Here is a 141,209-nt window from a genome sequence, read left to right on the forward strand (position 1 = left end):
AGCAAGCTCCAGGCTCTGTCAGCACAGAACCCGACACGGGACTCGAACTCATGAGCTGTGAGATCATGACCTGAGCCGAAGTTGGATGCTTAACTGACTGAGCCACCCAGGCACCCCATGGGGGCTGATTTTTAAAAATTGAGGTATAATTTACCTGCCACGAGATGCACAGACCTTAAATATTCAGTTTGAAGGGTTTTCACAAATGTTTACACCTGTATTACCACCGTCCCACTCACCACGGAGAATATGTCTGTCACCCCGGAAAGTCCCAGTGTGCCTCTTTCCAGTAAAACACCTCCCTCTCCACCCTGTTTTTAAACACTTTTCTGTCCCAGTAAATCAGTTTGCCTGTTGCTGACTTTGGTGCAAATGAGACCTTACAGAAGGCGCTGGCTTTGAGTCTGGCTTCTCTCATTCAACCTAATAGCTCTAAGATTAAGCCACGTATCTTTTTCATTGCTGGGCAATGTTCCATTTTGTGCTGCTTATTATAACTGATTGCCTGCGCTGCCCCGAAGCCATCCTTCTTGCCTGCCGGGTGGAAATGGATCTGGGCCCTTTAAATTTCTTCCCTGCAAGCCAGCTCAGCCTGGTCAGTAGAGGGCGCTGGGGGGCCCATGCGGCCGCACAGGGCCCTGCTTCCTGATTCCGGGTGCTCCCGGGCTTCTGCCTTCCCCAGCTCCTGGCTCCTGCAGTGCACGGCCCGCGGCCCCCCCGGCACCGCTTTGGAGGCAGTTTTGGCAGTTTTGACGTGGGGTGTGTCACCAGCGGCGGCTTTTGTGGTATCCTCCAGGGAAGATTTCTGGTGAGTCCCCTGGGGTGGATTTCTAGCAAGTTCCACCAGCATGGCACCAGGCCAAGTGCTTGCCATGTGGTGGGCCACAGCCATGTCCTGGTCCGCAGAGTCTGGCTGGCAGCCCTGGAGGGGGTGTGTGTGTTTTAGGGGACATTTCCTCAGCTCAGGGGCTTTTCCTTGGGGAGATTTTTCAGCCTTAGGAGGGGACTCTTCCTTGGGGGCCTTATCTCAGCCTGGGGTGTGAGTTTCTCCTTGAGGGGGGGCAGCTATCTCAGCCTCATGGGGGGGGGTCTCTTTTTGGGGGCTCTGTATCAGCCTTAGGGTTCTCCTTGAGGCTCTCTATCATCAGTCCTGGGTGGGGGTGGGGGCTCTTCCTTGGGGGCTTTTCCTCAGCTCTGGGGGGAGCTCAGGTTCTAGCTCAGCCTGGTGGGGGTTTCTTTTTGGGGAGGCTCTGTGTTCAATATCATCCCAGGGTGGGGGCTCCTCTTGGGGCCTCTACGTCACCCCAGGGTAGGGGATCCTCCTTGTGGGTTCTCCCTCAGCCTGATGTGGGGGAATCTCTTCCGAGGAAGCTCCTTTTTGGGGCTCTGTCTCAGCCCCTGCATGGGGGGGGGCGTTCTTTCTTGGGAACTCTACCTCAGGCCTTGGGAACTTTATTTCACCTTTGTAGGGTGGGGAAACTCATCCTCCAGGCTCTCACCAAAGCCCCTCAGGGGGTGTTCCTGGGGGGGGTGGCATTCTTAGGGGTTCTGTCTCCGCCCCAGGTGGGGTCTCTTCCTCAGGGGCTCTGTCTCAGCTCTTTGGGTCGTGGCTATTCCTTTAGCTTCTAACCTTACATTAATTATAATTCTCTTTATTCTTTATTAGCCAATGCTCTGTTCATTCGGTCCCCTGTTAGAAGTGAATAATTCTTCATATGGAACTTTCCCTGTTGGAATTACTGTGTGGTTTCTTTTTCCTGATCAGACCCAAACCAGTATAGAATTGGTGTCAGCAGTGATACGGGGGGCGGGGGGAGGGTGGCTCTGCAGAGACGAGATTTCCAGACTGGTTTTCTCATGGGCTTGAACGTGGTGCTGAGCCAGTGGGAACTGGGGTGCTAGTAACCCAGGGCATGAAGTGGCCCTGCAATTAACCAAGCTATCGCCCGTGGTTGATTGAGATGAAGTGCCAACGAGGCACGTCCCTTGGGAGCCAGAGTGATGCTGTGCTTCACCGTTAATGGCAGTGGTGACGAGTATAAGGACCGTGGGGGTGTGGGATTGATTCTTTTGAGGGCTCTTGAGCTTACAGAGAGAAGATGAGAAGCTCAGGTCCATTGGCTCAGCTCAAGTCACGGTCTGAGAACGGGAAAGCCTTCATGACAGCCTTTCGAGAAGCTGCTATTATTATTATTATTATTATTATTATTATTATTTTGCAGCTGCAGGGCTGGTATTGCTGAAAATCAAACAGAAAATTTAATTGTGTCGGTTGCTGAATTACAACCACAATTGAATTCACATCTTGACAGATTGCTCATGTGAAAATTAGGGCATTGACGGGGAAGGAAAGGGGTTCTGAAACATGGAATGGGGACATCTATCTGATGGGCCCAGATGAAACGGACGATCTTAAACCCCAGTGGCTCTGAGCCTCCCTTGTAGGTGGTGGTGGCTCTCGCTCCTGTGTCTGAGGCTATTTCCCCTCTGTTTAAAAACCCTGTGACAAGGTGCCTGGGTGGCTCAGGTGGTTGAGTGTACGACTCTTGATTTCAGCTCGGGTCATGAGCTCGCAGTCCGTGAGTTTGAGCCCCGCATCGGGCTCTGTGCTGACAGCTTGGAGCCCGGAGCCTGCTTTGGATTCTGTGTCTCCCTTTGTCTCTGCCCCTCCCCTGCTCATGCTCTGTCTCTCTCTGTCTCAAAAATAAATAAATAAAACATTAAAAAAATTAAAAAAAAAGATTCTCTCTCTCCTCTCTCTCTCTCTGCCCCTTCCCTGCTTGGGTGCAGACAGTCTCTCTCTCTCTCTCTCTCTCTCTCTCTCTCTCTCTCTCTCTCTTTTTCTCAAACAAACACCCTGTAATACCCTTGGTGGGGACAGATACCTTGAGAGGGAATGCCCATTTTCCTCAAGGCTTACAAAGACTGCTTACTGTTGTCACTAGACTCTAACTAGGGCCAGATCTCAGCATCGTGGCAGGGACACACTAGCACACCCAAAGAATTGCAAGACTTCACTAACACATCTCAGCAGAATTCTGGGGAACCCATGTGGGAGTGGATTCCAAGGGTTTTAGACCGAAGAAGGCAGGTGATAACACTGGGTTGGTGAATTGTCACGCATGCACTCACTGGAGATTCTGGGTTTGATTATTAGCATGTGCGCTAGAGGTGGTTGAAACAGCTTACTTGGTTGGTTGGCTGAGATCTGGACCCAACGGTGGCCTACAGTTAATGACGCTGCAGCATCATGATCAGAAGAGGGAATCCAAAGGCGTGGGGAGACAGGAATGCTGGACTGGGCACTTTGTGTGTGATCTGCACCCCCTCCAACAATGTTCCACGAGAGGGAGTGGGAGACAGAGGCACTGACAAATACACGAGTGAGGGGAGCATCCTTGAACTGCTGCGTGGCTTCTCTTTTGTAGGCTGGGTGTGACCTCAGAGGCTGCCTCCACTGGGATTGGCCCCCTGGTTGCAGCGGGTATAAGGGCATCCTGGAATAGCAGAGACCAAGGGGCAGGACATCACTGCCAAGGACGAGGTGGGCACATCTACTGTAAGGCAGCAGGGAGGTGCAGGCAATCAGAACGCCTTCGCCCACAGGGATCTTTGGTGGTGGCTAGTGGATCACAGTGTCCCCGGGAATGAAATAAATGGCAGCTTGATAGATACATAACATAAAAAGTTCTGGGTCTGGTTAGCCAAAACCGGGCATGGTCCGCCGTGACGGAGAGTCTCTGCCTCTCCTCCAGTTTCTATACCTCAGTCAGTTCCTGAGCCCAGAAAAATCCCTTGGGAGGCCAGGTCCCTTTGAGGAAGAAGCCTTCTCATTTCTCTTTTTTTTTTTTTTAATTTTTTTTTCAACGTTTTATTATTTATTTTTGGGACAGAGAGAGACAGAGCATGAACGGGGGAGGGGCAGAGAGAGAGGGAGACACAGAATCGGAAACAGGCTCCAGGCTCCGAGCCATCAGCCCAGAGCCCGACACGGGGCTCGAACTCACGGACCGCGAGATTGTGACCTGGCTGAAGTCGGACGCTTAACCGACTGCGCCACCCAGGCGCCCCATAAGCCTTCTCATTTCTGCAAGCACTTACTGTAAATATTCCTCCAAACCTCCCCCAAAGGGACCTGGGGCCATTTACCAGGGTGGCTGTGTACTGGGGAAAAGGACATACACAGATGGGTCAGGGATCGCTATGCACTGGTTCTGAATAAACCCTGATTCTTAGGGACCCACGGTGCCACTCTGGCCCAGAGGTCAACGTGGGGGCTTATGGTGGTCAGGTGATAGAAAGTGGTGGCTGACACACAGGGGTCCAGGTGGCTTGGGGACCCGCCCCAAGGTCATTCCTCCAGTTCCTGAACGAATGATTACGACACATAGACAGACTTAGCGACTCACCATTCTCTCCCCTTTCTGTTTTTATTTTATATGCGAGTTTTGGGAAGTTAACTTTACAATTTTGTCTTTAGGTGACAGACTATCCTGGGGAACTGTGACGGGGTTTGAGGAGTAATAAATACAGTCAGTGGTGACTTCTAGGGCTGTTGGTTTCATTTTACGAGAAGTGTTAAGAATGATGGCTGTGTCTCCTTGGGTGGGAATGCAGAGTTGTGTTGTCAGGAGCTCAATGGTGTGAGCAGGGTTCCTACAGAAGCTCAGTAGTCAAGGGGACGGAACGTGCTGTGTGTCCATGATTGCCTGCGCTGCCCCGAAGCCATCCTTCTTGCCTGCCGGGTGGAAATGGATCTGGGCCCTTTAAATTTCTTCCCTGCAAGCCAGCTCAGCCTGGTCAGTAGAGGGCGCTGGGGGGCCCATGCGGCCGCACAGGGCCCTGCTTCCTGATTCTGGGTGCTCCCGGGCTTCTGCCTCCCCAGCTCCTGGCTCCTGCAGTGCACGGCCCGCGGCGACCCCGGCACCGCTTTGGAGGCAGTTTTGGCAGTTTTGACGTGGGGTGTGTCACCAGCGGCGGCTTTTGTGGTATCCTCCAGGGCAGATTTCTGGTGAGTCCCCCAGGGTGGATTTCTAGCAAGTTCCACCATCATGGCACCAGGCCAAGTGCTTGCCATGTGGTGGGCCACAGCCATGGTCTGGTCCGCAGAGTCTGGCTGGCAGCCCTGGAGGGTGTGTGTGTGTGTGTGTGTGTGTGTACTTCCTTGGGGGGTTCTGTCTCAACCTTGTGGCCGGGGGAGGGGCTCCTCTCAGTCTGGGGTAGCGAGTGCCTCCTTGGGGGCTCTATTCAGCCCAGGTTGGGGGGGGTTGTTGCTTCTTAGGGGTTCTGTGTCAGCCCTAGAGGGATTCTTCCTGGATACTATTCTCTAGAGTTCTAATTCTTTCTAGCCAGCCCCTTGTTTGTCTGGTCTTCTAGTATGTTTAGGCAATAATTCTTTATACGGAACTTTCCCCATTCAGATTACTGGGTGGGTTCTCCCTCCTGACTGGTTGCAAAGTGGCTCACGCTGTGTGTTATAAGTCATTGTTTGTCCATCCATTTTCACGTTGGTATTTCCAATTTGGGGCTGTTCTGAATAACTTGCTAGGCGTATTCTCAAATGCACCAGCCTTTCTGTGCACATGTTTGTATCCCATGGATAAATGCTCATTTTGCCTACAGGGTGCTGCGGGGTCACCGGGAGTTTTGTGGGTCTGTTTTTTAAAAATTTTTAAAAATGTTTATTTATTTTTGAGAGAGCGAGAGGGAGCGAGAATGAGCGGGGGAGGGGCAGAGAGAGAGAGGGAGACAGAGAATCCGAAGCAGGCTCCAGGCTGAAAGCGCAAAGCCCGATGTGGGGCGTGAACCCACGAACCATGAGATCACAACCTGAGCCGAAGTGGGACGCGCAACTGACTGAGCCACCCAGGTGTCCCATGGGTCTGTTTTTTTTTTTTTTTTTTTGTATCAGTGATAAAATTCGACATGGGTTCTAGAAGGATCTCTCGGCCTTGGGTGAATGGGGGCAAAGGCACCAACTCTTAACTCCCCAGATGCAGGTGGCAGCCCAGCCTGGTGACCTTGTGCACGTGGCTCTGCTCCATCGTCTATTTGTGAATCTGTGAAATGGGAATGTTCTCGTGCCTCCATAGGATTGTTGGCGGGACTGAATGGGATAGCGCGCACAGGTGCTTGGCACGGGGCTGGCATGGAGTAGGTACACAATGGGCAGCAGCCAACATACCGTCGTCATTAGGTGCTTACGCTGCGATGTCCCTGTATCTCCCTGGCACCGACCGTCACGTGTCTAGAGACCAAGAGCTTAGAGGAGTGGGAAAGGGTCTCGGTGCTCTGTCGGGACCCGGGAAAGCTGGGACACGGCTGCCATGGCTGCCCAGTGCCTGGCGCTTTCTGACGCCCTCCTGTGCCTTCCCTCTGAGGAGTGGACCCTCAAGGTGGCCTTGGGTTCTGGGCTCTTTGCCCAGCCCCCTGACAGCTACCTCAGCTGGCATCCTGCCAGGCTGAACCCTGAGCTGCTGCACCCCAGCTAGTCAGACAGCCATGATTAGTCAAATAAAATTTCCATCTGTTGAGGAATTTTCGAGAGTTATTACTGGCTATAAAAGCAATCGGAGGAGAAGGATGGATCTGAGGGGGTAAGTGCCTCTAATTATGTGCAGTAGTGACTTTTAAATAAGGTTGCAGATGTCCTTATCAGAGTGAGCCAGACCCCCATCGCTGTCTGGGCCGGAGGGGGTTGGGCTGGTGGGGGTGGGTCCTTCTCTGTAGAGGGAAGAAGAAGAGGGGCGCCGTGTTTGAATCTTGGGGGTCGTTGTGGCGTTTAGAAAGACCCTGGATGCAGAGGGCTTAGTAAAGGCCCGGCAGGTCTTAATGGATGCACACTGCAGGTGCTTAATGGATGCACGTTTCTGCTTTCCCTGCTTCCCTCCTTCTTCCCCCTGGGGCCTGAGCCAGGCTCCTGGACAGAGCAGCGTCTCTCGGGGCCGGGTTGTTGCTGTCACAGACTCTGTGTGGCCGCTCCACGTAAGGTCTGGGCCTCGAGCTTCGCCCTCAAAATGGGACAATGAATTAGCAGGTGTCCATCCCAAAGGAACACTGGGCGGGGAGATTTTGGGGAATGTGGGCCCAGCATCGTTCTGCTACTAATATATGGCTTTCCTCTAGTGCTTGACTTGTTTTGACCCCTCAGCACCTGGGGGGGGGGGGGCGGCATGGAGGAGACATTGTGGGCAGGAGGGTTTGGGGTGCTGAGGGGCTCATCTGAGGTCACCTGGCTTAGGTGCTCCTGCTTTCTTGGGGGGAAAGAGTTTTAGAAGTCCACCCCCTTCTTTGTCTTGTGATGCTTAACACAAGATTGTACTTTGAGGGCACCTGGGACTCAGGAGGCTTCATGGGGGCCAGTGGGGTGGGTGGTTTTGCTGGAAGGGGCTCAAATGTAACTGAGAACCCCCGGAGAGAGGGGTTCGCAGGGTCCAAACCCTCAAATGCTTGAAGGCACACAGTCCCCTGACTGCTGGGCCAGGGGTCTGTTCATGGACAGGCTGTTCCTCCTTGTCTCCCCTGCCCACCTGTCCGTCAAGCACAAACCAGCCCCCCCTGCCCCTTGGGCCCTTTAAAACCACAGGCACATGCCTAGGCCCCCGCGGCCGGCCACACTTTGACTCCTCAGAGTCGGCTGTAGAAAAGCCCGCATGTGTGGCCAGGAGCCATCAGAGTTCAGTCCTTCCCGCCATGGCTCTGCTCTGGGCAGGGAACTCTCCTTGGGTTCCTTCCTCTCTGCCGGGGCGGTTCCAGTGTGACTGATTAGCGGTGGTTTGCCCTGGGCCCGGGGTCCCCTGGTGTCTGACTCTGGAACCACAGGCCTGGGGCTGAGGTAGGAGGGCGGGGCCGGCAGAGCTGCGGGTTCGGGTTTGCAGCTGAGTTTTATGAGAAACTGAGGCCTCTGGCCTGGTTGTGCCCACGAGGGAGGTCATCTCCCTGCGCGTCCCCAGCCCCTGGGTCCTCCCTGATGACTTGGTCACTCCATCAGCTGCAGAGGGGACAATCTGGCTTCCGGCCGTGCCTCTGGCTGTGTGACCTGGGCAGGACTCCGACCTTGTGTGGACTCAGTTTCCCTCTCTGTGAGTGGGGATAATAAGACAGGCTTGTCATAGGGTCCGGGCGACAATGAAACGAGCATGTGGCTGTCTCCTCGCTCTTCTCTTCTGGTCAGGCTGGGAGAAGGGCCCGGAGGTGTGAACCTTGCTTCAGGCTCCTGTCTCTGAGGGCCGAGACCTCTGCGGAGGGGAGGCTTTTGGGGCTGGAGTGAGCCGAGTCTCTGGAACTCTCCCCAGTCCTGTGATGGGGTGGGCACCGGGAAAAGGTGCCTGTGGGCTCCAGGACGGCAGGAATTTTGGTGGTTTCAGCCCTGCCTGGGTTTCGTGATGTCTGCAGGTGGGTGGGGAAGGGGTGCTTGGGTGCTGGGGTCGTCAGAAGGACCCCTGGAGCAGGTGGCATCCCTGATTCTCTCATGGTCACATCCGTATGCCCCCACCCCTCGGTTCTCCCATCTCAAACTTGGGGGAAGATTGGGTCCTGTGCGCCCCACCTCCTCCTGGCCAGGGCATTGGGAGCCCCAGGGAGCTCGAGGCGCCCCCTGATGCCGCACTCTGCCCTCCCTTCCCCATTGCTGGACCCCAGATGGACCCCAGCCTCTCTCCGGCGCCCTCAGGACCCCTTGCTTCCGGCCTGGGAGGAGAGTCTGGTGATTTTCCTCCCCAAAGGAGGAGCGCAGCTCCTCTGCGTGGAGAAGTGTTGTGACGGGCTGGTTACATTTTCCTCTTCCCAGTTCTTCGTTAGCTACAGCCCTTCTCTGTGAGAGGGTTCCCGGGACTTCTGGGCTTGTGCCTGTGCCTGCCTTGGGCACAAGAAGGCTCAGAGCAAAATGATCCTTAGTGTCCCTCCCCCCCCCCCCCCCGATCGTCGCCCCCCTGCCAAGAATGAGAGGCTGGGAGCCTTGGGGCTGACAAGCTGGAGCGTGTGGAGGGCTGGGGAGGCCCCCCCACCCCCCGCCCAGGGAACCCGGGTTTGGGACGGAGCTCCGTGCCTCACCAGCTATGGTCAGTCTGAGCCCTCAGTTTCCTGATTGCTGAGTGGGGATGGTAACCTCAGTGCTGTCACCAGGGTTAAATGAGGCCATGAGTCCTCCACACTCCCCGTCATGGTTCTTGGTGATGTGCCCCAGACCCAGACGACAGTGGGTGGAAACAAAGCCACATGGGTGCAGCCGGGAGAGGCTCCGCAGGCCCGCGGCAGGGCTCACGGAAGTCCCGGTGGCGGGTCCTTCCCCTTGGTGGGCAGCTGTGGGGCAGGCCTTGGGGATGACCCTGTGGTCCTCCTTCCTGAAGGTCCCTCTGTCTTTCAGCGGTTCAGCCTCCTGAAGGTCCCCTGAGGGCCCCTCTGTTCCGGGGCCTGGTCATTTATTCGTGGCTTGTCTGGCCAACCCCTCTGCCGTGAGAGAAGGTTGGAGAGGCGGGAGGCCCTCCAGGGCTGTTCTGAGGACACACCCAGTGTCTGTACCCCAGCTTTCAAGGCCCTGTGACCTGCCCACGTCCTCCCCTCCCCTCCTGTGGCCTCTGGTCGATGCAGCGGAAGGCCTTGAGCCCTTAAGATTTGCCGGCTCTGGGCTCAGCACCCGCGTGCCTTGTTTATCCAGTCCTCACCATGACCTTACGTGATACTATTTCTGTGACGTGTCTTCAGATGACACAAGGACCAGCCTCGTGCGGTGGGGCCGGAGGGCAGGGCTGGCTTCCCAAGCGAGAACTTACCAGCCGTGGACCAGTGGATGTGCTCAGCGTCCCACTGCTGGGAGTTGGCAAGCAGGCGCTGATGGCCGTCGTTCAGGGAGACGGAGGGGACCCTTCGCAGATGACACTGAGAGGTGTCTCAGGGGCGTCCACCTTTCAGGATCACGGTCCCCTGAGTCTTGAATTCCCTGCTCCTTACTGGAGATGGCGCCAGTGATCCCACTTATAGGAACTGAGGCTCAGAAGCAGGCATTTCTGTGCCCCGATCGCTGGTTCCTCCCCCTTCTTCCACTTATCCCAGGTGGCCGGGTTCTGAGCATGTCAGCCCCGTGTCTTGCTTGGTAGCAGCATAGTGGGCCATTGGTGGCCTTGGGGGTGGGGAAGGGGGGCTTTGATCCGGTCAACTATTTCTTCACTTACTCTGCTAAGCACTTATATTCCCCCTGAACACCTACTGTGTGCCAGGCCCCGGGGGGGGGGCAGATTTGTGCCCTCGGTGAGCTCACGGTCAAGTGTGATGGATAGGGGGCTCTGCCTGTGGTTCCCAAGCATCCGAGTGAAGTCCTGGCCTTGCTCAGACCAAAGAATTAGCCACCTGGGGTGGGGTCTGGGCATCTGTACTTTGTCACAAGCTCCCCAGGGGATCACGGCTGAGACCCAGATTTAGGAACTGGAGACTCATAACTCTCAGTGGACAGCTGTGCAGCAGCTGGGGGGCTCCAGCCAGAGAACAGGTGGGAGGGGTGCCGTTGGGATCCAGGGTCGGTGGGAGGAGGGGGCCGACTGGGGGTGCTGGACGCTTCCCCATCCGTGAAAAGCAGTAGGTAAAGGGCAGTGAGTCCGGGGCTCTGCAGAGTGCATGGCTGGTGACTTCCTACCGTCCTGGTCCTGGTCCGCAGGGACCGGGATTTTTACCACTTTAGGTCACCACTGTCTCCCAGTGACTAGGACAGGGGTTGGTGGGAAGGAGGGGCTCACCACTTTTGTGGGAATGAACTTCATAAGGCGGGACAGCCCCTCCTTGCCTTTGGCCCCCACCTCTGCTTGAGCTCTATGGACCAGACCCTGTGCTGGACGCCTTGTGTGCGTTAACTCCTCAGATGCTCCCGATGGCCCCGGGATACAGGCACGAGGATCACACCCATTTGGCAGATGAAGAAACTGAGGCCCAGGGAAGTCCCTCTTCATGGCTGCCCCTCCACTTCCAGTTCAGGTTTCGCCTCCTCGGAGGGGTGTGCTCTGAGCCCTGGGCCAGTTACACACCCCCATTATCTTTGCTGCCTTCACAGCTTGTGTAAACGTGCTGTCTCCACTGCCCTGGATTTTAAGGTCTGGCTCGTGGTGGACCAGCTGCCCCGACCTGACGCTGTGTTCTCAGCCACTAGGCTCTCCTGCCCGCGTGGCCTGATGACAGTTGTGAGTTCATTAAGCGACATCGGCATCATTGCCCGGGGCCCTGGGGTGAGGCAGACGTTCCCTGGCTTGCTCTCTCCCCCAGCTCCCAGGGAGGTCGAGCTCAGCCCAGGTTTAGATCAGCCGCAGTTCACGCAGCCAGCCCTCCCGCAGAGTAATTACTATAATTTCCCCCGCGTAACCCTCCGCTCTTGGATGGTATTGTGACCGAAATGGGAGAAGCAGGAACACTCCCTGCCCTGGTAATTGCGGCTTCGCAGGCGCTGCTGACATCTCCAAAGGGAGCTGGTGATTCGCGGCGTGTGTCAGAGGCGTCACCTTTGAACCCTGGCTTTTTGACTCTGGCGCCTCTTCAAATGCAATTATGATGAATGAGTGGGATGCATTGATTCATTGTGTCCTCGGGGCTGTGTTCACATCCCTGGTCCAATCTGGAGCCTCGTGGCAGCCCCGTGAACCGGGGGCGGTGCGTGGCCCTGACTCAGTTGGGCAGAGGGTTCTGCGTTCCCCGAAATCGTGCAGCGTGGGAGCAGCAGGGTCTGGCTGGAACCCGGGGCTCCTGGGTTCGCTCGCTGCCTCCCATCCCTTCTGCTCAGACGCCCTGTTAGAGAGGATGTTCGGACGATTCTACCACCCGGGCTCAAGTGCGTTAGAGAAGAGCGATAATGAGTGCAAAAATCATGACCTTGGGCCCTGACGGCTCACCGGGCTGCTCACCTCGCCTTGTAAGCGGGAACGCATTTAACCTCCCACAGCCCATCACGGTTATGCTTCCCAATTTGCAGATGCAGGACCTGAAGCCCAGAGAGGGGGTGCTGACCTGAGGGCCAGGGAGCCAGGAGGTGATAGAGCCCAGACTGGAGCCGAAGCAGTCTCCAGCTCCAACCTCCGGTCTCTCCTGCTGTGCAAATGGCAGAAAGTCAGCATTCCTGAACATGTAGTGTTTCCTCCTTTTTGCCTCCTCTTTCTTTTCCTTCTTCTCCTCCTCCTTCTCCTTCTCCTCCTCCTCCTTCTCCTTCTTCCTCATCAATCCATTTGCTCATTGGTTCACTTGTGAATTCATTCATTGATTCATTGATTCATTCATTCATTCATCCATCCAGCCTTGTTTGTGGGTCCCTGTTAACACCAAGCATTGTTCTAGGTATTAGGGATTCAGTCCTGTACAAGTTTCCATTCTATTCCTGAGCTTCCATTCCAGCTGGGGGAGACAAATCACAAAACCAGACAAATGATGAATTCGGGTTGGGAGAGCGATGGAGGAAAATGAGTAGAAAGGAGATGCGGGGTGTTGGGAGGGGGACACTAGCCAGTGTGGTCAGGGACGGGCTAAGCAGAGACTAGAAGGAAGCATGAGAACATCACGCAGAAGAGATTCCAGGCAGAGGGAGCCGTGTGTGCAAAGGCCCTGTGGTAGGTCTGTGCCAGGTGTGTTTGAGGACCTGCAAGGAGGGTGGTAGGAAGTGATGTCAGGAAGCTGAGTGGGGAGATGTAGGGTGGGGGCGGGGGCTCAAACAGGTAGGGAGGGAAGACGAGCCTGGCTCGCTTGGTTTCCGTTGGCCGATACAGGGGGGAGTTCAGTTGTGTTACTGAAGCGGTTGGCAGCTTGGCCTTTCCCTGAAAGCGGGAAAAGTCTCAGCGTGTCTGCCTGTGCCAAAGTCCCTCTAGCAAGTCTGGTTCTGGGAGGCAGGTGCATACATGTGTGTGAGGTGAGGTTTAGAGAGTCAGGTGGGAGCTCTCTTCAGGGCAAACCACAGGACTAGGCTCTGGCTGACATGAGCAGGAAAGGAAGTGACCACTCAGCTCGCAGAATCGGAGGCTTGGCCGAAGGACTAGTTTGCAAAGACCAGGAACCACAAGCCTTCTGAGACCCCACTGGGATGGGTGGCCCCAGTCAGCTCGGAATGATTCTACAGGCTGGAATTCTAGGTCCGGGGTGGGGGGGAGAGAGAGGGCCTCTAACAGATGGGGCTTTGGCCACGTGACCAGTCCTAGTTTGTGTTCAGGGCCTCATGATCAATAGTCCCGCCAGGAGTGCATTTTGGAGGCGCGGTCAGCCCTGGAAGGGCATTTGGGGGTGCCGGTATCCAAAGAAGAGGGGACAGACAGGTGCTTGGCTGCTAACAGAGGCCCAGGGTCCCCGGCAAGGATCTCAGAGATGGGTGAGCTGTCCTCGCCTTCAGGATGCTAAGGGCAGAGCCCGTCTCGGGTGGAATGTTCGAGAAGGGGGTCGGATTCCTCAGAGTGAATGGTGGGGTGGAGTTCAGAGAGGACAGAGGTTCCCGGGTCTGGGGGAGGTTGTGGCAACGCTGGGTCTGGCTGGGCTTTGAGGGCTGGGTGGTCTTGAGAGCGAGGGGGAGGGGTGCTCTGAGTGGGGCTCACTGCTCAGGCAAAGTCAGGGAGGCCTCCTGGCTTTCGTGGGGGTGGGAGCAGCTGCTGAGTCACTGGCAGGGAGTGGGGAGTGCTGCTGGAGCTGCAGGCTGAGCATGCAACCCAGCCCCAGTCTGGGGAGTGCAGACTTAGGAGGGTGACGGCGTCCGGCTGGGGCGGGGGCCGGGGGGGGGGAGGAGTGCTTTGGGGAGCACCTACTATGTACCTACGCTCCGCTAAGCGCTTTGTCGTGGCCTTACTTAACCTTTACAGCAGTCCTATTCGATAGCACTGCTATTTACCCCTACTACACAGAGGAAGAGACAGGGGCTCAGAGAGGTTAAGTGACTTGGTCAAGGTCACACAGCCAGCAAGTAGCCGAGAAGGGGTTCCATCCCAGGCTCGGCTAACGGTCTCTCCTTGTCCGGGTTACAGACTCATCAGCTGTGAAGTTGGGCAGCCTGCTGACCTGCTCTGGCCCTTTGCCCCAGTCACATTTCTTCCTCTGTGGGCGGGCAGGGGTGGCCAGTGCAGGGGCGGGTTGGGGGCGGGTCCGAGGTGACTTTCTCCTTTTTTTCTCCTCCCTCCCTTCCCCCTGCAAAGAGCTGGAACAAAGCTGTCAAAACTGGAGTCAGCAGAAAAAATCTAATTTTCACCTCAGACACGTTTGTAGCTGACAGATACTAACCCAACCTCTAGACTTTCCCTCTAGACGGGTCTGAGCCGAGTCCTGCCCTGGACACCGGGACAACAGCCCTGTCGCGAATTCACTGTCGCATTTTAGACAAGATGCATCTTCTCTATAGGCCTCAGTGTTTCTTTTTTTTTTTTTTAATTTTTTTTAACGTTTTTTATTTATTTTGGGACAGAGAGAGACAGAGCATGAACGGGGGAGGGGCAGAGAGAGAGGGAGACACAGAATCGGAAACAGGCTCCAGGCTCTGAGCCATCAGCCCAGAGCCCGACGCAGGGCTCGAACTCATGGACCGCGAGATCGTGACCTGGCTGAAGTCGGACGCTTAACCGACTGCGCCACCCAGGCGCCCCTAGGCCTCAGTGTTTCTACCGGTAACATGCGAGGGACCGGTCCTCAGGGTGGGGTGTTGCAAAGTCAAGTGCCTACGGGGGGCCCTCCACCGGCCAAGAAAGACAAAGGTGTGAAATGGGCCAGGTGTGGGAGACCAGCGGTGCTGGGGATGTGTGGTCCGGCGGGCAGCTGCCCTGCCCATCGGGGCAGCTCCTGCTCGGGGCCCACCGGTTATTGCTGGCATGGGGCAGCGATTGCCGGGTCCTTGGATTATTTTAAGAAAAGCCAGGGAGCTGACTTGCGCTCCAAAATATTTCAAAATTTAAATGTCAGCAGCTTATTTAGAAATCTTGGGGGAAAACATTTGCGGAGGCCCATAAAAGGAGCTTCGCGGGGTGAGGTTGGCCTGTGGGGTCACCAGCTGCCAAAGCCAGGACTGGGTCATTCGGGTTTCCTCCATCTGGATGAGCTATAGCTACGCTTAACATGCATAGAAATAAAAATCAACTATTTGCCTTCTAGAGGTATTGATTTGTATTTATTGATGAGCCTGAGGTTTATCACGGGCATCTAAGCTCAGAAATAATGACGGGGCGGAGACCTCTTTGAGAAACTTTAATCACAGATTAGGAATCCGTGGGCCTGACCCTCTCTGTCCCTCTGGGTTACTTCTGCCTCTTATGTCTGTCTTTAAGCCTTCCTGGTGCAGACACAGCCTAGCCTGGTTTCTATGGCAACAGAGCATGCTACCTTCTTCCCCTCGTAGATTTGTATATTCGGAGAGAGAAAAGCTGGGCGGGTGGCCTTGAGATTCCCCTCACCTGGACGGCGGACCCAGGGACTTCTGCTTTGTACCTTTGCAAGATCATGGGCGGGACAGGTTTATTTGAAGCCTGCGGGCAGCCCAAGAGCGAGATTTATTGGCTCTCCGGAATTTTTCGAGACCTCCGTTCAGAGCTATTGACTTTATCACGTCGGCCACCATTCCCAGTTTGGAGAGTGCCTGTGGATCAATCCCATAGTATCCAGAGATCAATGGGTTTATTGGTCCTTTTTAGGGTGGGCTTGGGAAAGACTTGAAAAAAGCCAGCGGGGTTCGAAGAGGATATGGGGGTCAGAGTGGCCGATGAGCTGAGCAGGGGCTCTGGTCATTCCCACCATGCCCAGGTGAAGAAGCCAAGAGGACCCAGAGACCGGGGAGGGAGGTGGCTGCCCTGGGGCTGGGGTGTGCCATAACTATCAGTCCCAGGCAGTGACCAGGCAGAAGAGGGGAGTGGGTAAGGCACAGACGCTGGAGTCCAGCTGCCCGAGTTCGAATCCTGGCCCCACCGCTGTGAGGCTGTGGGTCTTGGGCAACTTACTGAACATCTCTGAGCTTCTGCGTCTTTGTCTGCAAAACGAAGACCGCCGCGCTAACTTCTTCACGGGTTACTGAAAGGACTGAGAAGGTACGTGTAAAACACATAGAACGTAAGTCAGCAAACTTTTCTGTAAAGGACCAGAGAGGAGACATTTTAGGCTTTGTAGGCCGTATCGTTTGCCAGACTCCTCACGTCTGCTGTAGTGACTGAGAGCAGCCATAGACAATATGTAAATGATGGACGTGGCTGTGTTCCAATAAAACTTTATTCATAGATCCTGGGATTTGAATTTCATATACTTCTCACGTGTCGCGAAAGAGCCTTCTTGTCCTGATTTTTTCCCAACCGTTTAAAAGTGCAAAAACCACCCGTGTTGCGGCAGCCGTACGAAGGCAGGCAGCGAGCCGGATCTGGCCCCCGGGCCGTGGTTTGCTGACTCCTGATGTAGAATACTGCCGATTTCGCGTTCATTAGACGTCAGTCACTGATGTTACCTTTATCTTTGCCATTATTCTTTTCGTCCTAGGAGGGTGGACTGGAGGCAGGAAAATATTTGGCCCAGAAAGAAATGACTTGGGCTAAGGGTGCATATTAACTACACTCAGGGAAGATGGGATCCCAGCGGGGGTATCTTCGGCTGTTTGTGGGCAGAACTGACAGGGAGATGAATTTTTTGGCTCTGAGGCCTCTAGCAGCCAGTTGGAACAGACTGCCTTGGGCACAGTGAGCTCCTGTCACCAGAAGAGCTCCAGCAGAGGCCAGAAGCCCCCGACACGCTGCTGGGGGGAGGCTGGCTCACGGGAAAAACAGACACTGGCTGTGGGGTCTGAGCTGGGTTCCTGCAGCTCTGGCCAAGTGGGAACGGTGTTGAGGAGATGGTTCCTGTTTCCTGGTTTCCCATGGTCCCTTTTCCTAATACTCAAGGCCCCTTGCCGCCTTCTTGCTTCCGGAACAATCCAGTGATGTGTACGGGGCCAGCATTGCCCCCGTTGAACCGGTTGGTCCGGGCTGAGAGGCCTGCCCGCTAGGTGGGGAGGCGTGCCTGCTGAGGCACATGGACTGTGGTCCTGGATCTGGGTCCAGTCCCGGCTCTGCTGTTTCCTGGGTCGAAGCTTCTTTAACCTCTCTGAGCCTCTGTTTCCCCATCTGTAAAGTGGACGTATAGGATCTCCCTGACAAAGTATTTGTTACTGTATGGAAAACGCCTAGTGTGGTACCTGGTGGACAGTAGGTTTTCCAACAGTGCTCATTCGTGTCCCCCACAGTCCCGGCCTCTGGTCCGGGACTGCTGGGTGGCCTGGGAGGGTCAGGGAGGAGCCTGTCCTCTGGGATGCGGTCTGTCCACCAGCAGTTTGATGTCGGGGAGCCCTCCTCCCCCAGGCCTGGGATGCTGGCATCTTCGGGGAGGGATGGGTGTCGGGGCAGAGTCTGGGCCCACAAGCCAGGGACCTTCTCCACCGAGATACAGACACATCTACACGGGGCGGGAGGGGTGGTCTGTGGTCCTGAGGGTGACCTCCAGACAGCCCAGAAAGCCAGCATGGATCCTCCTCCTGCACCTGTGCAGCCACGACACGCGGGGGCCTAGGGGAGGGACCGCCGGGGAGTCTAATGGGGAGAACAGGTGCATTCAGCTGAGACGGGCCTGTGCCCACAGGCGGGGGTGGCCCAGGGTCATACCTCCCTCCTCGTCTCTGCTTCGTGTGCTGGGCCCTGTGCACGAGTGACTTCCGTGGGGAATCCTACGAATCCTTACAACCCCTCCATGAGGGGCATGTAACTGCTACCCCATTTTAGGGATGAGCAGACTGAGACTGAGAGCCCAGGTCACCTGTCCGGGGCCACAAAGGAGGAAGTTGGTGAGTCGGGCTTTGCAGCTGGGTCTGACCGCAAGAGCCTCACCCCTCGACCCAACGTCCCCATCCCCTGCCCCCTTTCGGCCGGCACTGGAGTTCACGGTGTGCAGTGTAAGCCCTAAACATGAGAGCAGCCAACGCTTTTGGGGTGGTTCCTGTGCCCCAGACCCTGGCCCAGGTCACAGCATAAAACCATACATGCCCTCTTACATTTTTTTTTTCAACGTTTATTTATTTTGGGGACAGAGAGAAACAGAGCATGAACGGGGGAGGGGCAGAGAGAGAGGGAGACACAGAATCGGAAACAGGCTCCAGGCTCTGAGCCATCAGCCCAGAGCCTGACGCAGGGCTCGAACTCACGGACTGCGAGATCGTGCCCTGGCTGAAGTCGGACGCTTAACCGACTGCGCCACCCAGGCGCCCCCATTTTTTTAAATCTCATAACCCTCACCACCTCTCTGTGAGCTCTTCCCATTCCACGGATGAGAAAACTGAGGCACAGAGAGGTTACATGCCTTGCTTGAGGTCACAAAGCTAAACTTGTAGAGCTGGGATTGGAACTCAGGAATCGTAACCCCGAAGCGGGTTCTCACCCCGTTCTCTTGCCTTGAAACTCGACTGTAAAGTGCTTAGCCTATCGTCAGACACAGAGCAGATAACACGATAAACATAAACATCTGAGACCAAGGGGCCAGCGTGAGTTTGTTTGGAGACTGGTGGGTCCGGACCCACTCTGGACTTTACATTCCCTTCTGTGTGACGGGGACGCACACAAAAGGGCGGGAATCTAATGAAAAGGCAGCCGAATTCTATCCACGTGTAGGGTCAGGAAACACCCACGTACTAAATAAATGTGGTGCTTCATCTTGAAAATGATCTGAAGGTTTTGCACGTGGGAGTTACACCCACTCTACCTGCCGGCTGCCCGCCTGGTTCCCACACGTGTCACCCTGTGTATAAGAGGAAGAACAGAGAGGTAAAGAGAGAAAAAGACAGCGTGGACAGAGCGAAAGAAACCACAAAACAGGCTGGGACGGAAATAGGGAGGGGGCGTTAGGTTGCTGCTGACGCGGCAGAAGGAAAAGTGATGGGAAATGGGGTGGAACATCATCAGCGCAGGTGTGGATGGTCGGGGCCGTCGTCCTGGGAGGCGTGTGCGTTTTGTGTGTCCCCCGGCTGCTCCGTTCAGCCGGTGTGGATTTCTGTTTACCCGGTGTTTCCGGTGGACGGAATGATGCATCGGCCAACGAGACATTCGTGCAGTGCTCCAATTGTTCCCTGATATCCGGGTCGCGTCAGAGCACGTTTGCATTTTCAAAGCCCTCGTGACAGCAGAATTGACTACACTTTGGAAGGTCAGGAGTTAGGAGGAGTGGCCGGGCCTTTCCTAGATAGGGACTTCCTCGTAAGGTTCACCTCGCCCTGGAAGATGGCCTTGCCCTCTGCAGTGCGGGGCTAGGACGATCTCTGGGCCTCGGGTGAGGCTGACCCTCCGGTAAAGTCTGCCCCTCGCTGACCCCCAGAAGCTGGTCTTTTGGAATCTCAGGGGACCCCCCCTGGGGTCTGTAATAACCCCCATCCCGCCCATGCCTCTGCGGCTCCCTGAACTTTCTCTCGTGTGGCCAGTAAGTCCCAAAGGCTCAGGCGCTGCGGGAGCCGACGGGTCTTTCCGTGGTCAGACCCGGGCGGTCTGAGAAGGCGCTTTCCTCCGCAGCAGAGCCGACGATGGGGCCTCCATGTGAGTAATGAGGTCTTATAAGTGGCTCCTCCTTGGAGCAAAGAGGGGGGAAAAAAAAAGAAAAGAAAAAGGATTGCCTGGAATTTATTAGTCTAATTACATTTTCCTAATGTGGTTGACCCCCGCTCACAGCAGGGCTCTTATCAAAGCCGCAATCACACTAGCATTATTGGAGTTTTAATAAGAGTCAATTGGTTATTGTCCTTGCTGCGTCGGGCACCGTAGACATAATCCCCGAAGCCCCTTGGGGAGGCAGGGAGCTTGCTTCCTTTGCCGGAATATTATTTACATTAATAACAAGGATTAGGGACTTGTTTTATGTGTTTAAGGGAAGCGGAGAATGTCTCTGTTCGGGCAGCTTCCGGCCACCAGCTGAGGACGTCAGGGGAGCACTGGGCTGGGGGTCAGGGGCTCACCTCTCACCACGCCTTGCTGTGTGAGCTTTGGGAAGGTGCCTCACCTCTCTGGTCCCTCCTGTATGAAATGAGAGGACACGAGGCATGCCGGTGGAACGACGGCCCGGGAAGCACCTTCTTCGCACGTAGCAAGCGTTGAATGCGGGCTGCGTCGGAAATGGCCAAATACAGGTGTGGTGGGAACTGGGCTCTGCCTCCACTTACGCATTTATTGTGCTTTACGGTCTAGCAGTCTCACATCTGGAATGAGCGTTTCTGCTGTACCAGGTTCTGCCCTCCCTCACGCAGCGTGTTGGGGTGGGGGGCACTCTCGTCCGGTTGGAGAAGAGATGGGACCGCAGGGGCTCAAGATTTCCGCTCTCCCATCGGCTGTGTGGCTTTGGCACCGTTCTTGACCTCTCTGTGCTGCGGTTTCCCTGTCTGTCCAATGGGGGTGATAAGAGGGCCTCTCTCCTAGGGTTAGGGAGACGATCAAATGAGGGAAACCCGGCACAGCGTGTAGGAGCCTGCTTGGCCCGCGCCGCACAGAGGCCGGTTCTCGTCAGGTCAACCGGCTGTCTGAGTTTCTGTTTTCTACTTTATAAAGTGGGGGGCGTGGTGCCGCCTCTGCAGGGCCGTTTGGAGGGTGCGGCGGGGTAGTGTCTGTGCATCGTCGTGGCGGTCTTCTGGTGCCCGCGGTGACCCCAGAGGGCCTCTTCATTCCCTTTTGCAGGCAGGGGCTGTTTGGGGCACACGTCTTCAGTCCTGCCTGGCGTCTTGGCTTGTCACCAGCTCACACGGCAGAGCTGAGGGTAAGGGGCTGGGCCGTCCCGTCCACTGCTGTGTCCTCAGGGCCAGACACGGTGCCTGGCACATAGCAGGTGTTCAGTAAATAGCAAACACCCCGGTCTGTATGAAGCTTACAGTCTGCGGCTGGTGATAAGTGTAATGGGGAAAAAGAAAGCAGGGGTTGGGGAACAGGGAGACTGGAGGCTGTGTAGGGAGGTTTGCAATTTTAACTCCCCAGGGACCAAGGAAGGCCCACTGCAAAGTGCCATCCAAGTAGAGACCCTAAGGTGGTAAAGGAGCAAGGCTGTCTGGGGGGAAGGGTGTTCCAGGAGAAGTAACAGCAAGTGCAAAGGCCCTGAGGTAGGCACATGCCTGGAGTGTTTGAGGAACAGAAGGGAGCTAGGGATCCCGGAGGGCCGTGAGCGCCCCCTGCTCTGCCATCAGCTGACGGCACCAGACTCCAGGCCGGAGGGAGGCAGCTGGAAGGAGGCCAAGGAATACCTTCTTTGGAATCTTGCTGCCAGGATGCGTGTCCCGTATCCGGCAATAGGTGTCCCCTCTCAAAACCTACTTGAATGTTCTACCAGCTCAGGCATTGCCTTCTCCTTTGACATGGCCTCTAGCCCTCCTCCTTTACCTGTTTGTATGCAGGAGGCCTGGCCCGAGAGCCTGGGGGTGAGGCGAGAGGCCTAGAGGTTCCTGGGAAATGCCTTCCCCCAGGAGTTCCAGGAGGGCTGCCCTACTGGCTCCTTGGAGAGGACTTGTCAGGTCGGAGCAGAATTAAGTCTGACTCTCAAAAAAAGGAGGGCACACTGAGGCCAGATGGGCAGGGTTTGGCCAAGTTCACCCAGCAAAGGAGAGACCCGGGACTGACATCAGGCAGGAAGTCTGGGGCCCAAGGGGTCCAGGTGGACGGGGGCAGAAATGCGGGTCTTGGGAGAAGCCTGCCGAGGCTGCCCCTCCCCACCCTACTGATTGGCTCCTGGAGCCTGAGTTCTCTCTGCCTGGCAGTGGAGGAAACAGAGTTGGCTCTTAGGATGGGAGTGACCCTGAAGTTCATTACCAGCCCTGGACTGGGGAGGTGGGAGGTTCTAGAGGGAAGTCCACACGGAGGTACCAGAGGCCGGGATGTCCAGCCAGGGCTCTGCCGTCAGCCTTAAAAACCCAGGTGGACCCAGGGGTGACACCCAAAAGGAAACCCCTGCAGACCTGGGTCGGGAGTGTGCTGTCCCCGGCCAGAGCCACCTGCCACGAATGAGAGCTAAATCTGAGAGCCGCTTTAGACCTCATCCTGATTCGGCACGAAAGGTACGCTCTCCGTCTTCTGGCCTGCCTCAACTCCGTGTCCCTGTTTGGGTTTGAGAACTTTTGTTTTTGGAACTCCTTGAGGCTTCTCCCTTAAGTCCCTCTTTCCCCTTCCCTCCCGGCACTCACCTGCCCTGGGTGCCCTCAGGCTGGTGGGGTGGACAGACCAGGGCTGATGAACCCAGGGTGGGGAGGGGAGGTCTTAGAGCCAGGAGAGGAGATTCCCAGGGTGATGGAGGGAAGGGTCTGGTCTACGTGGGAGAGTCAGGGAGGGCTTCCTGGAGGAGGCGTCAATTAAAGAGAAGACTGGAAGAGAAGCAGTTACGTGGGAGTCTAAGGCAGGGTGGAGGGAAGGGCACTGCAGGCAGAAGGGTACGGAGATATGAGTGTGGCATGCCCAAGAGACTGCAGAGGGTTCTATATGACTGCTGTTAATCTCTGAGGGCTGGGGGGGGGGGGTTGTGCCAGAGAGGAGGCTCAGCAGAAAACTCACTGAAGGTCTTGTGGAAACTGATAACCCAACAGCCACCCCTTGAGTATCCACAGGGTGCTGGTCACCTGCCATCTCTTGTCTGCTACTCTAGGAGCAGGTGTCATAGTCTGCATTGTGGAGATGCCCGGGCGCAAAGGGTGGGTCACTGGCCCAGGTCACATAGCCTGTAAATGACAGGACAGGACTGGCACCCCTTAGCTGCTTCTCCCCAGCCAACATTTGAGTCCTGTCCCTAAGGGCCACAGGGAGCCATAGCAAGCTTTAGAGGTGTGGAAAGAAGCTTGTGGTGAGGGCAGCACCCGGATCCTGGGCAGGAGAGGACCCGTCCAGGTAGCCTGCATCCTGCCCCTTCCCTGGGCTCTGGTGAGAGCTGTCCTCTCTGACGGGCACTGCCACGGACCTGGAAGACAGCAAGGATTCTCTGGGTCGATGAGTCAGATTGCTCGGTGCCCAGAGCGGGCAGCCAGGACTTGTGTGTGGGTCCTGAACTCTGTTTCCTCCTGTTTTGCGCCCGTCTGCTCCCCGCCGCTGAGGTGGGGGAGAGGCTCCCTGCAGCGTCCCCAGGAGCCTGGGCAGCTGGGTTCTCCCAGAGCCTGTCTCTCCGGAGCAGACTCGACTTCCCCTCCATGCTACTCTGTCCCCTTCTCCCTGCCATGTGTCCCCCATGGCCTCCTATTCCCTCCCAGGCGGTCAATGCCATCAATCTCACATATGTTCTTCTGCTCAGCTCACTTGCGAGGGTTTTAAATAAGACTGGTTCTAGCACCAATCCCTGGGGTGACCTCCTTTTTTACGCTTTTCGTTCCAGAGGGACCCATTTGTCCCTTTTCTTTGTCTTCTGTTCCTAAGGCGGGAAACTAACCACGCGGAACGAGCCCATCTCCTAAAAAATGCAAACAACGTGCACGTTGTGCTGGGTCAGAACCTCCAGGAAACGTAAGATACCACGTGCTGCTTCTTGAGGAACCTCTTCGCCTCTCCAGAGTGCTGACGGGTTGTTCACATCGCAGGAACACCACCTTCCCCACCAGCGTCTTCTGCGTGTTCAGCACCCCTTGCTTGGTCGAGTGCCTCTTGAAATTCCTTACCCCAGGCCCCCAGGCGTGCGTCATTCCTGCTCCTCAAGTGTGTCCTGATTCTTTCGCTCACGCCACCAGATAAATGCGTGCCCAGGGGTGGAAAGCAGCCCAGTGTCAGAGATCCTTGGCCGGCGATAGCGGGTGTGGGGAGGTGGTTTCACCTGGTGCACCTGCTCTGACAAATGGCCGTTGCTAACTGGAGCGGGGCGCGCGGAGATCCCAGGCTGCGATTGGGCTCGGCGGGAAAGAATCTGATGATCAATTTGCGATGTCTGCCGTGACAGTGAGGGAGCCGAGCGGTGGTGTATGTGCTAGAAGTTTCCTTCTGAGGCTGGGGGACTCTCCTCTTGCCTTTTCCTCGCTCATCAAGCTGGCAGAGCGGGTAGTGGTCCCCGGTGGCTGCCTGGGGGGCCGGGTGGGAGACACAGTGGTCCCAGCTGGTCTGGGGAACAGTGTAGAAAGTGCTCTGTCTCGAGACACGGGCTGATCCAAAGGCATGTGCCTCACCATCAACAAGCCAGGGCGTGCTCCCTATGCCAACAGGGGAGCTGAGGCAGCTCTGGGAGATTGGGGTGAGCAGGGAGGGTTTATCTAGGCACCAGGCCTTGAGATTCTTCTAGCCGTGGTGCCGAGGGCTTGCTCTGTCCTTGGTGGGGTCTCACGGGGCGGAGGGGCTGCAGGGCTGCAGCATTTCATGGGTGGCTCCCCAGGATGCCTTTCAGGCTCGTGGGGAGCTGTGGGGGGTAGGGGTGCAGGCCTGGGTCTCACCAGAACCCACAAAAGACCCCGAGTGGAGCTGTTCCCACCGAGACCCTAGATCCTTCCCTTCCTTCCTGCGTGAAAAGTAGAAGTGACACCCGGTTGGCTGAAGCTTTCTTGTGTGAAGCTGCTGGTTCAAGGAAGGGCCAGTTTCTGGTGAAACAGGAATCCCCAGGGCCCTGGGATCTTAAGAAGCTGAGGGGGAGAAGAGGGGCGTCTGGGGGGCTCAGTCGGTTGAGCGTCCGACCTCGGTTTGGGTCATGATCTCGCGGTTCGTGGGTTCGAGCCCCGCGTCGGGCTCTGTGCTGACGGCTCAGAGCCTGGAGCCTGTTTCAGATTCTGTGTCTCCCTCTCTCTGACCCTCCCCTGTTCATGCTCTGTCTCTGTCTCGAAAATAAATAAATGTTAAAAAAAAATAAAAAAAAAAGAAATTGCTTTTTCATGCTAACTCGGATGTAAATTGAAAACAAAATAAACGGGCTCCTGGGTGGCTCAGTCGGTTAAGCGGCCGACTTCGGCTCAGGTCATGATCTCGTGGTTTGTGGGTTCAAGCCCCGCATCGGGCTCTGTGCTGATGGCTCGGAGCCCGGAGCCTGCTTCGGATTCTGTGTCTCCCTCTCTCTCTCTCTGCCCCTCCCCTGCTTGTGCTCTGTCTCTCTCTGTCTCTCAAAAATAAATAAACGTTAAAAAAAAAAAAAGAAGAAGAAGAAGAAGCTGAGGGGTAGAAGAAAGAGCAGCTCAGGGTCCAGTCTGTATTCTAGTCCCACAGCTGGGCCATGGATTTGCTGTGTGGCCTTAGGCACGTTGCTTCCCCACTCTGGGCCCATGTTTCTTCTCGGTAGAGCAAAGAGGTATGCCCAGAGGTCTAAGGCCTTTTCTGCTCTAGCTGTGGAAATGGGCCGTTCTGGGCACCAGCCTGTGTCTGATGAGCCTCGGGCGGGGTGTGTCTGAGGGTTGAAGGCTAGCGGTGGGCTAGCTGGCGCGCTCCTGCTCCCTTGGGCGGGGACGCGGGGGCTGCCGGAGAGGAAGTGCTGGTGTGGAGACGACAGAGGGACTGCTGACACAGCCTCTTCAGGGTCAGGAGAAGCTGGGCATGTTTCCGGCCCCATCCCCGGCGCCCCCCCTGCCCCCGCCTCCCCACGGCTGGTTTTGCTTGGAGGTGGGATAGACTCACGGAAGAGCTTCCGCGTCCCCGGTGCTCCCTTCTCTGCCTCTCCAACCCCAACACACCCTGAGATTCCAGCCACGCTGAACTCTTTGCAGCTTCCTGTTGGATTTCTCTTCCAGGCATGTGCACCTGCTGACCCCTCTTGTGTCTCCCTTTCCTTCCTCTGTCCCTCCCCTTCAGCATCAGCGTGGGTGGCTCTCCTCGGAAAGCTGTCCCCGACCTCTGCCTGGTGCCGCGCACCTGGCTTGAGTTAGCCCACCCCTCCTCCCCTGCCGTGCACCTGCCGTCCGTCTGTGAATTCGAGAAAGTCCCTTTTGCTTTCTTCCCTGGTTTCTCATCATCGGATCCTTGAAAAGAAATAGTACTGATGTTAGTCAGGCTAGGCCGGGCTGTGCTGCATTAACGAACACGCCTTGAAGTCTCAGTGGCTTCAAACAAACCAGCCTAGAGCACGAGCTCTATGCTCGTGCAAAGTCCGAGATCAGCTGGGGGACTCTCCTGCCTTGCAACTCAGAGCTCCGGGGCGGATCTGTGGCTCCCACATCTCTCCGTGGGGCCTCTGTGGTCACTGCTAAAGGGGCAGCCTGTGGAGATGGCCCTGTGCCTTTGAGACACCTTTGTCCAGGACTGATGTCCTCTGCTCACCCTTCACAGGCCAGAACTGGTCTCTAGGCCCTGCTTGGGGCCGGGAATTTAGTCTTCCATGAGCTGGGGAGCAGGGCCTGGGTCTGGCTGATCACCAGGGACTCTCACAGTCCATACATCAAAAAGGATTAGAACCCCTGGTTTTGAGACTGACTGTGGCCAAGATGTGGCATTAGCCTCCGAATGCCTCCCGCGGAATATTGCAGACGGCAGAACGGAGGTCCAGAGAGGGGTGGGGTCTCCCCTGAGACGGCACCTGCAGTCTGCAGGGGGGCCGGAAGTGGACCCCAGTTTTCCCGTTTGTCCGGTTGTCCGGGCACCGTCCTTTCCAACTTCCCGGTCCCGATGCTGTGGCTTGGGCTCCCGCAGTCTAATCCCGCTGTGTAATGCAGGCGGGGGTGGGGGCGGCTTCGCCAGGGCTCTTGTGAAATTATTTTAAGACCTTGGAAAGCAAATTAGAATTTCAAACCATCCAGCCCTCTTGAAAGCAGACCGGGGGTGTGTTAGAAGTAATTTAATTTTTACTTTGTTTTATTAATAGGACGTGGGAGGGGAAGGAAGGGTGTGAGATGTGGCGGAAGGTTCTAGCTGCGGAGCCTGGCTTGATGCAACCAGTCTTGCCTCAGGCACATTGGAGAAGAGCAGGGGTGGGGGCACCCTGAGGCTGAAGGGTGAAGAGGTAGCCACAGGGAGGGGTCCAGGGAGCATGTGCAGACCGGGTGACTATTGCTCGTACCAAAGAGGTTCGTTTAAACTGGAGCCTCCGGGCCCTCTGGGATTGGAGGCTGTGTCCATCTCCCAGGGCTGATATTATAAGCGACCATAAGCTTGGCTTCGAACACCAGAAGTGTGTTCTCTCACAGTTCTGGAGGCCAGGAGTCTGAAATCTGGATCACTGTGCTGAAATTCACGGCGTGGGCAGGGCTATGCTCCCGCCAAAGGCTCTATGGGAGGATCGTTCCTGGCCGCCTCCAGCTTCTGGTGGCTCCTGGGTGCTCCTTGGCTTGTGACCACATCCCTTCACCCTCTGTCTCTGTCCCCTGTTCCCATGTGGCTCTGAGTCTTTTCCTTCTCTCAGGATCCCAAGAACTTAGAAGTCATTAGATGAAGGGCTCAACCGAAATCCAGGATGATTTCATCTTGAGATCCTTAAGTAATTACATCTACAAAGACCTTCTTTCCAAGTCAGGTCACATTCTAAGGTTCTGGGTGGATATGAATTTTTAGGGGACACTTTTCAACCGACTGCAGGGGGCCGTTGGTGGGTGGGCTTCAGGAGGTGCAAATCACCCAGATCCATAATAAAATTCACTGTGTATGTTTCCCTCTAGAAAGACTCATAGCTTGCTTTGATTTGTGCAAAGATAAGGGACAAGATAAAGGACAGCACTCTGGCAGGACACATCTCTGGCAGGTGGGACTGTTAGGACAGAGGACAGGTCACAGGAAACCCAGGCAGAAGGCGGGATCTGGAAAGTGGGTCACCAATGGAGCTGGCTGGAACACACAGGAGGTGGGCAGGGGCTGTGCTGGAGGGCCCAGGACAGTGGTTGTACCTCTCAGGAGTCATAGGCATCTCTAAAAATATAAAATTTTCCAGGGGTACCAGGGTGCCTCAATCCAGTTAAGCATCCGACCTCGGCTCAGGTTACGGTCCCACGGTTCGTGGGTTCAAGCCCCGCGTCGGGCTCTGTGCTGACAGCTCAGAGCCTGGAGCCTGTTTCGGATTCTGTGTCTCCCTCTCTCTCTGCCCCTCCCCTGCTCATGCTCTGTCTCTCTCTCTCTCTCAAAAATAAATAAACACTTCAAAAAAAAAAGAATACAAAATTTTCCAGATCCTTCCCCAGAAAAATGTCCACTATGAACCCTAACCCTCTGGTGTATAAATAACTCCGGGGGCGTGTGCCCACCCCTGGAACCCAGAGACCCCGCTCAGCACCCCCACCAGAGCGGAAGAGTTTCAGTAGAACAGAATGGGAGGAAACAGCCCGAAACGGTGTGGATGGCACAGAGGGCCTGAGTCGGATTCGGCACTTAGGAGGCCGGGGTGTAGCTGCTGTATCTGCTTATGGTTTGAGGATTATAAGAGATAATGCGGGTGAAAGTGCTCCCCGGTTCTAGAAGCTAAAGTACTTACTTCGTCTTTTTTTCTTTTTTTGTTCAGCTGTACAAAGCATATCTGTTCGTGGTAGGGAAAAATGAGGAAATGCAGATAAGCAAAAGGAGGAAAATCCCTTTAATCTCCTTCCCCAGACAGCCACCGTGACTGCCTTGATCTGTGACCTTCTGAACCCTTTTCTCTGTATTTTATTTGACACCAAAGGGATGATAATACACATAATAGGGAAGCTCACATTGTAACCCAAAATGTTTAATACCTTCTCGTGCGAAGAAACGCCCCTCAAGCATCTGTATGGGCCGCACGGGGGTCTGCTGTCTGGACGTTCCATATAACGTCACCCGTCTTCTGGTTTGGACACATCGCCCCGTTCCCTTTCCTGCTTTATGAACAATTGCGTTGCGAACGTCCCTGTAGCGTCTTTTGGGTCCCTGCTTCTGGAGGGGGAGGCGTGTCGTAAATCCTAAGGCGCAGAGCACCTTCCTGAGGCACCCATTTCAGAAACCGTTCTTTGGCATGGGGTGCGAGTTGGGGGCGCGGGGGCGCCTAGAGCGGATGCTTTCTGGGATCCTCGCTGGGTCCCCGTGAAGGGACCCAGCTCTCTGTGAAGGGGTCATTTAAGACTTTCATTCCCTGGGGCGCCTGGGTGGCTCAGTTGGTTAAGCGTCCGACTCTGGCTTTCAGCTCAAGTCACGATCTCATGGCTCGTGGTATCGAGCCCCGTGTCAGGTTCTGTGCTGACATCGCGGATCCTGCTTGGGATTCTCTCTCTCCCTTTCTCTTCCCCTCCCCCATGCTCTCTCTTAAATAAATAAACTTGAAAAAAACAAAAAGACATTCTCAGCTTCACACTGTGCCTAAGACTGAGTTGGCTGGGAGTTGAGGAAAAAGTGTCCTCCTTGGCCCTCTGCAGGCCCTGCAACCGTGGCCCTCGGGCATGTCCTAGATGTGAGCTCTTGGTCTCTCGCGAGCCTGAGGGGGACCCAGAAGTGCACAGCATGTGCTGGGGGTGTCCGTGGTCTCCTGGGGTTTTCGGCATACAAGCGTTCACCCCCTTTTAAGGGAAGCTCTGTTTTCTGGGGGCTGTGTCTCCCAGGCCCTGTTGGCCTGGAATTCTGGAATGACAAAGCTCTTGGCTCGGGCTGATCCAAAGAGATGTTCCGGGCCGTTGGCGGGAGCGTGGGGTTTCCGAGGCGGGCCCGGGCCCCCCTATAGGTCTAAACAGGGGTCTGTCCTCCAGCCTGCCTGCCTCTCACTGTGCACATGGGTCAAGCGCTCAACTGTGTCAGACCCTGTGGTCTTGTGTTTAATGTGGGACGATAGCCCCTCACTTACGTGCCTCAGAGGAGCCTTGGAAGGCTGGTGGCACTGACCCTTCCAGGGGAAGAAAAAACACCACCTGTCGGGAAGAATGATTTCTAAAAACCCATTTCCCCAGGAGTTGTCAGTATTCAGAGATCGAACTTTTGCTCTTTGTATCTGCGTTTTTGAGAGCAGTCTAGAATAATAGGAAAGAGATCGGGCTCTCCCCTCACCCCCACCCCGCCAGGCACTCTGCTGAATGCTCTACACCCGTGAACCATTTATATTCCCCGTGAGATGAGCACCGTGCTTTGCCCCATTTTATGGATGGGGAAGACTGAGGCCCAGGGAGGCCTCACGGTGTATTAAGAACAGTCGGAGTGAGAGGAGACACAGCCTGGGGGTGGCGGCCGGCCGGCGGTGGGCATCAGGCCGCTCGCTGGCTGGGTGACCGCTGAGCCTCTCTGTTCTCTTCACCTGTGAGGTGGGAGTCATCCCCGCCATTCGGAGGGTCTGTCCCTTCCAGCGCAGCGCCCGCCCCGGGTGCTCAGTGAGTGCAGCAAACACGTGCAGGGCAGTCTCACCAGAGGGGTTTCGTTCTGCAGGGTGCTGCTGGTGGACCATGACAGGATCTGGATTCACCCCTTCTGTTCCAGGGGGCGGTGAAGGCACCCATCTGATAGGTTGTTGAGAGTTCAAATTCCCATCTCCTCACCCCCCCTTCTGGTCCCTCAGGGTCTTAGCTATCAGTCCCCGACCGTGATGCACAATGGCCCCAAACAGTTGTTTTTACAGAGCATGAGTGGTGGAGGGGCGGAGAGAGGGAGACACAGAATCCGATGCAGGCTCTGGGCTCTGAGATATCAGCACAGAGCCCAACACGGGGCTCGAACCCATGAACCGTGAGATCATGACCTGAGCTGAAGTCGGACACTTAACCGACGGAGCCACCTGGGTGCCCCATTTGTTTATTCCTTTGTTTTTGAGAGAGAAAGAGAGAGAGAGCATGAGTGTGAGCAGGGGAGGGGCACAGAGAGAGAGAGAGAGAGAGAGAGAGAGAGGGAGAGAAATCCCAAGCAGGCTGCTTGCTGTTAGCACAGAGCCCGACACGGGGCTCGATCTCACAAACTGTGAGATCACCACCTGAGCCAAAACCAAGGGTCGGTTGCTTAACCGATGGGCACCCCCAGGCGTCCCCCACACACTTCTTAGCTGGTTTGTATCTGCTATACAGTCGTGTCTTACAGTTCCTGGTAGGTTTTCCTCGATTCAACCTTTTATTTCTGAATTTGATGAGTGTGTTAGTTTTCTCTTGTTGCATAACCACTTGACGACAGACGTAGAGGCAGAAGATAGAGCACATTTACCGTCTCGTGTGTTCTGTGGGCCAGGGGCCCAGGCGCGGTTGAGCCGTGCCCTCTGCTCAGGATCTGATAGGGCTGCAGTGGAACGTCTCCTCGGGCTGTGTGCTCCATGGGAAGCTCGATCGGGGAAAAATCACCTCCAGACTCATTCAGGTTGTCGGCAGAATTGGTTTCCTTGTGGTTAAATGACCGAGGGCGTACGCCCCCTTCTGGCTGGTGGCTGGTACTGCCCTGGGGTCCTGGCCGTCGTCAGCCTCGTGGTGCTCTCCATCGGAGACCCCGTGGATGCCTCGTTCAAGGCCCCCAGGAGAGCCCCTCCCTTCAGCCTGCGAAGGCAGAATGAAACGCCATCCTAGGAGTCCCTTTGCGATGTTCCGTTGGTTGGAAGCAAGCCCCACCCCCACGCAAGGGGAGGGGAACACACAATGATGTGGATCATCGGGGGTCACCTTCAGGCATGTCTGCCACCCTGAGCTTAATAAGCTTATTTAAATTATATAAAATAAGAGTAATTAGCCCAAAGCACTTCGCTCCGAGCGAAGAATGTATAATCCGTTTTGGCTATCAGATCTCTGTTTTGCTTTGTAGTTCTGGGCTGTGTTCTGGAGAGTTAAGGGCGCCAGATAAATAAGGCGTTTAGCCGCTTATTTGGAAATCTGTTTGTTTTTTCGTGCCTGAATTATGCGACGTATGAGGAAGAGTGGAGAAAATCGGGGATGAAAGTGAGCGGGAGGACGAGAGCGATCGAGGGGCGCCGGGAGCGCATACGTCCGTTCCCTTTGCACACGCGTGTCGATGCCTTTTTACAGACAGTTTTATATACATGCGTAACTGTTACACGTTTTAGCGTGATTTTTCTTCAGTCTGTTTATCCTCTAACCCTCCCACCCCGAGACCATCTTGTATAGATATTCTCATATTTTCCCATGTTCTTAGAGTCACGCCCAGACATATAGTAATGTTTTCCGATTCCTGGACCCTCTCTCATTCAGCCACGCCCTGTAGCAACCCTTCTCCACGGAGAGCTGTAGTTCCCGCACATTCTTTTTAACGACCGTGTAATATTCCAGCGTGTAGATATACTGTCATTGGACTGCTTGGTTCCCCGGTTGATTGTCATTTGTATTCTGTTTGTTACCATAATAAGCAGCATGATGGTAAAGCTCCGTGCACGCATACATCCCTAGGTGCGTCCTTAGATCTTTCTCTGGGGTATAATTCCAGGAGTCGAATCGTGCGACGGGCCACGAGGTTTGTGTGCTTTTAATTATAACAGCCGTCGCAGCCTGATTTCCGCAGAGGTTTAACACTTCACGTTTACCCCGGAAATTTGAGAGTTCTCCTTTCCCTGGATCCCGCCAGCAAGAGTCGTTATTGGCCTTGTTAGTTTTGACCAAGTCAAGAGGCATAAAGTGAAAGCCCATCACTGCTTTTAATTTGCATTTCCCCGACCAGCAGTGGGTCTGAGTGGCTTTTTATCTGTTTGGCTATTTGGACGCTCTCGCCTGTGAATTGCCTCTGCGGATCCTTTGCTGGTTTGTGTGCGGGGTCATTTGTCCCCTTCTCGTGGACCCGTTGGCATTCCGTGTTGTGTAGGTATTAACCCTCTCCTGGCCTCTGCAGAGAGCTTTTCTCGCCTGAGATGCTCGGTTGTCCGTTGCCTGTGTTTATGGTGCCTTTTGCCACGCGAGGTTCTGAATCGATACGTGGTTAGAAACACCCACATTGTCTTCCGTGGCTTCTGGGTCTCCAGAGTTGGTTCAGAAGGCTTCCTCACCCAGGGGCACCTGGGTGGCTCAGTCGGTTAAGCGTCCGACTTCGGCTCAGGTCATGATCTCACGGTTTATGAGTTCGAGCCCCGCGTCGGGCTCTGTGCTGACAGCTCGGAGCCTGGAGCCCGCTTCGGATTCTGTGTCTCCCTCTCTCTCTCCCCCTCCCCTGCCTGTGCTCTGTCTGTCTCTCTCTCTCTCTCAAAAATAAATAAAAAGCATTAAAAAACAAAAAGAAGGCTTCCTCACTCACACAAAGTTTGCTTTACTTTTATGACAATTCAGTCGAACAGACATTTGTCCTGCATATCATCTGGGCCAGGCCCTGGGCCAGGCCCTCGCGATGTGGCATAAATAGTGTCACGCTCAAGCAGCTCAGTGTCACATAGGTATTTGCAACCAGCATGACAGAGCAGGCGGCCACGGTCAGGGGGCTGCTCCCTCAGCTCAGAGCCTCCCGGTCAGGATATAGGGTGCAGGACCGTCAAGGCCTAAGGCCCTCAGCACAGACAGGAGGGGCTCGGGGTGGCCCACGTCCCCAGGAAGGTGGCCGCCGGCTGTGGGCAGCCTCATCCATTGAGCTCCTATGAGCATCATTTTCTCTATGTTCCGTGTTGTGGGGCTGCCTTAGCTGATGCTTCGGGGATGATGGCTGAATTAGCCGGGTGAGGACCAGGGTGTTGAGGGGGAAGGAACAGCAGGAGGGTTGTCCTCCGGAGGGGTCCCCGCCTGGGCCACAGGAATGGCTGCAGGGGGCTGGGGAGGCATGCTGGGGAAGGACCCGGAATCGATGCGCCCCGTGAGTGGGTGTGGTGGAGGAGAGCGCGGGGCCTTCCCCCCCTTCCTGGTGGCATCTGTGGCGGGAGGGGATGGCCGGTGCGTCCGCCAGCTACTTCCTGGTGTGTCACGGGCCACCTCTGTGCCGTGGTCACCAGCGTGGGCTACGCTACGTGGATCCCATGTGCAGAGAGCCTCAGAACACGGGAGACAGAATCAGAACTCGATTCCCGCTTATAGCCTCACTTCCTCCTCTCGAGGAGTGTTTTGATGTATGTTGAACGATGTACATCAAGTCAGGAAGGAGTGCGCGTTTATCATTGTCAACAAATGCTTATGGGGTCCTGCGCCCAATCAGAAGTTGGGAGACCGTCGATCCTAGGCGATGGGCTACTTCCGCCGCCCCAGCCACCCCTAAGAGTGAGGGGACCCATGTCACAGAAGAGGGGGGCCTCCCGGGGGTGGGGCAGACCAGGGAGAGCAGGTGCCCAGACGGGAGTAACTTCTCCCGCGCTTCTAGAAGGGCCGGCCCCTTCTCACTTGTCCCCTGCGTGGCACGGCCCCCTTCCAATCCCACTCACGTTTTGTTTTAGCCTTTTTGTGTCCTTTAGAGAGGATCTTATAATTTGTAGTTACTTCATCTGTTTGACTTACCGCCTGTCTCCCCACTGGCCTGCATGCTCCGTGAGAGCGGGCACCGGATGTCTCCGTCTTTGGGGTAACCCAGCATCTAGCACAGTGCTTGGCACAGAGCTGGTGCTCACACACAGCCACAGCATAACGAACGGATGTGTTTGTTAGCACGTACGAAGTGTTTCCCGTGCCCCGCGGCAGGAGACCTCATGTCGCAGCTGAGACACTTGGATTCAGAGAGGGCAAGTTAGTTGTTGACAGTCACACCGCTGTTTGGGCCCGAGACGGGGAGGAAGCGAGCCGACAGTTTCTGAGTGCCCACTAAATAAAGGGCCGGTCTCCCTACACCTCGATACCCCCTTACCGGCTACAAAAAGTAAACTGAGATTCAGCCGTGGGACGTGACTTGCCTGAGGCCGCTCAGCCACAAAGTAGAAGCGCTGGGACTTGAATCCACGTCCGTTTGGGTCCCGAGCACTTTTTCTTTCCACCACTTCGATAGCAATTCCTCTGTTCTGGGTCAACTCAGGGGCCTGGTGTGGGGGGGGGGGGCACGTATGGGCACACGCTATATGGCGGGGTCCCCGGCAGACTCCCCCGTGGGTAGTGGCGGGGAGGTGGCTGGGTCGGGCCTCCCGACGGTGGGCGCTGGTCCACGGGCACCAGGCCTCAACGCCCGGCTGATTTGCCTGCCTGACGAGGCGAGTGATGTTTTATGCATGGCGCCTAATTTGGCCCCGGCAGTCTCTGGCTATATTTAACACCATTAATCATTATTGTTGGCTCCCAGGGGGACGGATCCCTGATTAGTGTCAGAAACACATCACACAAGGAAGAGGGGGGGGGAGAGAAAAAAGAGCTCCCTCCACGCTGATCCCAACTAACTGGAGAGCCGAGACGCGTGTTCGCGGCACCTTCCTCTCCGCCATCTGCCGAGTGCGTGACTCCGTCTTCCTCGGCTTGGATCCCGCACCTCCGGCGCTGGGCTGCAGCCAGGGCCCCCTCGGCGCCCCGGCACCCCCTCTCCTTTGCATCAGAGCAGCGTGTAGCTCAGCCAAGCCGGGACCCCGGCCTCAGTCTGAGTGCGAGAAAGGGCCGCCCAAGCACTTATTAGGCTCCTACTGTAGGTGGATGTCCCTGCCTGGTGGCCTCACCCATCTTATCCCCATCTTCCCTGATGGGAAGGGTTTTCAACCGTCCTTGATGGAGAGGGAGCTGAGGCTCAGAGGTAGGTTTCACAGGCCTGGGGCCAGTTGGATCCAACTCCTCGAGTGTTGTGCGACCGCGTGGCTTTGCCTTCAGATATCCTGGGAGGGTTTTCTGTTGCACTGGGCACGGCAAAGAGCCCAGTCTTTCTCAGAATTGAATGTAAACCTACGTGGAGACCCGGGGTCTGTGTCCAACGTTTATTCTCTGCCCCCTTCGGGCTCAGGTGAATGGTGGGAAGCTCCTTCTTACGCATCCCTTCCCTTGCTTGCCCTGCCCCCACCTTTAGGCTCGCATCGGGGACAGTGGCTCCTGTCTCTTCCTAGAGTCCATGGGCCTCTCGGCTGAGCAGCGTCTGCCTTCCTGCTCATGGAGGCGGCCTCCCCGGGGCTTGACTCTGGGGTTTTGCCAAGACCTTCTCCAGTAGCAGTAAAGATGGGAGACCCAAGAAACAAGAAGGTGAGGACAGAGGACAGAGGACCCCGTCCTGCCACCACTAGTCACCCTGTTCGCTGGCAGACTCAAGGTCAAGGAGAGCCAAACAGAGGTCAGCGGGGTGAGGGAGGAGGTGGACCCAAGGGACAGGTCCCCTGGGAGGACTCCGTGTCTTCTGCTGTGGGAATGTTCAAGTCCAGCAGCTTCCCTGGCGAGGGTCTGACCTTGTGGGGTCTCTGTTGGGGGAGGGGTTTGCAAGGGCCAACGGGGGCTCTCTGACCCTGTGGACGTGGAGCTGACGCATGTGACCACCTGCTATGTGCACAGGCCCTGTGCCAAGGGCTCTGCCCACGGAGCCTGCTGGCTGTGGAGTGTTAGCACCTCGTGGGTAAAAATGGGAAACAATTTTGACATTTCCACTTCCTGCCCTTAATAGGGTTTCTTCAAATTCTCCTTTCCTGGACCTTAATGTCTTTGACAATGTTCACTATGTTCTGGGCCCTGGCAGTTATTAGAGCATCATCCGATCTGTATTAGGACCTCTGATGTCATGTCCCATCGAAAGTCCCCGAGCTTCCCCAGGATCCTCGGGAGAGGTGGAAGGAAGGCCACCTCTCCATGGCCAACACCCTGCTCTCTGTAAGGCTGCCCTTCTGTGCACAGCACGTGTGGGGAGAGTTGGCGTTTAGGACCGGTTCTGCTTCCTCCTGGTAAATCCTGGCAGGGGACGGGAGGGGGTAGTCCGACCTCAATTCTGGGCGGTACCTTGTCAGCTCTTTCCAGAATCTGAGAGTACTTAGCTCTCCTTATCTTTCACTTGGCTTCAGGGGTAATTCCAAGGCACCAGGAAAAGTCCCACCCATACTGGTTACCTGCACATTTCTCTTGTCGTAACAACCACTCTGTTTGGTTTATGGGGTTATTCCCACCACGGGTGAGGAAACAGAAGCTCAGAGAGGTGCAGTCACTTGTCCAAGGCTGCTCAGCGATAGGCAGTGGATGAGAATTAAACCCAGGTCTGGCTCACCTGAAGGCCCTCACATAAAAGCCCAGGGTCCAAGTTCCTGAATCTTAGCTTGGTCATTTCCTAGCTGTGTGGCCTTGGGCAGAGTTACTCACTCAACTTCCTTTGCCTTAGTTTCCTCGTCTGTAAAACATGGATGACAATTAACGCCCAGGGTTGTTGGAAGGATTAAGTACGTTATAACGTAAGACGCTTTATTACGTTTGCCACAAGGACTGTTGCTGGCGTCATCCATTGACTTCTACGTCCCACAGGAGAAGTGCCTTTCAGGCCTCAAAGTCTGGGAAACAGATATTGAGCAACCAGCAGTCACCATGAGTTGTGTTTCCCCCTTTGCTTTGGCTGCTAGGAAGCTCAGTCAAATTGCTGCAGGTATATAAACCTTCCCGGTCTCATTTTTTCTACTTTTCCCTTTGCTGTAATGTTTTTTATGTCATTGTGTCTTACTGCCTACCCTATGAAGTTACATAACATTCTCCTGGTTGTCGCAGACTGACGTTGCCAGCACAGGGGAAGTTGAGGGCAGTGTAGAGATCCTAGAAAGCTGCTCTTCCAGATGGTGCCTAGTCCTTCCCCCTCAGAGAAAAGGGTGTTTGAAAACTGAACCACTCTCCTGGGAAGGAGTAGGTGAGCAATACTAGAAAATCCCTTTAATCCTTTGAATGCTAAGGCGGTAGGACAATGCGCTGATAAGGTCTGCAAAAGGAGGATTATCTCATAGGTCCCCATATCAGCTTAAGGTTGATGCAGAAAAGCCAAGAGAGGCCTAAGCAAAGTGTAGAGGTGGGGTCCATCCTGGCCTGGCACGGGGCCCACAGTGTGGGGACTCAGTCCTCCTCTTTATTTCTGCTATGCCATAGCTTCTACTCCCCAAGCCCCTCCTGCTCCCAGATGGTTACTGGAACTTGCCAACATGTCTGCATTTCAGCCAGCAGAAGGAAGGCAGGAAGGACGAAGAAGGGCATTGCTTTCTCCCATTAAAGATACTTCTAGAAGCTGCAGATAGAACCCCCCTCCATCTTTCTCCCCACTGACCCGTTTTACAGCCACGCCTAGCCTCCAGGGAGGGTTCATCCCTGCAAACCTGGCTTTCTCTGAGCCCCCTTCCTTCACTATAAACACACCAACCACCTTGTAGGGCTCTTAAGAGGATTAAATAAGAACATAGTAAAATATAACAGGTGTTGTGCAAATGTAAATTTCCTTCTATTTTTAGTTCTCCCTTCCCTCCATTACTTGGGAGGAAGAGGGAAGCTTTAGCTACAACTGGAAAGATTTAGGAGCAATAAAAAAAGAGAAAATATTGCAACATACACACACACACACACACACACACACACACACACACACCCGGAGCGCTGGGGTAACAGATTCCCTTTGGCTGCAATCAGTGAGGCTGTAAAACAGAAACTAAGAAGCAGGGCCCCGGGTCCCCTGTTGATCACTAGCGGTTAGATATGTGTAGACATGGGGTGGGGACCCAATGAGCTTGGAAGGACGGCATCTGCCCTTCGGTTCCTGAACATGGCCGTGATTGCCTTCCCTATAGGCGCTCAGAGCTTGCACAGGCCTGTCTCGCTCTTTTCCCCCTCCAGGCGAGCATGGGCAGTTTCAAGGCTGCACACCAAGCAAACTGGCACGGGGTGCAACATTGGGGAGTCTCTCATTCCCTTGATGCCCGCTTCCTGCCAGGGCTGAGCCCCCAGGAGCCCCTCTGGGGCCTTTAAAAGCTGAGCTAGTGAGTGCAGGAGACCAGCAGGCAGCTGGCTCTGCTCGGGGAGGAAGCTGCCGGGCATGTTGCTTTCCGGGGGTGTCTCACCGGGGCAGGGATGTTGAAGCTGTTTGCATAGGGCCGGGCATACAGTGGGGGCCCAGGAAGCAGTGACCCTTATTACCAGCAGACGGGAGGTGTGAAAGGGGGCAGAGGGGGTCCAAGAAGCCGAGGACTTGGCACCACAGAGATGAGGTGGGACCTGGAATAATGGGGAGACCTGGAAAGTTACCAGATCTGAATGGGGAGAGGACAGAGGGGGGCGGGTAGAGGGGAATTCTCCTGTCTCCATAAAGGCTTTTGTGTAGCCAAATCCTGGGGGGGGGGGGGATTCACAGTCCAGCTCCTCCCCCACCACGACTTTGCTTTAGGGGCACCTGAGTTCTCTCTCCCGATCTCAAAGAATTAGCTAATTAGGCTGGTTCTGCCTAGAAGGCAGAGGTCGTATTGGCTTGTAATTCTGTGAAGTGTGCAGGGGAACTAAGCCGACTTAATCGGCCACGGCTCTGCCTTCTGTCTCATCGTGAACGACACAGACCGGGTGCTGGTACCGCAGGGTGTAGCACGCGGCTTCCCTTCCCCCCACCCCCATGCCACCTCCCGGGGAGGGCACGGTGCCCATGGAGCTCACGGTCAGGCGGGGGAGCCGTGCAGCGCACGCACAGTGGGGACCGGCAGCCCGGGCGGGGTCTGCAAGGGCAGGGGGACCCTCTGATGCCAAGAGGCAGGACTGGGTGGCCTCTGGAGCGGGGAGGGAGCGCTGGCTCTCAGGGGAACACTAACCGCTTACCTGGCGAGTGCTGAGCCCCGGGAAGGACATTAAGCCAGCAAAAGAGGGAAAGAGAGAGAGAAAAAGAGAGAGAAAGACTTGGACGGAGATTGAGATTTGAAAGGCCCACAGAGTTTACTAGGAGCTCTGATTTCAAGATTTGTTAGTCTGAGTCGTGCCCTAATTTCTACCAGGAATGATTGAATCTGGCATAATTGCCTCGCGCTCATTCCTCACACGCTTTTCTCGTGCCCAAACTAGGTTAACGTTGAAAAAAAATCTTCTATTTTTGTCCCCCAGGTAAGGCAAGTTCACGTCATTCTATCATTTGTCTGGTCAAGGCCCTTCTCTGGTTTCACTGTCTACAGATCTTTCATTTCCAGCCTGGCCGCTATACCCGCCCCAGGGGAACACTCGTGCCTCTGGTCCGTCCTGATGCGTGTGCAGCCATATAAAACATGTAGGCTTTCGTGTTAACTTATGTCACCGGTATCGTGCTCCTGATGAGCTCGTTTTATTTGTTAACCGGTTCGACTCAGCGGCTGTTTCAAAGTTCCGTCCGGGACTCTGGTCTGTCCTTATGGGGCACCCATGTTGGTGACATCTCCATCCAGGTCCTGCTCCGCAAACAAGGCTTCAGGGAATGTCCTTGTAAAGCCCCGTCACAGGCCTGGTGGGGTTGTTTCTCTGGGGGTGTAGACCAAAGAGTGGGAATGCCTAGTCACTGGGTTGCCCCGGATGACCTTCCAGAAGGTCCTCCTGGGCTCTCTTCCACCAGTAGGGCTCGGAGGTTTCTTTCCCACCCTCCCTTACCAACCCCCCTGCATCCTCCCTGCACCTGTTGGTGATTTTTAGTTCATCTGGTACATATAGAACATCTCATTGTTTACCAGGGGTGTTGCTGAGCGAGGTGTGGGTGAACACCTCTGTCTGCACGCCGGCTGTCTGGATTGCCTGTCCCCGAGCTGGCTAGTCGTGTGCTTTCCCCTTTGCCCCATGCGCTGGTCCTTTTTCTTGTGTTGGTTTGTGAGAGTTCCTTACTTATCACTTTTAGACATCACTGGGTTCTTCTCTCATTGTGATACGTGTCTGTTAAACACATCTGTGCTTTCACAGAATAGAAATCGATCACTTTTATGTTGTTACATCTCTCCCGGTTTTTGTTTTTGGCCTTAGAAATTGTGTGTGTTTAAAAAGCCCTTCCCTCTACGCCAAGCCAAAAAGATTCTCCTATGATTTCTCCTCTTAGCTTTATAGTTTTAGTTAAAAAAATTTTTTTTAATGTTTATTATTATTAGAGAGAGAGAGAGACAGAGAGCAAGCAGGGGAGGGGCAGAGAGAGAGGGAGACACAGAATTGGAAGCAGGCTCCAAGATCTGAACTGCTGGCAAAGAGCCCAACGCGGGGCTTGAACCCATGGACCACGAGATCATGACCTGAACTGAAGTCGGCCGCTCAATCGACTGAGACACCCAGGCGCCCCATGGTTTTATTTTTTAAATTGAGGACTTTGATCCATGTGGATCCTGTCCTGTGTTCTCTGTACTGTAGTTTGTGCCATAAATCAGTCCCATGCCCCACCCCCCACTGCCCGCATTTTAGGCTTTCTCCTCCAGTTTAGGGACCACCATTATCAGGACTCAACTTGGCTCATGAGGGAGGCTCCTGTGTCTGAGTTCTCTCTGCTGTTCTGCCATCCATCTGTTTTCATACGAGTATTACAGCTGCTTTTATTACCACTCCCCTGGGATAGCTCTTCATTCCTCAGAGTCCAGAGACTTCGTTCTTCTTTTCCAAGATTGAGCAACTTTCTTCTTCCAGATTATCTTGAACAGGGGCACGTGGGTGGCTCAGTCGGTTAAGCGTACCACTCTTGATTTCAGCTCAGGTCATGATCTCATGGTTTGTGAGTTTGAGCCCCGCATCAGGCTCTGCACAGAACCTGCTTGAGATTCTCTCTCTCCCTCTCTCTCTGCCCCTTCCCCACTTGCTCTCTCTCTAAATAAATAAATAAACTTTAAAACAGAATAACTTGGTCAAATTCTGTAAAACACTGGCTGTAATTTTTATTGAAGTTGCATTAAAATTTCTGGATTCATTTGAGGAGTTAACGTATTAATGATGTTCACATGACATTTATATCTTTTTTTTTTTGTCATTTGATACCTTAAGACTTTTCCTTATACAAGTCCTGAGCATTTGGGTCAGTTCTAAACTAGGTTATATCTTTTAATTGATAACATGAGCGGCATGTCTCATTGGTTATTACCAGTGCAGAAGAATGCAGTTCATTTGTAAGTTCATTGATTTGAACATGTTTCAGTCCTGTTGGGCTTTTGTTCTATCAGTGCTGACATTCTTATCTTAAATGTGAACAGTGATAGTTTTCTCTCTCTTCTTCCAATTATTTTATGTTTTATTTCTTCTTGTCCTAGTGTGTGGGCCAGCACCTCCAGTGCCATATCGAAAATGTAGTAGCAGTCAGAGCAGGCTTCTTGTCTTATGCCAAGTTTTTTTTTTTTTCAACGCTTTTTATTTATTTTTGGGACAGAGAGAGACAGAGCATGAACGGGGGAGGGGCAGAGAGAGAGGGAGACACAGAATCGGAAACAGGCTCCAGGCTCCGAACCATCAGCCCAGAGCCTGACGCAGGGCTCGAACTCACGGACCGTGAGATCGCGACCTGGCTGAAGTCGGACGCTTAACCGACTGCGCCACCCAGGCGCCCCTTATTCCAAGTTTTAAAAGGAACAGGGCTAAGATTCTCAGCTAAAGATGGCATTCGCTGTAGGTTTTATGATGTAGCATCGATCCAGTTAAGGAAATTCTCTTCAATTCCTTGTTGAGTTTGTAAACATAGATGTCAAATTTGACCAGAGGTGTTTGCCAATCTCTTGTTATAATTCTCGCACTTGTGTGCTAAACCCTACCGTGTCTAAAAGTAATTATAGGGGCGCCTGGGTGGCGCAGTTGGTTAAGCGTCCGACTTCAGCCAGGTCACAATCTCACGGTCCATGAGTTTGAGCCCCGCGTCAGGCTCTGGGCTGATGGCTCAGAGCCTGGGGCCTGTTTCCGATTCTGTGTCTCCCTCTCTCTCTGCCCCTCCCCCGTTCATGCTCTGTCTCCCTCTGTCCCAAAAATAAATAAACGTTGAAAAAAAATTTTAAAAAATAATAAATAAATAAAATAAAAGTAATTATAAAGTTCGGTGTGCCGGACTGGGTTACGCGAGCTTTATAAGTGTTAACTCAGTCCCTTTAAGAACTCTGAGTAAGGCATTGTTTTTTTATCCCTTTCTTAGATGGGGCAAAGGACAGTACAGAGAGGCTAATTAACTTGCCCAAAGTTGCACAGCTTGTTGGGCCCAACTTTAGCATTTGTAGGGCCAGGGAAAGGGTGTATATGAATAGTCATATATCAATTCTAAATATATATACAATGGAGTATTACTGAACCATGAAAAGAATGAAATCAGCCACATGAATGGAGCTGGAGGGTATAATGTTAAGTGAAATAAGTCTAAGACAAGCACCACATGAGTTCACTTGTGTGTGCAATTGAAGAAACAAAACAAATGAACAAAGAAAAACAGAGCCAAATAAAAAACCCGAGTCTTAACTGTAGAGAGCAAGCCGGTGGTTTTCCGAGGGGAGGTGGGTGGGGGGGATGGGGGAAATAGGAGATAGGAATTAAAGGGCACTGAGTGGTGTAGAGAATTGTGGAATCCCTGCATTGTACACCTGAAACTAATCTAACACTGTGTATTAACTCTGTCTTCAATAAAAAAACGTGAAAACTATCCTGAAACAAAAAAACCCACTCATATATAACTTAAATTTCATTTCAATTTAGAAATCAAGTTATAAAACGAGTTAACAAACGGTTAAATAAAATATATTCTGCCCTCCTGCCTGAGAAATCTACCTTGATAAAGATCAAGTCCAGAAGATACCAAGATCACCGAATTTAATTATTACCAGACATTTCAGTATTCTATTAATAAGTCAGAAATATCTGGATGAGTGATGAAGTCACACATAATTCATACATTGCCTATTTGTTCCAGAGAACTTACTTCCATGGCCTCCAATTCAGTAAAATAATTAGATTTTATTGTAATCAAGGCTTTCACACGATTTGTGTTCTCTTGATAGCAGCGAGATAAAAGATAAAAAAACCAAAACATTACGTACAAAGTATACAGAATTAGACTTTTATGAACTATAAATTAAATGTAAACAAATAAAAAGAATTTCTTTAGCTTTTAGAAGTTTTTGATCTGAAATTCAAAATCAGCTGCGCACATTATGTGGCAAAGTGTACATCAATAAAATTTTTAAATTCAAAATTATCTGAAGCTTGAATGTATCTGCCCTTTACAAACATAGTTCTAGCAGGGGCGCCTGGGTCGGTGGAGTGTCTGACTTCGGCTCAGGTCGTGGTCTCACGGTTCGTGGGTTCGAGCCCCGCGTCGGGCTCCATGCTGACAGCTCGGAGCCTGGAGCCTGCTCTTAATTCTGTGTCTCCCTCTCTCTCTGACCCTCCCCTGCTCACACACACACACACACTGTCTCTCTCTCAAAAATAAATGAAATTTATTTAAAAAATTAAAAAAATATACATAGTTCTGGCCCTCAATGTCCATCCAGTTGCCAATGTAAATAATTAGTATCATGCTTTGACCCTTAGTACATTGAGATCCAGGCACATTGGGATGTTTAAGAGTCCTAGAAATTGTTCAGTGTTTCGAGTGTCCCTGAGCTGCCGCATGAGGCGGCTGTGAATGGTGCTGTGGTCCGGCTAATTCATGAGTGCCTCTACTCCCACAGATGGGAGCCTGAAGGAAGGGAGGGAACGGTCCTTCGTTCCGCGGGCATCTATTGCATGGGGGCGGGGCTGGGAGGAGGTTTGGGATGTTGGTGAATTTGTGTTTCCTCTTAGCAAAGTGCTTTTGCTGCTCAGTGCCTGTCACCCCTCAAAGCTGGGTCCTTCTGGTCCCCGGCCTTTGCGCTCGGGTGGCCTCTCGTTTCTGTGATGTCAAACAGGAGCTTCTGCACGCGCTTCTCTGGGGCCTGGACAGTGTTAGTCATCAGGGTGGAGGTTGGGTCGTGTGGCCGAGTGACTGAGGATGCACACATGCACGCGGGTAGGTGTGCGTGTGAGTGCACGCATACGCGTGTGTATGTGTGTGCACAAGCGTGCCCGTATGCATGTGTTGTGTTGTGTGTGCATGTCTGCATGTGCACACATACTGGGGGTGGAGCCCAGGGTCCAGGGCAGGATCCAGGGGAGTTAGGCAGCTAGCGAGGAATGGAGGGGTCGTTGGCATTGGAACCCAGGCTGTCCAACCTGATCTGACCTGTGCTGCCTCTCTGCCAAGTTGCTTTAACTTGATGCTTGCCCTGGTTAGCTGATCCTTTTGAAAAAGTTTTTTAGGGGCTCCTGGGTGGCTCAGCCCTTTGAGCGTCTGACTTCAGCTCAGGTCATGATCTCACGGTCCGTGAGTTCGAGCCCCGCGTCAGGCTCTGTGCTGACAGCTCGGAGCCTGGAGCCTGCTCCGGATTCTGTGTCTCCCTCTGTCTCTGCCCCTCCCCTGCTCATGCTCTGTGTCTCTCTGTCTCAAAAATAAATAAAAACATTAAAAAATTTAAAAAAATAAAAATTTTAATGTTATTTTAAACATTTTTTTACTTTTGAGAGAGAGGGAGAGAGAGAGGGAGACACAGCATCCAAAGCAGGTTCCAGGCTCTCAGCTGTCAGCACAGAGCCTGGTGCGGGGCTCAAGCTCACGCACTGTGAGATCATGACCCCAGCCAAAGTCGGACGCTTAACCGACTGAGCCACCCAGGCACTCCTGGTTAGCTGATATTAAAGTTGGAGTTACATTCACTTACGTTCATGAGTGGAATGGGCTTATGATTTTCTTTGCTTATCATATCCTTACTCGGTTGTGAAATTCACCTTGTACCAACTTCATAAAATGAGTTCGGCGCTTTTTCCCTATTTTCTATAACCAAGGGATAATCCATTCGGTAGAGCTGACCTCTGTGCTCACCTCCACACTTACGTGGGGCCACGGCCCTCTGGGGGGGCTTATCTTTAATTACCATTTCAATTTATTTAATGGTTTATTCTGCTCAACTTTTTTGTTTCTTCTTTTACCGATGTTGGTGTTTTATATTTTTCTGGGAATTTCTGTTGGTTTTCAAATTCGTGACCTGCCCAGGACAGTGTGGGGCACAGGTGGGGTTTCCTGGCTTCCCCTGTGAGTGCTGCCGCGGTCTTGTCCTCCGGGCTGTGGTTTCTCTGCAGGGGCCCGGCCACCGCCGGCTCCTGGTGACTTCTCCTGGATTTCGGCATGAAGGTCAGTCTCCTGGGGTTCCCGGCAGGGGCCTGGGCTGGCTTGGGACTCAGCAGCCAGCATTCATTCTTGAACTTGTCAGGACTGTGTACGGTTAATGTGTCATGTGGGGCCTCCAGGTGGCTGTAAGCGGGGGGGAGAGAGTCCCTGTGGGAAGGGCTCTTCAGAAGGTTAGTGATGCCTGTTGGCCATGGTGTGTGCTGAGGGAGTGAGCAGGCGACACTGCGTGCTGTGCGGCTGTTCTTGATTTCAGCTATTCGGTCCCGCTGAAGGCCCCTGTGGTTGTAGAGGTAGTTCAAGGCAAGGATTTTAAAGCCCATGAGATTTGTGTTCAAATTCCAGTTTTGTCAAATTCCAGCGGTATGCCATTGGGAAGTTTTTCCATCTTCTTACCTATAGGTTGGAAAATTGCATATAATACTGACCTCAAAGGGTATGTGTAAGGCCTAGGTGAAATCATACACCCAGCATAGGAATTGTGTGTCAGTTAGGAATCCCACCGACCCAAACTGGCTCAAACAAAACAGGGACATTGATTGGCTCAGAGAACTGAAAACCCCAGAAGGAGCCTGGCTTCAGGAACGGTTTGATCCAGAAGTGTATGACGTTGCCCGCTGGCCCCATTTCTCTGGGACGTTCTCGGCTCTGCCCTTCTCCCCAGGCCCACTTTATCCTCAGGCGGTCGCGTAAAGGACCGTGGGCGTCTCGGATCTGACACGTGCATGCAAAGCAGCAGAAAATGGTTCGTGGGGGCGGCCCTCTGCGATGAGAGAAAAAAGTTCTTTCCCAGAAGCCCTGAGTTAGTGTCTCCTCGTCATTGGCTTACATCGGTTCACTTGTCCTTCCCTAAACCAGTCACTGTGGTCAGGGGGTTGGGACACAGCCCTGGGCTGAGGGTTAAGTACAGGGTGGGGCCAAAGCCAGGTGCAGGGGCTGTTGACCGGATGGGGTGAGGCCGCGGTGGCTGCCCCTGTTGATTGTGGCCACCTCCTAACTGGCCTTGCTTCCGTCTGTGCCCGCCCCCCATCCTTAGTCTAGCGCCAGTGGGGTTCTCCTAACGTGGGGGGTGGGGAGCTCGACCCCTCTCATCCTGCTCAGAAACCTTCAGGGGCAACATCTTCCTTTATGGTTTCCTGCCCAGGCCCTACATGCTCTGCACTCCGTGCTCCCCACTGCTGTCCTCCTCCCCACTGGAAACCGCCCCACACGCCCGGGTCACTCCCTTCCAGCCACGCTGTGTCCCCTCCCACCTCGGGGCCTTTACCCCTCTCTTCCCCAGATATCGGCATGCTTTGTGTCCCCATGTCCTCAGGTCTTGGTCAAGTGGCTCCTCCTTGGAGAGGCTTTTTCTGATCAGCCTGTTTAAAATAGGAATTTCTTCCCGTATACCTACCCCCTGTCCCTTGCTTTATTTTTCCTTGTAGCCAATATTTTACAAAACGAATCTGTTTCCTGCCTCCCTCTGGCACATACGCACACACCAAGGGCAGCTCCGTGGCCGCCTTTTCTTGTCTGCTGCTCCATTGCAGGGCCCCGCACAGTGCCTGGTATACAGTAGGCGCTCGATAATTTGTCAGAGATTGTAGCTCTAACCCCGCCCTCTCCTGCTACCAGCCCAGTGAGCGCTCCGCTCTCACATGCCGGCCTTGTCCGAGGACCAGGGCAGGAGGCCCCAGGGACGAGAGGTCACCTGCCCCAATGATCTGTGACACGTGGCCCGGACATCGGTGTGTCTGCTCTGATCCTGGGGGGCAGCTGGGCACCTGGGGAAAGGCGTTGCTCCCCCCCACCTTCTCACCGTAGGCTGCCAGGATCTTATTAGCCCTGTTTACACGGCCAGGATGTCGAGCGATTAATTTTTAATGGCTTGGTTTATTGCATGTTTGAATGGTTTATTGAGTAATTCCCACATTTAAGTGATTAATTCCCCAGAGTTCAGAACGACTGGTTAGTTTTACATTAATCAGGGTTTCTGAATGCCAAGAGACAATCAATCAATCCTCCCTGCCAGGGAGAGTAATGTTAGAATACCTCAAGGTACAATGGAGTTAAGAAAAGGGGTAATTAAAACCCTGTCTTCTCCTCATGCAAATTTGATGTCTCTCTCTGTCTCTGTCTCTCTCCATTCTGCCTCCCCTGTCCCAGCCTCAGTGAAGGGACTCCCTGAACCCAGCAACTCCTTGGAAGGATCCGCTCCACCCTGCCCTTGGACTTCCTCTAAAGAGGTTCAGCCCATCTGCCTCCGGGAGGCGGGGTCTGCTCAGCTCCCTGCCCCTGGAAGGGGGAGTCTGGAGTCTGGAGCCTGGGGTCCCCGGCTTCTGTCCCCCAGCTTGGTTTTTGATCTGCAGAGAAGCTGAGAGCCATGTCTGGCCTCATGATGAAATGTCTGGTTTCACCTGGTTGCCCGGCAGGTGGATCTCCCCACGGGAGGCAAGGGCAGGGTGCTTGGAGTGGGCGCGCTGCCTCTGGGCCCTACCATGGGTCCCCCGTGGCCTGGTCAGCCACAAACAGGAAAGAAACGTGAGCTGCTTTGCGTCTGTATGAGTTCCTTATGGCTCCTATGACAAATGACCACAAACTTCATGTTTAATACAAGACAGATTTATTAACTTACGGTTCTGGATGCCCGAAGCATGAAGTGAGTCTCAGGGGCTGAAATCAAGCTGTTGGCAGGGCTGTGTTCCTCGTGGAGGCCCTGAGGAAGGACCCATCTCCTTGCCTTTCCCAGCGTCTAGAGGCCGCCTGCACTCCCGGGCTCGCGGCCCTGTGCTCCCCAGCAGTGTTGCTGCCTCTCCAGATCTTTCTCTGACTCTGACCTTCTTCCTCTCTCCTCCACATTGAAAGGACCCTTGTGATTCCCTTGGGCTCGACTGGATAATCCGGGGTACGTGCCCAGATCAGATGATGAGCAGCCCAAATCCCACCTGTAACCTTAATGCCCCTTCGCCACATAAGCTGACATGTCTGCAGGTCGGGGGAGCGGGACAGGGACGTCTTTGGGCTGTGCCGACCATAGGGAGCATCGGGAGGCTGAGAGCAGCGTGGCTGTCTGGTTCGAGGCATGAACTCTGCAGCCAGAGACTCTGGGATCATGCCCTAGTTCAGTGCTCAGTGGCTGTGGGAACTTGGTAGGTTTTCTACCTGTGCCTCCGTTTCCTTAGATAAACACCCGAGGACAATGCTGGTGGCCAGCCCACAGGGTGGCTGTGCTCACGAGATGGGGAGTGAAGCGCCCACATGGCACAGGGATCTTGGGACGTATGCTCAGGGTGAGCGGCAGTCAAGCGCCAGTATCCAAACGCAGGGGTGTAAAGCCGGGGTGACGCTGCCCACGTCACCGGGTTCCTCAGGAGCCAGTGACAGTGGGGATGAAGATGCCGAGTTCCTTGCAAAATGTTTCCAACCAAACGCAGTAATGGGCATGGGCCCCAGAGGGAGCCTTGATGGACAAACCCTGGAGGGCTCTTGTGCACACATAGCGTGCAGACCCCGCGGGAGCGAAGACCCCCCAGGTAGACAGGTAGCAGTAAGAGGCTCCATCAACTAACGGGAGCTAACGTGTGATGGTTCTGTGCCGTGCCCTTGAGGCGATATCGCTCGTCCTTGGAGCATCCCTGAAAGGTAGTTTTGTTCTCATCTGAAAACGAAGGCTTAGTGAACTGGTTAACCTGAGGCCACATGGTTAGTCAGGGCGGCGCTTACCTTGGGCTCTGGAAACCACAGGCATGGATTTGAATCCCGAGTGCCCTGTGGACTGGGTGTCTTGGAGCCGATGCCTTCCTTCATGTCTGTCAACTATAATGACTGTATCCATACACTGGAGACGGGTCAATGCCCTTGTCATTGGCTTCTTGTGCAGGTTAAATGAGATCATATGGGGGAAGTGCCTTGCCCGGTGCCTGGCACATAGTAAGCCCCAGCAGGTGTTCTGGGTTGTGGTAGTCTGTGGAGGAGGGAGCTCCCGGTGAAAGTTGTCTGATGCTAGAAGCTTTCTGGAGTAAAGCCTTGGTTTTGGGTCTTCAAGGCTGGAGACGTTTCAGGGAAGGGAATTTCAGACAGAGAAGAGATGTGAAATGGGTAAACTTCTCAAGAAGCAGATATCACCCCGTGGCTCTCACCCCAGGTGCACGGATGGGGAGGAGAGCGGGAGGTGAGGCCAGCCAGGGGGCTAGAGACTGGTGCCTTCCAGCAGAGTTCACACCCTCTCTTGTCGGCAGTGGGAGCTGGTGGAGGGTTTCGACCAGGGAAGTTACCAGAGGCTAATGGAGGAAACCAAGGTTTTAGGGATACGGAAGCGGAGTCCGCATGGAACCATCATGATGCCAGCATGCCAATGTGTTTTAAAAACTGTAATCATTCGGGGCACCTGGATGGCTCAGTTGGTTGAGCGTCCCACTTCGGCTCAGGTCATGATCTCATGGTTCACGAGTTCGAGCCCCACATCGGGCTCGCTGCTCTCAGCCTGTCAGCACAGAGCCCACTTCAGATCCTCTGTCCTCCTCTCTCTCTGTGCCTCCCCCGCTTGCATGCTTCCATAAATAAATAAATATTAAACAAGAACGGTATTCATTCAACACAAGTTGATTTAACAAAAACATGCCAGCCATTTGGTGGGATCATGGAAGCAAAAGACAAAAACTTGTCCGCCTTAGAGCCTGGACTCTGGTGGCACTTGGAAGACAGACAACAGGTCAGAAGACATACAACGTGTGTACTTGGATACGGGCTGCGGGACTCGTAAAGGTCACTGCTGTGGTGATGGCTGGGAGCAGAGCGAGTGGACAGGGGAGGGCTTCTCCGACGGGGCAACCCTTGAGCTCAGACTTGCCTGACGAGAAGCACCTGTTTCCAGAAGAGCTGACACAGGTGTTTCAGACGGAAGGTAAAGGGAATCCAAGGCTCTTGGGGAGGACAGCGTAGGCTATGGCCCGGGGACGGAGGGACCAGAAAAAGGCTGGAGGCCTGTGCTCTGTGGGAGAGGGTAGAATATAGTATTGGAAAAGCAGGCAAAAGCTTCATAATACAGAGTCCAGAATTAACTGCCGTTTGTTCTGATTTGGTTCAACTTTTTTCTCCACTGGATTATTCCCATCAGCACAAAACCTTAACATATTATTTCTCATCTATTAAAAAAAAAGCCCTCCAAGCCTCCTGGGGCCCCATATCCCTCCATATCTATTGTTGTATTTCTTTGCTTGCTTTCATAGCAGAACTCATCAAAATCGTCTATACTTGCCGTCTCTGATTTCTGTTCTCCCAGCCTTTCTTTTCCTGAAAGCTTTTAATTTTAAGAAGCGTTCATATTTCGAGAAGGTGCGAGAACAGTTCAATGCACTCTCAAAAACCCTTCACCTATATGCACTAGCCATTATCTTCTGACCACATTTGCTTTGAGGCTGCTTCTATATACACATGCTGGTTTTTTTTTTCCTCCCATCTACTTGAAAGTAAATTGCATGACATTTTACCTTAAATACTTCTTCATGTATCTCTTTAAAATCAAGGATATTCTCCTTCGAAACCACAATATAGTGATTGAATGCAGGAAATTTAACATTGAAGATACAACCCGTATTCAAATATCACCACCAATAGTTCCCAAAGTGTTCTTTTTAAAAATTCACTTAAAAGATTTGCATGCCGTTAAGATTTATCCTTTCTGATGGGTGCTTCTAAATTTTGACAGATGCATGCAGACATGTAACCAAGATATAATCCAATTCTACCGCCCCCGCCACCAAATTCCTCCGGGCTGCTATGTAGTCAACTCTTTCTACCAGCCCCGCACTCTGGGCGATCACTGGTCAGTTCTCGGTGTTTATGGTTTCTGCCTTTTTGCAGAATGTCCTAGAAATTCAAACTTACAGATTTCTTTGCAGGACCCAGAAATTCTGCCTTCTTGCACTTCACACACTGATTTTTGAAGTCATCCGTACTATTGTACGTATCCATAGTTTCTCCTTTTTACCGCTGACTGGTTCACCAGTTGGATGGACCTATCATTTATTATTCATTGCTCAGTTGGGGAACATTTAGGTTGTTTCCAGGTTTGGGTAATTTACACTGGTGTAAAGGCTTTTGTGTGAACATAAAATTTGGTTTCTCTTAAGAATAGGGTTGCTGGAGTGGCGCCTGGGTGGCTCAGTCGGTTAAGCATCCGACCCGGGCTCAGGTCATGATCTCGAGGTCTGTGAGTTCGAGGCCCAGGTCAGGCTCTGCGCTGACAGCTCAGAGCCTGGAGCCTGCTTCGGATTCTGTGTCTCCCTCTCTCTCTGCCTCTCCCCCGCTCACACTCTGTCTCTCTCTTGCTCTCTGTCAAAATAATAAATAAACACTTAAAAAAACTAAAAAAAAAAAAAAAGAATAGGTTTGCTGGGTTGACTGGTAGATGGGTGTTTAACTCTGTCCAAAACTTCCAAGCTATTTTCCTGATTGAATCTTTTGATAGTCCCCCCAGCAGTGTATGAGAATTTCAGCAGTGTATGTAGAATTTCAGTTCAAATCCTTGCCAGTAGTTGGGATTGTTCTTTTTCAAAAAAAATTTAGCCTTTCTAGAATGTATATAATAGCATCATTGTGGTTTTACTTTGCATTTCTCTAATGACTTACGATGTTTGGCATCTTTTTGTGTGCTTCTATATCATCCATACGGCTTCTGTGATGAAGTGTCCGAATGTTTGCCCCTTTTTAAAACGTTCATTTTTTTAAATTACTGATTTTTGATAGTTCTTTATATATTCTGGATATAAGTCCTACATCAGAAGTGTGATTTGCAGATATTGTCCACCAGTCCTGTGGCTAATGTTTTTCATTCCCATAGTCGTGTGTTTTAAAGAGCAGAGCTTTTAAATCTTGATAAATCTAAAATCTTTCCTTTTATGGGTTGCACTGGTGGTGTGGTATCTAAGGGCATCGGGATGTTCCTAGATAAGGTCACGAGATTTTCTCTTACGGTTTCTTTTACAAGCCTTATAGTTTGGGGTTTTGTAATTGCAGTTTGCATAATCTATTTCAAGTTAATTTTTTTTTGTGTGTGTTAGAGATGAGGAATGGGTGAGGTTATTATTTTTTTTCCCCAGAGAGAGGTTTAATTTGTTTCCGGCATTGTTTGTTGGAAAGACCATCTTTCGTCCCTGCAATGTCCTACCTGTCACCTTTGTGCGAATCACTGGCTGTATTTGTTGGAGTCTGGACTACGCGGTATCTCTCTCTATTTATTTAGGTTTTCTTGGGTTTCTTCCATCAGTGTTTGTAGTTTTCGGCATATTTCATGACACATTTTGTTAGATTTATGCCAAAGTCTTTTACGGTTTTTGATGATATTATGAATGGCACTGTTTTTAAAATTTTGATTTCTAGCTGTTCATTGCTAGTACATAAAATAGAATGATTTTTAAAACATGGAACTTGAGTGATGTGATTTGGCTAAGCTCATTTATTAGTTGTGGGATCTTTTTTTTTTGTAGGTTCTTTGGGATTTCCTACATAGATAATTATGTCTTCTGGGGTGCCTGGGTAGCTCAGTCGGTTGAGCATCCAACTTCATCTCAGGGTCTCAGGGTCCATGAGTTCGAGCCCCACGTCAGGCTCTGTGCTGACGGCTCGGAGCCTGGAGCCTGCTTTGGATTCTGGGTCTCCCTCTGTCTCTGCCCTTCTCCCGCTCACGCTCTGACTCTCTCTCTCAAAAATAAGTAAGCATTAAAAAAATTAAAAAAAAACCCCGATAATTATGTCTTCGGTAAATAGGAGAGTTTTCTTTCTTCCTTTGCAATTTCTATGCCTTTTCTTTCTTTTTCTTGCCTTATTGACCTGGGTAGGACTTCTGGTTCATTGTTGATTAGGAGCAGTGAGAGGTGATGTCCTTACTGTTCCTGATCTTAGGGGGGAAAGTTCCAGGCTTTCACCATTATCTGTCGGTTCTTTGTAGATGCCCCTTATCAGGAAATTCGCTTCTAGTCGTTGCTGTTGAAACTTTTTGTTGTGAATGCACATTGGATTTTAGCCAATGAAATAGTCAAGTGGTCTTTCTTCTTTAACTGTTACTAGGTCGAATTCTGTTGACTTTAAAATATTGAGCCAGCCTTCCATTTCTGAGATACACCCCATTTAGCTGAGGTGGCTTATCCTCTTTGTATATTGCTGGGTTTGCTAACATTTCACTGAGAATGCTTTTGTATCTACGTTCACGAGGGACTTGGGTTGGTAGTTGTTGGGTTTTCTTGTAATATTTTTGATTTGGGTGTCCAATCAAAACAAGTTGGGATGCGTTCCCTCCTCCTCTGCTTCCTGGAAGAGACCGTGCACAACTAGCTTTGCTTCTTCCTGCAGAGTTCAGTAAAATTTACCGGTGAAGCCAGTGGGACTGTCATCTTCTTTGTTGGAAGGTTTTTAAACTAAAAATTCATCTCTTTCATTGTCATGGGGCTATTCAGCTTATATAGTACTTTTTGAGTGAAACCTGGCAGCTTCTATCTTTGAAGGAATTTGTTCATTTCACCTACGTTGTCAAATTGATAGGCAGAAAGCTGTTCGTAATATTTTCTTTTCATGTCTGAGTTTGAAGGAATGTCCCCTCATTCCTGATATCAACCCTCTGTGTCTTTCTGCCCCTCCCCCCACCCTTGGTCCGACTAGCGGTTTATTAATTTATTGATCTTTTCAAAGGATCAGCTTTTGGTTTTCTTGAGTTTTCTCTCTTGGTTTCCTGTTTTCAATTTCCGTGATTTTACTCACCACTTCCACCCTCTGCTTGCTTTGGGGTTAAGGCGTGCTTTCTTTTCTGGTTTCCTGAGGTGGAAGGCTAGATGATTGACTCGAAAGCTTTCTTCTTTTTCTAATATGAATACTGAATGTTATAAATTCCCTCTGAGCACTACTTTACCTGCATCCCACCCATTTTGATAGGTTATATTTTTATTTTCATTCATTTCAAAATAGTTTCTATTTCTTTTTTCTTTGGCCCGTGAGTTCTCTAGACTCGTACTGTTTAATTTCCAGTTGTTTGAGGATTTTCCGATATCATTCTGCTTTTGACTTCTAGCTTAATTCCTTTAGGATAAGAGAATGTGATTTCTGTGATTTCAATTCTACATCTGTGAACGTTTGTTTTGTGGCTCATAAGGTGGCTTATCTGGTGAGTGTCCCACGTGCTTTTGAAAAGAATGTGCGTTCTGCTTTTGTTTAATGGAATGCTTTATAAACGTCAGTTGGAAAATGAGCAAAGATGTGAAAATCCTCAACAGCCAGCTTGGCTTGTGTACTTTTTCTCTCAGTTACTGGGAATGGGATCGAAGCCTCCAGGTTGAATAGTGGATTTTTCTATTTCTCTTTATGTGTCTTTTAGTCTTTGCTTAAAGAGTTTGAGTGCCTGTTCGATGCACATATGTTTAGGGTTATGATGACATTTTGGTGAGCTAACCTTTTACCACTATGCAACATCTGTCTTTGTTCCCGGTGATAGTCTATGTTCGGAGGCCAACTTGGTCTGATACTAGGGTAGCTGTTGCCGCTTTCATTTGATTCGTTCTTACGTGGTTTTATCTCTTTCTATCCTTTTACTTGGAACTCATCTTTATCATTGTATTGAAAGTGGATTTCTTGGAGACAGTCTACAGTTAGGTCTTTTTGTTGTTGCTATTCCAAACTGAAAGTCTCTGTCTTGTAATTGGCATGGCTCGGGACATTTTATTTTAGTGTAATTGTTGATACGGTTGGATATAGGGCTACTGCTTTTGTCTCCCCACCCTGCTCTGTGCTTCCATTTCTCTGTTCTGTCTTCCCTGCCATGTTTTAGATTATGTGAATGTTTTTTAGTATTCTATTTTACTTTATCTATTGGATTTGGGGGCTTATCTCTTTGTATTATTATTATTATTATTATTATTATTATTATTATTATTTTGCTTGTCCTTGGGATTGCCACATATATGCCTAGCCTTCAACGTTCTAATTAGAGTCAATATTTAACACTTCACATAGCGTGTAAAACTTGCAACCACAAAGGTCCCTTCCCACACCTCATAGGGGTTACACGTATGACATCTGCCGACACTGGAAACCCCAGCACACGTTGTTAAAATTTTTTGCTTTCAATGGCCCCACCGATTTTTAAGAGGAAGACATTATTGTCCAACTACTTACCAAATCTGCTGTCCTTCCTTCAATCTGGGGGTTCCAGATTCTGGCATCATTTTCCTTCAACCTGAAGAGCTTTCATTAACATTTCTTAAAGAATTGTTCCTGGGGGTGAATGTTCTTTGTTTTCCTTCAACTAAGAATGTCTTATTTTGTCTTCATTCCTGAAGGATACTCTTGGTGGGTATAGAATTCTGGGTTGACATTTCTTTCTGATGAGAAGTCTGCAGTCAGCCTAATTGTCGCTCCCCATCTATATAATGCGTTTCCTTTTTCTCTAGAGGCTTTCAGCATTGAGCAAGAGAAAACCTTGTTTTCAGCAGTTGACTACACTGTTGTCTACACGTGTTTTATTTATTTATTTAAAAATTTTTTTTAACGTTTATTTATTTTTGAGAGACAGAGAGAGAGAGAGAGAGAGAGTGCAAGCAGGGGAGGAGGAGAGAGAGAGGAAGACACAGTATCCGAAGCAGGCTGCAGGCTCTGAGCTGTCAGCACAGAGCCTGATGCGGGGCTCGAACTCACGAATGGTGAGATCATGACCTGAGCCAAAGTCGGATGCTCAACTAACTGAGCCACCCAGGCGCCCCTACACATGTTTTGCTTTTTAACGGATTCTCTTCAGGATGTGCCAACCTTCCTGAATTGGCAGATTTATGTCATTCACCAAATTTGGGAAATTTTTAGCCATTATTACTTCAAATATTTTTTATTAAAAAAATTTTTTTAATGTTCATTTATTTTTGAAAGAGAGAGAGAGAGAGAAGGAGACAGAATCTGAACTGTCTCCTGACAGGCTCTGAACTGTCAGGACAGAGCCCAACGTGGGGCTTGAACTCATGAACTGTGAGATCATGATCTGAGCCGAAGTCAGACACTTAACTGACAGAGCCACCCAGGTGCCCAGCTTCAAATATTGTTTTACTGTGGGACTTCAGTGACATGAATATTAGACTTTTTTATATAGTCCCATGGGTCTCTGAGGCTTTTTTTTTTTATTATTTCTTTCCTGTTTTTCAGTTTGGAAAATTTCTGTTGATACCATTTTTATTTATTTTTTGAGAGAGAGAGAGCGCATGCCAGTGGGGAGGGGCAGAGAGAGGGCGGGGGAGAGAGGGAATCCCAAGCAGGCTTTGTGTTGTCAGCACAGAGCCTGATACAGGCCTTGAACTCACGAATCCTGAGATCATGACCCGAGCTGAAATCAAGAGTCGGTTGGTTGCTTAACCGACTGAGCCACCCAGGCGCCCCCTCTATTGCTATCTTAATTTCTCTTATTCATTGCTCTGACGCCTTTATTCTACTGCTGCACAAATTTTTTTTCTTTTTGACAAACTCCAGCTATTATGCATACCTCTTCTTTTTATAGTATCTACTTCTCGCTGAAAACACATGTCTGTCCATTCACTTCCAGCCTGTCTACCTTGACGTCCATTGTAACAGCTGCTCGGATGTCTTCAGGAATATTCCAGCATCCGGGTCAGCTCAGGGTCGGCATGGGCATGTTTTCCCTGAAGGAGCGGTTGGTTACATTTTCCCGATTCTTTGCGTGTTGAGTAATTTTGGTTTCTGTGTGGGGTGTCCTGAATGTCATCCGTGAAACCCTGTGTTCTGTGAAACTCCCCTGGAGATCGGCTTGCTTTCTTGGTTCTGTTTTAGCGGCCCACAGACATCCAGCGCCCAGGTGGGCTCGGACCATCCGGGGGGCAGTGGTTCCAATGTCGGGTCGGCTCGTAGGGCCTTCCCTCTGCTGCTTTGGGTCAATCCCTCACATGCACAGGCAAGCCTGGGCTCTGAGCCAGTTCCTCTGCTGTCTTCTTTCCACATTCTCTGACTTACAGAGGCCCCCTTTCCTGATCTTCTGGCCAGAAAGACAGGTTTTCTCTTGGTCTTACTTGTCAGTGACCCACTCCTGAAGCCCTGCTGGGAACCTGCCTCAGAGAAGAGGGAAATAGAACGGCCGAGAACCTCACCTCCAAGTTTCCCTTCTTCTTTCATCTGCCGCTTTGGCTTTTCTTTCGCTTTTTGCATCTTATCCGATGTTGTTAGTTACATTCAGTGGCAGGCGGGGCTGTGCTGGGCTTCCTCCATCCCGACCGGTAACGGAAGCCTGCGAAAATCTTTATGGTAATTTTTTTCTGGGACCCAGGATCAGAAAACGTACATCGTGTGGGGGACTCTGTCCTGTAAGTTGGAACGCCTAACGTTTCTTTTGTTGTGGATTCCACTGATGTTGTTGCCACCCCAGAGCCAGTTTTGTGGACCCCGTCTCCCACCCCTCAGGCTTTCCTCCATTGGTGACGTTCCAATGAGATGCTTTTGCCAAGGCTACCGGTGGCTTCCGTGTGGCTTAAATTCCACAGATTTTTCCTTGGTCTTCATCTAGTTTCTCTCTTCTCGAGATACTTTCTCTGCTTGGCCTCTGAGACGCCCCGCCAGCCCCTCGGCCATTCCTTCTTATCCTCTTTGCTGGTTGCTTCTCAACGCCCAGCTCCCAGACCTTAAATTACCCGCAGGCGTCGGGCTTGATCTACCTCGAGGCTCTTCGTGAGTTCACCCATGCCCAAAACTGGCAATTTCATCCACTCAGTAAGTTCCGATTATATCTCCAGCTCAGACATCTGCAGACTCTGCCGCCAGACATCGTCACACGTGCCCAGCAGGCATCACAAACTGTTTGCACATCCAACATAAACCTCCCGACTCCCTCCCTGCCCCAGACCCGCTCCCCCTACTGGCGTCTCCATCTCAGTGAGTGGGTACTTCGTTCTTGTGGCTTTCCAGGCCCCAGATCTTGATGTCTTCCTTTATCCTTCTCCCGGTCCCACACTCCACCATAACGGCCTTTCCTAAACCCATCCAGGGGCCGGCCACTTTCCACCCTCGTCGCTGCTGCTTCCATGGTGCAGGCTACCTGCCATCACCTGTCACCACCTTTCCATCCCCTGCTTCTATCTCTGCGGTCCCTTGTTCATATCAGCCCAAAGGATGTACGGACATCTTGAGTCAGATCATGTCCTTCCTGTGCTCATCCCCTCCAGTGGTTTCCCACGTCTCTAAACAAACAAAGGCCTGCAAGGCCCACCCAAGACCTTCAGCACCCTTCCCTCTGCCTGCTACATCCCCACCATCCTGGCATCCCGGCTGTTCCTAGAACACATCCAGCAGTTTCTTCCTCAGGGCTCTTGCACCTGCTGTTCCTTCAGCTTAGATGCTTTTCCAGGTAATCACATGCCTTATTCTCCCACTTCAGTCCTCTGCTCAAATGTCACCTGATGGAGAGGCCTTTTCTGGCTGCCCCACGGAGAACAACACCACACCTCTGTGTTCCTTATTCTCCGTGTCCCTCTTACCAGATTTTACTTTTTTTAAAGAAATTTTTCCATTTGTTTATTTTAGAGAGACAGAGCACAAATGGGGGGAGGGGCAGAGAGAGAGGGAAACATGGAATCTGAAGCAGGCTCCAGGCTCTGAGCTGCCAGCACAGAGCCCGACGCGGGGCTCGAACTCACAAACTGTGAGATCGTGACCTGAGCCAAAGTCGGATGCTTAACCGACTGAGCCACCCAGGCACCCCTACTTTTCTTCATTGTACTAATGGCCTCCCCCCCCTCGGGCCCTGCCCCCGGCATGATATATCTGGTCTGGTGCTGACTGACAGTCTTTCTCAGTAGGGTGGAAGGACCAGGAGGGCAGGAGCCACTCAGTCTACGAGAGTTCTTGGTATACATAGAGGGTGCTCAGTGGGAGCTTGTGGAGTAAATGACTGTAAAAATGCTTTTGAGTATGTAGGTTTCATGTCTGTCTACTTCCTTTCTGTGTTCTAGTCCAGGAGAGGAATGGCCCACTGCCTCCCCCGCCTTCTTCTCCCAGGCCAGGTCACTTGGGCCACCGGCCTGGAGTCCCCTCCCCCCCGCCAGCCTCCTGACGCACAACCACAGTGGGGTGGCATGATTCCGAACGCCCAGGCCAGGGAAGCGTTCGCCGGTTACCCTGCTCTTGTGATGCGGGGAACCCGGGGGCAGAGCTCTTTTCCCGGAATGCCATCCGGGCCTGCTGCTCTCCATCACCGGGTGATGCAGTGTGAGGAATCCGTCACTCAACCTGGCAGCACGCCAGGGAGGAGGCCGACACCTTGGCCCCATCTCTCTTCTCCTTTTTGCCCCATCTGATGTCAGAGCGATTTCAAAGCGGTGAAGCCTAGTCACTGCCCCGAGGTTGGCGGTGCGGGGGAGCCGCTGGCCGGGGCCAGGCGGTGGCTGCCATGCTCCCTAGTCGCAGGCCACCCAGAACTGAAGCAGAGCATATAGCTGGTGGAATACCAGCCCCAGAAATAACCTTCGGGCCCAACTGCCTTCCTGGATGTCTGTCTTACAGGAAACACCCACGCACATTCAAGACACCGCGTCTGCGGTCTGTGCAACAATTCATATTCTGCAAGGTGATTTCACGCGCTTTCATTTGTCCTCACGCCCACTGGGTTTTCCCTTAACATTTGTTTTAAAAGTTTATTTATTTTGAGAGAGAGAGAGAGAGAGCACGAGCAGGGGAGGAGCGGAGAAAGGGGGAGACAGAGAATCCCAAGCAGGCTCCACACCGTCAGCTCCGAGCCCGACGTGGGGCTTGAACACACGAACTAGGAGATCATGACCTGAGCCGAAACCAAGAGCCGGACGCTGAACCGACTGAGCCACCCAGGCGCCCCTAACATTTTTTACTTAGAGTAACAGTCACCCCTTTCAGCGTATAGTTGCATGAGTTGCCCAACACATCCAGTGATACTCACCCTCAACCCGGATATCGCATGGTTCCGTCATCACCCCAAATCCTGCCATGACCCCTCATGGGCAACCGCCCCCCACTTTGCTCCACCTCCAGCTGCTGGCAGCCACGGATCTGTTTTCTGTCCTTATAATTTGCCTTTCCCAGAATTGTCATGGGATTCGAATCATACAGTCGTTGCCTTTTGAGTCTGGCTTCCTTCCCTCCGTGCACTTGAGATTTCTTCTGTGTGATTATGCGTACCAGTCATTCGGTGCTCAGTATTAGTCCGCTGGATGGAGATTCGTTTATCCATTCCCCAACCGCGGGATCTTTAGGCAGCCGCTGGGGTTTTGGTCGTTATGAATAGAGCAACTATTCACGTGAGCATCAGGTGAACATATGTTTTCATTTCCTTGGGAGAAAACCTTGGAGTGGGGATCCTAGGGATGGCGGGGGTGTATCTCGCTTTAGAGGAGAAACTGCCAGACTGCTTTCTAAATTGCGTTTCCTCCAGCAGGTGCTCGAGGGCACCGGTCCTCCACCTCCTCACCAGCGCCGGGTCTGGTCAGCCTCTAACCTTGGCCGTTCTCTTAGCCACACAGTGCTGCTTTTAATTTTCATGTTTCTGGTGATTCATGATGCCCAGCGCCTTTTCATATGGCTCCTTGCCATCCGTGTATCTTCTTTTGTGACATGTTGAGATCTTTTGGCCCCTTGAAAACTTGGATTGTTTTTCTTACGCCGAATTTTGTGATTCTTTGTATGTTCTTGGATGCAAGTGACTTATCAGACGTACGATTTGCAAATCCTTTCTCCCAGTCCGTGGCTTGTCTTTTTGTACCCTTCATGATGTCTTTCTTTCTTTTTTTTTTTCTCACGGTGTCTTTCAAAGTGCAAATTTCTTAAATTTTGACAAAGGCCAGTGTATCAATTCATTCTTCTAAGGACCAGGCTAATGATGTTCCATCTAAGAAAATTTTGCTGTATCTGAGGTCACAGTGATTTTCGCCTCTGTTTCTTTGGATAGTTTTATTATGGCTTTAGGTTTTCCATGTAGATCTATGACCCATTTTGAGTTAGTTTTTTATAAGGTGTGAGGTATGGATTAAGGTTCATTTTTGTTGGCGTGTGGACATCCAATCGTTCCCTACCGTTTCTTTTAAAGACTGTTTCTCCTCCCTTTCGTTGTTTTTGTGCCTTGCCAAACACCAGTTCTCCTTCTTTGCGAAGATCTGTGTCTGGACTCCTCATTCCGTCTCAGGCACCTCTGTCACTAGCCTTTCACCAATGCCGCATCGTGTTGGCTGCTGGAGTTCTGCAGTAAGTCTGGAAATCACATAGTGACTCCACCTACCTCTCCAGCATGGCGTTTATTATTCCCCCCACTTTACGGGTGTTGGAACTGTCCATGATCATGCTTAGCCAACCTGCTGACAGCCTGGCCTCCCTTATGTAGTAACTCAGCTGCCTGGCTCCTACTCAAAACCCACTTCTCGTGCCTAGCCTGATGCTCAGAGTGTGGCCTTTGGGATCTGCTCTGGGTACAGGTGTCAGCCCTGCTTCTCAGTTGTGTGGCCCTGGGAAAGTAATTTTGAGCCCTCCGTGCCTCACTATCCCCACCTGTAGAATGGGTGCAACCGTGCTACCTGCCTTACAGGTGGGTATGAACATGGAATGGTTGCCAGCTCAAGCCATTGGAAGCCTGCTGCTGTTTGATCATTTTTGACAGTTTCACATCGTTCAACCTCACAGGCAAACTCCCTCCTAGAGCTAGACAGAGGGCGCGTACCCCAGAAAGGCAGCTTTGCCGGTGGCCATTGTCACTGTCGTTACCCCTGCTCACGATGCTGTCGCTAGTACGCTGTTATCCCGGATGGCGGTGGCCCCTGAGGCTGACGTCCCTGAGTCCTTGAATCGGGCAGCCAGCCACCACTGAGAACTTCTGGGGGCAAAGCTTCTCACCAAGGCTTCCAAGAATAACACGGCCCAACCTCTCCTCCCGTGGAGCGAAAGCGTGCCCCTGGTGTAACAGAGTGTGCAAAGTACAACGGGAGAGGTGGGTGGGAAGGAGGGCGTGGCAGGACTTCCCAGGCGGGGCCTTGTAGGATGATTAGGAGTTTGGGGCTGGAGGAACATTGCAGGCACAGCCTGTGTAAAGGCTTGGAAGGGGAGGCCGGCAGGCTTTAGGGGAGCCTGAGGTTTGATTCTGGGGCGGAGCGTGGGAAGCAGCCCACCGTGGCCTGGAATGGGTTCACAAGTAACTTCCCTCCCTGTGTTTTCCTTCCACAGTCAAGTCCGACGATCCCTGCCTTCGCCATGGCCGCGAGAACCATTATCATCGACCACGGGTCTGGCTTTCTGAAGGCTGGCTTGTCTGGGTGGAACGAGCCCCAGATGGTCTTCCCGAGCATCGTGAACTACATCCCGTGCAGGGAGAACCCCGGCCCCAGCTATGCCCGAAGGCGCGTGAGTCTGGGCATCGACATTTGCCACCCTGATACCTTCAGCTACCCCATCCAGCGTGGCCGCGTCCTCAACTGGGAAGGCGTGGAGCACATCTGGTCATTTGTCCTGGAGAAACACAGGCGGGAGCATGAGGGCTCCCCCGTGATGGTCACAGAGTGCCCTCTGAGGGAGCCTGCGGACCGACAGAAGACCCTGGAGGTAAGGCCTGGCACTTTGTGTTTGGACACGAGGAGGGTTGGGAGCTCCGTTTTCTAAAGAATCTGCCCCATCACGGTCTCCTGAGTACCTACTGTGTGCCTGGCACCTGTTCGAGGCAAGATGGGGTTCACGGAGTTTCCTCCAACAGACGGGGACATGGCAGTTGAAATAGTCTATGAAGGGGCGCCTGGGTGGCTCAGTCGGTTAAGCGCCCGACTTCGGCTCAGGTCACGATCTCACTGTCCGTGAGTTCGAGCCCCGCGTCGGGCTCTGTGCTGACAGCTCAGAACCTGGAGCCTGTTTCCGATTCTGTGTCTCCCTCTCTCTCTGACCCTCCCCCATTCATGCTCTGTCTCTCCCTGTCTAAAAAATAAATAACACGTTAAAAAAATTTTTAAAAAAATAGAAATAGTCTATGAAGATGGGGAGAAGCTGGGTACTTTGCTCATGGATTCCGAAATGTTCAGAGATCATGTTCCATCCTTGGGGAAGACTTGACCTTGAATAAGTTACCCACTAAGAATTCCGGAGAGTGATCACTGCTAGAAACAAAATGAAATGGGGTGATAGCTGGCTGGTGGGGAGACAGTGATTAGGGAGGGTTTCTCTGAGGAGGTGATTTCAGTCACCGGGGAGGATGGGAAGAGGGAGGCAGGAAGGTGAAGTCACAGGGGTTGCGTCTTGTAGGCCCGAGCCTGTGGGTGGGAGGGCTTTGATTTTACCCTAAGTCAAGTCTTGGCAAACTACAGCCAGTGGGCCAAAGTGGCCCACCATCTGTTGTTATAAATAAAGTTTTATTGGAACATAGCCATGTTCACCCATTTACATAGCGTCCTTGGCTACTTTCATACCACAGAGCTGAGTAGTTGTGGCAGAGACTGTATATATAGCATGAAAAGGCTAAAAGACCTACTTATTGTAGGTTGGCTAGATAAAATGCACGTCTGAGCTGAATTTCAGATAAGCAACAGATAATACTTTAGTATAAGCGTGTCCCAAGTAGTGCATGGGACATACGTACACGAAAACATTGTTGTTTGTCTGAGAGTCAAATTTAATTGGGCAGCCTGTATTTTTGTTTGCTAAATTTGGCAACCCCGGCTGTCTAGCTTTTATAGGAAATGCTTGCCAACCCCCGCTCTAAATAGATCGGAAGCTCCTGGAGAGTTCTAAGTGGGATTCATATTTGATTTCCCATTTGAAAAGGAGGGCCTTGGCTTCCATTTGGGAAATGGATGGTGGCGGGACAGTATTCTGAGTCCGGGGATGGGGCAGCCGCTCCCCCTGAGCGGGGGAGATGGGCCCGCTGGGGCAGGAAGTGGTGGCTGTGTGGCCAAAGGCCACGGGAGCCCCCACTGGTGCCACCTTTCTGTGTGTGTAGGGTCAGAAACACGGGGCTGCAGTCAGAACTGGGCAATTAGGGAGGTGGTGGGAGGGAGGCTCCGTAAAGATCTAGGGGGTGATGGGTGGGGGAGAAAATCAGCCTAGGGATTTTGCCAAACCCTAAATGTCAGAATCCCAGTTTTGCCTCCATGTGTGAAAAAAAAAAAAAAAAGGCTTCACTTACCAGGAGGTGAGTGGATTTATCTCCCTCCCTGCTTCCCTCCTTCCTTCCTTCCCTCGCTTCCTTCTTTCCTTCTTTCCTCCCTTCCTTCCCCCCCTCCCCTTCCTTCCCCCTCTCCCCTTCCTTGCCCCCCTCCCCTTCCTTGCCCCTCTCCCCTTCCTTGCCCCTCTCCCCTTCCTTGCCCCTCTCCCCTTGCTTGCCCCCCTCCCCTTCCTTGCCCCCCTCCCCTTCCTTGCCCCTCTCCCCTTCCTTGCTCCCCTCCCCTTCCTTGCCCCCCTCCCCTTCCTTGCCCCCCTCCCCTTCCTTGCCCCCCTCCCCTTCCTTGCCCCCCTCCCCTTCCTTGCCCCCCTCCCCTTCCTTCCCCCCCTCCCTTTCCTTCCCCCTCTTCCCTTCCTTCCCCCCCTCCCCTTCCTTCCCCCCTCCCCTTCCTTGCCCCTCTCCCCTTCCTTGCCCCCCTCCCCTTCCTTGCCCCCCTCCCCTTCCTTCCCCCCTCCCTTTCCTTCCCCCTCTTCCCTTCCTTCCCCCCCTCCCCTTCCTTCCCCCCCTTTTCTGGAGGCAGTGGTGGATATCCTGCACTTGCTTCTTGTCTGATTTCTTCTTCCCTCTTCTAAAGAGATGGTCCAGGCGGTGGATCTGCCCTTGGCCGTAGCCCCCCTGGGTCCACCGCTGCTCACAGAGCCAAGCCTCAGCACCGTTTCTGACACGCAGCTGACCGCCCTTCCCACCCCTCCACCCAAACGGGTCTCCCGAATATGGTCGTCAAACTCCCTAGGGCAAATCCGACTCTGAATCCCTGTAGAGCCTCCCTGGTTTCCACAGCATGAGCTCCCGGGGGGGGGGGGGGGGGGGGGGGGGGGGGGGCTGTGCCCCACCTCCTCTGGGCACCGCCCCCCCCAGCCGCCTGCCTCCATCCCTTGGGGACACAGGTCTGCACCGGCTTCCATTCTGAGAGCTGGGCACGTGGCTCAGTCTTGGGGAAGACAGAGCTGGATCGGGACCTTTTGTTCGGGGGTGGGGGAGGGGAATAACCCAGCGTCTCTCCTCCCTTCTTGCAGATTATGTTTGAGTTACTGGATGTGCCGTCCGTACTCCTGGCCGACCAGCTGGAGATGTCCCTGTACGCCTCGGGCCTCCTGACCGGCGTGGTGGTCGATTCTGGCTACGGCCTGACCCGCGTGCAGCCCTTCCATCTGGGCCGCCCCTTACAGCCCGGCGGCAAGACGCTGGAGTTCGCGGGCCAGGATCTGGCGGCCTATCTCTTCAAGAGCCTCTTTAAGGAGGATTGCAATCGCCACAACCTGTTTCAGCTGGAAACGGTGGCCACCACACAGATGAGCAAGTGCTATGTGCCGCAGAACCTGGGGGAGGCGCTCGACTTCCGCCAGAGCCTGCCGAGCGGCTCGGACGACAGCAACGCCTACCAGCTCCCCGACGGCACCCGCGTGGAGCTGACCCCCATGCAGCGGCTGGCCCCCGAGATGTTCTTCAGCCCCCAGGTGTTCGACCTGCAAGGGCCCGGCATCTCCCAGGCCGTGGTGGATGCCATCCTGGCCTGCGAGGCCTCCATGCACCCGCTGCTCACCTCCCACGTGATGGCCTGCGGGGGCAACACCCTGTACCCCGGCTTCACCAAGCGCCTTTACAAGGAGCTGATGACAGATCATTTCTCCTCCTCCAAGGCCACCATGTGGGTGGGTTCCAACAGAAACTTCAGCGTCTGGCTGGGAGCGTCCGTGGTGGCCCATCTGTCTACCTACAGGTCCGAGTGGATGACCAAGGAGGAGTATGAGGAGGGTCTCAGGCTGTGACCTGTGGGCCCCTGGGTCCCGCCCCGCCATGGTTAGAGGGGATTAATTTCAGTGACGGGGGCCTGGGCAGGGGTGGGGTCAGCTGGTTTTGGAATTCCCAGTTCATGAGGGTTTTTTTTTTTTTTTTTTTTTTTTTAGGTACTAGGGTTTTATCTTGTTTCAAGAGTGAGATCCAGCCCATAGGAGGACAGGGGGTCGACCCTGGAAGCCTTCCGGAGGCGGTGTCTCCAGGGGGTGGTCTGTCATTTGGAGGCGAGTGATCGCTTACCGTCTCCGTTGTAGCCACTTAATTTTTCGCCGGCAACTCCCTTGGGCTGTCCTGCTCTCAGTTCAGTAGGTTTTAACTGGGGCGAGCGAGATGGGACCTTGTGCTGGGGTCCCAGATGGGGTGGGATGGGAGAGGTGAAGTTTCTAGTCTTATTCTTTCTGGCCAGGGAGAAATTGCTACAGGTGAGCCAAAGGGCCCTCCCTCCATGGCCAGGGTTTTGTTTTATATGCAAATAAACTTCTTTGGAACCAGAGCTGGCTTCTGTCATGCGTGACGGCAGGATAGACGGTCTCTGGGGAAGACGCAGGGAGCGGGAGTCCATGAGGACCCAGGTGGGGCCAGGGCAGCCTCTAGGGACCCGCCGGGTGGCATGTCAGGGGCCTGGAGCCTCTCATTCTTTCTCTGCCACGTTCCCTCCCTTATCCCAGATGTCCCGAAATTCTGTTAAAGTTTGAGTTTCTACTCATGTAATATTTATTTCATACACGTTAGAGGACCTACTATGTGCTAGGCACTGGGGACCACGGAGGGATAGATGCCGGATTTTCTGGCTTCGAGGAGATTGCGATCTACAGGGGGGACGGAGGCAGTAATTGAGGAAGTCTGTTTGAGGTGACGGAGACTGAAATAGTCAAATGTAACAAGGTCATGTGATCTGGGGGGAGGAGGATGCCTACTTTCCATGGGGCAGACTGAGAGAGACTGCTGGGGACCGTGGGAGACCACCCCTCCTTCCTCGGCTGTGTGGTTACACTTCCCAGCACCCTACCCCCACCCTGCAGTTAGGTAGGGTCATGTGACCATGCCACAGGCTCTGGCCAGTTCAGTGTGTGCCTGACCCTTAAAATCGCTCCATCAGCCTGCAGGATGCAGAGGATCTTATGGGGGAAGGGGGCCGAATGACTAGATGGAACACAGACCCCCCCTCTCCAAGCCCCACCCAACCCCGCTACACTGCCCTGGGACCTGAGGAAAAATCGACCACCTTCAGCCACTGAGATTTGGGGGTTGTTTTGTTACAGCAGCTGTTCTGCTCACCCTGACTCATAGAACTTACTATTTATGTATCAAATACTTTTTTCTCAGGGCACCTGGGTGGCTCAGTCGGTTAAGCGTCCAACTCTTGACTTCGGCTCAGGTCATGATCTCATGGTTCACAGGTTTGAGCCCCGCATCGGGCTCCACGCTGACAGTGCAGAGCCTGCTTGGGATTCTCTCTCCCTCTCTCTCTGCCCCTCCCCTACTTGCATGCGCACGCACACCCACTCTCTCTCAAAATAAATTTGAACATATCTTTTTCTGCTAAGTGGCAAGCGTGGTGTTCAAATCCAGCCTGGGTTCTCAACCACTGTGTCATATGGCTCCTTGTGAACAGGGCTCTTGGTCCCCTAATGTGAATAGAGTCACAAGTGCAGTGGGTGGAGGATTAGAGCTCAAGGAATCTCGAGGCTTCAGGGACGGGAGGAGGAATTTGAAGGCCAGAGTCCAACTCACCTTGTGTTGACACATGAACCATATTGTCTCAGACACAGCTTTGTCCCCAACCCTGAGACGTCAGTGGTCCCCAGGAGGAGAAGTGGGACCTTTAGTAGAACAGCTCAGAACTAGCCCGGCCGAGGCCCCGGGGACTTGGGATCGGATTAGAATTACAGGCTGGCTCTGTCATTAGCTAAGTTACCTTGGGCAAGTTGCTTAACCTCTCTGAGGCTGCCAGGTGTAAAATAGGGAATAGTACTTCCTCCCCTCAGAGATTTGGGGTGGAGGATGAGCTAAAATGAAGGGAGAGAAGTCTCTTGGAAAACTAGAAAGTGCTATTGAATTAAAGGTGACTTGGCATTTTATAATTTGATATTGTTTTCCCATTCATCGGGACTGTGAACAACAATAGTAGCCACTGTGCCTTAGAAATGAAGTCGCCTTCAATCCCCACGTGCACAATGTGAGGTGAGTGACATCGGTCCCCATTTACACGTAGGTAAACTGAAGCTTAGTGATGTGATGCTCTTGCTCAAGTTGACCCTCAAGCTCAGGCCAATATGGGATTGTCAGAGTTAGGAATGGATTCAGCATTTCGAGAACACTGAGACTAAAAGTGGCTGAAACGCAGTGGGATGGATTTGTCTCTATTGACTGCAAATAGGCAGTCCTGGGGAAGAGTGGTATATCCTCAAGGATGCTGTCTCTCGATTGTCCCACTTTTAGTGATTTGCCTCATGGTCACAAAATGACTGCAGCAGCTCCAGGCATCACATCTATATTCCCCATGGGAAAAGGAAGGATGAAAGGAGTGTGCCATCTGAGTCCATCTCTTTATATTCTTCTGTTTATGACCCACACCATCTGCCCTTGACAGAGGAGGGATTTGAACCTAGGTCCATCCGTACTAAAGCCCATGTGGCTACTCACAGTGCCAGACTGCCATCCCAGTTTTCTGGACCCTGTCAGACCTTATTGGCCTGAGAAATGAAAATGTGTGATTTTTTTCAGGCTCGAGTGAAAGCTGCTTTGGGGTGGCAATCAAGTGTTGACATAGTAAGTGGCAATCTGTGCTCCAAACTGGCTTATTTGTGGGCTTCTGAGCTTTAAAAGGCAGAAGCGGAGGGGGGAGACTCAGAAACGGGTATGAGGGAGACAAGGAAGCTGGAGAAGAGATGGGCAAGGGGTATTTTTTTTTTTCCTCCTTATTTAGCTCTGGGCAACTGTCATCAGGACTTTTTCTCATTTTATTCTGAATGTAACATTTAACCTTTCTGTTCAAGCATCAAATCTGGCTGCCTGGTGTATAATTACGAACTTTTCTTCGCTTTCTCTCCCCCCTCCCCCACCCCGAAAGCTTTTAAAACTCCCTCGCTGGGTACCATCTTTCTCCTCCGACTCTCCAATTAAATTAAAAATAGCAGCTCCGTGGGGCTGTGCAGGGCCATCAACCTCACGCACAACTGCTGGCATGCCAGGCCTGGCGGGGCGGCAAGTGGTGCCCAGAAGATGCCTGCCGGCTCCGGCATGGCCTGGCAGCTGCTCAGAGCTGGGGGAAGCTTATCCTCCACGAGGGGTCTGGGGCTGCCTGCCAGGGGCAACCAGGTGCAGGGGGGTGGGAGGCAGGGTCTCGGCAGCTGGGGAAGGGGGGGCTGGGCGTGGCTGGTGGAGGGGGCCACCGGAAGGGCCCCAAGGGGGGCTGTTCCCAGCCGTGAGGGTTCTGTCCTGCCAGTTTCTGCTCCCAAAGCTGGGGCTTGGCACCCTTGTGTTAGGGTGTGGGTGGGGCGTGGAAGGCCAAGTTCCCCGACATAACCCCGCTAGGAGCTCTAGGGTCTGCTGATGTGGAGAATAAAGTTAACACTGGTGTCCTCCTGGCTTTAGAAGAGACTTTGATTGCCCCTCCCACCTCTACGTCCCCTTTAGAGAAACAGATGGCGAAATGGACAAGGGCTCAGACTCTGAAGCCAGACTGTCTGGACCGGCATCCTTGCAGTGCTGCTTTCTGGCTCTGTTGCCTTGGGGGAGTTAGTTGGCCTCCTGTGCCTCAGCTTTCTCATCTGTAAAATGGGCCTTGTGGAGATGCCTACCTCAGGTGGTTTTGGTGATTATCGTATGGGTTTGATGAGTTAACATAAAAAGACACTGAGCAGGTCCCAGACACATAAGGGTTAGCTATTATTATCATAATTTTTATTATCGATGTTATTAGTTCTATATACACCAGCCTCCGTTAACCAAGTCCTTAAGCAAAAACCTGGCTCTTCTGTTTATTTACTCATTTTTTAAATGTTTATTTATTTTTGAGAGAGAGAGAGAGAGAGAGGCTGAGTGTGAGCAGGGGAGGGGCAAAGAGAGAGAGGGAGACACAGAATCCCCAGCAGGCTCCAGGCTCTGAGCCGTCAGCACAGAGCCCGACGCGGGGCTCGAACTCACAGACCGCGAGATCATGACCTGAGTCCAAGTCGGCCACTTAACCGACTGAGCCACCCAGGCGCCCCTCTTCTGTTTATTTTTACTTCCTCACAGGCAGGTAGGTGCTGGTGACACAAAATGGATAAAACATCGTAAGGTGCTAGCTTACTTTCCAGGGGGAAGTGTTGCAGGGTAATTTCTTGTCTGATTCATGGAGCAGAGTCCCATTCTGTACACAGAAATATCATAGGGATGGGGAGCGACTGATGGCTACAGGGAGAGGTGGTTAGCCAGAGGATCTTCCGTAGGAAGTGATTCCTGAGATAACTCTGGCCTGAGGAGCAGGACTTAGCACGTGCTGCTCCTTTTGTTTGGAATGCTTGTCCCTGCTACCAGCCCCACGGCTGTCTTTGACAACCTGGTATGGGGGTTTAAACCGACGGGGCGCTTAGAATGGCTGGAGAATTAAAGCGGTGGGGAGGGGGACAAAAGAAGATGGAGATAGGGAGGGCCAGCTCTTGAAGGACATGGAGTATTGCATGAAGGAGTGAAGACTTGGGAATTGCAAGCAGAATCATGACGTCGCTTGAAGAAATGGAGCTCTGGGCATAGCTTGGAGAACGGTCTAGAGAGAGACCAGACAAGAACGATAACACAAATCAGGAAAACGTGCATTCAGACTCTAGGCGAAATGTTCCGCGTCATCCGGGACCCTGCTCTGCTCTGATGCCTGAGTCGGGGGCTTTGGTATTGGTGGTACTTGGAGTTGCACTGGGTTTGAGGGACCAGCAGATCTTTGGTCCTGTCATCCGGTAGCTGTCTGGTAGTTGTCAGTTTTGGGGGATCTGAGCCTGGGGCCCGGAGTGTGGGACACGGGAAGAGCAGTCTCCAAGGTGAGAGGGGAGATGTATTCCTACGGAGGGCAAGAGAATGCCCTGCCCCAGCTGGGAGTCTGGGCTTGGCTCCAGTGTTCTCCTTTCAGCAATGAAACTGCTGGACAGCTCCCGGGCTTTTCACTTCCCACAATCCCGGAGCCAATCCCTGCTGAGCAAGGAGGAAGCCTGGCCTGGGAGACTGGAGAGAGCTCAGGTTTGGGAATCAGACACTTGGGCTTGAATCTCTGTTTCCTACTGCACGCTGTGTTGCCTGGGGCAAAGAACTGCCCCTGTCTGGTTCTACTGCCTCATCTGTAAAGAGATGATGATTATAGTGCCCAAGCTCACAGGGCTGATATGGGGGCTTAAAGTCATTTATCCATTCAGTGACTATTTATTAGACACCTACCCTGGGCTGAACCCTTTTCTTAAGATCTGCTAAACGGGAGAATGTTTATAAAGTGGTTTAGCACAGTGCCCGGCACGTAGTAGGTGCTCAGCAAAGGTTAAGTTTCTCCCCAGTCACTGGTCTGCCAACAAAAAGCTGGGATTAAAGACTCCAGGGGCAGTCAACCACACAGAGGCATCACAAAGAACGCCCTGAAGCTCCAGCAAGCTGCTAACAGAGATTCCTTTTCATCCTGTCCTTTTGATGAACTTTTCCACTAAGATGTTAGGATCTCGATATACAACCACTCTCAGGGATCTTTGGCTTCTTAAAGAGGCCCTAAAAGCAGAGTGTGAAAGGTGGGCGCAACTCTTTTCTTTAATTAAGGCAGAGTTCGCTGGACTCGCCCAAATTCAGGCCGCTTCTCCTGACCCTCGACTATTGCCTCCCCCGGGGGGGGCGGGGAGGGCAGGGAATGATGCTTCACCTACGAAGGGCAAAGCTGAGAAGGTCGAAGACACGGATTCATTTCGACGAGACTTACTGAACCCTGGCTGGGGGCTTGGTGCTGCTCAGGATAGACCTGACTCCTACGGCCCAGGATTCCATGAGGGGTGGACATCACCCCTCATGGGTGAGGCCGTAGGAATCAGGAATCAGGAACCCTGAATCAGTAAGTCTCGTTGAAATGAGGAAACTGAGGCTCAGAATGGCTAAGTAACCTGCCCAGGGGTGCACAGCTAACAAGGGTGAAGCGGGGTCGCACCTAGGTTCACTGCCCGTATGGCACTCTCCCCCACTCTTCGTGTGGGGAGGAATTCCCCTGATTCTTTTCAGAATCAGGAATCAGGTCTATCCTGAGCAGCACCAAGCCCCCAGCCAGGGTTCAGTAAGGAGGTGAGAGCCACCTCCTCTGTGACCCTGCACTGAGGGGGTCTCCGCCTTCACCCAGCCCTCCAGGGCCAGCAAACCAGGCTCCTGGAGGGGGCGAGGGAGCCCAAGGCACTGTTCCCGCAGGAGGCATTCAGCCGGGGGAGGGGGAGGGAGTTGGCCGTAATCCGCGTTTAATTTCTCCAGGGCCTCCATTATAAATTCCATAACTCTACCAGTCAAAACATGACTAATTCCTGGGACTGCAGCCCCCACCTGGGAGTCTAAAGCCCTGTGCTGTTTCTGCTGCCTTTTATCACCACTAATAAAGGCTTGGCAGTCGGAATTTAGCTGCTGTGGGTGGTTTTCGTATGTGTGTGGGTTCGCCCCTCCCCCCACAGGGCCGGCATAGAATGAGTGCTTGCTTGCTGGGCATTCCCAGCCCGAAAAGCTGTGGGTCTGGGGGGGGCGGGGAGGTTTGCAGAGAAGGGGCCACGGTATTCAGGGTTAATTGGGCCTTTGATGATTCTGACAAGGGCAGGACTGCTGTGTGATTTGTGGAGAAAAGAATGAGTTCATTGAAAGTAAATAGAGCAAAATTGCAGGTGTGATGTCGAACCTGTTGAAGGAAATACTCGGCGCCCTTCCCCCACCCGGCCTAACGGTTGTGGGGAGAGTGCCATACGGGCAGTGAACCTAGGTGCGACCCCGCTTCACCCTTGTTAGCTGTGCACCCCCGGGCAGGTTACTTAGCCATTCTGAGCCTCAGTTTCCTCATTTGTAAGATGGCTCTGACCAGCCACCAACGCTGTCTGTACCGCAGGGTTTTTGTGAATGTGCACTCAGCAAGGTTCTCGACCCACCCTGGAGGCCATCCAGTGTTGGGGGGCGGGGGGTGGGGGGAATCCCCTATGGTCGTGTCATTTTATCTAACACTTCAGTCATTACATATTCATTAAAAAGGTTCCCTCGGGCCTTGCTAAGGTATTAGTTTGTTGTCTTTGCAATAAGCAAACGGCTCGGCTCTCAGCTCTCTAGATGGTGCCCATCTCCAACTGCCTGGCCTTGGAGTTGAGGTGGTTTCTCTGCAGGTGGGAAATAGTGGACCGCGGAGCCTTTGCTGCAGGAAGCAGTGGGGGTGGGGAGTGTGTGAATGGAGCTGGTGGGTGTTGAGGGCTGGCCCTGCCTGGGAAGAGAAGGGGCCCAGGTCCGTGAGACCATCAGAGGGTCTGGGTGGTGAACCTCGGGAGCGGCTGCCCCATGACCCAGAGCTAGTCAGCGAGGCTTTGCCTGTAAAGGCTGAAGGAGCAGTTCTAGAGACCAGAGTTTTAGCCCTGGGTCTGTCACTTTATAGCTGTGCGAGCTTAGGCCAATGACTTAGTGTCTCTGAGCTTCCAACGCTCATCTGCAAAATGGGTATCATAATAGTACGAACCTCATGGTCGATGGAGAGGGTTATGTGAGCTACTGTAAGCAAAGTGCTCAGCACAGTGCCTGGCACTTAGTCAAATCGGGGGTCATTGGCACCAACAGCCACTGTCGTTGCTCTGAGGTTATTGGCCTTGCTGGGGGCTGTGGGTTTGCTGCTGTGTAGCAGCGTCTTGCCACATGTAGGTGGACCCCTCGGGAAGACCCCGGTCCCCCAGGAGTTACACAGCACGTCTCAGACCGGCACAGGGGGCTGGCTTCTCCTCCAAGCTGCCGCTCTCCTGTTTGCACCTGCCCTGAGGTACTTAACAGTTTTAATGTGGAAGCATCTTCTAGCTTCTGGGGATTAGAGTCAAAAGAGACAGTGTCAACATCAGCCAAGGACTCCTGGAAGCAAAAACTTGCGGACCTGGTGGCCAAGACGTTGAAAGTCAGATTCAGATTCACCTTGGACGATAAGTCAGGGTAGCGATAAATACACCTCCTGTGGTCTCTGACTTAAAACCATCCCAAACCAGCCACTTCTCACCCCCTCTGCAGCGACCACCCCGGGCCCTCATCGCTCACCGGGGTCCCTTCGAGGAGCAACCGTCTGCTTTGCCCCAGCTTTGCAGTTTATTCTTATCGCTTTTGCTGGCAGAAGGGAGCCCGCAGAAGGTGAGGTCACATCACAATCTGCTTGAAAGCCCTGCATTGGTTCCCATCTCAGAGCGAAAGACAAAGTCCCCATTGGGTCCCACAAGGTCCTGCCTGGTGTGGCTCTTGCCACGCTCTGACCTCTCCTCCCTCTCCCTGTCCCCTGGCTTCCCCAGGGATCCTCCCTCTGGCCAGGCGTGCTCCAGGCACAGGCTTTGGCCTCGCGTTTTCTCTGCCTGGAGCACTGTCCCCAGACATCTGTTGGCTCCTTCTTTTGCTTCTTCCGCTCTGCTCAGAGCAGAGCACTACTCTGACCCCCGTGCCCCACATCAAAAAGCAACAGACCCCCTCCCCACTCACCTCCTGTCTTTCTTCTCCCTGCTTTACTTTTCAAAATACAAGTGCTCCTCTCCACTGGAACATAAACTCCATGAAAACAGGATTTTGTGTTGCGTTCACTGCCGCATATGTCCGCAGCACCTACAACAGTGCCGGCACATAATACTGGTTCAATTAACGTTTGCTAACTGAATGAATACCTTAATCTTCTTTCCCTGAGAGTAGGTCTGCAATCAACACAGGGACTAGTCAGCTGGCATTTCATTCTCTCCCGAGGACCAAGCAAAAGCACGTGGTTCCAATACCTAGCAGGATGTATTTAGATCAGCTGCTCCCGGAATTTTCTGGCACTCAATTAAATATTGGCATGGTCTTGCGGGTACGTTTATTGAACTGGCTCTCAAGGAGCTTTGAAAGCCTCTCACCTGCAGCGTTTTGTGTTTAGGTAGCTGCCTGATAGAATTTTCGGTGGTGGGGAGATGGGCCTGATTGTGGAGATAGGGGAGACACCCAGAGAAGTGAGGATACCCGCAAGGCCGCCCGCTTATTAGTAGCAGAACAAGGTCCAAATCAAATCATCTTAGTTGACAACCCCGACTTCTATTTACTGAGCACCTACTCTGTCTTATGCACTGGAGATTCACAGATGAAGAGCTCCTCTCCGTGAGGGTCTCACTGTCCAGACTCTCCATCTCACCGTCTGAGTTTTTCATCCCCGAATCTATTATTTAAAGCTCTGCAACCTTCCTCCCAAATGCTGGAATGTTCCAGGCACACCCTCCCTGCAAACACCCCCCTGCCTTGCCCGGCCTCCCCTGCCTTTCTCTTCAGTCTGGCTCAAAACACCATCACTCGCAAGCTGAATATGCGTGTGTCCCCCACCCTCCTGTGCAACGAGTTGGGGACACCACCTTTGCTCCTTAGGTATTTGGGGAGGCCAAACTGGCTACCGGAGTCCAGGGAACTCAGCTCAGAGTCCTGGCGTGACAGGCACGCTGAGTGGAGAGACCTGGGTTGTGTCGTTAGGTGGGAGAGCCGGGTCCCAAGTCAGGGTTCACTGGGAGCCTCAGTGTTGTCACTTAAAGTGAGAGGAGAAAACATAAGGCGTGTTTTCTCACACCTTGTACATGAGGCGCTCAGTATAGCGCCTGGCCCTGCACCTGGAAAGGTCAGCCCCTGGCCTTTGCACGTGCTCCGCACAAAGCTTGTACAGGTGAGCTCTCTGGAGACAGAAGGCCTGGGTTCAAATCCCAACTTTGTTGCCCTCCAGCATGGTGACCTTGGATAAGTCGCTTGCCTCTTCTCTGCAAGCTGGAGTTGATGCCTCCCTGAGGGGGCTTGGGGGTCCTCAGTGAGAGCCTGTGGGACGCCCACGGCACACCTGCCTCTTGGAATAAACCTGTTGTTTCACCATTGCCATCGTTATCGCTGGGGAGAAGACCGGAACGTGGCGGAAGGAACTAAAGAGGCAAAGTCTCTTCCTAATTTACAGATGGGGAAACTGAGGCCCAGAGACTCCCAGGCCTGTCCTCAGTCCTCAGCTCCTCTGTGACAGCATCCCACCTGCCCTGCATGACACCTCGGGGGGCGGGGGGCATCAGTGGGGGGCCTGTAGCTGACCTGATCCCCACTTAGGGGGCTCAGCCTCTGGCTCCAACAAGCCTGCTTCTTTTCCCCCCTAAATGAGAAAAAATGTCTCAGATATGCCTTTGCTGCAACCAATCCTAATCTGCAAACCCTGTAATTCTCCGAAAGAGAGAAGGGGAGAAAAAAAAAAATGCCTACGCAGAGTCTGGCCGACTCCTGGGCCAAGATTTAGTGACGGGAGCTGTAGTGAGGTCTCGCATTACTGAGCCTTCATTACTTTTTACAAAATATGTTCCGGTGGGTTCACCCGCAGCTATAAAGCGCCGTCGTAAATAATTAAACTCCACTTGTCAAAGGGGCCGAGAGGGGGCTGGTGAGAATGCGCCACCGTGCAGGGAGCGCCGGGCTGGGAGACGGAGTTCTGGGACCCGCGTCTGATCCCTGTGACCTTGGGCCAGCAGCTTCCTCTGTCGGGCCTCGGCCTCCCCACGCACAACGAGGAGGTTAGAAAAGGTGGCCCCAAAGCCCCCACCAGCTCCGACAGTCCCCGATGCTCAGCCCCCGTGTACCCCAGTCCTGCTTGTTTCTGTGTACACGCTTCCACTCACCCAACCCCCAAGCACGCCATCAGACCCTCGGAAAGCAGGCGGTCACGGCACCGATGGCCTCGGCTCTTTAGAATCTCACGGTCCAGTAGAGGTAACCTTCTGGGAAACTGATCCCAACACGAGGGAAGCCCAGAGCCCTGTGGAAGCACAGGGGAGGGCCCAGGAAGGCTTCCTGGAGGAAGTGCTGTAGGGCCCAGCCTGAGAGAATTCGTAGGAGTAAGACAAGGAAGGGCATTCGAGATGGAGGGAACAGCCTACGCAAAAGTGCAGAGGAGAGCCCCGGGTTGGAAGGCGGGCTGGCGGTTCCATCCAGAGCCAAAGGGACCCAGGAGGGTCAGTGGGGGACAGAAGCGGATCCAGGGCCTTGGATGCCTGCCTGTCCTTATCGCGAAGGTGGTGGAGCTTCCACGGTTCTTGGCTTCAGCCCGTGGTACGCAGCCTGGTGAGACGGCTTGGGGATTAGGTCCGTTCACCCCCTGCCCAGCCCTACCCTGCCCCTGGAGTGTTGGGCTGGCACAGCACGGTGGTGTATATAGTCTGCCTGCCATGACGAAATACCACAGACTGGGGGGCTTGACCTACGACGCTCGTTTTTGCTCAGTTCTGGAGGCTGCGAGTCCAAGATCAAGGTGTCAGCAGGTTGGGGGCCTCTCTCTTTGGCTTACGGGTGGCGCCTTCTCTCTGTGTCCTTACCCAGTTTCCCTTTACAAGTACTGCCCTCCTCTGTTCTAATTTCCTCTTTTAAGGACATCAGTCAGATTGGGTTAAGGAGCTCATTTTGACCTCCTTGACCTACAGCTCCTTGGACTGGCCCATGGGATTCCCCACCCGCCTTCTGCTAGTGACACACTCTAAGGTCTCCTCGCCCCTCGAGGGACCCTCCCTGATGAGTCCCTCTCTCTGGGGCCCACATCGGTCCCTGGGAGACCCTTGGCCTTGACACATACCAGGTTTCAAGTGCTTCCCTATCTTCCCCCATGTTATCAGCTTAACGTTTCCTGAATGAGTCACGGATCATTGTTGCGCGTCCCCAGCCACCCAAGCACCCAGGGGGCGTCTATCCACCTCTCCAAGTGGTCTTGCTGAAAACCCCCCTGCCTGGGCTTGAGGGAAGGGCAGGTACGTCACCCTTCTCTCTTGGTGGGGCGAGTCTCAGAACTCCCGATAGTCCTCTGCCCCCAAACTCCCTTCCTCATCTCCAGCCCCCTCTTGGCTTTTCCAACCTCTTTTAAGCTAGAGGTGGGAAATAAGCTAAGGGTGGCAAGGCCAGGTCTCCCGGCCCCCTTTGCAAATCCCGCTTGGGTGGTCTCACACCTCCTATGGAAATATGGGTGTAATTGGCATCGATTGTCTTTGAGCCCCACCCAAACTGAGACCGAAACACGTCCACCTCCCCATCTAGTTACCCTCACACATACCTTGAGCATTCCCACCTCAGGACCTTTGCACGTGCTGCTCCCTCTTCCTCTGCCTGAATATCTTGTCCCCCAGATCCCTGCGTGGCTGAGGACTCATGGTGACCTCACATCACCCTGAGTCGTGTACTCCCCCTCCCCAGCTGAAGGTGTCCACAGTCCAGCCCATAGGATTTGATTAGGACACCAAGGCATCTCAAAGGGGCTGAGGTAGCAGGGACTTAGGGACTTTGCTGGTTAGAATCGCGTGAGTCAGCCTGTCCTGCTCACCCTGAGTCCTTCCCTACACTGATGGGTCCAGAGCTGGGCTCAGATGCTCAGACCTCAAGAGGGAACGTGAGGGCCAGGGGAAGTAAGTGTGGATGCTGACACAGGAAGAAGCAGGGGGGTGACCTGGGCAGGTGCCAATGAAGTGCTGACTGCTTTCCCCGCCCAGGAAGAGGCCACGTAGGTCCCTGCGACTGCTCAGGAGTGAGAGGAGACCCCGCTGTGAGTAGGGCTGGCTGGGGTGGGGAGGCATGGAGCTTCACCCAGGGAGACCCAGCCGTCACAAGAGGCTGGAATACAGGAGGGGCTGATCTGATCGGAGATGGGCTTGCAGGGAGAGGGCTGTGCGGACAGTTCCCTGCGCAGGTGGAGGTGTGGCAAAGGAAGCCAGCGTAGGCAGGGGAGAATGGGGTGGAGACACAGTTCCTCAGGGGCTACGGGCCTGGTCTCAGCTTCCCTCGCCCGGCTTGGCTCTAACTCCCGTGGAGGATAGAGGCCTAGTGGCCTGGGACATGGGCACCAGCCATTTTCCTTCATCCCAATCTTAATGAGATCAGAATTTCAAACGAGGCCATTTAGCAGGTGGACAACGGGGCAGCTGTGCCCCTGCTACGTGCTGGGTGCTGCACTAGGCACCGCCTTGCAGGAGATGAGGTGGGTCACGGGCATAGGTGCCTCCCAGACACACCCTGTCCTGAGGCTCAGTCCTTGCCCGGGACGGGCCTCTATGCCTGGGGAGTCAGTGTTCTGGGAGTGACCCTCAGCCAGCCCAGCTTCCCCGCCTGTCCCTTGGGGTGGGGGTTGGGGGGCGGTTTTGAGCAGTGCGCCACCCAGTCTCTCAGAGGGTCCCCGCGGGATTGGGCCCTGGGTATCCACAGTGGTTACGGCTTAGTGCCCACACTTTATGGAGTCCCTTCCTTCTCTCACTTTGGGACTCCCTTGCTGTGTCCATGGTGTCCTGGGATCACCTCTTTCCTAACTGACTTGTAGCCAAATCTTGGTCTGCTTTGGGGGTGTGGCGGGCTGGGGGCGGTTGGGGGGGAGATCCAAACGGAGAAAGGTGGTCGGGATAGAAAAAGATGGAGTCGGTGGTGTTTCTCATGGAGAAACCCAAGTTCAGAGAGGCCAAGTGGCTTCCCCAGCCAGGAGCGCAGGAGCCTGGCTCAGAACCCAGGTCAGGTTTTGTCCACGAGGCCCAGAAGGGTAACGTGGGGGAGAGGAAGGAGAAGCCTGGCCTCTGGAGTCAAAGCCTACTGGGGTCTCGTTTCAGGGAAGAGCAGAAGGTCCCTGCGGGTCACGCCCAGCTGGGCTTCCAGAAGATTCTGTAAGCAGCAGAAGTTAGGAGAGACACCACTGACCCCAAATCTGGGCTGGCGGGGGGTGGGGGCGTCTCTTGGCACAGGGGCTGAGGGGTTAATGCCCTGCATAAGAAGGGGAGACCAGGCAAGGGGGTGGGAGGTGTCCAGCCCATTGGAGGGGTGGGTCTGGCAGCTGTAGGGTCAGAGTGGGAGGGCCGCCCGGCAGAAGCCCGGCAGGTGGGGATGTGGAATTTAAGACTAAATTGGAGGGAACAGACTAGGAGCCAAGCCGAGCCCCCGCCCTCCCCAGCACAGATGGTGCAATTAGAGAATTGGGCAGATTCTCTGCAGAAGATGATGCCACTTGAGGAAAGGAAACAGTTCTGTGGGGGGTCTTTTCTCGATTTTAAAAGCAGCCGGCAGTGTATAATTCCTTCAAGTAAATTGTAGATTTCAGTGCTTAGGGTGGGGACGCAGCCGCTCACCGCCTCCGATTTGGAAATTAGAAGACGCTGGGCCCTTGTATCTGGAGCTCCTGCTGGGGGCGGGGGGTGGGGGTGGGGGAGTTGCTCGGCCCAGCTAGGGGAAGGCAGGGACAGATGGCATCCCCCATATTGTCCTTGGAGGCAGGACGGAGCCCGCCCCTTGCCCTCCCCCCGGAGATGGCAGTGCCTGACCCCAAAGGCTAGGTCAGGATGGGAGGCTTCAAAGGGTGTGCGTTCCACTGTCCCCGCCACAGAAGGGACAGTCTCCCCAGGGTCTCCTCGGGGCTCGGGCCTCCCCTTCCTGCTCCCGTGTCTGCAGGGACCAGCAGCGTCTCCAGGTATTGTGGAGCTCCAAGCCAGGGGTCCATCTGGCTTGTTCATGAGTGTATAGCAGGTGCTCACTAAATATGGGTTGACTGAATAGAAGGGGGTAGTAAGAACCCCCTGTAATTCGTGCTCCGTCGCCCTTTCGGGGCGTGCTATCGACACGTTCAGATCCCTGGTTTGGTTCTTTTGTACACAGACTGGAGAGAATAAGGCTCCCCTGGGGGATTTCTAAAGAGAGCCACGGAGGGGCTTCCTGTAGACTGCTGGCCAGCCCCCGGTGCACAGGAGGGGTTTGGGAGGCGGTCGGTCCTGTGCCCCCTTGACTCTCTCAGCCCTGCGTCCACCATGTGGCCTCTGGGTCAGGGTGGGGAGTGGGCCACGCTAGACCCACGGGGCCACAGGGCCCATCAGTTCCCCCTCCAGCCGGTCCCCTTCCCTTCACCCTATACCCCCAGCTCCCACCCCAGGTCCAGACTCCGCCTGCAGGTGGGGGAAGAGGGTGCCTAACTGCAGGGCGTGGCCCTGCCCTGCCTTTCCAGCCTGTTGCCTGCTTTGAAAAGGGTAGGGTCTCGGTTTGTTTCGGGGGCAGGGAGGGCGGCTAGAAGTTCTGGAGGCCTCTCCATCCTTGTCCCTTTCAAGGTACAAATTCTTCATTCTCTTCCAGAGCCTGGGATAGATGGGTGGGAAGATAATTCCAGGGAGGTTAACTGGCTGCTGACGGGGACACGTGTGTGCACGTGTCTGTGTGTGTGTGTGTGTGTGTGTGTGTGTGTGTGTGTTTGAGGTGTCCTTCTCTGGGCTGTGTCTTGACTCCGTGTCTCTCTGGACGTCTAAAGACGTTTGTCCCTCTCTGCCTGTGTGCCCCTTGCGCCTGTATCTGGATGTGTGTGCGCAGAGGGCACTTGGCTGCCTCAGAAACAAGCCCTCAGCCCCGCCCCCACATGCCCTCCTTCCTCCCAGACCAGCCCCTAAAGGAGTGGCCCAGGTCCCCCTACGGCCCCCTCACTGAATCCCTCCTTGAGCCCTCTCCCAGCCCCCAATTTAGGGCCTGCCCCGCAGCCACCATGGGCAGGCTGGGTCAAGGCTGTGGGGGTGGGGGATGGGGGGTGGGGGTCTGTCTGGGAGGTGGTGGGGGGGCACCATGAGGCCCGAACACCAGCCTATTCGAGTGCTCTTCTAGCCCACTGTGGTCTCCAATGCTGAACAGTCTCCCCAAGGGTCGGGAAAATATGGAGCACTTTCCACCCAGTCAAGGCCCTGGCACCTGTGATTTATGCCCGTGGGTAAGTGGTGAGCCGTCCTTGAGAGCTGAGACAGCCGTCCTGGGCAGGGCGGGCAGGCTTGGGGCAAGTGCAGCTCGGCCCCTTTTACTGAATGTTCCGGGCTCTCAGGTCTCCCTCTGCCAGGGACGGCCGGACTCTCAGATGAAGTGCCGTATGTTCCAGACAGAGGAGGCATGGGGACATTTCTGGCAGTGGGAGGCCCATGTGATCTGAAAGTCCCATATTAGGTCTGGGCCTCAGTTTCTCAACCTGCATCCTGGCCAGATGTTTTCTAGGGGCTCATCCGCTCAGGTGAGGATGGGCCACAGGACCTTGTCTTAACCAGAATTCTCTAGAGAAACAGAACGGGTAGGGTACACATACCCATAAATACACACACGCACCTAAGTATGCACATACGTATGCACACACACACACACACACACACACATACGAGCTGGCAAGCGTGAAACCCACAGAAGAGGCCAACAGGTTGGGAACCCAGGCAACTTTTTATGCTTGCATTCTGGAGGCAGAATTGCTTCTTTTTCCGGAAACCTCAGTCATTGCTCTCCAGGCCTTCGACTGATGAGATGAGGCCCACCCACGTTACAGAGGGCGATCTGCTTTAGATGACGTAAACGGTCCTCTCATCTAAAGAATGCCTTCACAGCAACACCTAGGCTAGTGTTTGGCCAAACGGCTGGACGCCGTAGCCTAACTGAGTTGACACATAAAAATAATTTTTAATTAATTAGCTGATCTGATTATTCCTCGGACCACGTGGTCCCTCAGTGATATGGCGCCTGCTCTGGGCCCCCACATCCCCTTGGGCTTACTGTATTCTACTTCTCAGGCATTAAGTCGGTACTTATGACTGTGGCAATGGTTTCCCCGTGAGTGTGGAAGCTCCATAAGGTGGGGTTAGCTCCTGGCACACGATAGGTGCTTGTTAGGTTTTCGTGCGATGTAAGGTTCCGCAGGGCAGGGATTGTTGTTATCCACGTTAGGTTCTCAACAGATTTTTCTGGAACGAATGAGTGACTGGCCACTCCTGAGAGGTTTTTGGAGCTGAGAGGCCCAGAGGGATTTCTGCTGCTTCCTCCTGCCTTTGCTCCAAGAAACTTTGCTCCAAGAACCTGAGTCTATCGCCCTTCTTCTGGGGGGCCTGGGGGGGGACCCCTCTCCCCTCTTCCTCCTCTGCCGAGCCAAGTCCAGCTGGTTCTCTGATGTCATCTGGGGCCCAGCTGCCCCAGCAAGTTCCCACCCCAGCTGGCCCCACCCACCCAGCCTGCTCCTCCCTCCTCTGGGGTCTGTAGCAGGTGCGTGGCTGCGGGAGGCGCCACTGGACAGAGGGTTAAAATGACTGCTCCAGACTGAGGGACCCAGGAAGGCCAGGTTGGAAAATCCCACCTCCTTGTTTTCCACAGCGGGGAGACCAAGGCCGAGTGAAGGGCAGCACCCCATGCGAGCCACAGGCGTGGCAGTAAGGGACTGGATTCCTGAGACCTCCGTCCGTCAAAAAGCCCCACCAATTGCACCTTCTGAAGACCCCTCACCTCGCGCCTGGAGGCTGCAGGGCCTCCCTCCCCCCCACCCTGCCCCTCCGTGGCCTCCTGCCGCCTCCGCCCCGGCCTTGAGCAGTCCTTATCCTCCAACAGCCTGAGCGGAGGCTGCCAAGCCTCTCCCCACCGCACTCCCTGCCTGCCATCCTCCGGTCTCCTCTCCACCCAGCTGCCAGAGTGATAGCTTAAAAATATAAATTAGACCGTGACGTTCCCCTGCTTAAAACCCTCCAGGGGCTCCCATTACGGTTAAAATAAAATCTGAGGCTCTGCAGCCCGCGTTGGCAACCTTTCCCGTAAAGGACCAGATAGTAAATATTTTCGGCTTTGTGGGCCATATGGTCCCTGTCGCAACTATTCAGCACTGTCTTTGTAGCACAAGAGTGGCCCCGATTCACACGTGAGAGGGCATGGCCGTGTCCCAATAAAGCTTTATTTGCAAGAACAGGTGGCGGACGGGACTTAGACCCAGGGCTGCAGCGTGCTGATCCCTGACCTACAGGGTCTTGCACGATCCAGTCCTTGCCCCCCTCACCTCGTCACCCACCTTACGTCTCCTCCTTACTGTCTGTCAGCCCCCTCTGTCCTTCATGCCCCTCGGGCACCCCAGGCTTATCCCAGCCCCAGGCCTTTGTGCTTATGCCTGGAATACTCTATCCCCCGATCTTCAAAAGACTGACTTCCCGTCACGCAGATGCTGGGGTAGATGTCATCTCCTTGAAAACCTTTTCCTGACGAGTCTAGCTAAAAACCTTCCCGCCCCCTCCACCGCCACCCAGCACATACCAAGTTTGCTTTACCATATCTTCGTAGCACTGGTGCTCCTTGAATTCACTCATTCTTTTGTCTGTTTGTCCCTTCGTCCGTCCATCCACGCACCCATCTGTGGTCTAACTCGCCCTTCTAAAATTTGAGCTTCACTAGGGCGTTATTTCATCCGTCTTGATCACAGACATGGCCCCACCACCAAGAATCATGGCAGGCAGTGGGCTTGGAAAACGCTCCATAATTTGTATTAATTGGTGCCTAATTAACCTGCTCACCCACGGTCACAGAGAAGCTGTGTGGCGGGTCGGGATGGGCCTGGCCTGGCTTCGGGGAGTGCACAGGGCACCCGTCCAGGGGCTTCTCCCTCCTCCGACGCAGCTGCGTTCGGTCTCTTCCGGCTTCCGTGCCAACTTCTGGACCGGCCCGTCCTTCCCCAAAGTAAATTTAAAGTCGCCACCTTCGGGAGACTCCACGTGAGCAGGCCGCTGGGTGAATCAAGGAAGCTCTGCTTCGAAGACTGAAGTGACGTGGAAGCACTTGAAAATGAAGTGTCTCCCATACAAGCGTTTAATTATCTTATTATAGGACAGTAACTGGGCATTAGGATTTTTTATAATTATTAATAGAGTATTAAACAATGAATTATCATGAACAATTAAAATTAATTACACTTCTTGGAGTTAATTAAATTACTCCTTTGATAGGACAAGTGGCCAAGCAGACATAAAAATTCAGAACCGGTGCTACAAAAGTCTGCAGGAACGGGGTGGGATGAGACAGGGAGCACTTCCTTCTCCTGCCAGGAGGAGGGGCTCAACGAACAGGCTGGGCCTTGGGAATCAGTTCGGAGGAGGAGGAGGAGGAGGAGGAGGAGGAGGAGGAGGGGGAAGAAGAGAAGGAGGAGGAGGAGGAGGAGGGGGAAGAAGAGAAGGAGGAGGAGGAGGGAGAGGAGGAGGGGAGGAGGGGGAGGAAGAGAAGGAGGAGGAGGAGGAGAGAGAGGAGGAGGGGAGGAGGAGGGAGAGGAGGAGGGGAGGAGGAGAGAGAGGAGGAGGGGAAGGAGGGGGAGAGGGAGGAGGAGGAAGAGGGCCAGGAAGAGGGAGAGGAGGAGAAGGAGGAGGAGGGGTAGGAGGAAGAGGGTGAGGAGGAGGAGGAGGAAGAGGGTGAAGGAGGAGGAGGGGGAGGGAGAGGAGGAGGGAGAGGAGCAGGAGGAGGAGGAGGGGGAGAGGGAGAAAGGGGGAAGGGGAACAGATGAGGGAGAACCCAGGCCTCCTGCTCAGGATCCTGCCTGAACCTCTACCCCCCAGGTCTGTTTGCCCCTCTAAACTTCCTTTCCATTCTTCTTAAAGCTTTTCTCCTCTCTTAGATGTGGGCCAGGCACTGGAAGTACAGAGATCAACCAGTCGAAATGCCATCCCTCCCGGAGCTCATGGTCAAGGAGAGAGACATAGCTCTGTATTCATAATGGAAAAGAGAGAGCTGAGCTTGACTTTGGACTCTACCTCTTACCAGCGGCATGATCTTGGGCAAATAACTGATTTTCTCTGAGCCTCAGTTTCCTCTTCTGTAAAATAGACCTCCGTCACAGAGCTGTTGGGGGACCGGATGAGTTATGACATGTAGAGCATTTAGTACAGTGCTTGGAACCTAGTAAGTGCTTGATAAATGTTAGTATCATTATCACTGTTGGCCATTCAATTGCTATGACAATCTTAAGCCAAGGAAAGAGACTTTACCTGGTAGTAAGGTCACAAACACTTTTCCAGAAATTAAATCCTTATCTAAGTCTTCAAATACACCTTGGCTAAGTTGAGATGGGAGGGAAGAGTGTTGCAGGCCGAGGGAACAGCATGTGCAAAGGCACAGAGGCACTGCGTGGGCACTACCAATGTGTTCCAGGACTGTTGCCCAAAAGTTGTGGACTGGGGAAAGACGTGACTTGGAGGGGTGTGGGAGTCAGCCTCCAAAGTGGTATCATGCCCTTGTGTATCCCCTGCCACACTGGCCTGGGGTTGGCCCATGTGACCGATGGAACATGGCAGGTGTCAGGGTATGTCACTCCGGGGGCTGGGTCCTAAAAGGCACTATGGCTTCTTCCTCACTCTTGGATCGGTTACTTTGGGGGAAGCCAGCTGCCCTTTCAAGCAGTCCTATGGACACATCCATGTGGGGCGGAACTCAGGCCTCCTGATGATGGCCACATAAATGGGCCATCTTCGAAGTGGATTTACCCACCCCGGTCAAGCCTGTGGTTGCCTGCAGCCTAGCTGACATGTTGGCTACAGCCGTCTGGGACACTGGAGTCAGAGCCACCCAGCTGGGCTGCCCTTCGTGTCAACCCACAGACCCCAAGGGAGATGATCGATGTGTCTTGTCGTTTCAGGCCACTACATTTTGGGATCGTTTGTTACACAGCAAACGATAACTGATACAAGTGGCTAGCAAAGCCCCAGTTGCAAAGAGTCCAGGGGGGAGCCTGCAATGGGAGGTAAAGGCAGATCTGCAGGTTAGGAAGGCCACCCGGGTCACAGCGGCCAGGACGGGGTAGGGAATGACCTTAGCTGACGGTTCCTGCTCATTTATTCTTCCAGACATCATTCCAAGTTCTTCACCCTATTAACTCATTTAATCCTCTGAACAACTCTAAGATACATACGATAGGTACTATAATCCTGCTAATTTTATTTTTATTTTATTTTTGAGAGAGAGAGAGAGAGAGAAGCAGAGAGAGAGGGAGAGAGAGAATCCCAAGCAGGCTCTGTGCTGTCAGCTTAGAGCCTGATGTGGGGCTCAAACTCATGAACCGTGAGATCACGATCTGAACCACAATCAAGAGTCAGGTGCTTAACCTACTGAGCCACACAGGCACCCCTCTCATGCTCATCTTGAAGGTGAGAAGATTGGGGAGGTTTGGAAAACGAGCTCAGTATCCTGCAACCAATAGTCAGAGTGAAGCTACTCCTCTCTCCTGACTCCTTGGAGGCCAGGAGGCCCGCCCACACCGGGGACGTAAGCGCATGCGCCCGGGCGGCAGGCTATGCTGGATTCGGGAGACGTTTGAGAACTGAGTTGGTGGAACCTGGTAGCCAATTGGATGGGGGGGAGAAGGTCAAGGGGACACCCACGGGTTCCTGCCCCTGCTCCCCTCTTGGGCCCAGGGTTGAAGGTGGCTCCAGAACGGGAGGTGGGGAAACCAGGGGAGGGGCTGGTGTAGGGGCAAAGTGGGGAGCTCGTTTCAGGGTATGCGAGCTGAGGTCCTGAGGGGCATCTGGGTGGCTTCTGGGGTGGGGGTGGGTAGTGCTGCCCTGCCAGTCCCGGGGGCACCCCCAGGTTCCGGATGGATGTGTGCTCTCCGGGTCTGTCCCGAGACAGGTCCCAGGGCTCCCGATCTGCTCTGATCTGGGGTGACAACTCAAACTGGGGGAAGGGAGACACCCGAGAGCAGGGATGGATGGCAGGCAGCCCCCCCCCTTTGGCCTGACCTACCAGTAGAACCTCCCTGGGGGGCCACGAGGGAGGCCGAGTGGGTGGGGGTCCGGGCTGCTTCTCATTCCAGCGGCTCTTTTCATTATTTTCAAATCTAGGGGCTGTGTGTATAGCGAGTATGAATTTTCAAACCGCGTACTGTGGTCTGCCAGAAACCGTAACTTTATTTTTCTCTCACAGCACAGAATTTCTGTCCCAAGCTCCCTTTCTGCCCGAGGGCAGAAAATGTAATCTCAGGCAATTCCAGGTAAATTCAGTCATTCCACTTTTAAGCTCAGTTTGACTGGAGACTGCCCTCCCTTCCTGCTCCTCAGGGTGTGACGTTTCAGGGGCCACGTCCGGCGCCTGGTCCTCAGTGTCTGTCCCCAAGGGGGTCTCCGCTGAGACAGACATCAGCCGGCCTGACATGGAGGTGGGCGGGGGGGCGGGCCACTCCTCCCTCGAGGTGTCGCTGGTCCTATCCGATCTGCAGGAATGCGGGAACCGTGTCTCATCTCTGACTCTTGAGGGAGAAGACAGGGAGGAATCCAGGAAATCGCCAGGCTCCTCCGAGCGGAAGCCCAGAATTTAACCCCAATTCCCGAGGGGCAGCTGCCAGCTTGAGTTGTGTTTGCAAAGCGCTTCGGGATTCTTCGCTGCTTCCAGACATCTCCTCAGGTGAGCATCGCTGGGCAGAGCTCTGAGCTTTTGCATGAGAAGTGATGTTTACCCAGGAGCTCTGCCCTCTCCCGCCAGAATTCACCATCCAGAGGCTGCACGGAAGAAAGCCAGGTGGACCGGACAAACCTCCGAGGCTGGCAGGAGGCACCTCCCTAGTCCCAGGAGGGGCCACTGGCGCCCAGAGAGGGACAGGCATTGCTCTAGGTCACTTGGAAGCAAAGTGAGGCAGGCTGGCTTTGCATTTATGACAGCTGGGGAAGGGCAGGGTGCGTGCAATGCAGCATGGCTGGGGGTGAAGGCAGAAACTCCCCCACATCTGTCAAAGTGTCCCCCCGAGAGCTGGGCCACTGGCTGCTGGGGCGCAGCCTCCCGTCCAGCCCTTGCAACCACCTCCCCCATGAGGGAAGAGAACTTACTGTGCTCCACCCTCTCCCCAATGCACAGACATTGTTGTTTCCATTTTATAGATGAAGAAACTGAGGCTCATCGCTGCGACGTGCCCAAGTCCCTTGGTAACTCAGTGAGAGATGGGAGTTTTGAAAATTGCCTTTGCTTTATTTTTTTTTTTCAGTGTGGGCTCATGAAAACAATACTCAACAGTACTCAAGTATACCAAATAGGATTAGACTTTCCCAACCTTCTTTCGTTCTCTGTCCTCTCCATCGCCTCCTGCCTCCAATCTCCTCCCGTGCTCACGAATATGCACGATTGTATACGCACGTCCACGGGGGCGCTGGGGGACGTGAGGGGTGCTGTTACACATGGCACTCCACGGCTTTGTTTTCCTTTCATGCGTTCCACCCCCCCCCAACGATATATTGTTTGCTCGACAATATGTTCTGCACATCTTGGGTCGGTGTGACAGATGTGAGTGGTTGTGTTTATCATTTTCTAGTGGCCAATAGCGTGGGTCTCCACGGCTCATTCAACCAGCCCCCTCTTGATGCGCATCCTGGCTGTTTCAAGGATTCCTCTCCTATGATGCTGCAGTAGCCAGCCTGGGATGGACGTCTGTCGGTGATGGCGCTTTTCTGTCTGAGGCTCAATTCTAGAAGCCGGACTGGGGGCAAGAGTTATAAACATTGTACATCTTCACACACACCAGAGGTGGAGTTCGAGTCCAAGCATGTCCAACTCCAAAGCCCAAGGAAGACTCGGGGAAACAGATGGCTGCAGGACCCCTGGGGACCGTCCTGGAGCGTCCTGTCCTGGGGTGCAGGGAGGCTGGCGTCCCAGGCCGGCAGGAGCCCCGTCACGGAGTCTCAGAAAGCCCAGCCAGGCCCATTCTTAGAAGCAGCCTGCGAGAAAAGGGCAGGAGGGCTGTCATTCCCATGTCACAGATGGGGAAACTCGCAGATGGGGGACGGGGACGCAGGGCTGAGGCTGGGACGGGGATTTTCGGGCCGGGGCGGAGAGGGGAGCTTTCTGGGGCCACACAGCTGGTAAGTTAGACTCGAGGGTACAGCTCCAAAGCAGGGCTTTTGAGGTAATACTTGTGGGGCGGGGAGGACTCATCTGTGTCCTCTGGGCAGTGACGCTGGGGCAGGCAAGCCGCCCTCCCCTCTGTTCGTGGCCCGGCCCAGATGTGGGCTCCGGGCTGCTGCGGGAGGGAGGGCGGGTTCCCTTCTGCTCCAGCCGTCGGAGAGAGCGGGGCGCGCGTGTGGCTCTAGTTAGTGAGATGATGGATGTACTCTTTGCCTTGACGAGAAGGAGCCACGGGAGGGGCACCCAGGGAGGGGACGGTGCCAGGGCCACATGCCAAGAAAGGAGAGTGGAGCCCCAGCTGTCTGCCAGATGGAGGGCAGAGGAAGGCAGGGCAGGGCAGGGGCCGGGTGGGAGGGGAGAGCTGGAAGTCACAGTCTGTTGGGGGAGGCATAGCTTCTGCTCCTAATCTGATAGGAGAGGCACAACTTGTGCCCTCAAGGAGCTCCCGGTCTAGTGAGGCAGGGAAGGGTCCTGGCCCTTGGACACCTCCCAGTCGTATGGACAAGACAGTAGACAAGCATTACAAAGCCTTAAGCGTCTACATCAAGGAGAGACGTGATGGGCAGCGTGGCTCAGTGGGTGTTCCATGGACTCGACTGACATCCCTGCCCAACCACTGACAAGCTGTGTGCCCTTTCCTCTCTGAGCCTATTTTCTCGCTCAAGACAGGGGTATTACTTAAGCGAGTTAACACTCGCATAGTCCCAAGCGCAGCGCTTGGCTGTGAGCACTCAAATCGTGATAGCTACTCTGATTCATTTTCTTTGGGCAAGCTCAAATCGTGGAGGGCTTCCTGTAGGAGGAGAGCCCTGAGGCTGGACTCAGAGGACTCAGCCTCCCTTCCAAGTTCCCCTGGAGGATCTCGGCTGCCGGCCGTTCTAGCCTTTCCGGGCCTCACTTCTTCTCCTCGCGCCCTTCTGGACAGCAGCACCAGGCAGCTCAGGAGGGATGGTACATTCAGAGCAAGAGGACGCGTTTAGAGGTGGTGATGGAAAAGTGCAACGAAGGGCGTTAAAGGGGATGGAAGACGCCCAGCAGAGCTGCTGGTTGATAATGGAATTAGACTCGAACATGCCGCCTCGCCCTTCGGCCGCGAATCCGTCCTCCAGTGGCCACACCAGTAGGTCGTGTTCGCCTGCCGTGGCAACGTTCAGTGCGGACCCACCGGGAGCTGGAGTCAGCCCATGCCGGCGGATGCTGGAGTGTTAGCACCCACCACGGACGAGAGCTGGGGCCACAAGCAGGGACTGCAGAGGCGGGAGAAGCTGGGGAGCTCCCAGAGTCTTGGGGTGTGGACTGGGGGCAAGGCTTCTGGGAGCTCTGTCTTTGTGGCTCTCGGCCGGCGGGCTTACGGTTGGCCGATTGGCTTTCCTCGCTGGCTTCTCTGGCCCTAACCCGGGTGACCTACCATTCCCTCTTGTCCATTTAAACTCCCAAGCCCTCCCCACGGTGGTTTGGGTCCCAAGGGGGAGGTGGTGGGCATTGCCACCACCGGGACAGGTGGAGCCGAATGGAGGGTCGGAGAGCCAAAGTCCGGCGTGCTGGGAGAGAGGTCTCGACAGAGATGGGAGCTGGGAGCTGGGGAGGCCTCCAAGTGTCCCGTTTCTCTAATTTTCCTCTACTGAGCGATTGCTATGCCTCAGGCATGGGCTGATTCTGTGCACGATCGCACTGAGACCCCCCAACCACCCTCTGAGCAGGCGTAGTTATTATCCCTACTAAACAGGTGAGGGAACAGAGGCTCAGAGAGGGTGAGCCCCTTCCCCCAGGTCACACAGCTACTCTGCAATGGAGCCAGGATTCAGATATAAGCCTGGAAATCGCCAAAGGCAGTGTAACGAGCAGGCCAGTCCTGGAAGGAAAGTGGGCGGGCAGTCTGGGGTCACGCCTTCCTGGGAACGTTGGCGACGTGCGGGGACCAGGACCAACACAAGGGAAGTTGGCGTCTTCTTCTTGGCCAGGCCCGTCTGTACCTTTACCCCTGTCCACAGACCCAGAGGTATGATGGGGCTTGTCTGGCTCAAAGGTGCGGCTCTTTGGGCCCCAGGGATGTGTCCGTTCCTGGTCAGGTTCGTTCAAGTCCACTCTCCCTGGCCCTGTGCCTCGCGGTGTCCCCAGACACACCCAGCCCTGCCCGCTCACAATAGTGAACTGAGGACGCTTGCATAATCTCAGCCACCATCCAGCCCTCTCCGGGCTGCTCCTTGTCTGGTACCTGCCTTCTGGTTCTCTCTCGGGCTTGACCCTGGCTTTTCCCTTTACACTGCTCAGCTCTTGCTTTTGACTTTCCATTGCCCCTCCCGCCTCTAGCCACTCCTGGGCCTCTTGGAACACCCACCGAGGTACCAGCATCCATGCCTGGACCCACTGGCCTGTCACACCTCCACAGGTACCTGGACGCTGGCCTGGATGGGGCTGTCTGCACCATTGTCTGAACTCCATGTCAAGTGACAGGAAGGGTTAAGGGAGGGGGAGGAGGAGGGGGAGGAGGAGGGGGGAGAAACAACCCAGCACGCTGTTCCACCCAAATCCCTGCTCCCCAGCACAGGCCTGCTCACAGATAAATGGGCGACATAGCACGAAGGTGCATAATGACACAGAGTTATTTCAAAGCGATTATGTGGGATAACAGTAATTATGTCCAAGAACAGAGAAGGTCAAAGCGTCTGGTCCCACTGCTCGACTCCAGTGAGCCTCTTGCCAAGACAAGGCTGCCCGGTGAGGAAGGAGAGCGGAAGGAGGGGCAGGGAGGCGGGAAGGGAGGAGGAGGGGCGGAGAAAGGCGAGGAACCCAGCCTAGCTCCTGGCTGGGGCATGGCGGGCAGGCGGGGCTGCCCCAGGACTGAGCTCTCAAGGCAGCTTAGCTGTCAGCTGCTTGTGTTGCCTGGGCAGCCCTGGTTCTGGTTGGTTCTTGGGTATGAGGGTGACTCCCTTTCCCCAGGGGTCGCCTCTGTGGTGCACGAGTGCAGGGATGAGCCCTTCCCTCCAGGCTTCCCCTCATTTCTTCTCTCCCTCTGTCCCTTCTTCTCTCATGGTTTCCATCGTGCTCCCCACATGCCCACGCCTGCCATCCAGTCTCAGCCATCCATGCAGCCAACACTATCCACTCTCACACACTGTCCACTCTGCCCACCCGATCACCTGCTTCCCTTCTCCCTCCCATCCATGGCCGCGTTTCTATCGCCTCCCTTCCCACATGTCAGTCTTCCGCTATCCACGTGTTCACCCATAGCCTTTCCCCGTGCCCACGTTAGCACACACCCGTGCATTTACTTCCACCTGTCTGCGTTTTCGCTATCTCCTTGTCTCCTACCCCCCCACCTACCCACCTACCTACCAGTTCTCCCTTCACCCGCATCTCTTCTCTCCCTTCCCCTTCTCTTCCTTCTTCTACCCATCTGGGCATCCATTCCTTCTCATATCCACTCATCCACCCACCGCCATTTTGCTGTCCCCACCCCCGTCCAGCACTCACTGTTCACTGTCCACCCTGGCACCCTCTATCTCTCCATATGTCATGTTCACCCTCACGTCTATCTACTCATCCATTCTTCTACCCATCTGCCCCTCCTTCTTACCACCTCTCAGTCTGGCCACATATCCTTCCACCCACATGAATTCCTTCTTCCTCTTCTGTGTAAACCTTTAGCCCACCCAGTGCTCTCCAATGAGCCCCATCATCTCCTGCTTCCGTGAGTGTGTTTACGCTCCCCACCAGCCACTAGTGTCCTCCTACTCAGCCCCGATTGTTGAGACCGTAGCCACTTGTTAAGGTTTATTCTAGGGTATCTATTTCAGGCAACTGTAGCATAGTAGGAAATACGTGAATCTGCAGCCAGAGAGAAGAGTGTCATAATTCTGGTTTAGCCGTTCATTGGCTGCTTGACCTCGGGAAGGGGTGGGTGCTCAACCTCCCAGGGTCTCAATTTCTTCATAGGTAAAAGGAGTTAGTGGTACCTACTCTGGAAGGTAGTTAAAGCATTAAACACAATTGTCTAGAAGATGCCCAGAAACGTACGTGGCACCCAGGGGGTACTCAACAAATGTTCGACTCCCCTGAGGAGGAAATGCAAAACTAATTAAAGACCTCCTAGATTCTCCAAGTGTATAGAGGAGGTGGCTGGCTGGGCAGACACGCTTCCCGAGGCTTTTGTTCTGTATTTTACACGGTCCCCACTCCAACCAACGACATACACACAGGAGGTGTTAAAAGCAGAGACAAAGGGTGGGTGGTGTGGACAGCAGGATATGGTTAAATCAACTCATCTCAGCAGGGGGCCCAGGACCAAACCATGGGCATCATGCCAACTGCTCATTAGAGACAAGAGACCTACTTGCCGTGCCTGACAATGACTGCAGAGGGCTGAGCTTTGCTATTTCCAAAGGAAGCTGGATGTCTGTGAGAAATCCCCTCAGCTGAATCCTGTGGTCCTGGACGCTCTCTGCTGAGATGAACAGGACCCCAAAGGGAATGTGCACTGAATTTCCCACCTCCCACAGGAAGGCCCAGAAAGTCTATGGCTCTCTTTCCTGAAGTCAGACGCCCTTTTTGAGCGAAGATGGCCTTCTCCTAATTACCCGGTGGCGGAATGGGGAATCTTAAAACCACACTCTTTGATTTGTGACTGCATCCTAGGTTGTAAACCAGCCATGAGATACTAGTAAATGTATAATAACAATCTCTCAAGGACAGTAATAAAAGCAGGACCTGATTTGCAACATTTGCCAGTTTCCGTGGTGTAAATGCTCCCACCATGGCTGATTTCAGGCTGGGGACTTTGAGTGCAGAGTTGGGAAGAGACGCTCGGTCGGACACCATCGTAGGAGCATTTCCACCATACGGGTACAACAGACATAAATGACCTTAAGAGCATCGATAGCGACAAAATAGAGTAAAATAGTGATGCAGTGATGAATTTTGAGTATTTATAAGCTTTGTTTTTCATGTAATTGAGTTTAATGGTAGCTTTATATGCTTTAACTTTTTAGTCACGGCTGCATTTAACAACCAGCTCACAGCACTCCTGAGAACTTAGCAGCCGGCTCTCATGGGCCATGGTGAGGCAGTTCCACCTACATTAGTTCAAGTGAATTTGTGTTTCCCAGTACCCTCAGCTTGAGGGTCATGGGGAGAGCATCACACAGCAGTTTGAGTGGGAGAAGCAGAAGAAGCCACCTTGGCCTTGAACCTTTGCTGGGGTGCTCTCCAGGGTGCATAGTCTGCAGGGCTGACCAAGTGTCATGTTCACGAAGAACAGAGGGGAACGTGTGATTTTCTGCCTCATTCACTTGAGAAGCAGGTGTTAAAACAGGCTTTGGCCTCCACTAGACCTGAGTTCAAATTCAGATTTTACCATTGGGTGGTAGTGTGACATCAGGCAAGGTACTGAACCTCATCGAGCCTCCTGAATAAATCAAACGATTTGTTCACTTGACAAACATTTATTGAGCACCTACTATATTCCAGGTACTAGAAACAGAGCAGTAAGCAATCAGACAAGAATCCCTCTTTGCATATAGCTTATGTTCTTGCCAAAGTATTCAATTACCTGCCATGTAGTATTATGGTGACTGTTTTTAGACATTATTGTTATTACTGACATTATTTAGATTTACCACTCAGATGTTATTGTTTCCTCCACCCACAGAGGTTGGATGAGGTGGCAGTGGGTGGGATTCTGGTTTCTCGAAACAAAGACATAGTGCTACCCAAAACACAGAATTCTCTTTCTTGAGTTTGACATTTGTAACTTTTTAAAAATAGAAGTTGACTCCCTGCCCTGGTGTGGTATGCCTTACCTGGATTTCACATCATCTGTTAATCATCCATCTATCCATCCATCCATCCATCCACCCACCATTTCCATTCATCTACCATTTCCACACATCCATCCATCCATCCATCCATCCATCCATCCATTCATCCATCCATCATTTCCACCCTCCCACCCACCCACCCACACACCCATCACCCACCCATCCATTCAGGAGGGAAGCATCTCCAATTCCAATATTTCCTTCCATGTGAAGGTAGCAATTAGCACAATTCTTGTCCTCTCCCCATGCCATCCCAGGAGAGGTAGTGTGATTTCTCTGATTGGTGACTTAGGCTCATGGGACCTGGTCCTTCCCCTCTTCTCCCTGCTTGGAGCTCATCCAGAGGGAGAAAGAATAATTTCCTGATCCTCTAAGACCTTCCTCATCTAATATGTCAGCCACTTACCACATGTGGCTATTAGCATTTGAAACGTGGCGAGTCTGAATTGAGATGTGCCATTTTGCTGTAAAATACACTTTGGGATTTGATGACATAGTATGAAAAAAAAAGAAGGTAAAATACCCCATTAAGATTTTTTTTATGTTGACAATGTGTTAAAATGATCGCCGGTTAGGGACATTGGGTTAAATGAAATGTACTTCTCTAAGTACCTTCACCCGTTTCTTTTTATTTTCTTAATACGGCTGCTAATAGATTGCAAATGACATTTGGGGCTCGTGCTATCCTTCTGTTGGACGATGCCAGCCTAGACGTAGGCTTCGTTCCTGTGGTGAGGGCTGGGAGGTGGGTGGCCTGCCCTCACCCCGAGCTGTCTGTGACAAGGTGGGTTGGTCCGCCTAATTCTGGGATTCGCTGAGCATACCCATTTGCCTTTCACAGAGAGCTGTGTTGTATTATTCAAATGAGCTTTTCTCCACACCGAAGGTGATATGTTGGCCTCCTTCTGCGTCTCCTTTGTTTCATTTCCCAACGTGTTCAGAACTTGGGTGGAGAAGAGGAGAACTATTTCTGGGTCTATTAAGGACCCCCTGCCATTCATCCAAACAGTGCATACCAAGGACTTACCGTATGCTCATACCCCATGCTGGGTACTGAGCAGAAAACAGTCAGACAACTCAGCAACATGCCTGGCCTCCAAGTGGATGAGATTTCAAATGATCATGCTAGAACAATTCTCATGGACACAGAGGTCCCAAATTGTGCTTTATGATCTCAGGGAGGTACCTGCATTTCTGCAAGGACATCCCCAAGCCTTCTAAGGGTCCTGGAACTCCTGGTTAAAAACTCTTTGTTTAAAGCAGGTTTTTTTCAATGTAGGCACTGCTGATGTTTGAGTTGGATAATTCTTTGTTTTTAAATTTTTTTAACGTTTATTCATATTTTGAGAGACGGAATGTGAGTGGGGGAGGGGCAGAGAGAGAGAGGGAGACACAGAATCAGAAGCAGGCTCCAGGCTCTGGGCTGTCAGCACAGAGCCCGACGCGGAACTCGAACTCACAGACCGTGAGATCATGACCTGAGCTGAAGTCGGACGCTTAACCGACCGAGCCACCCAGGTGCCCCGGGTTGGCTAATTCCTTATCGCAGCCTGTCCAGCACGTTGTAGGATGTCTAACAGCACCCCTAGACTCGATAGATGTCAGCAGCATGCCCCCCCTTCCCCACCAAGTTATGACAACCAAAAATGCGTCCAGACGTTGCCAAATGTCCCCTGAGGGGTTAACTCACCCCAGCTGAGAAGCACTGAGCTGGAGGGACCTACGGATGCCTAGATTCAGACACCAACACGCAGGGCATCCTATATCTAAACAGACTGCAGTCTCCGTGAGTGCTCATCTGTGGGCCCCCGGACCCTGGCCTGGTGTCCTGGTACCCTGCCTGGTGCCAGGCACCTGGTGGCCCTGAGGAACATGACATCTTTAGTTATTTTAAACTCAGCCTGTGCCGAGAAACGTCCCACGCCCCCCAACTAGAACTCACTGCTGTTGAGTGAGGGAGAAAAAAATGTCTGTGAGGAGGCCTCAAGCCAGATGTTCCTGGGGCCCAGCCGCCCTTTAGCTCTCTCTCTCTCCCGCCGCCAGAGCTGTGAGTCTGACGGACACACGTGGGTGGACAGACCCCCTGCCCCCTACCCCAGGGACCCCTCCTCCTGGCCCTGTAGCCTCTACTGCCTTCAGCGCAGACCCAGGATGGGGGACTGTCACGGCCTCCAAGGGACTCATCCCCAGGACCCCGGGGGAACCCGGCTGACCTAAGAGTCGGGCCACACCTGGTGCGTGTAGAATGAATGAAAAAGAAATCAAACAGTGAAAAGCATGAGGCCCTGGTGGCAGGCAGAGCCAGGCCAAATCTCACATTTCACACTTTTCTCTGCTGTGCGATCATCAGTAAAGGACTTTCCCTCTCTGAACCCCACTTTCTCGCTGGGAACGTGGGAACGGGGGTTGACGGTCTATCTCCAAGACCCTTCCTGCACTGATGTCTGAGGGGTGTTTTTAGTCCGGATGACTGGCATCAGCTCTTTGCTCTGCTCGGGCGAATTCATCCTCCACGGTAAGGTGATCGGGGCGAAAATGGTTCTAGTTCAGCCTTGCTGTCTGCATTTCTTTCTTTTTTTTTTTTTTTTTTAATTTTTTTTTAACGTTTATTTATTTTTGAGACAGAGAGAGACAGAGCATGAACAGGGGAGGGGCAGAGAGAGAGGGAGACACAGAACCCGAAACAAGCTCCAGGCTCTGAGCTGTCAGCACAGAGCCCGACGCGGGGCTCGAACTCACGGACTGTGAAATCATGACCTGGGCTGAAGTCGGACGCATAACCGACCAAGCCACCCAGGCGCCCCACTGTCTGCATTTCGAGGTTTGGGCTCCAGGCTTCATCTGCCTCCTGCTTCCTCCCAGCTTCCGTTTCTAGGCTCAGCGGATACCCAAGCCGTGGTAGTTATTTTGTTATTGAGTGTCCGATCTCACCCTCACTTGGCCTCTCAGTGCCTCAGTTTCCCCGCAGGCACAATGGACGTAATCAATAGTTCCTACCTAACAGAGTGGCAACCATCATGATTAGCCCTCTTTGCAAATGAAGCGTCATGCCCCGGCCAAGGTTATGCGAAAGCAAGTGGTAAAGCTGGGATTAAAACCCTGGTGTGCTGGGGCCCGGAGCCCGGCTTCTTTACCCATATTGGGTCGCAGTCTTTCAAGTCAGAGACCATTCTTCCCAAAGGAGGAACTTACTATGGATTCGCACTGGGGACACATATGCGCACAGACTGCAGGTGGGTCCATAGTGGGGAGGAAGTGCACACCTGTGCCCGGGCACTCGAGGCCCCGCTCAACAGTGCCTGTGTTCACTCGGCAGATGTTTGCTGAGCACCTCGGCTGTGTCAGGCACCATATGCGGGAACAAAAGCCCTGCCTTTGTGCTCCTTACGATCTAGCAGTAGGAGAACAATTATGATTTTAATAATACATACGTTATGGAACCTAAGAATCGGTGAGGGGGTTAAGGGTGGGGGGCGGACAGAGCAGAACAGGAAGGTCAGGAGTGAGGAAAAAGGAAGAACACATTTAAAAAAATTGTTTTAAGGGCTCCTGGGTGGCTCAGTTGGTTGAGCGTCTGACTTCGGCTCAGGTCGTGATCTCGCGGTTCATGGGCTCAAGCCCCGCATCGGGCTCTGTGCTGACAGCTCGGAGCCTGGAGCCTGCTTCCGATCCTGTGTCTCCTTCTTTCTCTGCCCCTCCCCCACTCATGCTCTGTCTCTCTCTCAAAAATAAATAAACATTAAATGTTTTAAAAATTGTTTTAAATGCTTATTTATTTTTGAGAGAGAGAGAGAGAGAGAGCGCGCAAGCACGAGTGGGGGAAGGGCAGAAAGAGAGGGAGACACAGAATCCGAAGCAAGCTCCAGGCTCCGACCTGCCAGCACAGAGCCCGACGCGGGGCTCGAACCCACAAACTGTGAGATCATGACCTGAGCCAAAACCGAGAGTCAGATGCTCAACCGACTGAGCCACCCAGGTGCTCCAGGAGAACACATTTTAAATAGCGAGGGCAGGGATGGCCTAACCAAGAAGGCAATACTTTAACGAAGACTTGAAGTTGATGAGGGAATTATCTGGGCGGGTGTTTGGGAGAAGAGTGTGTTAGACTGTGAGAACAGTCAGTGCAAAGGCCCTGAGGGCAGGCGTCTGCCTGGCGTGTTGAAAACGCAGCAAGGAGGTCAGTGGGGCTGGAGGGGAATGAGCAAGAGAAACATTGAGGCTGAGGTTGCGTAGGGCTCTGGGAGTCAGAGAAGGACCTGGGCCTGACTCTGAGTGACGCTGAGCAAGTGAGGGCTCTGAGTGGAGAAACCACAGGTGTGGGAGAGGCAGAGTCACCCCATCCAGGCCCCTACGTCAGATGGAAAGGGCTCCAGGACTCCTTACCAGTGGTCTCCTATGGAGATACTCAGCACAGAGGTGCGGGGTTCTGTGGCCTCCTCTCCCAGAAGCATCTGGAACCCAGCGCTCAAGCCCAAAGTTCTGCTCGCCAAAGCCCCGCCGCCCAGCTTGAGCTCCCCGGTCACGCCAGCTCCTCCACACCGAGTTCTCCCTCCCCTCCTCACCAGCCTGGAGCTTTTCATCCCGTGTTTTGTCCCCTTGGGCAATTATTTATTATTTCCTTCTCCAAAGTGTTTCTGAGACACAGCTCTTATGAAAGATGCTACACTGAATGAAGTGAGGCGGCATCATAATTCACCCCGGCTCCGGCTGAAATATTTGAACGACAACACATTACTGTCCAATTTAGCTGCTCTCTGCCTCGAGGGGGGAGGCGGGAACCCCCACGCGGGGTGCTTGGAGCTTTTATCAGAACTGAACGAAATGGATTTGGCAGCCGTGGTACCGAATGGGGCGCCACGAGGAGCCCAGGCAGGAAAGCAGTTGCTGGACGCGCCTCAGAGGCTTTGCTGCTCAGTGTCCCCTACAGGGCAGGGTCTGGCTTTTCCTCCTTCCTTGGTGTCTCCCATGGTACCCGCTTCAGGATGCTAAGGGAGCTGTTGTAAAACGCAGGTCTGACTTCAGGCTGGCCTGGTTTAAATGCTGTCCCTGCCTCTCTCTTTCTCTCTCTCTCTCTAATGTTTACTTATTTATTTTGAGAGGGGAGAGGGGCAGAGAGAGAGAGAATCCCAAGCAGACTCTGTGCTGGCAGCACAAAGCCTGACGTGAGGCTCTATCCCTCAAACCGTGAGATCATGACCTGAGCTGAAATCAAGAGATGCTTAACCGACTGAACCATCCCTGTGTCCCTGCCCCTACCTCTTGATAGCTGCATACTCTTGAGCCTCAGTCTCTGTACCTCTATAATGGGGATACAGATCTCTACCCAGAACTTGGCTGTGAGGCTCACCACGACATATACATAGTTTGTGTTAGTTATCTACGACTGCACAACAAATGACTCCAAATTTAGCAGTTTAAAGCAAACAAACAAACAAACGAACAAACAAAAAACCCATTTATTATTTCACAATTTCTGAGGGTGAGGGAATCCAGAAGCAGCTTAAGATCTGGCTTAGGGTCTCTCATGCGGTCCCTTTCAGTTAAGATGTCAGCTGGGCCTGGGCCTGGGGCTGGGGTCTACAATGCCACACTCCAATGCAGTTCCGGAAGGCCTCCTTTCCTTCTGACTTGGACCCCTCCACGGGCTCATGACATGGCAGTGCGCAGCAAATGTCAGACAGCCACCAACACGGAAGCCCCAAAGTCTCCCTGCCACCGATGGTTTTAATAAATCTACGGAGCTCTGCAATCGCCACCATCATCCAGTTGAGAACATTTCCATCATCCCCCAAAGCTACCTGGTGCCCATTTAGGGTTCATCCCAGCTCCTACTCTCAGCTGTGGGCAACCACTCCTCTGCTCTCTGTCTCTATCCATTTGCCTTTTCTGATCATTTCATATCCATGGAATCATAGAACACACAGCGTTTTCTGTCTGGATTCCCCCTCCTGGCAAAATGTGGTTAAGGTTCATCCATGTTCATCCATGTTCATCCATCAAGTGGATCAAGACTTCCTTTCTTTTTATTCGTGGAGGAGCATTCCCCTGAATGGACATACCACATTTTGTTTACCCCTTCATCAGTTGACGGCCAGCTGGATGGTTTCCAGTTTTTGCCTGTGATGACTGACGTACCTACGAGCATTCCCATTCATGCCTTTGTGTGGACACATGTTTCCTTTGTCTCGGGTAGATTCCTAGCAGTGGAATTGCTGAGTCATGGTAAACCCACTTTTATCTATTATAAGAAGCTGCCAAATTGTTTTCCAAGGTGGCTGTGCCATTTTAAATTGCCACCCGTAATACATCAGGGTTCCAGTAGCTTTGCAGCCTTGTCAAAGCTTGGTATTATCTGTCTTGTTGATGAAAGCCATTCCCGTGGATGCGTAATGCTCTGTGGTGTGGTATCCATTTGTATTTCCCTAATGACTAATTGTGTTGAACATCTTCTCGTGGGCTTGTTAGCCATTCATACATCTTCTTTGATGAAATGTCTATTCCAATCCTTTGCCTATTGGGCTCTTTGTCTTATTGTTAAGTTATAAAAGTTCTTTATATATTCTGATTACGAATCCATGATCAGATCGATGATTCACAAATATTTCTTCCCAGTCTGTGGTTTGTCTTTTTGTTCTCCTGCTGGTGTCTTCTAAAGTGTGAACGTTTTTAGCTAGAATAAAGTCCAGCTTACCAATTTTTTTTTCTCTTATTGATCAGCGTGATCATGTTTTATTGATCATACATAAGAACTCTGTCCAACCCGAGGTCATAAAGATTTTCTCCTATAATTTCTTCTAAAAGTTTCATAGTTTCAATTCTTATGTTTAGATCTATGACCCACTTTGAGTTAAGTTTTGGATATGATGCAAGCCAAAGCCTGAGTTGATTTTGTTTTTCCATCTGGCTCTCCAACTCTTCTAGCACCGATTGGTCGTAAGATCATCTCCACTGACGTCTTAAAACCTTCGTTGAAAATCAGTTGACCGTAAATTAATTTAAGGACTCATTCCCAGACTCCTAATTCTGTTCCGTTTGCTTTGCGTGTCAGTTCTTGTGCCGAGACCATACTGTCTTGTTTCCTGTGGCTTCGTGGTCAGTTTTTACATTGGGTAGTGTAAATCCTTCACCTCTGTCCTCCTTTTTGAGAATTGTTTTGGCTCTTGCACTTCCTTTGCATTTCCATATAAACTTTGGGATCGGTTTGTCAATTTCCACGAAACAGGGTCTATGTGGGATGCTAATGTCTTTCATAAACTACTCTTGAAAGTGTCATGCCATCAATTGCGCCATATTCTTTTTGCCATACGGACCAGCCCTGGCAAAGGAAGGGAGGGGACCATGCAAGGGCGTGTGTCCCAGGAGGCGAGATCACCGGGGGCTGTCCTGGAGCCTGACTACCACCCAATGGACATGGGTGCTCATGGGGAGTAGTGAAGACCTGGTGTGCAGAAGGGCTTTACCCCTGCCCCTCCAAGGCACCCATCAACTCTCTCAGGTTCTTTGCTCATCTTTCTGATGATATAAACTTAGAAGGTGAGGTCCAGGGACAGGGTGGGGGTGCACCGGAACTGGGAGGTGACAGGAAGCCAGGTCGCCATCTAAGTTCAAGAGTGCTTGTGGACTCGGGTACTTTCAGGGGGACTCTGTCCTCTCCCGTCACACTGGGACCTCCCTCTGAGCGACTCTAAAGGACCGTCAGGTGGAGCTTTGGTTTCACCAGCGGTGGTTGGACTTATTGTGTGTCTTAGTCACTTGGGGTCTCATAAGTCACTTGCTCCTGGTAAATAATACGGTCCCAGCTATCGCCACGGTAGGGCTGCACAACAAATCATCTGATAGCTCAGCTGGGTTACAACTACAAGCATTTCCTCTCAAGCTCACGGGACTGTGGTTCTGCTGATCCAGGATGGCTTGGTCCCATGGCTCCGTTTCGACCTGTGGGGTGGGCGGGCTGGGTCCAGGCTGCACGCTGCACTCAGGTCTGCCCCATATGTGCTTCCATGGAGGCTCGGGCATGGGCAGCAGCTGCCAAGTTGGCTCACCGGAGTGCCAGGGAGTGAGTAGAAACATGTGATGTGACTGAGGCTCCATCCTGGAACCATCACACTATTGCTCCTGTCCATGACCCACCAGCCAGATCAGGTCACATGGCCACGTCCAAGTCCACAGGGAGGAAACGTGCTCTGCTCTTTCTAGTGAGCGATTCTGCAAGTGTGACTGTGCAGTTTTAATAGGGGGAGGGTGTGAAGGATTGTGAAAAATGTCCAATCTACCACACGTACCAAAGTGTGTGAATGATGTGTCTTAAAAAAAAAAAAAAGAGTGGAAGCCAGGCTGCCACTGGACGGACATGCTCAGCAGTCAGGTGCACTGTCGGGCTCTCTGGGGAGGACAGAAAGGGCCGGGTTACATCACATGGACCCCTGGGGAGTCACCTGTAGCTCTATGCCATCTTTCCTGGGCAGAAGGTCAGAGCTCCGCTTTCCACTTGTGAACATCCTGTGCTCTGTGTGCCAGTGTGGGGAAAGGGTGGAGAGGCGCTGACGTATGATTGTCACTGCTCTAGATAGCTTCATGGAGCACCATGGCCAAAGCTGTGCTGAGTGCCAACCTTGATTAACCCTCCCAACAACCCAAAGAGGTGCGCTGGATTATTATCTCCATCTTATAGAGGAGGAAACCAAGATACAGACGGATGTGGTCACCTCAGAACACCCGGCGGGGACTGGAACTGAGAACTACCTGGTTGTAAACGCATGCAACTGCCCACTGGCCTTGCCCGGGACTCCCCGTGGGTAGAGGTGTCATGAGAGCTGATTTGAACTCAAGTCTGAGGGTGCTCTCTGACTCATGGAGCTGTCTGGCAACAGAATGGTGTCCTCCTCTCCACCGAGGGAATTGAGCGCCTTGACACAGAGGCTAGATGGCCATCTTTCAGGGATGCTGGGGGCTGCGCCCCTTCATTCCAGAAATTCCTTTCGGCATTAAGCTTGGGGTCACTTGGTCAAGTTAGTTCCGGGGCCACAATTTGAATCCAGGTCTCCCGACTCCCAGATTTTATAACCCTCGACTGTCCCTTCTAAAGGTCATTACGGTTCAGCTGGTCCAACAGCCACGCTTTACAGAAATGAAGGGCAACTGAGGGCCAAAGAGAAGACCACACAGAGATACCTCCAGATTTAGTGACAATGCTGGACTTGAACTCCGGTCTTCAGGGCGGCCATCCGCCTCTCCTTCCAAATCCTGGATTCTCGGGGTGCTGGGAGCCTGCAGCTTCAAGGGCCTGGGCCAGGAGGGAGTTAACAAGATAACTAAGTGACAGCCACACTCAGCGGCAGCCTTTTCTTGTTTAAAAATGCAAATGCTTTGCAAGGCCATGCTCAATGCTTCACGTTTTCTGCCACACAAATTACTCTTTTTTTTCCCACCCTCTAAGACTTGTCTGGGATTGTTTGTACTACAAAAACCAGAGGGAATTGAGCCATTTGCTGGAACAATCCAGCTAAATCCGGCCTCTGGGATGAGGCCTGCCTCAGCAATGAGGGCCCTGGCCGCCTCCCTCTGTCCTCATCCTCCCTCCCACTGGCTGGGATGGAGGGCAGGCTGTCTGGACACAGCCCCCCCACTTCCCTGCTTCCTCCTCCCAAGGACCAGAGATGGGCCTGAAGGGCAAGTCTGGCTCAAGAAGGGCGACTTTGCAGTGGATTGTTTCCATTACACAGGTGGGAAGACAGAGGCAGGGATCTTCATTCATACCCCAATTCTCTCTCACTTAGGAGACCCAGGGGCAGATCTCAAATTTCTGACTGCTGGCAACTACCCGGTTTTTTCTTTGTTTGTTTGTTTGTTTGTTTGTTTGTTTTTTGGTCAATTAAGCTCCTCTCTTATTGACGTATTACAGGTCCATTTATCTATACCAAGTAAAATATTATTATATTGTTTATAGCAAGTAACAGGAGGGGAGAGGGGAGTCTATAGGAAACTGTCAGGGGCAGGTACAACAGACCTTTGGGAGGTAATTAGGTCATGAGGGTAGAGCCCTCGAGAATGGGATTAGTGCCTCTTAAAAGAAGAGGACAGAGAGCTGGGTAGCTCCCTTTCCGCCATGTGAGGAAACAAAGAGAGGACAGCCCTCTGTGACCAGAAACCAGGCCCTCGCTAGAGTACGACGTACCGGTATGACAGGAAAAGATAGGATCCGTCAGGCAGAGACGACAAGATTGGGTGGGGAAAAACAGGCAACTACTCACTTTTATTCTCTAGGTCCGACTAGCTTTATTTCTGTGGCGCTGGTGAGTCAGCAACACTCACGGGCATCCTGTGTGCTCTGAGGCGGCCGATTTGGTTATCGGCTTAATCCTCATGATAAGGGTCATTACCCCTATTTCATAAAAAAGGAAACCGAAGCTCAGAGAGTGAAGGATCATGATAAAACACATGGACTCATCATTTTGTACATCAAAAAATGGCTGTCCGTTGACCACTTCAGATGGCTCGGCTTACGCAACTTCCCCTTTGTCTAATGCTAGCAAACCCATTTAATTTGGGTGTTTTAGTTTGACCTTGTTACTGATGATTTACTGACTCGTTGGCTTCCGTTTTGATGACCGGGGTGGATATGTTAAGTCGGCTTGCATTTCTGTAAGTACCTACTTCATAGCCATTGCCAAAGCTCAGCCAACGTGTCTGTGGGCTCCTAAGTGTCATCGAGGTTCAAAACCTTCCTTCAACTGTCCCCTTACTCAGCTGTACTGGGTGTCCACTGTCCGGTAACGGATGGCCCCAAAACTTAGTGACTGAAAACAATAGGCATTTGTTATTTCAGTTTCTGTGGGTCCAGAGTTCAGGAGCAGTGGGACCGGGTCGTCCTGGCTTAGGGTCTCTCACGAAGTTGCTGTCAAGATGTTGGACAGCGTTGTAGTCATCTGATGGCTTAACTAGGGTTGGGGGTCTGCTTTGAAGAAGGTTCACTCACATGGCTGTCGGCAGGGCCCCCCTTTGGAGGTCACTTTCTGCCATTTTCTCCATCGTCTGTACATTAGAAGCGTGTTGCTAAGTCTGGCCCGCACTCAGGGGCTATGGAAGGGAGGGATGTTAAAGAATTTGTGGACCTATATTAGTACCACCACGTTCAGCCCTCACCTAGATGCTGAGAATACCCAGGGCAGCAGAAAATTCCTGGCGTTCTTTCTGGACTTCTGTCCTTAAGCTCACCCCCTCTAGCATGTCTCTTTGGGCAACCGAACAATTACCTAAACAAGTCACTAGAAAAAGGGGGCCCATTGGTTCTTCTCTTATGTGGCTCTCCCACGTGGGAACATAGTGGAGAACACGATGGACAGCCTCTGGTCTCTGCTCTCCAGGCAGACCAGCCTCCTTCTTCCTTGGGCATTACTGTATTAGTAACTAAGTTCATGGGACACGGCCTAGACTATGCAACTTTGGGGAGGGGAGGTTTTAAGGTATCGTGGGACAGGCACTTTATGGGGAAAGGACTGGGTTTTATCCTGATCTGTCTAAATGGGCTGCAGGACTCCATCAAATAGTCAGGACCCTGGGCACTAATGGTGCATAATCCAGCCCAGACTGGCCCATGCTGAAATAGGAAACGTAATGGCTTATATAAGTGAAAAAGATCAAGGGTAGATCAGGCTTCAGAAGCTGCTTGAGGTGAGCACTCAGTGACGTGGAGAGGGAGGTGGCTGGCCAGTCACTGAAGGTCCAGTCGCCTTCTTTCCTACTGCAGAACTGTGGCCGAGCAGCAGCAGCCCAGCCCGGAACTACATTTCCCAGCCTCCCTTGCATTCAGGCGTGACCATGTGACCGATTCCCACCAATGGAAGGGAGTGGGAAGTGGTAGGTGTGGCTTCCAGGTTAAAGAGCTTGAGAAACAGATAAGCTTCCTCCACCCCATCTCCCCCCAAGGGCTGAGTCCAGAGAACTCCAAGACACTAGGGGAAGGCGAGGCACAAGGTAGAGGGATCCTGGATCCCGGATCATCTGAAAGACCTGTGTCAGACTGTTACGTGAGCAAGAAATAAATTTTTATCCGACCAAGTCACCAAGATTGGGGCGTTTATTTGTGACAGCAGCTGGCATTGCCCTAACTACTACAGATACCACCAGGACTTCGTCTGTCTCCAGCTCTCCACGGGATGGCATATGTCGACACCTCTGCTTCCTGGGTTGGAGCAGAAGAGATTGTATCCCACCCTCCTAATAGTACGGACAAAGTCTCAGACCTTGTCACTCATTGCTTTACTTTGGGAGCTTATCCCCGAATGAATGACTGCGTCCACGGGGTTGCCGGGCTTGGATTGGTCGGCCCAGGGCGTGTCTATCCCTGGGAGTCCATTGCACGTGGGCGGATGTGGGGGGAGGGGATTGGACGCTGCACATTTGCCCATCACAGTGAACCTGGGCGGTGCCGACAAACCCCCTGAGCTTCAACATCCTTCCACTTCAACCAGGGTGCTGGCCACGGGGGTGCTGTGGAGGGATTCTTGGGATGGAGCGGCCCGGAGAGCTACCCAGCCTTGAAAATGCGTGCCTTGGAGATGCTCAACTTCCTCCCGACCGGGATGTTGTGGAACCGGCTCGTTTGGGCTCTCCCAGCTGAGCGTGTTCTATCTCCCCCATCCTTGTGTTCTTCCTCACATCCACGCAGGGCACTTTCTGGAAGGACATCAATGTCTGGGCCCGACGCCTGCGGTTTTGAACATCACTCGCTCGGGCTCGCCCGCTGCCGGCTCTCTGGTTGGTTCCGCTGCCATCTGGGACCCTTTGATGGGAAGGAATTCATCAGAGTCGGGCTCTCCCCGCGAGAGGCAGCGTTTTCATGTCCTCGCCCGCGTCTCTGGTCCGGCCTCGCCTAATGGGGACGCGGTCCATGAGGCCCTTCATGTGGCAGATAATGAGGTGGATGGCTCTTTCAAACACCTCCTCCCAGAGGCCCTCCAGACTGCCCCAGTCCACGCAGAGCTCTCTGAACTCCCAGGTGATTTCTACTTCGGCACCTAATTGTAGTCTGTCCTTTAAAGGAACAGTTTCCTGCTCTTCTGTCTTGCGTAAAGTCCTTGAGGACGAGAAGGTATTTTCTCTTTTCTTGTGTTCCCCATGAGTCCTTGGGCAGAACTGAGCGCAGAACCAAGGAAATGAAACGAAATCAAGATGACATTTATTTAACATGGACTAACTGTCAGACACCCCACTGGGCGTGTTTGCATCGAGCCCTCATGTGGTTCTCACCGGCAGCCCTGTGAATTGAATATTTGGACACACATTTTTACGCACAAAGAAACTGACACTTAAGACAGACTGTGTCACACGCTCAAGGTCATGTCAAGAGGAAGAGAAAGGATGCTACGCAAATGCAGGGGCACTGTGATTCACTCAGCGCTTGTGTCTTCTGTGGGTTCCCGCTGCCGCCAGACTCCTGGGGGGTTGGGAGGGGGAGGGACAATAGGAGAAGAGGGTTCTCTGTACCTTAGTGTTTAGGGGCAGGGTCTCTGGACTTGCTCTGTAGGTTCAGATCCTGCCTTGACAATGGAGCCGTGCCCCCGCAGAGGAAGCATTTCCTCTCTCCAGCCCCAGCTGTCCGTGTGTGGGGTCGCTGCAGGAGATCCAAGGCTTCTGTGTGTCCCACTGCCCTACACTGCTTCATTTACTGGCCCCTTGAATGCAGCACTTATTTGGCGCTTATGGTATGGCTGAAATGATTCTAAGTGCTTTATGAGTACTAACGCATTTCGGGCTCAGACAGCCCTGTGAGGCAAGCGCTGTTGTTATCCCTATTTTGCAGATGGGAAAACCGAGGCTCAGAGAGGCCAAGTGACTGGCCAAACAGTAGAGCTGGAATTCAAACCCGGTCTTCCTGGCTCCAGAGTCCCTGCTCTTAGCCTCGACGCTTAACTGTCCATTTCTTTAATAAACAGTGGTTGAATTGGATTGAATCACCCCAGTGATTTCGGCCAGGACTGCTTGGGGGTAGTTTTCGTGAGTCCCCGCGGGGCTGAGCCAACCGTGTCCATCTTTCCCTTGGACTGTGATTCGGGAGTGAAGTCACACTCCCACGAGGGAGCCCCTGAGAAGGTTCCAAGCAGAGTCAGCAGCGTGGCCTCTGCCAGCCGCTCCGAGCTCCGGAGCCTGGGCTGCCCAGCGTGGTCCAGCGGCTCCAAAGGGTGATGCCCTGCTGAGACCTGGATCAGTGGTGCCAGGCGCTTGCCAAGCCGTCTCTGCAGGCTGAACCCCCAGCACTTACAGAACCCCGTTCTCTGCATCCTCCCATCTCAAGGCAGCCCACAGGCTCTCACTCGGGTGCCCCCCACCCCAAGGCTTTCCCCACACAGAGCAGGGTTTCAACGGAGCGTTGTCTGATCTCGTGGGTCTCTTCCCCCTCCGCCTGACTGGCGGCAGTCCCACACCAGCTCTGACAAATCTCGGGCTTACTGCACAGTCCCTGGCATGGCTGATGATGGCAACAGAGGCAGGAGGAGCCCAAATTGGCCAGCTGGCATCGGCGGGGCTTGGGGACTGGTCCAAATACGCCTTCTTCCCTCAGGCCTTTTCTTCCCTTTGTGGCTCAGGCTGTTTGCGATTCAAGATGCCCTTTGAGGATGACTCTGTTCCCGGAGGAAGCGGTGCCTGAGAGCACAGATCCAGGACGATGCCTCACTGCCCTGTGTCCTCTATCACCATGCCCCCTCCCTTTTTTTTTCTCTTTTGAATTTTGTATGAGATATTTCCATGCACAGACAGGTGCAAAGGATATTAACCAAGTTCTGCTTACTAACCACTGGGAGTTTATCTCACATCTCCAAAGTGTAAGGACGCGTGGGTATGCTCCCTCAATCTCAAAAAAAAGTACTGCCCTTTGCGCAGCCAGACACGGTCTCTACAGTGTTTCTGTATCCCTCGCCGGCTTTGAAGGAGGCAGGTGAGTATAAGTACCCCCATCTTACAGATGAAAAAACCGAGGCCCAGAGAAGTGGGCTCTGACCCACCATTGGTCACACAGCCGGGAAGCGATGTTGCCAACCTTCAAAACCAAGATTTATCCACACAACCCCCACCTCCTCCTGCTCCCCCACCAGGAGCCAAAGCAACTAGGACAAGAGACAACTGCGCTGTCACTGTGTGTAAGCCCCTGGAGTGAGGGGCTGTGTCTTCCCTGTGTCCTCAGTCCCCGGACACCCACTGACTCTCGGTGAGACCCTGGCTATGGGAGGCGGTTTGCTTGGGAGAGGGATCAGAATAATCACTGTAGTCGGGGCGCCTGCGTGGCTCAGTTGATTAAGCGTCCAACCCTTGGTCTCAGCTCAGGTCTTGATCTCAGGGTTGTGAGTTCAAGCCCCGTGTCGGGCTCTGTGCTGGGCATGAAGCCTACTGAAAGAAAGAAAGAAAGAAAGAAAGAAAGAAAGAAAGAAAGAAAAAAGAATAATCACTTTTGGATTCCAGATTAGGTTTCTGGAGTTGCTGTAACAAAGGACAGCAAACTGGGTAGCTTCAAACAACAGAAATTTATTCTCTCTCGCAGTTCCAGAGTTTAGAAGTCCAAAGTCAAGGGGATGGTGGGGCCATGCTCCCCCCCCCCCGAAGGCTCCAGGGGAGAATCCTTCCCTGTCTGAGATTCGCCAGGTAGCTGGCGATCCTTGGCATCGTCCGGCTGGGAGATACATCATGCCAATCTCCGCCTCTTCATCACACGGCTGTGTCCCCCACCGGTGCCCCTCTGCCTCTCTGGGTCTCTGCAAGTCTGTCTCCTTGGAAGAGCTAGTCCCTGGATCTGATCTTAACTAATTGCATCTGTGCTGGCCCCATTAACAAATAAGATCTCATTCTGAAGTTCTAGGTAGACGTAAACTTCGGGGGAGCCACTAGCGAGCCCTGTACAGATTCTAATCTGTCACATGCCAGCCTTGTGCCCTTGGGAAGGCCGCCTACCTTGTCGGGGCCAAAATTCCTCATCAGCGAAAACAGGGCCAGTATGGTCTACTCAGTGTAGAATGGCAATGTTCATGTTTGGAAGGGGATATATTTAGAAGGCGATGCATTCCAATAGGGGCGAACACAATCCATTTACTTATTTATGTGTTTGTCATTACTGGGGCTTACAGGAGGGCAGCAAAAGACACTTCAGTTTGTGTCCAAGTTTGGAACCAACTGAGAAACAGATGCCTGAGTCGGACAGAAGGAGGCCGGACATCATCCTGATCCTGATGAAGCCATGTGGAAGGTGTGGCTTGGCTTTCAGCCGGCCTCCTCCCACTCACAGAGCTGCTCAGACCCAGGCAGAGTAGGCGACTCTGGTCCTACCCCTCTCCTGGGGACCCAGGGTTTCCCCTGCAAGCGGGTGGTGGAGGCATTGGGGAGGCGGGGAGGGGGGTATCTGCACATGCTCAGTGCCGCTCCCAGACTCACCAGCAGAGGGCTGGGGAGGGGACGCGGGATTATCAGAAGACTGGAAACCAGGGAAGGACATTCCTCCAACAGGTATATAAAAGTAACCCAACACTGCCACTTTCTAGCTGGGAGAGCTAGAGCAAACAACTTAGCCTCTCTGAGCCTCAGTTTTCTCGTCTGTAAAATGGAGGTTACAAGAAATCTTCATTCTTAGGTCTGGGTGTGAATGAAATGGTTTAATACCTGTCAAGTACTTGGAACAATGTCTAGGTCAAAGCAAGAGCTTAGTTAACATCGGCTTCTACTTTTAAGGTCTGCTTCATCCCTGCTGTGCAAGGCTCAGGATCAGTGGAAAGGGAGAAAGGGAGCCTTGATGTTATTGTGAAACATTAGAGCTGTTGGCAGGGCCCCTCTCCTGTCTCACTCTCCTGGAGTGAAGAACATTCCTGGCATTTGAGCTGGGCTGGGGGTAGGGTCGTGGGCAGGCAGGAGGCCTCGGCAGACTTGTGGACATAGGGGAGTCGGCACCGGAGGATGTTGGGATGCTGCACAGGAGGATGACGTCAGCTGGAAAGCACTCTCCCCATCCCTCCCCGGCCAAGAGCGAAGGAGAGAAGGAGAACATTCTGGCTGGCGGACTGGGAGGTTTCCTTTTCCCGGGAACATCCATCACGCCGCCCGAGTTGCCGGCTCCGGCCTGGAATTGACCCCTTCCAGGGCTGGGTGCCTCATGGTACAGCTGTGCAGAACTGGGTGTGGGCCCCTCGTAAATGGTTCTGCGGGCCAACCAGCCTGATGCTGGAGCCCAGGAGTGAGGGGAGGGGGGCAGATGGAAACTCAGAGCCCTGTCCCAAAGGTTTACACCACCTGAGAGGTGGTGCCCCAGGCTGTACCCGAGTCCACAGAAATTAGTGGCCTTCTGAGTGGTTGGTTGACCTCTCCAGACATCCCCAAGTCGAAGAGAGTGAATGTTGTGTTATGAGGAAGTTTGGATTATCCAGGCTCCGGGCTCTCTCCCTGGTCTGGATAAGAAGGAAAGCGCTTGGATTTGAATCCTTGAGCAAGTTACTGAATCTCCCTGAGCCTCAGTCTCCTCATCCGTACAATGGCAATAACGACGGAGTACCCTCCTCTTCATCAAGGATGTCACGGAGCAGCCAAAATTATGCAAATATCTTCGCACACCAACTGGTGCATAGTTAGCACTTGATCAACGTTAGCTGTATCAACAGCGATGGCAGGGATGGCAGTGGAGACGGTGGTGGTGACGATGGCGATGTAGTTTAGGCCTGGGATTTGGTGCTGGTGACACGAAGACTTTAAAGGAAAGGGCAGGATAGATAAACACACGAACGGCAATTGCGTGCCAAGGGCGATTATGAGGGACATTAGGTTGAACTCTTCAGGACGGGGTGTTCACTGTCACTGAAGCATGAAACCTGGGCTGGGACTGGGGTGGTAAGCATGGGCCAGAGAGGAAGGCAGGGCATTGAATGCCACCCCAAGGAGTCTGGCCTTGGTTTTACAACGAGGGGGAAGGTACTGACCACCGAACACAATTGGATCAGCTGGGACTAGGGGTAGTTCAGAGACACCTGATGGTACCAGCTCTTGTGTATGGCTGATACACCCAAGGGCAGGTGATGGTGGGTGGGGGAAGGGTTAGATGGGCTGGAGACCTGTGAACAATGGGTATTGTCCTGTGATGGGGCTTCAGGGGCTGGAGGCGTCAGTGAAATCGGGAGCTGGTGTGAGAGCTGGGACTGGGAAACCAGGGTGGTGCTTTAATCACAAGGGGATCCTTGGTTTCTGCTCAGATCCCTGGCTCGATGCTTGCTACAGAAAGGCTCCGACCCTCTTCTCAGACTGACTTATTCTGGGACACAAGCTGTCCCTGAGCCAGAGCCCCAGCGACACAATGAACCTTGATTAATATTCATTCATTCATTCGTTCATTCAATGTCTATTTACTGAGCACCAAGCATTGCTCTGCGCCCTAGGGATCATGCTGGAGAACGAGACAGATGATGTCTTGGTCCTCACGGAGCTTCTATTTTAGAGGACATCCCCCTTCAACTGGCCCCAGCCCTGGCTACCGACTGACCCCCCAACCTTGCTCATGGACTAGGCCTGTAGCCTGCTTCTCAGTAGAGGTCTGGCAATGCTGGTCCTTCACGATCCTGCCTCCCACAAACTCCGTGGACACCATCGCTGTTATCAGCAGGGGGGAGGGGAGCACGCAGAGGCCCTGCCGGGGGCTGAGAGCAGCCAGCTGCCTCCACATGATCTGCTCACACTGCTGGAGGAGCTGTCCTCCGTGTCTGTGTTAATAGCCTGGAGCAAGAGTTGGACACAGTTACCTCTTGGTGATGGCTTTGCCCCCTGACTACCCCAGAGTGCTAGCAGGTGTGTGTGAGGCATACGTTTGTCTTAATGGTATAAGGGCCAGGAACCTTCCCAGAGACCACGGGTCCTGAGCCGTGTTTTCCAGGCTGGGTGTCCCCCTGTCTAGACTGTACTCCTGGAGGGCATGGGTTGGGCCCAAGTGTCGTGTGCCCAGTGCAGGCCGTGGAATGTGCTAGAAGCTTTGCTCCCGTGTGCTGAATGAATGCATGCATGAATGGATGAGCTGGATGGAGTGAGGCTCAGGGGAGACAGGCTGCTTCCACGCGGTTTTTCTTTTCCCCCTTGCTTGGAGCCAGCGTCTTGCCCCCCTGGCTGGTTACTGAAGGCCGAGGCAGCAAACCCCGCGGAAATATAGAGCGTTATCTAAATGGTAAATAGCGTCGGTAACAGCCGAGATGGGCTCTATGAACAATGTGCAGGCTTATTGGCCAAATCCTGCCTCCTGTCCTCCCCGCTACAGACGCCGTTCTAGAAAGCCTGTCGGGGCCGGTTAGTGTTCACACTTTGTCAGGGCCAGTGAGGATCTCCGATGCAGCACCAACATGGGACATGCGGGCAGCGGTTGGGGGAGAGCCGGGGAGCAGGGGAGCCGGGCAGCCAGCATCGGGTCCTAGGGCAGGGATGGCACCCGGACCTTGTGTCACCTTGCAGACAGACGTCTGATACCCGCCCCCCACCCCCGCAGCGCATCCTCGGTTCCTCATTTGTCACTAAATAGAATTTCACTACTGTCCCAGGGAGCCTGCTGTGCACCAGGCACCTTGCTTCCTTGTTTCAGATTCTTAGAACAAGCCTGGAAAGTTCTCCGTCTTACAGACGGAGAAACTGGGGCTCGGACAGAGGAACAGACCCCCCTCCCCCAGCTAGGGAGTGCTGTAAATGGGCTGGAGCCCAAGGCAGCCTGACTGCAGACCTGTGCTGGTGGCCAAAGCGAGGGGCGGGCCGGATCACAGGTTTGTAAAGTGTTTGCAGTGGAGGGAGGCTTTGTTCAAACACAATCTTACACGGAAACTCTCCACGGGAAAGACATAAAAGCAGAGAGGGGCTGCCTGAAGCTGCAGGAGGGGTGGGTGGTCAGGAGGCGGTGGGCCCTTCCCGGCTCCCTTCCCCCCCCCCCCCCCCCCCGGCTCTGCAGCCAGCAGGGCTCAGTGGGGACTGAGCCGGGCTCACTGGGGGGGGGGGGGGGGGGGTCGTGGTGACCTGAAAGGTCTTGAACCCATCTTCCTGGGCTGGAGGGGACCCTGGTCTCACAGGGTTTCCCGGGAAGGACCCGCTTGGGGTTACACTTGAGTGTTACCACCGGCCTCTCCCTAGATAACGTGGGTCCCGTGGATTATCTAGGCTGGGCCCCCTCCAGCGACCTCCTCTAGGGAAGCCTCCTTGCCTAGTGGTCTCAGGCTCATCCAAACACCACCACCCACCGCCATCAGACCCAGACACCCAACTCAGAACTTGAGTCCTCGATTCTAGTCCCACCAATGTCCTTGCTTCCGTTTCCTCCCCGGTGCATGGAGGGTGTTGGGAGAGATGACCCCCCCGAGGGTCTCTGGGGCTGGGAAATCCCAGAAGGCTTCGACTGGAAGTCTGTGCCCCACGCTCCCTCCCCCCTCAGGCTGGCACCTGGCTGCCTCCTCCATCCGTCACTCTGGGTGGACTCTGAGAAGTCCATTTGGTTTATTAACACAAACACTCTTGGCACAAGCCCGGAACAGCAAATTGGATGGGAGTTCAGGGAAGTCAGGGGATGTGTTGATCACCTCCCCGCTCAGTCACCTGTTCCAGGGGGAGGGGCGTGGAGGGGTGAATGAAGTCACCTCCAGAAAAGCACCCCTCCCCTGCGTGGCTGCCCAGGGCTGCTCTCTGATCTCAGTTCCGCGCTGGGCAGGGTCCTGCTTCTGTCCGGGCTGGGCCTCGGTGTCTCCGTCCGTGACTGGGGGCACGAGGAGCTACGGACGCAGCTGGATGGTGGCTCCGGGTCCCGGGGCTGGCAGCTGGCGGAGGGACCACAACGGTCCCCCCTCCCCTGCCCTGGCTCAGTCACACTTTCCTCAGCTGTATCATGGGGCTAGCGATTCACCTCCGTAATCATTAACCATGGGGCTTTAAAGGTAAATAATAAGTAAGAATAATAAAGCTAAGTATGTGCCAGCACTTTGTATATTAAGTGATTTAACCCTCACAAGAGCCCAGCGAGATGGGTGCTATCCATGGCCCCATTTCCCGGGTGGGCACCCTGAGGCACCGAGGTTACTGGGCTCTATTGGGGACCGGTGACATCTTGCCCTCACCCCTGTCGGCATCTGGAGGACGGCTCACGGCGGCCGGGGCTGCAGGGTCGGGAGAGGTCAGGAGACACTCATGGAGGAGGTAGTGGCTGTGTTGTCGTCTTGAGGTACGAGGTCAGCTCTGGGTGGCAGGGACCAGGGAGAGGGCATTCCAGGCAGAGGGAACAGCATGTGCAGGTAGCTGAGAGGCTGCCTCGCCTTGGCCCAGCATGTCTAGGAGCGGCAGGTGGTTTGACATGACCAGGGCCTATTTGTGGGCACTTTCAGGTTGGTCACAAAATACTACAACTGAGGGCTTGGTCCATAGACGTTTGTCTCTCTCAGTTCTAGAGAGGGGATATCTGAGTGGGGTGCCGCTGATGGTGTCCCTGGTGAGGGACCCCTGTGGCTTGCAGACGGCCACCTTCTCTCTGTGTCCCGGGGTGGCCTAGAGAGCAAAGTGAGAGCCAGCTCTCTGGTCTCTTTTTTTTTAATGTTTATTTTTTTTTTTTTTGAGACAGAGACAGAGAGACAGAGCATGAGTGGGGGAGGGTCAGAGAGAGAGGAGGGTGGGGAACCTGAAGCAGGCTCCAGGCTCTGAACTGTCAGCATAGAGCCTCATGTGGGGCCCGAACTCACCAACCGTGAGATCGTGACCTGAGCCAAAGCCAGTTGTTTAACAGACCGAGCCACCCAGGCACCCTTGTGGTGTCACTTTTCATAAGGGCGCTAATCACATCCGTGGGGACCCACCCTTGGGACCCATCCAACCCTGGCTGCCTCTCCAAATACCACCTGGGGGGTTAGGGTTTCAACAAATGGGTTGGGAAGGCACACTGTTTGGTCTGTTGCACACCAGCCCTGGGGGGGGGGGGATTTATGAAAAGACTCATGCGGAGGCAGTGCTTAGAGGTGGAGCTTTTTGTCTCTCGGCTCCTAGGACCGTGGAGCGATCAGAGAGCACCGGGGAAGGATACAAAAGGTACCTAGAGCTCTTCTGGAACAGCAGGTGGCAGAGGGGCTCTGCTCCTGGCAGATAGGGAAGGGGGGGCTCCTTCACCTGGAAGAGGAGGGGCTCCTGGAGCTGCTCTAACTAACGCCTTCTCTTGGTCGTTCATCTCGGCTGCCGGACGCTGGGAGAGGCAGGATTTTGTCCTGCTGGCCACACCTGGTGGGCCTGGGGCGAGTTTCCTGAGAGCCAGGTCTTGCGGGAAGGTGAGGGGACCTGGTGTCGGGGAGGGTCGTGGCCTTGGAATCAGACTGGTTCCGGCCTTGTGGCCACTTTCCGGATGAGGAAACTGAGGCTCCACCTTCTTCAGGGTTGTTCAAGGTCACCGAAGAGGGCTGCACCGAGGCGCCCGAGCCGGGTCAGTCCCCCGGCACCAGGAATCCCTACAGACCCAGCTGGTCTCCTCTCCCTGCTTCCCTTCTTCCTCCCCTCCACGCCTCCCCCCTACACTCCTCTCTCCTCTCCCCGCATCCACTTCCCTACACTGCCCATCCTTCACCCCCAGGGCCTGTATGGCAGGAACACGGTCTTCCTCTGGGATGTGGACTCCGCGCCCCCCTCGGGCCTCACCTCTCACCCCTGCCCTCAGACTCGCACTTGACCCTGGCAGTTCTGGGCCAGGCCATGCGCTCAGTTCCTCAAGCACCTGGGGCCAGGCCACCTGCTAGGCTGTCTCAGGTCCCCCGCTTACCAGTGGTGCGATGGGCAAATCACCCAGCCCTTCAAGACTTTGTGTCCTGATGTATAAATTTAGAAGTAAATAGCACACCCCTCGTATCTAAAGAGCTTACGTAGGGCCTACCATAAAGCAGGTGCTACAAAGGGATTATTACGATGCTGATGATGTACTTGGGGGACGGCTGACCTGGGGCCTGGAAGGCAGACATGCACTTCACGTCCATCTTGGCTTGTGCCCAACACTGGGCTCGGTGCGGGGCATACGGCAGATTGTCAGTAAGGGCCGGTTGAACACATCAGGGAGTGGGGAAGGGTCCACTCTCTGGGACCCACCAGTCTGATGGAGAGAACATGACCCAGCCAGTCAGATGAGGGACACAGGCCACACTCACATGTAAACACCGAAGTGTTCATTCCCAAAGGGCCACCGTGTAGTGTGTTCTGGTGCCCACAGCCCACCAGGTGAGGCTAAATAGAGGGGCCCACGTCAGTGCCCAGGCAGAGGGGACAGAAGACCAGTTCTGAGAGAAGGGGTTGTCCGGGGCACGGCACAGGCAGCTTTGGGGTGCCCTCTCTTGCTCTCTGTCCCTCCTGCAGACTGGTTCTGCCACGGGGTGTCCCCCCAGCTGCCTGTCATGACCCCTCTGCCCTTGGGTGGTCTCCGCGGGGGCGCAGGGAAAGGGAAGTGTCCTCAAGTGCCCCGAGAGCCTCTGGGCCAGGAAGCCAAGGTGGCTGTCCTTGAAAGTGTCCCGATGCCCTCACCTGCCTTCCGAGAGCCTCTGTCCCAGCCCACCCTGCCACTCCGACTGGCCTCAGCGCCCCCTTCAGCTCCTCCACCCTCGGAGCCCACACCCACATCCTGAGCGCCAGCCCTGAGCTAGGAGCCTGCACACCTGCCATCTTCTCCAGGGTCCACACCAGCCCTCCCAGGGCGATGGTAGGAGCTCCATTCTACAGATGAGAAACTGAGTCCCGGATGCCGTGACTTGCCCAAGGTCACGCGGCTAGCTGATGGAACAGGTGGGCTGGATCCAAGGAAAAGGCCCTGCCCATGTCACCCCGCCCTCTGCATCCCTCAGTACTGAAGACATTGCAGAGGCTTTCCTTGCCTCAGTGTCTCCATCGGCCGAGGGGCCCCTCTTCTTGCTCCGCTCCCCGGGCTCTGGAGAGTGAATCCAGGCTAGCGGTAGGCACACCGGGGACGAGACATGTTATAAATAGACCTTATTGTGGCAAAGTGCCAGCAGCCGCCTTCGAGCCTCAGGGCGGGGTCCTGGTGCCACAGCTGTTTGCCAGCCTGGTCCAGGGTTCCAGTGGGCAGCACAGCCCCCCCCCCCCCCACCGAAGTGTGCTTGTCTGGGACATCTGTCAGAGGTCACTCCATCCCACATGCTCTCCTCCCCTCCCCTCGTGGGAGTCTCTTTCCTTCCTCTCCGTCTACAGCCTCGTCCCCCTCTCCCTGGGCTGAGACGATGGTGCTGCCTGTCACCCAGGGCAGAGTCTACAACGGTTCCCAGACCTCAGTGTGCTCAGCTAGAGAATGGAAGTCTAAACTCCCTGTAACAGGCTGAACAGTGGCCCCCGGCAACAGCGGGTCCTCACCCTGGCCCGAGGAAATGTGACCTTATTGGAAAAAGGCTCTTAGCTGTGGTTAAATTCAGGATCTTGAATTAAAAATAGAACTACTGCGAGATCCAGCAACTTCACCGCTGGGTATTTACCCAAAGGGAATGACAGCAACTAACCTGAAAAATGCCTGCACCCCCGTGTCCACTGCAACATTATTTACAAGAGCGGAGATGTGGAAGCCACTGGCCTGTCCGCTGAGTGGACGAAGGGATGAAGAAAACGGGGTACACGCACTGGAACACGAGTTGGCCACAAGAAAGAAGGGAACCCTGCCATTCGCAGCAACACGGATGGACCTTGAGGGTATTATGCTAAGTGAAATAAGTCAGAGAAAGACAAATACCGTGTGATCGCACCTATATGTGGAATCTAAAATACAATTCAAAAAGCCCCAGATCCACAGAAGCAGAGGACAGATTGGTGGTTGACAGCAGGTGGGGGTGGGGAGGGGCAAAACAGAGAAACGTGGTCACAAGGTACAAGCTTCTAATTATGCAATAAATAAGTCCTGGGGATGTCATGTGACCATGGGCGACACTACTGTATTGTATGTTTGAAAGTCGCTAAGAGGTTAGAGCTCAAAAGTCCTCATTGGGGGAGGGGAGGGAACGTGTCACTAAGTGTGGTGACTTATTATGTGTGTTAAGCGGGGTGACTATTTCACAATGTGTACAAATCTGGAATCGTTATGTTGTGCACCCGAAAGCAATGCAATGTTGCATGTCAATTACATCTCCATAAAAAATGATCTGAAAAAGATGTAAGGCAGAAGATCTTGAGATGGGGAGATGATTTGGGTGATCCGGGTGGCTCTAAATGCCACCTCACCTGTCCCTGTAAGAAAGAGGGTGGTGGAGGGGCTTCACACACACACACACACACACACACACACACACAGGGGAAGGCGGTGTGGGGGCCGAGGCAGAGGTTGGAGGCCTGCCGCGCAAGCCGAGGGACGCCTGCAGCTTCCAGAAGCTGGGAGGGGCAGGGACTGAAGGCTCCCCGAGAGCCCCCAGAGGGAGTCTGTCCTGCCGACACCTTGCGTGGGGCCCGGTGATACTGATTTCAGACTTCTAACCTCTAGAACTGTGTGAAAATACGTGTGTTCCTGTTGTTCCAAGCCACGTTGTGTGTGGTATTTGGAGACAGCATCCGCAGGAAACTGACGCACTCTGTTCGTGCAGGGCAGAGGAAGATTTGACCAGAGGGTCCCGAGAGAGAAGGAAGGTAGACTGAGGCACAGGTGGCTGCATGGGAAGGGCGATGGGGGCTTAAGAGCTCTTTAAAAATTTTTTTTAAAAAATATTTATTGATCTTTGAGAGAGAGAGAGAGCGCGCGCAGTGGGTGAGGGGCGGAGAGAGAGGGAGACACAGAATCCGAAGAGGGAGACACAGAATCCGAAGCGGGATCCGGGCGCCAGGCTCTGAGCTGTCAGCACAGAGCCTGACACGGAGCTCGAACCCATGAGCCATGGGATCATGACCTGAGCCGAAGTCTAGACGCTTAACCGACTGAGCCACCCAGGCGCCCCATGGGACTTGAGAGCTCTTTGAGTGTGAGGCTGGGACCTATGGGGCTTTGCTGGCACAGACTGGGCTTGAGGGGGAGCAGTGAGCACAGTCATCAAGGGTGAATAGGGTTTTCTAGTGCTCCCCTGCTCCTGGACCCTCCCCCCACTTCCCCAGACCCTTTTCTTCCTTTCCCTTCCCCTCTCCAAGGACTGGCTGGTTGTGCGTCTCAGATGTGGTGCGTATTAGAATCACCAGGGAAATTTTAAAAGTCCTGATGCCCAAACGGCACCAAGACTCATAAAATCAGTCTCTGTAGCAGGCCTTAGGCATCAGAACTTTTATTTACAAAAGGTTTTCTGTTTTTCTGTTTTGGGGAGAGAAAGGATGAGTGGGGGAGGGGCAGAGAGAGGGGGCACCGAGGATCCGAACCAGGCTCTGTGGTGACAGCAGCGAGCCTGAAGCGAGGCTCAAAGTCACGAACCAGTGGATCATGACCTGAGCCGAAGTTGAACACTCAACAGACTGATCCACCCAGGCGCCCCCCCTTCTACTTTTTAAAAGACCTTAGGTGGTCCCGGCCTGCAGCCAAGATCGAGAGCCCCTAGTCTAGGGCTCAAGAGCCAGGACACCTTGTTCTAGCCCTTCTCTGTCCAGAACTTCCTGGGTAGAGTGGACATTGGTTACGTCACCCATTCACCATCCACTTTTCCTTCCTATGGTGGCAGCACCCTGGTTTCCCATTTGGGGTGCCCCCCCTCCCCCACTCCCAGTCCTTGCAGAGTGGGTGGGGCTAATCCTCCCGGTTGGCCCCTGGAGCCAGCAGGTGATCCAGGCCTGCACCACCAGGACACTCTATCTTCTTTGGCCACAGTGATTGGCTCTGTGGTGGACACGTGACCTGGGGACTTTGGCGGCTGTTATCAGCAAAGAGGCCGCTAAGCTTGGAGGATGTGAGCCTGGAGGCTGCCAGGGGGAGAAAGTCTGCTTAGTGCAGAGGAGGGCAGCGCTGAGCTGGAGAGACCAGAGCTGTCCTGTACCCAAGCCCCTAGATCCAGCCGAGCCTGAAGGTGTGTTTCCAGGCCTCTCACATATATGAACCAGGTGTTTCTGTTTTCATGTCGGCTGGTGTGGGGTCAGCTTCTGTCATAAGAGAGATAAGAGGGTCTTGACTAAAACCCTATGTGACTTTGGGACACCTGGGTGGCTTAGTCAGTTGGGCATCCGACTCTTGATTTCAGCTCTGGTCATGATCTCATGGTTGGTGAGTTCAAGCCCAGCATCAGGCTCCCCACTGATAATGCACCAATGTTACAGGTATCACTGCACCCTTTTCCGAATAAAGTCACAATTTATACTTTTCAGGGATGAAGGCCCGGTATTTTGGGGGGGCCACCATTCTGTCTGTTACAGGGAGTGGAGTCACTGCGGCAAAAGTCCTGGATCGGGTCACCTGGGTGGCTAAGTCGGTTAAGTGTCTGACTCTTGATTTCGGCTCAGGTCTCAAGGTTTGTGAGTTCGAGCCCCTCATCGGGCTCTGCGCTGACAGCACGGAGCCTGCTTGGGATTCTTTCTCTCTCCCTCTCTCTCTGCTCCTCCCCGGCTTGCATGCTCTCTCTCTCTCTCTCTCTCTCTCTCTCTCTCAATAAATAAATAAACTTAAAAAAAATGTCCTGGATGAAGAACTGAGCCACGGCTCTCTGTAACTCGCCACCAAACTCCGCTAACTGAGCTCCCCTCTCTCAGGGCTAAATCCCACCAGTAACAAGTCACTATTAGAGACTCCACCCAGGTGACACCTCCACTGTGGTGGCAAGTTTGTGCAAAGTAGACCGGCTGAAATGCACAAGGCACCTGACTTGTCCGAGCCTGACCAGATTCTGAAGACCCTTATCTGGAGAAAAAAAACCCACACAGGCAGACAAGCAAATGTGCTTTGGTGTTTGAGGCAGATGTCATTGTAATCCCAGCACTGGCATTGATCATCCTCAGACAAGCCCCTCAACCTCTTTCATCCACCTGCCTTTACTCGCCAATCCCTGGGCCAATCACGGCGGCCGCTGGGATACAACATTGCCGATTGGCCAGACCTGGGTCACATGCCCACTCCCTGGGGCGGGGAAGGGCTTAGCCCTGCCCACCCCCATAGACCCACTTGGAGGAGAAGGCCGGTGCTGTTTCCAAAAGCAGAAGTGATGGTGGGTGGGTGAAGCTGCCAATGGTCCCCTCTGACCAGCACCTTGCGAGGGTGACAGGATGACACAAGGTGTGTGTGTGTGTGTGTGTGTGTGTGTGTGTGTGAACACCCGGCACCTGGTAGGGACTCAGGATGTGCTGACTGACCTGGATGCTGGTAGGTGGCAGGATAGGAGGACTCAGGCTGGGGCAATGGCAGTGGCAATCTTCTCCGAGGACAGTCTGGGTACCCAGCAAAAGTCGAGTTACGAACCCCTGCCCCTGACCCCAGCCAGCAGACAGCCGTCCCTGGGAGGGGGTCTCCAGGCTGGTTCCAGCAGGTGGGCTGCAGAGCCAGGTGTGGGGGAGAACAGGGGCTGGTCAGGCAGCCTCAGTATATTTGGGACCCTGCCCCCAACCAGGTCCCAGGTGACTCTGCTGTCAGGACTCCAGTTGGAACCTTTCTCGTCTTCATCTCACACCTCCTGAGACGCCCTGACCTCCGTGTCCATGCTCCCCAGATGCCAGACGCCGGTTCAGATTCTCCATTGTCTTGGGTGCCCTGTCCCATTTCAGCCAGTGGCCAGAGCCTGGCCCCCTTCTCCTGCCTCCCTCTCCACCTCTGGCCCTCATGCCTCTCCACCTACAGAAATCAGCGTGGAGTGGGGCCATGAATAGCACTTGTATTCGTGAGGCTCCACGTACCCAACCTTTACCAGGGGAGAGCCCCACCACCCTTCTGGATGGAGCCCCAGAAGCTCTCGGCTGTCGCCTTCCAGCTCTCCACAAGGACAGAGGCACAAACACACCCTGGGCACAAAGCATCTCCTCCAGTGAACTCTAGGCTCCCTAACACTTTGGCCTCCAGGTCGCCCCCAAACTCCACCTCCCCATGTGGAGAAATCTCCAGGTCATGAGCCCAGGCTTGGGAAACACAAAGTTCTGGGTTCAGCCTCTAGCCCTGCCATTCACTGGCTGAGCGACTGGGGGCAAGTGGCCGGCCGTCTCTGAGCCCCACTTCCCCTTCGTATAAAGTGAGGACACTATTTCTCTCTGTAGGGTCATCAGAATTACTGGGGGCAGCATGGGAAAAGCACGTGGCCTGTGCTCCATGGGACTCCCCCGGGTCCTGTTTTATACCCTTATATCATTTTATGCATTTTTGGCTTGGGCTGGACTATTGGGGATCATGGAAATCTCTCCTTGAGTTCAAATTCTTTCCCAATCCTCAGAGAACAGTTTTCTAGAGCATCGCAGAAGTTGATGCAGGAAAATTTACCTAATGAAACAAATGGCCTTATGTGGCCCAAGAAAGAAATGCACCCTTGCAGCTCCCAATTCCCAGTCCCAAGCTGAAGCTTGGTACAGAGTAGAAGCCAACAAATGTAGTCCCCCCACTACGTTTTGGGGGAACCTGCCCTCCAAGCTACACTGGGGTGCTGTGCTGGGATCCAGAGTCCCCTGGCAGCCTTGAGGAGCTTCCTCACCCCCAGTACCCTCTCCCCCTAATTCAAGTGTATTGCCCTGAGCTCCGGGGAGTGAGTGGAAACCAATCTGTGAGGTGATCTTTGCATTCACAGCCAGCGTGGTGCCTGTTTCCCACCCCCTAGGGAGGGAGCAAGGGAGAAATTCGGACAGGATAAGGCATGATTCCTGGGGAACAGTGTTTTCTAGTCCCGCTGCTTCCCTGAGCCAAGGGCCCAGCTCTTCTGGACTCCTGGTGGCTGCTTGTCTGGATATTCTCCTCTATCGTATAGATGAATAACCTTGGGAGTAGCAGTTGGATGACAAAGGCCTTGCCTTGACCATGTAGACAGCAGTGTTGCTGGGACAGAACCCAAGTTTCCTGACTCCTGGTTTGGGGCTGTCCCCTCAGAGGTCTGCTAGCAGACGGTAACCATGGCCAGGAATTTGGAATCGTATTCTCATGACCTCCCAGCTGTGTACTTTGGAGCAGCAATTGGACCTCTGTCTATGCTTCTTTTTCCGCACCTGTCCAATGTGGATCATCAAAGCACCTTCCGTAGGGGTTTGGTAATAGTTTCCAGACATGCTGTTGGTGTTGACCTAGATGCCCTGGGATCTCTTTTCTGGGTATGTGTGTCCATCCCCTAGTTGCTGAGGGCTGTTACGGCTGAAAGCATCTTCCCCGGGGAGTAGCCCATGGGTGACCAGAGCCACCAGTTTGGAGAGTCCAAGGAAGCTATGTCTCTTTCCCCGGGTGGCCATTGGCCAGTGACTGCCTGGGCTGTGTGTGTGTGTGTGTGCGTGTGTGTGAGGGCTACAGAAACCCAGCTCCCTTGTCTTAATGTGGGACAAATTCTGCAATGTAATTTATGTTCCAGAACTCTCCGTAGGATCTAGCGCCTCATGGGAACCACGTATATTTGCTTAGCTCCTTGCCTTCCTATCCTGTCTCCCTCACCCCCTTACAGGTTTCCCCTGAGAACTCGCCCTTAAAAAAATCACTTGCATGCAGATCCCAACCCAGGCTCTGCTTCTGGAAAACCTGACCTAAGATAATAACTAACATTTTATTGAGTACTTACTAAGCCAGATGCTATTTTTTTTTATGTTTAGTTATTTTTGAGAGAGAGAGAGAGAGAGAGATGGGTAGGAACAGAGAGAGAGAGAGGGAGACACAGAATCTGAAATAGGCTCTAGGCTCTGAGCTGTCAGCACAGAGCCCGACGCGGGGCTCGAACTCATGAACCACGAGATCATGACCCGAGGCGAAGTCGGAGGCTTAACCGACTGAGCCCCCCAGGCGCCCCCGCCAGATACTATCCTAAGTGTTTCACCTACATGAATCCTCTCCCGCCTTTCTGTCGCGGGCACTGTGAAGGAAGTTCCTGACACGTAGTAAGTGTTCACTAGGGCTGACGTCTCGAACCAGAAGATAATGGTAGCGTGTGACTGCTGAGACTGGGTCATAAGAGGCACCGAGGTTTCCATCTTGCTCTATTGGGTCCCCTTCCTGGGGGAAGACAGCTACGTCATGTGGACACTCAGACAGTCCTATGGGGAGGTCCGTTTGGTGAGGAACTGAGGCCTCTTGCCCACAGCCGGCCTGAACTTGCCAGGCAATGAGTCTGCCATCTTGGAATCAGATCCTCCAGCCCCAGGCAAGCCTTCGGATGACCACAGCCTCAGGCGACATCTCGAGAGACCCCAAGCCAGAACCACCCGGCGGAGTTACTCCCAAAGCTCTGGCTGCAGAAACAGATTTGAAATGTTTATTGTTTTAAGCCACTAAGTTTTGGGATAACAGAAAGTTGTACTGTTGAAGTTGTCACTGCTCTGGATGACGGATTGCTTGATCCCAAGGGACCTCAGAGAAGTGCGCGAAACGTGTCTCAAGACCGTCTTCCCCGGGGGGGGAGGTGGGAGCAGTTACCCAGTGACTCCCAACTTCCACCGTCCGAGGGTTGCCTCACGGCCACGGATGCCTCTGAACTTGTGGGTTGCACATGCGTGTGCACCAGGCAGGTCCCTGTCAGCATCCCGTGTCACCGAGTAAGGAAACCTCGGGGCAGGAAATGAGGTTATGGCAGAGGTGGGGCACTTCCCCAGTGGCTCCCCAGATTGGAGTCCATGCAGGCCGGTCATCACAGCAGTGGCTAGAGTAAGAGGTGGGGCGGAGAGGAACGAACTGGGTGTCCAAGGGGTGTCCTGTATGCCGAGGGAGAGGGAGGCAGGGAGGCCATCTGTGCATATACGAGTAACTGAGTGATGATGGAGTCAGTGAGTGAGGGAGTGAGTACGTGAGTGAATAGTTTCCATGGGGGCGGATCACCCACTCACAAACAGTGCAAGAAAAATTCCCTCCCCGTGCACCGGCGTGATTCCGGCAGCCCAGGCACAGTCAGGGGGGGAGATACACCCGGGCTTTGCTTCCAAGTGCAGGCAGGATGCTCTCACAGCGCCACTCAGCTCGGTCTCCTCGTCCTCCCTGAAGGAGAGGAGGCCTTGAGTGCCGCCAGAGAGCTCCAGGTGAGTCCGAGACCGAGAGCGAGAGTGAGAGCGAGCTGTCAGCTGTGCCTGCCTCCTGGCACGAGGCAGACTCAGGGCAGAGGAAGAGCCCACGGTCCCTTTCCTGCAGGAAGCATCTTGCTGGGGAAACAACCCTGTCCTCTGGAGTCTGATAGGGAAAGCACAGACCTCGAAGGTGTTTTGCCGCTTGTAGACTGGACCGGAACAACCTTTCGCTGGGCTGGGAACGCCTGGCTGGGTTTCTGGGAAGCGTCTCTCCTCTGCGGCCACGTGGCTCAACACCTCCTCCTCTCTTTCCTCGCAGAAGACAACAGGTCACGGACAACAGCTCTCAGCCCTTAGATAGTCCTGTGTCAGGAACATCCTGATTGTCCCCGTTTTTCAGATGGAGGAAGCGAGGCCCAGAGAGGTAGTGGCTGGTCATGGAGTGCTGGCACGACCATGGAGTGCTGGGACAAGAACCCATTGGGGGGGGGGGTCTTTCCCATTCATGCCCAGAGAAAGAGTCGCTAAATCCATTGATTCTGTGAGGAAGAGGGGCTGCAGATGATTTTGAAAAGGGGTAGCCAGAGCCCTGGATCACATCAGCCCTGGATCTTGCTTGGGATCCTGGGCAAGAAACTCCTGCACTCTGAGCCTCAGCTTTCCCCGGGGAAGGAAGGGTCTGGACGGCAGGTGCACTGCTGTCCTCTGCCAGGAACCCTGGCCAGGAACCTCAGTGGGGTGCCACCTCGCATTTATTAAGCACCTACTATGTGCCTGGCACCAGGTAAGACAAACAGCACACATGCTTGCTTGCCCCCACGACTCGGTGGGGCCGACATGACTAAGCCTGCTGTATGGAAGAAGAAGCAGAGGGTCAGAGAGGTTAGCTGACTTGCCCAGAGACACAGAGCTGCAAAGCATAGTAGCGAGAATCGAACGCAGGTCCCTCTTCAAGCCATTAAGCCACACGGTGTCCTAAGGAAAGGCATTTGCTTTTCTTGCTGCTGCTGCTGCTGCTAATGGTGATGAACACCAACAACGACCATTTCTACAATTAGGAATCATTCCAGGTGATTCTATGTGCAATGCGAGTCTCTGGAAAGCGGAAACCTTTTCATTGGCACGTGAAGAAATGCAATGCAAACTGGCTCGGGCAAAATATTATTTTTTGGTTCACGCAACTGATAAATCCTGGTTAGGATCCCTGCACGGGCAGATCTAGGGGCTAAATCCTATCTTCTGTCATCTCCATCCATTCTACTCAATTCCATTCCTGTGCTGGAACAGGGATTTTTCCATGTGGCCGCCCCCGGATTTCCACTCCTGTGGCTTAACCACTGCAGAGGAACAGAGACTGTCATTCGCCCATGTGTGTATAGCCATTCCAGGGAAGGTCGCTGATTGGCTATTCTCTGGAGCAGAAGCCCACCCTTGGGCTCATGCGTATTTCCAGGGCCAATCAGTTATCTTCAGAGCCGATCGGTATTTCCAGGACTGACCAGTATTTGCCGGGCAGGGGCAAAGGGCCATGTGCCTGGCCAAGTGCGTGTCACATGTCCCCTTCTGAGGGTGTGGTGGGTGGAGGTGGGGTTCTGCAATTGGCAACCCCCCTGGAATCATTAATGCTGTGCACAGAAAAGACTCCGTGTTCCCAGCTGAGTCTCATCAGCCCTCACATAACCCCAGGAGAAAGGTACAGTGAGGCTGCATTTTTAGATGAGGACATAAAGGGTCCAGAAGGCTGAGTAAACCGTCCAGGTCACGCGGCGGGCAAGTGACTCACTCGAAGGAGGATGGAGAGATGGGGACTCCGTTAAACTGAATGGATAAGGCATTAATTGAGCGCCTCCTGTGTGCAGGGCTGCGAAGAGAGGCAGGAGACCCAGCCCCTACCACCGCGGCGCGAGTGCAATCTACCTGGGGAAACCGGAGTTAAAGACCAACAGTGAATTTGAACAATAGGTGGGGGCCGCCGCAGAACGGCTGTCAGGAGGCTGGAGGTGATTAATTGCTAAATGAGTGGTGCAGACAGTAATTGCTGGAGGAGTTCAGAGGAGAGAGCGGGGACTGTGAGCTGCAGTCAGGGAAGTGTTTCTGAGAGAGCGTGAGCCCCTGAACCTGAGCTTGAAGGACAGGGGGATTTGGCAGGTGGGTGGGCATTTTGGGGGGGAGAGGGGAGGCGCCCACGTGGGTCAAAGCGCTTGAGACCCTGGTGCTCCTGGCCCTGCAACCCTGTGGCTTCGACAAGATGCCCCAGGCTGTGTCTACACCTCACATGTTCTCTCGCCTTCCCCCGTGGTCTTGTTCAAATCCCAGCTGGGTGACCTTGGGGCAGGGGCTTCACCTCTCTGAACCTCAGGGTTTTCATCCCTAGATTGGGAGATAGGATTCCTGCGCTGCCTGCCTCACCAGATGGTTGTAAGGGTGGCACGAAATGATGTGCATACAAGTGCCTTGGGAAGCACAGCGCTTTGTAAATAGAGTGATGCTTATGGACAGCTTTGATGCATTTATTCTTAGCCTGGGGGGGGGGGGCTCCTGACAATGTGTCAAGGCTTATTGTCCCCCTCCTGCTTGAGCCCCGGGCTTTATTTTAGGCTGGCCTAGTGTATACAAAGATTCCAAGCCCAGATCACCTGCTTCCCAAACCTGGCACTGGCCCCTTACGGCTGGGCTTACTCAGGAACTCATGCCTCTAAGCTCCAGGGTGAGGATTCAAAGGAGGAGCAGAGGTGACGGCGCCCACGACAGTGACAGCGCCTGGTCAGAGCAGGTTAATTTATTTCAGACGCTCTTTCCCTTGAAGCGACCGGGTGCCCTTCTCAGAGCACCTATATTACGTTCAGAAGCAAGCTGGGGCCAGGAAGAAGAACAGCGATTGGCCAGACCTGGGCCACGTGACAGGCCCTGGGGGTGGAGCCCCGGGCCCACCCAGGGAGCCTAGGGGGTGTTTCTACCTGCGCTATTTGGGGGCTCGGCGCCCCACCCGACCCGGCCAGATCTGGCCCTCGGCTTATTTTTGTGCTGCTCCCCGGCTAAGAATAGTTTTCAGTTTCAAAAGGCCTCATTACAAATACAAAAAAGGCTGTGCTACCCAGGCTCCTGTGGCCTACAAAGTCTAAACCAGTCCTAGCTGGCTCTTTACGGGGAGACCGGGTCGACCCCTGACCCGTCTTGTTGTAAACACGGAGAACCCGCTCCTCCCTGCTCTTCTCAAATCTGACATTTAATGAGTGTACCAGGCGGCCCTTCAGAAAGTGACCAAAGAAAGCTTTAAGGGGAAGGGCGTGTCAGTCAGCCCCAACCGGGAAAACAGAAACGGATGGAAGCATTAGAAATGGGGCGGGAGTGGCAGTGAGGGAGCCTTTACTGTAAGGAGGTGGCACCCACAGTGACGCAGGAGGGAAGGTGCCTGGAGGGTGTGTGTGTGTGTGTGTAGGGGGGTGATGCTGGCCCCAGGGTCCAGGGTCCAGCGGAAGCTGGAAACCTAGCAGCCCTGCTCCGTGGAAGTCAGGGCCCTGGAGGACAGGGAGCCCCTCCTGGATTTCGCCCCAGCAAGGGAGGGGCGGGATACCTTGCCTTCTCCCTCCCTCCAGCCTCCTATTTCTACCTGGCCACAGCCACCTCCCCCGGGAGTCTCTTGAAACAGCCTGCCGCCCCTGGAGCTGCTTTCTGACCGAACCTGGGCGCCGGGAGGAAGTGAGAGAAAGTCAAACGGGCATGGAGTCGGCGGGGATGTTCCCCGAACGCCTTCTCAACGTTGCCCATACTCAGGTCCCGCTTCCACCTCCCCTGGTGACTCCAGTCGCCCCTCCATAACTGCTGGTACCGTTGTTTATCTTCGTTCCACTCCATTTTTTCAGCACATTAATAAATCTAGTGATGAAGAAAACTTTATACCACTGCTGTAAATAGCAACTCGGAATCATATGCCATCAATATAAATAAATACCATGAAGCGGAATCATGTTAATTAAATTCTGGCTAGATCCTCCTGCTTTGGCAAAGGCTGTGAGTGTGAGGCTCTTCGTTAAAATGGAAATTTGTTAAAAATAAAACGGAGAGGTATTGGAGAGTGGCACGAAGGGGAGACTTTTTTCCCTTGATGTAATCAGAGGGACCGAAACAGAGCCGGGAAGGGGTTCGCTCTCTCCCCCTGTGATTTTGTGCTACCCCTGCCACTGACGTGACTTCTCTCTTTCCACCTGAAATCATGCTGAAATCACACGAAATCTGTCACACCAGAGGACCACGTATCGTACTTTGGGGAACCGGGCATAAGGGCTTCCTGGTACCCAGACGCTCCGTTAAGCTCCCCTCGGAAATCTTATTAGCCATCCTCCCACGTTTACCTGAGTCCTTACGTACAATTCAGCCATTTTTACACTTCTTGAAGCTTTGAAATCTCTGTCGAAGTAAAGGAACGTCCAAAGACGCTCCACATCCTTTGATTAATTAAACCAATACCGAGAAACGGGGGACATTCCTGTAAATACTTTATTCACTGAACGAGGGCAGAGACAGTCCGTGTTTACCCTGCCACCTTATGAAAATTCCAAGTTTGTTTTTTAAAAACAACCCTTGAATGATTAAGTTCGCAGCAGTCACTTACATAAATAGTTACAACTTACCTGTCATTTGTATCAACATTTATGAATTAATGACATGGTCTTTATGCTGTTACTGGTGTTTGTTGATGTTTGTGTTCCTGGTAACACGTTCAGCTGAATTTTAGGGAAGTATACCTACATTATAGGTGGGTGCATAATATATATACTATACTATCTACTCTAATACAATGCTATATATTGCATGTGACACACGGCATATTACACGTACATATAGTATTTCCCAAGTATTTCCTACATGTCAGACTCTTAGTAAAGTGCTCGACACGACCTTCATCCTCACAACAGCCCCATGAGAGAGCATGGCTTCTTATTTTCTCCAAAAGAAACTGAGGATCGGAGAGATCAAGTTCCTGGCCCGAGGTCACAGGCTCTTAAGCCTCGAAGCCGGATTGAAGCACGTCTGACCCAGCACCAGCCGTCAAAACCCCAGCACTCCTTGCTTTTCTTATCTGTTTCCAACCCCTCCCATGGAGAAAGTGAGGCCAGAGGAGACACCAGCCCTGCTGTGGTCTCCCTGCCACCGCCTGAGTCTGGAGAGAAGCCGGCCCTCACCTCCTGCTGCCCTTTCCCGGGCACTCCTGACTCCCGCGGATCCCGACACCGGGCTGTGCCCAAGCCGCCTCCCCGGTCAGCCACACTGTCAGGACGGCCGTGGACCCACCGAAAATACTGCCAATGTTTCTTCCACTTCTCCTGCCTTTCCTTCTGAAGACAACGTGGAAAAAACGTTGTGTTTTTTTTTTCCCCCTGCAGGTCCTAATGTGATTATTTGTATAGCAGACAAACATACAAATGTACATGACTTTGAATTATGGGGAGTGCCAGGATGGGCTGTATTTAAAACAACAACTCCATTACTCAGAGCCTGAGAAGACCAGAGTAGCATTATCAGGAGATCTGCTGCTGACGATTGCTGCCGACGTTTTAGGTTGATTATCCCTTCCATCGGGGCCACCCAGCAGTTAGCATCTGGCCTACTAGGTGCCACGCCCAACGGCAGGCCTCGGTGGGTGGCAGGCACCAAAAGAAATAAAACTTCCTGCCTTCCTTCCTTGCCTCCCCCTCCCTCCCCTCCTCCTTCCCTCTTTCCTCCTTCCCCTTGTCTGTCTTCCTTCCCTCCCCCCATCGCCTGCCCCTCTTACTCCAACAGACTTGGGACCCTCTTATGTTCCGGGCACCCCGCTAAGGCATTCACACAAAGATAAATCAAGATTCCTTTTCATGAAGGAGCTAACAGTTTACTACAGTTGAAGGTGCCGGAGTTGGGAGCGTCCTTTGTAATCATGCCAACATTGTGTTTTCGAGTTGGACATGCGGAGGAACCAGAGGGGTGAGTCCACTTCTTCCGGGTCGCACAGCTGGAAGGCAGCAGCTGGGAACTGGCACTCAGAATTCCAGCACCTTTAGACATTCCTCTTTCCACCCCAGTGGGAGAGATACCATGAGGATTTGTACCGATACTGGCAATTCACGTGATGATCGCGTCCTTTGAAAGACCTGCCATCGTGGATAGGAGACAAAGGAGGGAGGGCGGACCAGTGATCAGGCAGCAACAGGGAATCTGTAGCCTTCAGCCAGGAGGCATCAGAGTCCCATAGGAGGAGAACATTCCAGCCTCCCGTCGACAGTTCTGGTGGATTGTGCTTCCTCCCTCGGTCGTGACCGTTGCTCTGGCTCTAAATCAAAGGTTTAGCTGGACCCTCTGAGGTTCCCGCTGTGAGGTTTGACAAAGTCCCCGGGAAACGGTCCTTGAGAGGGGTTCTCTGCTTTGACCCTTTTACTGGTTTTTCCTTCTCTCAGGTACATGGCTCGTTCATGGCCTATGACCTTGGCATAGAGCTCACCCCACGTTCCACTCTGTTCCGCATCAGAAGGCAAAGCCAGAAGGCTGCCACGAGGAGTGAATGAATGGATTATAAGGACGCATAGTAAGTAAGCGTCCCTCAATGAGTGCAAGCTCCGGGGACTGGTGTGTGCAGGGCTGTGGTGTTCAGGGAGCCATCAGTGACGGTCCCTGCCTCCGGTCCACGCTCGTCACAGATCCCGCATCACCCGCTGTGTCTGGCCCACCCCTTCCTGCCCCACTGAGCGCAAATCAAGCACCACACCCCGTCGTGTTCTCGTCCCTACACCGGGTGGCTGGCTCGTCCCTCGTGAAGATCTGAGGCGCTGGAAGGTTTCCTACACGGGCGGCCAGGTCAGGCTTGGCACCTCACGGCTTGTGACGGTTCCCTGTGGAGCTGGCTCCCTTTTATGGAACGTGTAGCGCGTTTCAGAAATCGGGCTGAGTCGTTTTCAAAGATTACCTCATCCAGTCACGCTGACCCTGCAAGGCAGATGCCAATACGACCCCTACTGAACAGATGGGGAAGCGGAGGCTCAGAGAAGTTAAGGAATTTGCCCAGGGTCACACAGTACTGACGGGCAGGGCTGGGGCTCTGAATCCTCAGGCCACACTTTCTCTTTTGTGAGGGAGCTACTTCTCATCTTGCACCCTTTCTCTTCCAGATTCGTCCTGCCTCGCTCCCGGGAAGGCTGTCCACTCCTGTCACGCTGCACCCCTGCGGGAGGGGCGAAGGCTGTCCTCCGGGCTCTCCGGATGTGCCCTCTCTCAAGCTGAAGAGTATCCAAACAGGCCTCTGATCTGACCTTCTGCAGGCTTATGCCCTGACTCCCCCTGACCTTGGTCCCTGGCCTTTCCTCTCGGCTCTTGAGGTCACTCCTTCCAGGATGCAGTCACAGTGTCCTGTGACTCACTCCCACTGCCCCTTCTCCAGACACACCATTGTCACCCTGCAAATGCACACTTCAGCCAACACCCGCCTGGGTCTGCGTGGCTCTCAGCCAGGGATCCCCTGAACACAGAGAAATGGGGAGGGTGTGTGTTCCAGTTCCAGTAACCCAAGCTCTGTCAGCTGGCCCCCAGAAGAACGTTCCTTGGCCCAAAGCCTCCGAAACCCCAACATCCACAAGTCCTTGAGAAATCCCAGGATGAGCTAACATTTCCCGGATGCGTCTGACAATAGTGTTCTGCTTTTGTTCCCTTTGTGACTCTAGGTAACACCACAAAGAGGTGCTAGGCCAAGCCCAGCTGTGGAGCAGCCCAGCAGCAGACCGATCAAACCTGTTCAGATCGCCCCACCTCCGCCTATGAATTCGACTCATCCTTCCAGGCCCCATTGGAATCCCACCCCTTCCGGGCAGTTTTCCTCGATTCCTTCAACTGGAAACAGTCTTTCCCTCCCAGGAGTCTTCATATCAAGGATTTTTGAGAGTGACTCCGCAGTGGGCATTGGGTGGCATGGAGCCCGGGACAGACTCTGGAAGTTTGTGTCCCCGTACTGCCTCGTACGAGCTGGGTGACCTTGGACACAGCTACTCGATGTGTCTGAGCCCCACGTGTAACTGTCCTCATCTGCAACACAGGGTAATAATAGAGCCCGTGTGCAGCATTTTCGCCCAACAGCGCGGTGGATCGCGTGGCACATAGTGAACCGTGAACGAATGGCAGTCGCTACCGTTACCGTCATCATTATGATGACCGCTGTTACGAATGTCAATATCGGGTCTGTTACCGTTACCATTATGATGACGCTGTTACGAATGTCAATATCGGGTCCCTGGGTGGCACCGTTGGTTAAGCGTCTGACTTCGGCTCAGGTCATGATCTCACGGTTCGTGGGTTCGAACCCTGCGTCGGGCTCTGGGCTGACAGCTCGGAGCCTGGAACCTGCCTCAGATTCTGTGTCTCGCTCTGTCTGCCCCTCCCCCGCTTGCACTCTGTCTCTTGCATTGTCTCCAAAATAAATGAACATTAAAAAAGTTGTTTAAAAATGTCGTTATCTATTTGTTGAGTTGAGTTGCAGTCTGTGGCGGGACATACAGGGCCCTTTGGAGTGTGACCTCACCTCAACGCCCCGCCGCCCCTTCCCCCACCCCCGTTATGGGCTGGGGGCTGGGGGAACGCTCTCTGGCCCGCGAATAGCGGACAGGGTGGGTGGTCTCAGCCCTGGAGTCAGATCCAAGAAGGAGGCCAAGTTGGGAGGCTGGGCTCTCTCTGTAGGAGAGCACAGAGTGGTCGAGGCCTCCCTCTGTCCACGCCGGGAAAGGAGAGCCCAGAGGCTGGTGTGGGGTTAATGAGCCTCTCTTTCCCTGTGATACTCTGACAAATGGAACCTCCCTACCCCGTTCCTCCACCGAATCTCCAGGTCCTTTCTTTGGCTGCTTCCTGCCTGGTGGACACCTCCGAGCAGGCCATTATTGCTTAATTACTGGCTAAACGCTCCCATTTATTCTCCATTTGTCAGCAGGGAGTCCAGACCAGGGCAGCGGAGAGAACTTCGAAATTCCTCATCGAGCTTGGGCTTTGGGAAATGAAGCTGCCCGGGCGTCCTTCCTCTCCAATGATGGAGCAGCTCCCGAAGCTGGTGTTGGCCGCCCTCCCCTCCGCCGTCCACACGGCTTTCTTGGCTCTCCTCCTCGCTTTTCTCTCTGTTGTCTTTCCCTGTCTCAGTCTTGGCCTCTCCACTCGCCACCCACGTCATGTGATCTGAAACCCAGTGTCCCCCTTGCCCTCCGGCCAGCTGGGTGACTGGATGTCCGTATCGTTATATGCAGAACAGGTGTAATGGGAACATGGATTCGCCACGGCACAGGGAGGGGGAGGCAGGGGTGCATTTCCACTGCCAACCGCAGCTGTATGGATTGTATAATGACTAACTTTAATTATAGTTTTGTCACATACGCCACATGCTTCATCCCTTTGTGTCACTTCCATGGGCACCTTCATGAAGATGGGGAGGCTTCTTCCGATCAGCCTGCCAGGCTGGTACTACCTTCCGCTTCTTGTCCACTCACTGATCTCCTCGCCCTGCAGCCGTGGTCCACACGGACGGTGTGGGTCCAAGAGGGGAGATTTCTGCCCTGGCGGTGATGCTGCAAATCTTCTCTGTGCTCTTTTTCCTACGTGAAAAATCCGAGGGAACGGCATCTAAAGTTCGGGAGATGGTTGGCTGGGCATCTCCGCTAAGTGAGGTGAGCGTTGAAGCTGTCGCTGGTTGGGTTCTATGGGAAGCCAACTCCGGGATGGTGTGCGGGAGGGACACGAGGAGGTGCTCTTCCGCGGGAAGGACAGGGAGGAAGCAGGACTGGCTGGAGCGAGACTCTGAGCAGGGACGCAGTCCTCCAGCCAGAGCTGGGATGGTTCTTCAGGGTCTGCCCAAGTTGGGGACATGCTAGGTCTTTATACCCATGCGCTAGCCAGTCGGTGGGTGCGGGCTGCTGCTAAAGGGGGCTAAGACTTGGGAGGGGCGACTCCTCAGCAGAGGCCGTCCTTGAAGGGGGCTGACGGTCCAGGTCTGTCAGCAGGTAGCCTTCCCAGCAGCTGGGACGTTGAGCCCTCATTCCTTCCTGAGGACCATCCAGGAGGCACATTACAGTTGACTACCGAAGTTCCTAGAATGTCTCGCCTAGTCTAGTCCTGACCTCGCCATCGTGGGACCCAGTTCTGCTTCTGACTCCAGTCTTCCTGGCCCCACATGCTGCGTCTTTTGTCCCCAAGGCCCTGATTGCTCGCGTTCAGACCTGACCTGGCAATTGGACGTGGCTTCTGAGTCCAAGGGCGTTTTCTGCCCTTGTCTCTGGTCTTCACCCTGTGACCCCTTCTCCAGCGGAAGGACATAAGCCCCTTCATCAGTCAGCTCCTGGAGTTTGCACTCATGGAAGGGAGCCAGGTCACCAATCATGCAAAGCAGCAGATAATGCAAAAATCATTTACATTTGTCCTTCGCTTGCGTTATGTGATTACAAGGGGAGGGGGAGAGGGTGGCGGGATGAGGTGTGTGCACTCTGGATTCAGCCCGCCTGAGTGTGCATCTCTGCTCCACCACTTACCGGCTGCATGACCTTGGGAAAAGGACAACACCTTGCTGTGCCTCAGTTTCCTAATCTGTGACAAGGTGGGTTTAATAATGGTGCCTGTCTTGTAAAGCTGCTGTTGGCACGAAATGAATCGTTACATGTTTGGGGCGCCTGGGTGGCTCCGTCAGCTGAGCGGCCGACTTCGGCTTGGGCCCTGATCTTGGCGGGTTCGAGCCCCGCATCGGGCTCTGTGCTGACAGGTCGGAGCCTGGAGCCTGCTTCGGATTCTGTGTCTCCTTCTCACTCTCTGCCCCTCCCCAACTTGTGCTCTGTGTCTCTCTATCAAAGATAAATACACTTAAAAAAAAAAAAAAACGTTAAATGAATCATTACATGTCAAGCCCTTAGGACGACGGCTGGCACACAGTAACTGCTCCATAAATGTTTGCCTTGACGGTGATGTTTGGTAGATGGCTTTGTTAAGACGCGTTTGTTACCCCGCATCACCCTCACTTGATGGGGTTGACCCAGACGAGGTCCAGGGGCACAAGTTGGCCTGGCATTAAAGGACTGCCATGGATGTCCCACTGAGCTGATCAATCCCAGACAGTCACCAGTGGACAGGGCATTGAAGAAGAGGACCCAGCCCCGGGGACAGTCCCACCTCCCTGTCACATGTATGTTTTCTCTAAAAGAAAACAAATTGTATGAACTCTGTCCACTGTTGTCTCCCAGGCCTCCTGAAAAGCTAAAGGCCCTAAATGCATAGTCCAGGAATTCTGGGGTATCTATTTTTTTTAATTAAAAAAATTTTTTTTAACGTTTATTCATTTTTGAGAGACAGAGCACGAGAAGGGAAGGAGCACAGAGAGAGGGAGACACAGAATCCGAAACAGGCTCCAGGCTCCGAGCTGTCCTCCCAGAGCCCGACGTGGGGATCGAACTCACAGACCGCGAGATCATGACCTGAGCTGAAGTCAGCTGCTCAACCGACTGAACCACCCAGGCGCCCCTGGGGCATCTGTCTTGATCCCCGCAGGAGATAAGCAGAGAAAAAAGGCTGACGGAGCCGTAAGAGGGAAATCTGCACCCTCAGTCTGCCTTTGCCAGCCACATGTACGCGGGGCTGGGGACAGTCAGAGTGGGGTGGTCCTCCCTGCTCTGGGAAACCCCTTTCTTATCCGTAAGGCAAGGGGTTACTTGCCAGGCTCTGGTGAGCTTTGGGCCTTGGTGGGCCTCTGGGGCCAGGGGCCAGTGGATGGCACCCACTATCCCGTGTTGGGGCAAGTTTCCCCAACTGTCACCCCCTCAAGGACACCCCTGAGGCTCTCTAAGGCCGCTGCAGTGAGTGGGGTCCTTGAACCCTGAGCATCTCTGGTCTCCCCACCATCCCTTCTTGGCCACCCCTCTGGGTCCCATCATGGCAGCTGGGGCTGTTCCTAGGCCTTTGACATGGAGGTTTGTCCTGCTTTTTTGTCTGACCCTCTCTTACTGCCCGATTTCATAGCACTGCACAGACAGCCTCCTCATCCCCAGGTCTGCATGGCAGGGGAGCAGTCTGCCCGCTCCCCTCCTCTCCTTCCCCACCCCTGCAGTCTCCCGCTGCGGGTGCGGGGCGCTCTGAGCTGGCCGTGCACAGTAGAACAGCGTGGGGAGGCAAGGCAGCGGAGTAGAAGGCAAGGCGGTCCCACAGCCTGGGGTTCTGTCTTGCAGCCCCAGTTCTCTTCTGGAGGGGCTGGTGTGTGTTGGGAGCTGGAGGAGTCACAGGAGATGAAGACGTGGAAAGCGGCCCTGAGACGGGGGGGGGGGGGATGACTTCACAATTATCGAGCACTTAACTCTGTGCCAAGCACACAGCTACCCTACAGCCCGTGATGTGGGTACTACTGTCACGAGGAAGTCAGTGGTCAGAGAGGTTAAAGCATTTATTGAAGGTCACTCAGCGAAGAAGTGGCAAGACCGAGGCTCACAGTGGCTGCCTGACTTCAGAAGCGAGTGACAGGGACCACGTGATGCCGTGGGAAGGAGCGTCAGGCAGGAGTCAGCCGATCGGCGCTGCTCTGCCCCGGGAACTGCGGGCGTGTGGCCTCAGACGAGGCGCTTCCCCTCCCCGGACCTCAGTTTCCCCATTTGAGAATGGAAGCATTGGATCGGCACGCTCTCGAAGGATCCTCCAGCGTTAGGAGTCCACAAATAGCCTGACTTGCCCTGGGATTAATGCTTTTTAAAAAACTGCCTGCAAGAACCCGCATACGCACAAGCCTCAGCCGTATGTACAAATGGAGGAGGGGAGGCGGCAGCCGGCAGGGTGTGAATGATGGCTGCCGGGAGGGGCCCCTGC

General features: G+C 53.5%; 1 protein-coding gene across 2 annotated transcripts; it reads left to right on the forward strand.

Annotated features, from left to right (window-relative positions):
- The first annotated feature begins 640 nt into the window (after nt 1-640).
- ACTL8 (actin like 8) lies at nt 641-67,132 on the forward strand. Of its 2 annotated transcripts, XM_045035173.1 has the most exons (4): nt 4,752-5,011; nt 62,865-63,239; nt 65,859-66,642; nt 66,750-67,132. In XM_045035173.1, exons 2-3 carry the CDS (start codon nt 62,892-62,894, stop codon nt 66,609-66,611), a joined length of 1,101 nt encoding a protein of 366 aa, XP_044891108.1. In that variant the 5' UTR covers nt 4,752-5,011; nt 62,865-62,891; the 3' UTR covers nt 66,612-66,642; nt 66,750-67,132. The 2 variants fall into 2 exon arrangements, with proteins under 2 accessions (XP_044891109.1, XP_044891108.1); XM_045035174.1 differs by lacking the exons at nt 4,752-5,011; nt 66,750-67,132 and adding an exon at nt 641-808 and having other exon boundaries at nt 65,859-66,741.
- Nucleotides 67,133-141,209: the final 74,077 nt, after the last annotated feature.

Source organism: Felis catus, chromosome C1, assembly GCF_018350175.1.
Source record: "Felis catus isolate Fca126 chromosome C1, F.catus_Fca126_mat1.0, whole genome shotgun sequence".
NCBI classification, from domain to species: Eukaryota; Metazoa; Chordata; class Mammalia; order Carnivora; family Felidae; genus Felis; species Felis catus.

What these genes read in the sequence shown, in the direction of transcription:
- ACTL8 (XM_045035174.1), top strand. Translation starts at nt 62,892, where the DNA reads ATGGCCGCGAGAACCATTATCATCGACCACGGGTCTGGCTTTCTGAAG. An exon ending in ACCGACAGAAGACCCTGGAG is followed by an intron (nt 63,240 to 65,858) that starts GTAAGGCCTGGC and finishes CCCTTCTTGCAG; the next exon opens with ATTATGTTTGAGTTACTGGA.